At 41.5% G+C, this 136,888-nt stretch overlaps 4 protein-coding genes and 1 pseudogene across 12 annotated transcripts; 3 read left to right on the top strand and 2 right to left on the bottom strand.

The window, feature by feature from the left end:
- Positions 1-30,071: 30,071 nt before the first annotated feature.
- Positions 30,072-42,699, bottom strand: LOC109908584 (acyl-coenzyme A thioesterase 1). The gene is made up of 4 exons (XM_031793845.1): positions 42,305-42,699; positions 35,077-35,740; positions 33,295-33,497; positions 30,072-33,047 (listed from the first exon to the last, which is right to left on the bottom strand). Exons 2-4 carry the CDS (start codon positions 35,525-35,527, stop codon positions 32,442-32,444), a joined length of 1,260 nt encoding a protein of 419 aa, XP_031649705.1. The 5' UTR covers positions 35,528-35,740; positions 42,305-42,699; the 3' UTR covers positions 30,072-32,441.
- A 25,796-nt stretch (positions 42,700-68,495) lies between these two features.
- On the bottom strand, positions 68,496-82,554 carry LOC109907695 (cyclin-dependent kinases regulatory subunit 1). Of its 3 annotated transcripts, none has more exons than XM_020505813.2 (4): positions 82,014-82,551; positions 81,308-81,375; positions 81,025-81,152; positions 68,496-69,410 (listed from the first exon to the last, which is right to left on the bottom strand). In XM_020505813.2, the coding sequence occupies exons 2-4, from the start codon at positions 81,364-81,366 to the stop codon at positions 69,367-69,369; spliced, it is 231 nt and encodes a 76-aa protein (XP_020361402.1). In that variant the 5' UTR covers positions 81,367-81,375; positions 82,014-82,551; the 3' UTR covers positions 68,496-69,366. The 3 variants fall into 3 exon arrangements, with proteins under 3 accessions (XP_020361402.1, XP_031649706.1, XP_020361404.1); XM_031793846.1 differs by having other exon boundaries at positions 68,600-69,410; positions 82,370-82,554; XM_020505815.2 differs by lacking the exon at positions 82,014-82,551 and adding an exon at positions 81,737-81,956 and having other exon boundaries at positions 68,600-69,410.
- Positions 82,555-91,734: 9,180 nt separating this feature from the next.
- LOC109907696 (pre-B-cell leukemia transcription factor-interacting protein 1-like) lies at positions 91,735-115,279 on the top strand. 7 transcript variants are annotated; one of them, XM_031793848.1, is made up of 13 exons: positions 91,735-92,042; positions 92,293-92,415; positions 92,549-92,666; positions 92,924-93,027; positions 99,858-99,973; positions 100,341-100,422; positions 100,593-100,666; positions 100,848-101,409; positions 103,174-103,386; positions 105,906-105,943; positions 108,929-109,021; positions 109,739-109,919; positions 113,231-115,279. In XM_031793848.1, exons 3-13 carry the CDS (start codon positions 92,638-92,640, stop codon positions 114,259-114,261), a joined length of 2,523 nt encoding a protein of 840 aa, XP_031649708.1. In that variant the 5' UTR covers positions 91,735-92,042; positions 92,293-92,415; positions 92,549-92,637; the 3' UTR covers positions 114,262-115,279. The 7 variants fall into 7 exon arrangements, with proteins under 7 accessions (XP_031649708.1, XP_031649707.1, XP_031649709.1 ...); XM_031793847.1 differs by lacking the exon at positions 92,549-92,666; XM_031793849.1 differs by lacking the exon at positions 91,735-92,042 and having other exon boundaries at positions 92,310-92,415; positions 92,604-92,666.
- A 922-nt stretch (positions 115,280-116,201) lies between these two features.
- Positions 116,202-118,119, top strand: LOC109907697 (protein S100-A11-like; annotated as a pseudogene).
- Positions 118,120-119,591: 1,472 nt separating this feature from the next.
- s100u (S100 calcium binding protein U) lies at positions 119,592-136,529 on the top strand. Its single transcript, XM_020505818.2, has 3 exons — positions 119,592-119,736; positions 130,263-130,393; positions 135,166-136,529. Exons 2-3 carry the CDS (start codon positions 130,274-130,276, stop codon positions 135,511-135,513), a joined length of 468 nt encoding a protein of 155 aa, XP_020361407.1. The 5' UTR covers positions 119,592-119,736; positions 130,263-130,273; the 3' UTR covers positions 135,514-136,529.
- Positions 136,530-136,888: the final 359 nt, after the last annotated feature.

Raw genomic sequence — 136,888 nt, forward strand, 5'->3', positions numbered from 1 at the left:
CGCTCAGGAATGCTTATACCTGACCTAGCGATATGCCGATTACTGTTCCCTCCGATTAAATGATGCCACTAAAAGCATATGTATCAGTGGTCCAACTACAAAACCGACATACTGTCAATTCATAGGAGTCGTCATACCGTTTCATCAATATTTATTTAGTAACTGAACTTGATATGACACTTTTTCCTGCCAGGAAAATAGCATCAACACAAAAAGTAATTGTGTGGGAGGAAAGAAGATGCCTCAGGTCTTACTAGAGACACCAACTGATTGATAACAGATGTTTATTTCCATCATCCAACCAAGATCACCCAACTCTCGCTCCATATTTCAATTCTGCATCCCTGAAGCAAAGCTAATCCTATCTAAACTACTAGGATTCCTTCCCTTTCCCCATCCCACTCCTCTTTCTCTCTTATGTTCTGTTGTTCCTGAAGTGGCACTAATCTTCCCCCCTCTCTCCTTTTCATCTCTTCTTTCCTCCCTATCGTGTTTTTATGATCTGTCGTTACCAGAGCAAGACTAATCTCCCCTCTTCCATGGCAGCTCTGTCTCTGCTCCATCCCCCCTCCCCTGTCCCTCATTGTTCTCTTCCTCCCTCCATCTCTCCTCTTTGTGCTGTAGCACCTAACATTTCTTCACCTCTGCCTGTAATGGTATTTACTTCCATCTCTCCTCCCTCTAACTCCATCTACATCGCTTCTGTCCACTCTCCTCTCTGGTGTAGCTACATGGACAGGGATTACTGTGGGACTGTTTAAAAAAAATAAGTAAATGAATCAATGTAAGTTAAAAAACAAAAAAATATATACAAAAATATATATTGTTGCATACAATGGGTAGGTGCAATGAAATGTGTTGTTTTACAGGGTCAGCCATAGCAGTACGCCACCCCTGGAGCAAATTAGGGTTAAGTTCCTTGCTCAAGGGCACATCAACAGATGTTTCACCTTATCGGTTTAGGCATTCAAGCCAGTGACCTTTCAGTTACTGGCCTAATGCTCTAACCGCTAGGATACCTGCTTCAAGTTGTACTCTCCTCGCATGTTCTAAGGAAAGATGTGAAACAAATAGACTTGATCTGACATTTAAACAGCATATGCAGGGGAGGAACGAAGTGGAACAATTCTGATGCTTCAGGAGGAAGACAACGTGCATTGGGAATTGAAACGATTTCTATGAGATACAGAGATTCTATAGGTTCAGTCTCGGCTGACAGTTCATTCATTTAGTAGCAGCGTTCCCTCACACACATATGTTCCTACACCCTGTACATTCATCTGTATCTGACAGGCCAGAGAGAGAGAGAGAGAGGGAGAGAGAGAGAGAGAGAGAGAGAGAGAGAGAGAGAGAGAGAGAGAGAGAGAGTCCTCAATGGCATCCAATTCCCTATATAGTAACCTATTATTCCCTAAAGTAGTGTACTATGTAGGGAATAGGGTTCCATTTGGGACGCTGAGGATAGAGCACGTAACTGTAGGGAGCCCTGACTTCCAGCACCACGATGGTTGTGGATATCTGCAGTACCCACATAATTACAGCCTTATCTGAGCCATTCTCAGGCCCTCATTCACTGACAGCAAATGAAAAGGCCCCAATTAAGCAATTATCTTTAAAGGTAGGAGCCTAATTCAGTCATTTGAGCTCCAAAGAAACCAAGGGGACAATGCCAGCCACCGCAGCTGTCAGGCAATTGAGAGAGTAGGGCTAAAAGCATTAAGGAAGGAGATAAAGCAGAAGGGTTGACGTCGTGTAATACTCTAATGGAAAAAGCTAGTGAAGATTACACTTGACAGTATTTCTCCTTCCTTAGTTTTTTAGTTCTTGTTTTTTTCTAGTTCTTGATCACAAACCAGAACTCTTTGTCTTAATCAAAAATGTCTATCACAAGCTGTACAACTGGTCTGTCTTTTTTGCCTCATGTCTCAACCCATAGCCCCTCGCTTCTCTCCCCAGTTCGCTCTCCAACAGAAGCTTTGACGAGATGCTAAACACTGCTGTCATTTTCTCTCTTTCTCTCTCGCTCTCTCTCTCTCCCCTGTTGAGAGAAGCCATTATGGCCATTTTGACTCCCTCTAATTGGTCCTCCCTCCCAACATCTCCCCACTCTTCCTCCTGCTGTGTATTCACTGTAATGGACCCCCCCCCCCTTCCCCACCACCCCCTCATGTGTGTCCCTGTTTTATATGATGAAACATATATATATTTGTAAATTAATCCACCTCCTCCCATCCGTAATACCACAATCCCTCTACACCCCCTTTCCTGTTTTGCTCATTTGTAGCAGAAGCGGTTAGTTTATGGACACCCTTCAAATACAGACAAGGGGGTGTAGGAGACAAGACTCATTGACTGCAAATATGGTTAAGGGCAGTGTATGGTTCTCTTTATGGTGCAGTTCATTTTGCTATCCATTTCATCTAGACTATTGTAGTCTGTAAGTGTAACATTTTTCAGTTGGTCAAGACATTTTATCATTAGGAATAAGGTTTTGAAGTATCTGTCCTATATCTAGGAGATATAGGAAACATTTAAATTTTTTGGACACATTTAACCCCTTACTGGGGGGGTGGGGCAAAAAACTATTTCCAAACTTCCATTCATTTTTTAAACAGGTACCAGGTTACATTCAGACGAGTCCTGTGACCATTGTGTTGGTCGTAGAGTCAATAGACTCTTAAGGATTTTAATAAGCCCTTCCCATTGATTAGCCTACTGTCATTTCGGAAGTGTTCTTAGGTGTGAAGAGGATTCAATCGAGAGGATACTTAAGAAGATTGGGCTGCGGCAAAATTCAAATCAAACCAAATGTTATTGATCACATACTGTACACATGGTAAGCAGATGTTAATGCGAGTGTAGCGAAATGCTTGTGCTTCTAGTTCCGACCATGTAATATCTAACAAGTAATCTAACAATTTCACAACAACTACCTTATAAACACAAGTGTAACGGAATTAATAAAAATATGTACATATAAAAAATATATGGATGAGCGATGGCCGAACGGCATAGACAAGATGCAGTAGATGGTATAGAGTACAGTATATACATATGAGATGAGTAATGTAGGTTATGTAAACATTATATAAAGTGGCATTGTTTAAAGTGACTAGTGATACATTTATTACATCCTATTTTCAATTATTAAAGTGGCTCGAGATTGGGGAACTGTGGGGGGGCTCTTGGAGGGCAGTATATTGGCAGCAGCCACTCAATGTTAGTGATGACTGTTTAACAGTCTGATGGCTTTGAGATAGAAGCTATTTGTCAGTCTCTCGGTCCCAGCTTTGATGCACCTGTACTGATCTCGCCTTCTGGATGATAGAGGGGTGAACAGGCCGTGGTTCGGGTGGTTGTTGTCCTTGATGATCTTTTTGGCCTTCCTGTGACATCGGGTGGTGTAGGTGTCCTGGAAGGCCCCCGGTGATGCGTTGTGCAGACCTTACTACCCTCTGGAGAGCCTTGCAGTTGTGTGCGGAGCAGTTGCCGTACCAGGCGCTGTTGCGCCTTCTTCACCACGCTGTCTGTGTGGGTGGACCATTTCAGTTTGTCCTTGATGTCTACGCCAAGGAACTTAAAACTTTCCACCTTCTCCACTACTGTCCCGTCGATGTGGATAGTGGGGTGCTCCCTCTGCTGTTTCCTGAAGTCCACGATCATCTCCTTTGTTTTGTTGATGTTGAGTGTGAGATTATTTTCCTGACACCACACTCCAAGGGCCCACACCTCCTCCCTGTAGGCTTGTTGGGTAATCAAGCCTACCACTGTAGTGTCGTCTGCAAACTTAAGGATTGAGTTGGAGGCATGCATGGCCACGAAGTCATGGGCGAACAGGGAGTACAGGAGAGGGCTGAGAATGCACCCTTGTGGGGCCCCAGTGTTGAGGATTAGCGGGGTGGAGATGTTGTTTCCTACCCTCACCACCTAGGGGCGGCCCGTCAGAAAGTCCAGGACCCAGTTGCACAGGGCGGGGTCGAGACCCAGGGTCTCAAGCTTAATGACGAGTTTGGAGGGTACTATGGTGTTGAATGCTGAGCTGTAGTCGATGAACAGCATTCTTACATAGGTATTGCTCTTGTCCAGATGGGTTAGGGCAGTGTGCAGTGTGATTGCGATTGCATCATCCTATTGGGGCGGTAAGCAAATTGGAGTGGGACTAGGGTGTCAGATAGGGTGGAGGTGATATGATCCTTGACTAGTCTCTCAAAGCACTTCATGATGACGGAAGTGAGTGCCCCGGGGCGATATTTGTTTAGCTTAGTAATGTTAGCTTTCTTGGGAACAGGAATGATGGTGGTCCTCTTGAAGCATGTGGGAACAGCAGACTGGGATAGGGATCTTTTGAATATGTCAGTTAATACACCAACCAGCTGGTCTGCGCATGCTCTAAGGACGTGGCTAGGGATGCCGTCTGGGCCGGCAGCCTTGCGAGGATTAACACGTTTAAATGTTTTATCGGGCCGTGTCGGTGGCACTGTATTGTCCTCAAAGCGAGCAAAGAAGTTGTTTGGTTTGTCTGGGAGCAAGACTTCGGGGTCCGCGATGGGTCTGGTTTTCTTTTTGTGGTCCGGGATTGACTGCCACATACCTCTCATGTCTGAGCCGGTGAATTGCGACTCTACTATTGTCTCTATACTGACCCTTAGCTTGTCTGATTGCCTTGCGGAGGGAATAGCTACACTGTTTGTATTCGGTCATGTTTTCAGTCGCCTTGCCCTGATTAAAAGCAGTGGTTCGCGCTTTCAGTTTTGCGTGAATGCTGCCATCAATTCACGGTTTCTGGTCGGGGAAAGTTTGAATTGTTGCCGTGCACTTGCTAATAAACTCGCTCACCGAATCAACATATACATCAATGTTGTTGTTCAACGCTATCCGGTACATATCTCAGTCCACGTGATCGAAGCAATAAGCATGGAATCAGATTGGTCGGACCAGTGTTGAACAGACCTGAGCACGGGCGTTTCCTGTTTTAGTTTCTGTCTATAGGCTGGGAGCAACAAAATGGAGTCGTGGTCAGTTTTGCTGAAAGGAGGGCGAGGGAGGGCTTTGTATGCATTGCGGAAGTTAGAGTAACAATGATCCAGAATTTTTCCAGCCTGGGTCGCACATTCGATATGCTGATAAAATTTAGGGAGCCTTGTTTTCAGATAAGCCTTGTTAAAATCCTCAGCTACAATAAATGCAGCCTCAGGATATGTGGTTTCCAGTTTACATAGAGTCCAATGAAGTTCTTTCAGGGCCGTCGAGGTGTCTGCTTGGGGGGGGGGGGGGGGGGGGGGGGGGGGTGTACACGACTTCGATTATAATCGAAGAGAATTGTCTTGGTAGATAATGCGGTCGGCATTTGTAAGGAATTCTAGGTCAGGTGAACAAAAGGACTTGAGTTCCTGTATGTTGTTGTGATCACACCACGACTCGTTAGTCATAAGGCATACACCCCCGCCTTTCCTCTTTACCAGAGAGATTTTTGTTTCTGTCGGCGCGATGTGTGAAATAACCAGGTGGCTGTACCGACTCTGATAACGTAGCCATGTTTCCGTGAAACAGAGAATGTTACAACCTCTGATGTCTCTCTGGAAGGCTACCCTTGCTCGGAATTTGTCTACTTTGTTGTCAAGAGACTGGACATTGGCTAGTATAGCTATATAGTGAAATGGGCACTGGTCAAAAGTTGTGCACTATAATAGGGAATAAGGTGCCAATTGAGCCTTAGCCTGTACCTGTTTGATCAACAGAGCAGTCTCCAGGTCCAGTCTGGGCACAAGGCTCAAACTAAGGCCACGGAAATCAAGGAGTTTTGAGTTCCTCCCTGACTGGATCTATCAATACTTAGTCCACAGACTCCATTCACACATCTTTCATCAACAAGTGCTGCTTTAATATGCTCATTTATACACTCGGATTGAGTTGGCCCCAGATGGCAGAGTGTTGTTCTACATAAAGAGCCGTCAAAAGCTTCGACCGCAGCCATAAAATATTAAGTTTATAGGAGTCCGTAAGGATCCTGCCAAGGACGGAAATCAAGACAAAGTGCCGGGTCGATCCTAAAAATAGATGTATCATCCCCAACACGTACAGGGCTGGTTTGAAATGGATAAATCCTAGCTAACAGCGCAGTTTATTTTGATTTTTTAAAGTTTCCAATAAACTGGGACATCATCCAAGATCCAGTTATTCTGTTTGACTTAGCTAACTCAGGAGAATGATGGGAAAAGCCCAGAGTACCTGTATTGTACGTCTGTGTATTTAGAGACAGGACGCTTGATCATACATATTGACAGAAAATACAGATTCCTTGGCTATAGAATGCAACTGTGTCTCTCTTTCAATCTCTATCAATCCCAATAGGCCAACTGACAAAACAACCCACACACCACCAGCCCTAAAGGCCCTAATTCAGTAAACAGACTCTGCACTGAAATCAATACAGCTAACCTGTACGTTTCCTAGACTGGTTTCAGTGCAGCATCTGTGGTGGTCTCTAATGGCGCTTTTCCACTGCAGGTCATGTCGTGGATATCACGGTTCCTATTTAATTTCCATTTGCCCATGGCCCACTTGATTCCTGGAATCAAGAGGGATATTCAGCCTAGTTTGATATCTGGTACTGACCTCAAACCAATTAGGCAGGTGGGTGCGGTTACAAATGGCCATACTCAATGATTGGTCTCACGCAATGATTTCACAGTGTTTTTTATTGAATATTTAAAACATACAACATAATTGCAGTGAAGCCGCTCAACAACTACATCACATTAGTCATTTAACAGACTCCCATCCAGAGTGACAAACAGAAGCAACCAGGTTCAACGCCCTGCTCAAGGGCACGTCGACAGATCTCCCATCAGCCCTCCAAGAGCCCCCCCATAGTTCCCCAAGAGCTGCTCCTCAACCATCCAAGACCCCCCATAGACCCCCCTCTGAGAGAAAAAATATAATTCCATTCCACACCCCCAAGACAAAAGAGAAAAAATAGAAAGACAAAGGAAAATAGAAAACAACAATGCATAAATAAAACAAAAGACATCAAGGACAACCAAAATCAAAACAGCAAAGCCAACTGAATATGTTTTGAGTGCATTTATGGCACTATTTACGTGTGTGTGTCCATGTATGTGCACGTGTGCATTTGAATGAGCGAGTGTGTATATTGCATTTGTACAAACACCTGCACGGCATCAGCCTCAGGCAGACCGACATTAACTGGAACAACACTGCCCCTCAGTGTCATTCAAACTTACTTTTTGCTAAGTTTGATTTTGACTTTATTTTTTTACTTTTATCTTTGACTGTCATTCTATCCCCGCCCAGCAACTCCACTCCCACTTGTCTCCAATTCCACATTCCAACCCTCAGCTTCCCTCAGTCCATCCCAGTGTTGCATATGTGGTTAATACTCATTCACGAGTCACTGGCGCCAAGGTAAATCTGACTACGAACAGTACAACTACACTAACGAATAACTGTAAAGGTAAAAAACGAATAATGGACGCAGACAATTGGTCAGTTGGAGACGTCCAAATGCTTTTGAGCATCTACGCAGACTCCAGCATCCAGAGACAACTGGATTCTTCCACCAGGAATGAAAAGATCTTCAAAATAATATTGGATACATTAACAACAACAACAAAAGCATCTGAATGTCGCAGTGAGCTACTCATTTCTCCTAAGTGGATATTATCTATTTTCTCCCTCTCTCACCTGTCCATCTCCTCATTTGAATTCCATGATGTCACTGTCACTTGTCCACTCAAGCTTAACATTGTTGTCATCTCCAGCAGGTGTATCTCACTGATCATCTCTAAAGCCAACACCTCATTTGGCCACCTTTCATTCCAGTTCTCTGCTGCCTGTGACTGGAACGAATTGCAAAAATCGCTGAAGTTGGAGACTTTTATCTCCCTCGCCAACTTCAAACATCTGCTATCTGAGCAGCTAACCGATCGCTGCAGCTGTACATAGTCTATCGGTAAATAGCCCATCCAATTTTACCTACCTCATCCCCATACTGTTTATATTTATTTACTTTTCTGCTCTTTTGCACACCAATATCTCTACCTGTACATGACCATCTGATCATTTATCACTCCAGTGTTAATCTGCAAAATTTTAATTATTCGCCTACCTCCTCATGCCTTTTGCACACAATGTATATAGACTCTCTTTTATTCTACTGTGTTATTGACTTGTTAATTGTTTACTCCATGTGTAACTCTGTGTTGTTGTCTATTCACACTGCTATGCTTTATCTTGGCCAGGTCGCAGTTGCAAATGAGAACTTGTTCTCAACTAGCCTACCTGGTTAAATAAAGGTGAAAAAAAAAAAATAATAATAATAATATTCTCTAATCAAAGTTTATTTGTCTTGTGCGCCGAACACAACAGGTGCAATGTTTATTTTACCTTTATTTACAGGCTCTAACCAATAGTGCAAAAAAGTTATTAGGTGAATAATAGGTAAGTAAAGAAATAAAACAACAGTAAAAAGACAGGCTATATACATTAGCCAGGCTATAAAAGTAGCAAGGCTACGTACAGACACCGGTTAGTCAGGCTGATTGAGGTAGTAAGTACATGTAGATATGATTAAAGTGACTATGCATACTGTATATGATGAACAGAGAGTAGCAGTAGCGTAAAAGAGGGTGGTGGGTGGCGAGACACAATGCAGATAGCCCGGTTAGCCAATGTGCGGGAGCACTGGTTGGTCGGCCCAATTGAGGTAGTATGTACATGAATGTATAGTTAAAGTGACTATGCATATATGATTAACAGAGAATAGCAGCAGCGTAAAAAGCGAGATTGGGGCGGAGCACAATGCAAATAGTCCGGGTAGCCATTTGATTACCTGTTCAGGAGTCTTATGGCTTGGGGGTAAAAACTGTTGAGAAGCCTAATTGTCCTAGACTTGGCACTCCGGTACCACTTGGCATGAGAAAACAGTCTATGACTGGGGTGGCTGGGGTCTTTGACAATTTTTGGGCCTTCCTCTGACACCACCTGGTGTAGAGTTCCTGGATGGCAGGCAACTTAGCCCCAGTGATGTACTGGGCTGTACGCACACTACCCTCTGTAGTGCCTTGCAGTCAGAGGCCGAGCAAATGCTGTACCAGGTAGTGATGCAACCAGATGCTCTCGATGTTGCAGCTGTAGAACCTTTTGAGGATCTCGGGACCCATGCTAAATTTATTTTCCTGAGGGGTAATAGGCTTTTTGTGCCCCCTTCACGACTGTCTTGGTGTGTTTGGACCATTCTAGTTTGTTGTTGATGTGGACACCAAGGAACTTGAAGCTCTCAACCTGCTCCACTACAGCCCCGTCGATGAGAATGGGGACGTGCTCGGTGCTCCTTTTCCTGTAGTCCACAATCATCTCCTTGGTCTTGGTTACGTTGAGGGATAGGTTGTTATTCTGGCACAACCCAGCCAGGTCTCTGACCTCCTCCCTATAGGCTGTCTCGTCATTGTCGGTGATCAGGCCTACCACTGTTGTGTTGTCTGAAAACGTAATGATGGTGATGGCGTCGTGCCTGGCCATGCAGATGTGGGTGAACAAGGAGTACAGGAGGGGACTGAGCACGCACCCCTGGGGAGCTCCAGTGTTGAGGATCAGCATGGCAGATGTGTTGCTACCTACCCTTAACACCTGGGGGCAGCCCGTCAGGAAGTCCAGGATCCAGTTGCAGAGGGAGGTGTTTAGTACCAGGACCCTTAGCTTAGTGATGAGCTTTGAGGGTACTATGGTGTTGAACGCTGAGCCGTAGTCAATGAATAGCATTCTCTCATAAGTGTTCCTTTTGTCCAGGTGGGAAAGGGCAGTGTGGAGTGCAATAGAGATTACATCATCCGTGGATCTGTTCGGGAGGTATGCAAATTAGAATGGGTCTAGGGTGGGTTTCTGGGATAATGGTGTTGATGTGAGCCATTACCAACCTTTCAAAGCACTTCATGGCTACGGACGTGAGTGCTATGGGTCTGTAGTCATTTAGGCAGGTTGCCATTTTGTTCTTGGGCACAGGGACAGGGACTATTGCGTCTAGGGACTAGACGCAATAAGGGACATGTTGAAAATGTCAGTGAAGACACCTGCCAGTTGGTCAGCATATATCCAGAGCACACGTCATGGTAATCCGTCTGGCCCCGCAGCCTTGTGTTTGTTGACCTGTTTAAAGGACTTACTCACATCGGCTACGGAGAGTGTGATCACACAGTCATCCGGAACAGCTGATGCTCTCATGCATGCCTCAGTGTTGGTTGTCTCGAAGCGAGCATAGAAGTGATTTAGCTCATCTGGTAGGCTTGTGTCACTGGACAGCTCGCGGCTGTGCTTCCCTTTGTAGTCTGTAATAGTTTGCAAGCACTGACGAGCGTCAGAGCCGGTGTAGAATGATTCAATCTTAGCCCTGAATTGACGCTTTGCCTGTTTGATGGTTCGTCGTAGGGCATAGAAGGATTTCAATCGCCCATCACAAGCCCTTAGAGAGTTCCTCAATAAGCTTGATACCTTGATAAGTTCATTTCCTGACAGTGGCTTACCGCTCTTTGTACTTGGCGACTTCAACCTTCCGATGTCTGCCTTGTACTTATTTATTTCAAACTCTCTCTTTCCCCTCCTTGCCTCTTTTAACCTCACCCTTTCCCAGTCCACTCCAACTCACAGTGCAGGCAATATGCTTGACCTCATCTTTACTAGAGGATGTTCACCTACTAATCTCACTGCAACCCACCTCCAGGTTTCTGATCACCACTTTGTTTAATTTTCTGTCTCCCTTTCCTCCAACCCTAGCCATTCAGCCCCTACCCAGATGGCCATGTGCCGTCGCAGTCTTCGCTCTCTCTTTCCTACTACTCTCTCCTCTTCTATCCTATCATCTCATCCTTCTGCTAAATCCTTCTCCCTCCTGTCTTCTGATTCTGCCTCTTCAACCCTACTCTCCTCCTTTTCTGCATCCTATGACTCGCACTGTCCCCTTTTCCCCCTGACCCGGCTTAGCCCTCCCCTCATGTTCTGTGGCTGAGTGACTCATTGCGAGCTTACAGGATAGCAGCCGAGAGCAGTCAAGAGGAATAACTAAAATAACTAAACTTCCAGAGGACCTATCATCTGATAGGTGTCAGGTGGACTGGGGACAGCAAGGAGTCATCATGCCAGGTAGTCCTGAAGCATGGTCCTAGGGCTCAGGTCCTCCGAGAGAGAGAAAGAAAGAGAGAAAAAGAGAATTAGAGAGAGCATACTTAAATTCACACGGGACACCAGATAAGACAGGAGAAGTACTCCAGATATAACAAACTTACCCTAGCCCCCGACACATAAACTACTGCAGCATAAATACTGGAGGCTGAGACAGGAGGGGTCAGGAGACACTGTGGCCCCATCCAATGATACCCCCGGACAGGGGGGGGGGCGCCATGAAATCAATGGATCTGAATACTTTCCAAATGCACCGTATATAGCATTAGCTGAAACAGAGCAGTACGAATAAATGGAGAAAAAACATTATGTGGACAGAGAGGGGAAGGGAGTTCTAAGAAAAATATGTTGACGGGTGGGGTGCCCTTTTGGGAACGACCCCTCCCACGTTCAGCTGGAACGTGGCGCATGGAACGCAAAAATATTCTTAGAAATATTTAACCACCACACATTAACAAGTCCAATAGCTCAAATGAAAGATAAACACCTTGTTCATCTAGCCAGCAAGTCAGATTTCTAAAATGTTTTACGGCGAAAACATAGCACATATTTATGTCAAACCACCACCAAAGACACAGCTAATTTGAATAGCCATGTTGAACAAAATATGCAATCAACAACCGCAGGATTGAAAGAAAAATAATTCACTAACCTTTTGAAAATCTTCATCAGATGACAGTAATAGGACACGTTACACAGTACATTTATGTTTCTTTCAATAATATGCCATTTAAATCCATAAATCTCTGTTTACAATGACGCCATGTTCAAAAAATGCTACTCAAATGTCCGGAGAAATTATGATAGCCCCGCCAGATAACAAGCAGTACACATCATAAACTTTTACTAAATATACTAGTTCTACATATAGTTAGAAAGATACACTTCTTCTTAATGCAACCGCTGTGTTACATTTATTTTTAACGTTACAGAGTTCGTTCACTAGGCTATAATATGAGACGGCGCTCAGAAATTAGCAGTATGTCTCCTCTATGTTTGAGTCCACAGAAACACAAAATTACCACATAAATATTCCCTTACCTTTGATGTTCTTCGATCAGAAGCCGTGGAAGGAGTCATACTTACCAAAAACTGCATTTGGTTTTCAAGTCTGTGTCTTTGGGTTATCAAACGCGACAAATTCCGGCTGAAATGCAGCCAAAATTCTAGTGGATGCGCATCAAAACTTCAAAATTACATATTATATGTCGACTAAACTGGTCAAACTAAGTGCAGAATCAAGCTTTAGGATGTTCTAAACGTGCAAAACAATTATCAGCTCGAACAGACAGAGCTCTGGACCCGACGCGCGCAAGAGAGTACATGTATTTTCGCGTGACCCGAAGATTTTAGCCCGCCAAAGGGCGAGGGAGCGAGCGATTCTCACAATGAAATGCCCCAATGAAAGGAGACATCGCGCTGAAGAGATAGAAACTGTTCCCAGATCCGTAGCTGGTTGGGAAGGGTGGGGGCGATGACGTCAAAGTTGGCCCAACTTTTCTGATGACAAGAGAGAGTTTGGGAGAATGGCTTCCCTGAGAGTTCTGCTTTACATACAGACATAATTTGAACGGTTTTAGAAGCTTTAGAGTGTTTTCTATTCAATTATTATTATTATATGCATATATTAGCAATTTCTGACAGATTTTTTTTCTGTTTACTATGGGCAAGCAATTCCTCCAAAGGGGGCAGTAATTCTGCCCTATCTTTAACAGGTTTGAATTTCGCTAAGGAGGATGATGAAATAAACTAGTTTTATTTCCGCTATATATACATTTTTAAGAAACTGACTTTGTTGCATAAAGTACTTTTTTTTCTGTTTCCATGTTATAGATCTTGGGCTCACCCAAGTAAATGCTGACAGGAATTAATAATGGCATTAACTAAATTTTAGATATTTATTCATTACTAATTTGATAATTAAATTGAGGGGAGTTTGTTGTTCTTCTGAATATCGATCCTTGGAATGAAATGGGTATTTACTCAAATAGATTATTCTCAACGATTAAGTAATGTTAATAACTACATTTTTGGGAGAAAAATAAATATAAATGAATGTTCCTTGACATCCTAATAGAGGCAATCCATTTGCTTGGTAATCTCTAGCCTCTGCAACATCAGCCTTCTCTCCCTACACCATAACTCTCCCCCCTCCTCTCTCTCTCAAACTAGTATTTTAGACGACACCCACTTTTAGACTACACCCCGCTGTGAGAGCGACACCCAGACACAAACACCCACACCTCTACACTCCCCATCTTTCTGTCTGACCTTCTCTCTCTCTCTCTCTCTCTCTCTCTCTCTCTCTCTCTCTCTCTCTTTTTGCATTTTCCTCTACTCATACACCCACCCCCCCCCCTCCCTAATCCTCACTTCCAGACATCCATTGCCTTCCGCTGCCTGGTTGGCTTTGTCTCTTTGTGTCACACCTCTTATTGCTTGTGTAAATCTTTCCAATATTCCTCCTCTTACAGTCTTAGATGGAATGTATCTCTACAATTTGTGTGATTTTGCTAATACAGAACTTTTTTTCCACATCCATTAAGTAAAGACTAAAATAACCTTAACACATTTTTTCAGCTTTCAATATGTTTTTTACATTTTATTTTATAAAGCCTCTTATTTCACTGTTTTGTACTGTTTTTGTCTTGTCTCACAACCAGACTTTTGACCATCTGGTATGCATTACACTTACCAAAGACTTGATAATTAGAACATATTTAACGCACCTGTTTAAAAAATATTCAAATATACATATTAGATGTGCATTAGCCATTTGTAAAAAATGTTTAACACAAAATACAGTCGTCTCCAAGTATTGTGTCATTATCAAATCAAATCAAATCAAATTTATTTATATAGCCCTTCATACATCAGCTGATATCTCAAAGTGCTGTACAGAAACCCAGCCTAAAACCCCAAACAGCAAGCAATGCAGGTGTAGAAGCACGGTGGCTAGGAAAAACTCCCTAGAAAGGCCAATACCTAGGAAGAAACCTAGAGAGGAACCAGGCTATGTGGGGTGGCCAGTCCTCTTCTGGCTGTGCCGGGTGGAGATTATAACAGAACATGGCCAAGATGTTCAAATGTTCATAAATGACCAGCATGGTCGAATAATAATAAGGCAGAACAGTTGAAACTGGAGCAGCAGCACAGTCAGGTGGAAGTTGAAACTGGAGCAGCAGCATGGCCAGGTGGACTGGGGACAGCAAGGAGTCATCATGTCAGGTAGTCCTGGGGCATGGTCCTAGGGCTCAGGTCAGTTGAAACTGGAACAGCAGCATGGCCAGGTGGACTGGGGACAGCAAGGAGTCATCATGTCAGGTAGTCCTGGGGCATGGTCCTAGGGCTCAGGTCCTCCGAGAGAGAGAAAGAAAGAGAGAAGGAGAGAATTAGAGAACGCACACTTAGATTCACACAGGACACCGAATAGGACAGGAGAAGTACTCCAGATATAACAAACTGACCCCAGCCCCCCGACACATAAACTACTGCAGCATAAATACTGGAGGCTGAGACAGGAGGGGTCAGGAGACACTTATTATCCCCATGACAAGCTAAATACAGTGCCTTGCGAAAGTATTCGGCCCCCTTGAACTTTGCGACCTTTTGCCACATTTCAGGCTTCAAACATAAAGATATAAAACTGTATTTTTTTGTGAAGAATCAACAACAAGTGGGACACAATCATGAAGTGGAACGACATTTATTGGATATTTCAAACTTTTTTTAACAAATCAAAAACTGAAAAATTGGGCGTGCAAAATTATTCAGCCCCTTTACTTTCAGTGCAGCAAACTCTCTCCAGAAGTTCAGTGAGGATATCTGAATGATCCAATGTTGACCTAAATGACTAATGATGATAAATACAATCCACCTGTGTGTAATCAAGTCTCCGTATAAATGCACCTGCACTGTGATAGTCTCAGAGGTCCGTTAAAAGCGCAGAGAGCATCATGAAGAACAAGGAACACACCAGGCAGGTCCGAGATACTGTGATAACATTTTTCTAAAGTTTGGGTACTTGGTTACTATGGATATGAATAGTGACAGTGGAGAACATGGATATCATGGAGGGAGATTCAAATTTTGATGCCGGGAAATTATTGAAAAATAAAGGTAAATATGACTTGAGAAGTTAATATTTTTATTGTATGTCAATGCAAAATAGGCTATAATTTCATCAAATTATGTTAGATTTTTGAAAGTATGTTTTAATTATGTGTATTTGGGATACATTGTATGCTAGCTGTTCAACTGCTATTTATGACCAAATACTGTAAAAATGTCATTCCCATCACATGCCATTACCACCACATAATTAATTGTGATAGTAAGGACAGAATCTGGTGGTAATGACAAAATGTATTAGTTCATACATTTTTACTTACCTTAAGACCTGAAAAGACACAGAAATTACATATATGGTCATGGTTAAGTTGAAATCGAACACATTTTGTATTGTATTTGTATTGTATGGATGATTGATGATTTTGATGTATATTTATGCGACTTACTATGGTTACTGACGTAAATTATTTTATTTTAAGTTTACTATAAGATGCTCTAACCACTAGGCTATGCTCTAACCACCAGGCTACCCTGCCGCCTCAACTGGCATCATCATGGGATGCCACCTTTCCAACAAGTCAGTTTGTCAAATGCTGCCCTGCTAGTAGCATAAGGTGCAATAGGTGCTATTCTATATGTATGGGAAGCGGCAAGACTATAGAGATCATAGCATTTATGAATACAGTGGCAAGAAAAAGTATGTGAACCCTTTGGATTTACCTGGATTTCTGCATAAACTGGTCATCAAATTTGATCTGATCTTCATCTAAGTCACAACAATAGACAAACATAGTGTGCTTAAACTAATAGCACACAAATGATTCTATTTTTATTGTCTATATTGAATACATAATTTAAACATTCAGTGTAGGTTGGGAAAAGTATGTGAACCCCTAGGCTAATGACTTCTCCAAAAGCTAATTGGAGTCAGGAGTCAGCTAACCTGGGGTCCAATCAATGAAACGAGATTTGAGATGTTGGTTAGAGCTGCCTTGCCCTCTAAAAAACATTCACAAAATTGGAGTTTGCTATTCACAAGAAGCATTGCCTGATGTGAACCATGCCCTTGAACAAAGAGATCTTATAAGACCTAAGATTGAGAATTGTTGACTTGCATAAAGCTGGAAAGAGTTACAAAAGTATCTCTAAAAGCCTTGATGTTCATCAGTCCAAGGCTAGAAAATATTTATAAATGGAGAAAGTTCAGCACTGTTGCTACTCTCCCTAGGAGTGGCCATCCTGCAAGAACACAGCGCAGAATGCTCAATGAGGTTAAGAAGTATCTTAGAGTGTCAGCTAAAGACTTACAGAAATCTCTGGAACATGCTAACATCTCTGTTGACGAGTCTGCAATATGTAAAACACTAAACATGAATGGTGTTCATGGGAGGACACCTCGGAAGAAGCCACTGCTGTTAAAAAAACACAGCTGCACGTCTGAAGTTTGCAAAAGTGCACCTGGATGTTTCACAGCACTACTGGCAAAATATTTTGTGGACAGATTCATCTACAGTTGAGTTGCTTGGAAGGAACACACAACACTATGTGTGGAGAAAAAAAGGCACAGCACACAAACATCAAAACCTCATCCCAACTGTAAAGTATGATGGAGGGAGCATCATGGTTTGGGGCTGCTTTGCTGCATCAGGGCCTGGACTTGAATTGCCAAGTTTATCAAGACATTTTGCAGGAGAATGTTAGGCTTTCTTTATGCCGATTGAAGCTCAACAGAAGTTGGGTGATGCAACAGGACCATGACCCAAAACACCGAAGTAAATCAAAAACAGAATGGCTTCATCAGAAGAAAATACGCCTTCTGGAGTGGCCCAGTCAGAGTCCTGACCTCAACCCAATTGATATGCTGTGGCATGGCCTCAAGAAAGCAGTTCACACCAGACACCTCAAGAATATTGCTGAACTGAAACAGTTTTGTAAAGAGGAATGGTCCAAAATTCCTCCTGACCGTTGTGCAGATCTGATCCTCAATTACAGAAAACGTTTGGTTGAGGTTATTGCTGCCAGAGGAGGGTCAACCAGTTATTAAATCCAACTATTTCCAAAGGGTTCACATACTTTTTTATTGCCACTGTATATAAACTATTGATACTATGAATGCTGAAGGACTTCAGATGCTGAGGGACAATAGATGCTGTAGGGCTCATAGATGCTATACCTATAAGGACTATGGATGCTATTGGGACTAAATATGCTCAGGAACTATTGATGCTCAGGGACCATTGATACTGTAGAGACTATGGAGACTATAGAGGAACTGCAGAAGATATATATGTATGCATAGGAGGTAATGATGGGTGAGACGGGAGATTACTGAGTATGTGACTGAGGATGAGAGTATTGTGTGCTTGACTAATTAACTGAATAGGGGGTTAGCCCCGGTGTGAGAGTTGTGTGAGATGATGTATTAAGTTGGAAGTTATTTTCTAAAGAGTTGAACAAAGGTTTTGAGTATGGGAAAGGGGAATAGTAAGAGTAGGATGGAGGATCCGTGCTGGGAACCAAAAGGACTGTCTAGTGTAATGGCAAAAAAATGGTAGGGGGGTACTGAACCAAATAGAGGACTGGACAAAATGGACAGATGGACATTTCCCCATTGATGGGACACTGAGCACAGAAAGACTGCAGTCTTTGAAAGGCCAACTTGAAAGTAAAGAAAGAAAACACAAGAAGGTTAAAGTGAAGTGGGATGATTTCAGGAAGTGGGAGAGAGAAGCAGGAAATGCAGAGGATAAAGCTGTAAGAGGACTGATGGTAAAGCAAGTGGAACTGGAGAGGAAAGAGGAAGATAGAAGAAGCCTGGCTGGCCTTTCTCTGAGGGCAACCCTTGCATGGGGCCCACCTTGTATCCCCCACCAGCACACGGAGATGGTGGCCTCCCACCCCCTCCTAACCGAGTTGGGGTTGGGCCTGTGCCAGGTAGAGGAGCTGCGGGATTAGGAGCTTTTGGAGGGGCTGCATGTGCTGGTGCTGAAGACAGAAAGCTAACAGCAAAAACAAGGACCAAAGCGAATGAGCAGAGAGGAACAGAGGAGAGGAAGAGTGAAGAGTGAAGAGGACGAGCTCAGGTAAGAACTTGAGAAACGTAAGAGAAAAGTGGAAAGTAGAGAAACAAGAAGCAAATTAAGAAGTGCAAGCAGGAGGAATGAAGAAGAAAGTAGCCAAGATTAAGGTAAAAGGAGCAGCAGCGAGGACAGCAATGAAGGACAAGGCAGAAAAGACCAGCAGAAGAACAGAAAGAAATCCTCCAAAAAGAAGGTTGAGGGAATGTTTCCAATAATACGCTACCCCAACCCCAATGGAGGTGGGATGTTGGAAATGGAGAAACTGTGGAATGCTGAAGAAATAAAAGCAATAGTGGGCAAAGTCATTGACCCAGCAAAGGATGCTTTGAGGTTTGAGGAAGAGGTAAAAGCAATCATCTCCAAGTACAACCCCAGCACCAGAGAAATTTAAGAAATACTTACGTCGATGCTTGAAATTTAAATTGAAGGACAATAAACACATGTGGGACTGCGATGTACCAGTTGATGATCTTGGTGACCAGCTGGATACAATTTTTACCAATATAAAGGCTGCTTTCCACAAACGCACAGTCTGGCGGAAAATCCATTTCACCAAACAGGGAACTGATGAGAAATTGAGGGACTACATGGCAAGAATGGAGACAGTCTTTCTCCAACACTCAGGTCTGACGCCTGATCAAGACTCATACAGTACCCTATTGTGCCATGCTGTGGTGACAGGCCTGAGACAAGATCTGAAAACAGCTGTAACTACAACTTGTATTACATGGGAAACGAAACCACTGTTTGACGTAAAGCCATATATCACCAATGCAGAAAGACACTGAAGAAGGCACAGCTGATGTATTACTCTGGAGGGAAGAGGACATTGGGAAAATGGTGGCAACCGAGGAAACCAAGGAGGGAGAGGTTGAGGCCGAGGACCCACTTCTGGAGCTGACGGAGGGTGAGACTGGTGGGAAGTCAGGGCATATTTCAAGACATTGTCCTGGAGTAGGTCCTGGAGCGGGTCATGGAGCTGACGGAGGGAGAGACTGGAGCTGCTACAACTTTGGGAAGGTAGGGTATCTTTCAACACACTGCCCAGTAGGAGAATGCCAAGGAGAGTGGCCGTCGCCACCTGCAGGTGAACAACCCATTTGGAAGAGGAGGTGGACGAGCGGACTACCAACCATAGGATGAGGCGGAAACAGAAGAAGAAACAAATGAAGATGAAGAACCAGAAGAAACCTGTCAAATGCTAGAATTGACCACCTTGTCAACCCAAAACCCTCTTATTGATATCTTAGTTAATAAAAATAAAATTCCATTATTGGTGGACACTGGGGCCCCGGACTCAGTGTTGAAAATGTCTGCCCTGTCTGTCTCCCCCTCAAAGAAAACAATGCACACAGTGGGAGCGTCTGGAATTCCCTCTGAAGAATGTTTGACTTTTCCCCTGGACATGGAGTGGAAACACCGATTCCTGGGCAAATGGAAACACCGATTCCTGTACTCCTCCACCTGCCCAGTAAGTGTATTATGAAGAGATTTGATGTGTAAAATGAATGTATCTGTTGCCTGTACTGAAGAAGGATTGTCATTGGAATCAGGAGAAAATGGAATCTTCCCATGCCTGATGAACTGTTAGTATTTTATTTTTACCTTTTTTTAACTATGCAAGTCAGTTAAGAACAAATCATTATTTTCAATGACAGCCTAGTGGGTTAGCTGCTAGGCTAAATCATTATTTTCATTGACAGCACAGTGGGTTAACTGCCTGTTCTGGGGCAGAACAACAGATTTGTACATTGTCAGCCCAGGGATTTGAACTTGCAACCTTTCTGTTGCCACTAGGCTACCCTGCCGCCCCATCCATAGCACCTGAATGATCCCCATGTTGAGTGTCAGCTGAGAGAGCAATAGCTCTCTTCCCCGTTGCATGGTACCTGGGAAGTGTCTGAATACCTACATTGTATTGCTGCTGTTCCCTCATGCGAAGAGGACCCTCAAAACAAAAAGAGAAAGTCGAGATACCCAATGCTAGGAATAATGGAGATACTGAATATCTCAGATGGTTTAAGGACATGGACATACGCCTCATTGTTAATTGGAATCAACCTTTTCATACGTGTGGAAATGTTATCAGTGGAACGGTTAGTTAGTATAGCAGAGACGGGGACTGAGAGCATTGGTAAGATAGTTTCACCGGGGAAACAACACCCGCGCCAGCGGATTCTTCAGATTCTCTAAAATTGGTTCAGCCACAGTGGTTCCTAGGTTTTCACTCCAACCATACATCGTTGGGTGAGCACACATAAGCCTTTTCCTAACTATCTTCCAATTATCATCATCCCGGAGATTATGCCGTGGCCAAAACCCACGAGTTACAGTCCCTATTTTATCCACAGCTTCTGGATTCCCATTTGTCAAACACCCTCCCCAGATCTTGTATCCCCCAGTCCCTTTCGATACGTTTATATTCCCCTGATCAATTAGCTCATGTCCATAAAAGAGTCCTAGGATACAATTACGCTGGCTCTGCTTGTCTTTTGCCCTCCTCATAAAATATCAACATTCCACCGGCCTGATCTGTCTCTGCCATTGGTCTACTCATTGAACCAAACAACTCTCTCATAGATTTGGGTTTAGACTAAATTAACACTGCAGTCCCGTTTGGGGACACTTTTCTACCTAAGTCTCGGACAAACTGTAACCACGTGTTGACAGGGCCGGCTTCACCCACACAAACAAGTAGTGCGGATAGAGCCAACACAGTCAACCACCAAATGCTGTCGTCTCCCTCTCATATACCCCCTAAGGGGTTGTTAATTTACAACATAACCTTGCTGATCATGTAAAATAGTTGGTTCTTCAGTGCTTTGGTCTTGCCCTTAATCTTTTTCAAGTCTTTGGTCTCAACTCACATCTGCTTCTGCCTCTTACTTCAGGTTGTGTCTGGCTCCATCATCTCCTGTGGGCTGAACACCTTCTGGCAGTGGGACAGGTGGTGCCAGCCAGACCTTTCCTGAACTCTGACCGCTGTTGGTGTTGCCATGGTTACCTTAATGGCCCCATCCATCTTGGCTGGTTCCATTTTCTCCTGTGGACCCGGATTTTGACCCAGTCTCCAATCTCCACAGGCAGGTAGTCGGAGTCCTCACCTGGTACCTCCTCCTGACCTTTCCTAGTGTGAGAGTGGAGAGATCTGACAATAGTAGTTAGCTCTTTCATGTTCTACTTCAGCTAGAGTGAGGTCTATTTGTCTGTCAGTCATGGGTCTGTGTGCGGGAACATTCATGGGTCTTCCTGTCAACATTTCATGTGGTGTAACACCCCAGGCCTTTATTGACACTACTGCGCATTTTCATTAACACCAGTGGTAAACAATCCACCCAAGATTTCTTGGTGGAATGGCATGCCTTAGCTAACCCTTGTTTAATGGATTGGTTAGCTCTCTCGGTAACCCCATTACTCTGGGGGTGGTAGATGGACACAAACTTCTGGTCCACTCCCATCATTATGGCTACCTGCTTCACTACATCACCAGTGAAGTGGGTACCCTTGTCTGCAGATAAAACCTCAGGAACAGCAAATCGAGGTATTATCTCCCTCACTAGTAGCTTTGCTACTGTCTTAGCATCACAGTGTGTGGTGGGAAATGCCTCCACCCACCTTGGTGAACCTGTCAATAAGGACTAAACAGTACCTTTTCCTTTCTTATCTTTTTGCAAGATCTATACAATCCATGGCAAGATAGACAAATGGTCCTCTTGGTGTAGGGAAAGGACCTGGTTTCAGAGGGGCTCCTTTGGCAATGTTAAATTGCATGCAAAGTAACACATTGAAACAGAAACTGTTTCACATGCTGAGTCAAATTTGGACAAAACCAATACAAAAGAAATTGCCTCTATCTTATCCCCCCTTGACAAATGGGCCATACCATGGGCCACAAATTTTAGAAACAGGGTCAAGTTTTAACCCCGCTGTTGCCATGCCAAATGAGAACCAATATCCAAAGCCTGTTTAGATGCAAAATCATCAGTGTCTTTCCCAACAGTAGCAGAGAAGAACATGGAGTGGCTATGACACTTTGATGCAGCCAATTTAGCAGCCTCATCTGCCATGGCGTTACCCATACTCACAAAATCTTTCCCCCCAGTGTGACCAGCAACCTTCACAATAGCCAAAGCAGAGGGCAGCATCATAGCCTCCAAGAGATCTAAAACAATAGTTATATTACGAATAGGACTTCCACAAGCATTGTGAAAACCCCTACTCCTCCAGACACCACACCAGGAGAAACTAACCCCTATTGCATAAGTAGAATCAGAGAAAAATTAAACCCTTTCCCTTCTCCCATTTTACATGGCAGTGGTTAGCACCAAAAGTTCAGCCTGTTGACCTGAGAAAGTATCTGATAATGGTTGTTGTGTGTGAGTGGTTCTATCAATTGTCACAATACCAAACCCTGCATGTTTCTTCCCTGTAGTTTGATCTATATATGCAGAACTGTCAACGAAAAGCTCCAAGTCAGCATCAGTCAGGGCAGTGTCAGAGAGGTCAAGCCCAGCCATCATTGGTGTGGGACCCACTGTCTCTACACTGCCTTTGGTTGAATCTGTCATGGTGCTCCGTGATTTTGTTTTAATCAGGTTCTGTGTAATGTGGACTGAATGACTTATATGTATGGTACTGTAGAAAACCCCAGTTCTATCCCGTATACATACGGGTTGTAGAACCTAACATAGGATGATATACCCAATGCAGTTTTATTTTCTCTCTCCCCTCTTCTTCTTTAGTTTCACTACATTTATTCACTAACCACGCTACTGTAAATGGTTCCACATATGTGTGGTAAATAACCACAAATGGTTTCAATTGTATTTTAACTTCAGTGCGGGGGTCTCCCTGTCTCTTGTAGATGTAATGGAAGAGTAAACTCACAACATGTCTCTCCCAATACGTAATTCGCACATATATCCCTTCTTGTACTAATCTTAAAGACTTGTCTATACCAGTCTAGATTTATTTCAGTACATATTGACTAGCATATATCCATTCACTGTTATCAAATACACTCAACTCATACAACAATTGTCCCACACCAAATCTATAATCCCACCAATTATACATATATCAAAACAAAACCAATGCCTTCCGTCAGGTAAGAACACCATACATAAAACCAGTGTCTTCCCTCAGGTAAGAACACCATACAAAAATCCAGTGTCTTCCCTCAGGTAAGAACACCATACATAAAACCAGTGTCTTCCCTCAGGTAAGAACACCATACACAACAATTCTTTAAAAACCTGTGCCTTCCCTCAGGTAAGAACACCATACACAACAATTCTTTAAAAACCTGTGCCTTCCCTCAGGTAAGGACATCATGCACATATAACACTTTCAATCACTTGTCACCCAGTACCTCAGTACTGACTTGGTTCATCCCAATCTATAACTAAGTTCCTCACACAAGGTTCCATTAGACCCTCAGGAATTTCTAACTATTACACCTGGGATTCTGTGTCATTTATTACATATACATCATATATATTACGGACTTGTACACAAATATAGGTATTGACTGGTCCTGTAATTATCAACCCCATGAGTGAGGTGCCACTTACATACTGGAATGGGTCATCAACCACACAGTGCATTTTCTCATTTTAGACTTTTGGTTTAACAGGCTTCTGCTTACCTTATAATTATATGCGCTGCACAGTGGGACGAAGATCATCCAGACGCAGTGGTCACTCACTCCTGGCAAGCTCGCCAAATGTTGTGTGGTCCTTTGCATGGGGTGATGTAAGTTTTCTTCAATAATCAGTCTTCCAGATAGATGACACAGACACAGGAACCTTGGTATAGTCTGAAAACCAAAGCAGTACATCTCCATTACCCAGTACTTTTCCATCATTGCGCATTGCAAGCATACAAAGGTTATCACATATATACAGTAATCATGGCATTGGTGTAGCCCCACACCCGACCCCCAGGGTAACCCCCAACAAAATGACAAATGCCCCTTTTGCCCAGAACAGGTTGTCCCTGCAAGGAATGGAGGAAGACACTGTTAAGGGTGACACAATACTCAACCGTGTTCTCAAGACTCTTTCCTCAAGTGAAGGCCGAACTTGGCAGGTGGAGCTGAGCACTGTTTGAGCCCAGGTGATTTTGTGGTGGTCAAAGACTTCAGGAGAAAGAGTTGGCAGGACCCCCGTTGGAGAGGGCCGTACGAAGTTCTTCTGACCACCCCCACTGCGGTAAAGGTTGCTGAGAGAGATACCTGAATCCACTGCAGACGAGTTCCTGATCCAGGAGAAGATGGGACTTTGCCAGTTCCGGTGGTGCAGTGTGGCCCTCTTCTGCATTAGTACAGGATTGTTAATAAGAACAGTAGGTTATCCCCTTATTGGAAACCTTCATAACCATGAGGAAAATCTGTTCCTCTCTAGAGCAGAAATGGTTGCTAATCTTACATCTGGACAAAAAGAGTGTTAGATGTTTGGGTTGGGGCCAGTTAGGGTAGGAGCAGATTTACCCCTTTTTGTGTTCCCATAGGGGTAAATCTGACTATACAAATGGAGCTGTCATTCTTGGAAGAGATGCCACGTGACACTGACCCCATTACTTTTTCTGCATTATATAACAAAATAGGCCCACCGTCATTTGCCAGGCCAGACAATACTTCACTCCCACCCATCTCAGTAGCAGGAGTGATGACAACCCCTTGGTGTATTAGAGGAGAAGGAAGTAATCATTTGGGTGAAGTACAATGTAATTGTACAATGTATTACAACGGGTCCAAAAACCCGTTAACTGTTAACAATGCTGACACTGGGGAACCTGGTAATGTTACTTATGGTATTTCAGTCTATAATGTTCTTACCCCTTTGAGAGGAGCCCCAAATGGCACCTATTAGTTGTGTGGGAAAATTGCTTACTATAGCCTGCCCCTGAACTGGGGAGGTAGTTGTACTGTTGGGTTTGTGGTAACAGCTGTTTGTGTAACAATAATTATCACAGGGTGATAAGAGGAGGGAATGTGAGGGAAATATTATGATTATGTATCAAATCAATGCTACTTTCTAATAACTAATTGGATATGTTCATGCAGATGACTGATCGTGTATGGAGGAATACTCACTACCACTGTTTCTCAACTTGGCAATATGTCCAGAATATTGCTATGCTAACTTGGAGAAAGAGAAAGCCTCGTGAGGTACCGGTCAGTCACATGTGCGAGCCACCGGTAGTGATTAATTCATTACGCTAAATCATGCAAATGCATAGCCGTGTATAACAAACAGAGTTTGTTGTAACCTCTCCAGCTTGCTGATAATAAAGAGGGATTCATTTTAAGATTGACTTCAGGTGTCCCTGGTTATGAATTCCCAGCACAGGTGTTTTACTTTACTTGTTTTACTTGGTGTTTTTTAGTTTTTTACTTGGCAAGTTAGTTAATAACTCATTCTATTTACAATGACAGCCTAGGGACAGCGGGTTAACTGCCTTGTTCAGGGGCAGAACGACAGATTTTTACCTTGTTAGCGCAGGGATTCGATCCAGCAACCTTTTGGTTACAGGCCCAACACTCTAACCTGCTGCACCAGGTGTATTAAATTACAATTGATAATGATGAATTTTCCCATTATGTGAACCTTATGAGTTATCGGATTCACATGCAATTGTTGTTCAATTTAAATGTTTGAATATGAAATTATTCATGATGGGATGAAATGTGATTTTAGCTTCTAAAATGTGAGATTTGGGTCTTCATAAGATATGGCTCTTCTCAATCAGTGGCCCGCCCCTGTGGAGGGACATGGGCTATAAAACTTTTCAAACACACCCTCCTCTCCCTTCCTATATAAGCCCTTGACGACAATATAACTTGCCGTTCCGAAGATGTGAGGACGACGGTCCTATGTCAGAATAGTTCAGATAATAACTACAGAACAAAGCCAACATTGGCTTGAGCTTTGGTTACGAATGGTATGAACTTTGAACTCTTATTCACTACAGAAGTGATACCTCCTAGCCATTGAGTTAGCAACAGCAGATGTTGCATCTGGGTTAGGAGGGTTAGGAAGCAACAGACAGAGTATCCCATCTATCACCAAACGACGTTACTACAACGTTACCAATTGACAACCAGAGACATTATTCAAAGGACTCGGTTTGGCAACACGGCCTTCCATCTACCACCTACCTACCGAAGCGCAGCTCAGAGTAAATATTTATTGCATTTCCCTTTTCCAAATGGCCGGTATTAGAATGTACAAGATACTGTATTTACGATAGTACAGCTTCTCCCTGTGTCCCTCAGTCTTCTCGCTCTTTCACTCAAACCCAGCCCTTTTCCTTTGTGTAACAAGCGGTCATATCTGTTCCGCCCACTAGGGATGTTTTCCTTTATGACGTAATTTGTAATCAAGTTATGATTTAATAATGTGTATGTGTAATTCTGTGTGATTAGGTATTTAGTAAATAAATAATTAAACCCAATTTTGTATTGCTGATTCAAATTGTTAGCCAGGGTTCGTGTAGATAACTAAGAATTTACAGCTTTCACATGAGACTGAATTAAGACGACGATTGATATTGACTGCTATTGATGTAAAATATTACTAGGTTTATTCGGAAGATAACAGCTCTATAAATATTATTTTGTGGTGCCCGACTCTCTAGTTAATTACATTTACATGATTAGCTCAATCAGGTGATATAAATTACAGAGAAATTATTTTATAGAATAGCATGTCATATCACTTAATCCGGCATAGCCAAAGACACGACAGTGGTAAGCACATTTCCACTCAGGTATTTGTGTAAACTGATAAAAATCTTTATATTGTAAGTGCTATGGATTTATTGTTACAGGGAAACTGTGTTGTTTTGTTCATTGGTTGGCAGAGAGTTCAAAGAGGAGTGGCATAGGGGTGCGCTCCTATCATTTAAATTGAGTTGATTAGGTTTCTGGGTGTCTTGAATTTGGTTAAAAGGACAGTGAATTTGTTCATACTTTGAGAACTTGCTACCAAGCTCCTGTGTGTATCACTCACATAGTTTTTTCTCTTAGAGATTATTCTGAATTGAAAACTGTCATGACTTCCACTGAAGTTGGTGCCTCTCCTTGTTCACGCGGCGTTCGGCGGTCGTCGTCAACAGCTTTCTAGCTGCCACCAATCTACTTTTCTTTTTCAATTTGTTTTGTCTTGATTGTACACACCTGGTTCCCATTACATTATAATTATTTTCCCTATTTAACCCTCTGGTTCCCATGACGTTTTGTGCCTGATTGTTTCTTGTTTAGTGTTAGTCTTCTGTGTTATGGTGGGTTTTCCCTGCGTGGAATTTATGGTTGTTTATTTTTCGAGTAAAGTACGTTATTTTACTCAGTTCTGGGTCCTGCGCCTGACTCCATCCTCACCTCTGCACACTGACACCTGACAAAGACATGTAACCACGTTAAGTCTTAACCTATTGATGATAGTCATTTACTCTGAGTTGTCTGTAATGTATCATGTACGTCATGTACACTAATTGTTTGAGTGTTAATTATTTAGTTCATGACACATAAAGTATATTAGTTGAATTGAGTGAATGCATTCCTTGTTTTACAGAGTCATTATTTGACTGACTATAAGCTTAGAATTTAGTGTATCTACTGGTAGATGTTAATTATACTACTACACATGCTTGGTACCAACTTGACATCTCTGTTCGGTTTGCCCAAATAAATTAATGCTAGAACATTGGTCGCCAGGATTAGCTATTTGTATCTAGTCCCTTAATAATGGTGCAAGTTAAACACATGTTCATTATAGTCATACTAAGTGGTGATGCATGGCTCGCTACCTTGACTAGATAGATCCTCCAGAGACACACAGTGCCTGCTGCATTTATTTACAAAATATTGGAGTCAGATTGATGAATTGTAGTATATTATTATTTCAACATAATTTCTTCATAATAAATGGTAAGATAATTTCCACCGAACTATAAATGGTCACTCATCCTCAGTTGATGGGGATTTCCACTGACCTACACACAGCTCTGTCATAGTGGCCATCGGGTTCTTGGTCACCTCCCTGACCAAGGCCCTTCTCCCCCGATTGCTCAATTTGGCCGGGCGGCCAGCTCTAGGTAGAATCTTGGTAACTCTAAACTTTTTTAATTTAAGAATGATGGAAGCCACTGTGTTTTTGGGGACCTTCAATGCTGCAGATATTTTTTGGTACTCTTCGCCACATCTGTGCCTTGACACGTTCACTGAGATCTACGGACAATTCCTTCAACCTCATGGCTTGGTTTTGGCTCTCTCATGCACTGTCAACAGTGGGACCTTATATAGACAGGTGTCTGCCTTTCCAAATCATGTCCAATCAACTGAATTTACCACAGGTGGACTCCAATCAAGTTGTAGAAACATTTCAAGGATGATAAATGTAAACAGTATGCACCTGAGCTGAATTTTGAGGCATGTTTTTTACATTTTCAATACATTTCTAAAAACCTGTTTTCGTTTTGTCATTATTGATTGATGAGGAAAAAGTCAAGGGGTCTGAATACTTTCCGAAGGCCCTGTATACTATCCTTAATACTTAGTTTGTGTTTACTGTGCATCTAGTTGTTTTCTGTGCAAAAGATGGGTTAGTTGTTAAGCAACAAAACCGGTGTGTGCACAACTATGGGGCAAAACAGACAGGGTTGGCTTTGACTGTTGACAACATGTAAACGATTTAGTCTCCATATGTTTACTGAAAACAAATACGTTTGCACAATGAGCACTTGTCTCTTACATACATTGCTGCAGTTGTTGTTTAGCTAGCAAATTGTATCCATATTAGCATAGACATGACATCAGTCAAAACAAGGCATGGTATCAATAACAAGATATAACGAGCTGAAACGAGCCACCTACAGTGCATTCGGAAAGTATTCAGACCCCTTGACTTTTTCCACATTTGTTTTATTATAAAATTGATTAAATAGCTTTTTCCCCTCAATCTATACACAACACCCCTATAATAACAAAGTAAAAACAGGTTTTTAAAATGTATTTAAAAAATGTAAAAACCGAAATAGCTTATTTACATAACTATGAGACCCAAAATTGAGCTCCGGTGCATCCTGTTTCCATTGATCATCCTTGAGATGTTTGAATACTGGGTCTGAATACTTATGTAGATTTGATTGTTTTTGTTATACATTTGCAAACATATCCAAAAGCCTGTTTTTGTTTTGTCCTTATGGGGTATTGTGTGTAGATTGATTAGGATATTATTTTAATCAATTTTAGAGTAAGGCTGTAATGTAACAAAATGTGGTAAAGGGGAAGGGGTCTGAATACTTTCCCTAATGCACTACGATTCCCCACATGGCAGCTTCTTGTCATTGTTGCTAGCTATCTGACCGTTCAGAATCATAACAACCTTCAAAATCAAAACACCACACGCCTTCCTGCCACATCGATGCGCGTGCATCATTTTCGTGACGTTGTCAGCCAACCCGTTTATTGTGGCAGGTGATTGAGAAATGACCAGCGAACTGCAGTGCTCAATAAAACACTGTGCTTGGAATTACCCTCATCTTTGTTCTAGATTAGGGATATCCTGCTTTTTAAATCATGAAGATCAAACATTGTATTACCTTTAATATGGCGCTTGATGTCGGTGCAGGTTGAACCCTATTGGTGCATGTGGTTCGTTAGTATTCAGAGATTGATAGTTGAAGACAGAAACATGACAGAGAAACACAAATGTTCACAGTAACTAATTTATTTACTGTTTAATGAAGGGTAACACATTCCTTGTACATCTATAGGACGAGATTTACCCATTGTTGCCACTTGCCATTCAAAATATCATATATACTAACACAGTATTTTCTTCCTATCATTTAAAGCCTACTGTGCATTGAACTGTCCATTGCTGCCCTCTAGAGGCTACCTGTGTAAAAACAAGCATATGATCAAATTTACTAGAGAAGATATTGCATTTATGTATCAAAGTTCTTGCCGACACTATGGCACAAAGTATGTGTTGTAACTGTCCTGCAACAATAATTTTACTGAAATGAAGGGGTATCTGAGCAAATTGTGTTTGGTAACTAGAACTCGTTACCATCTTAATACCACTTTATTTTGAGTTATTATGTAAAGTGCTACCAATGTTTTTAATACAGCCTGATGGCCAGGTCAGCCATTCATGTAGCCTACTATGGACAACCCAGGACAGTTTACAATACATTGACTTTTAGGAATACAATAGGAATAGAAAATAAGTCCGAATAATAGGATTGACCAATGTTAAGTTCATTACAATCTTGCAAACTTTTGAAATTAATTATTATGAAGTGAGTTCCATAGATGGACTCAACAGTTACCCTCATTCACATCTACCTTTTTATTGAAAATATGTTACCAGATCGCAGTGTATTCAGAGCCAGTCCGTGCAGACATTTATACATTTGTTTCAATTAAGAAAAAAAACAACAGTATGCTTCTTTGGAATATGACAGGGGATATATAAAGCCAATATGTAAAACATATCCCAACTTTGAATAACTTTCTCAAATTACATTCCGGTGAAATATATTGACACCCTTGCACTTTTCTTAAATATATATATATTTATGTTGGCCTCCACACCATTTTATTGGATTTTCAGCATTGTAGAAACACTTTTATTTTTGAAACTTAAGTATACAATTTAGAAAAGAAAAATTTTGAAAAGAAAAAGGCATGGACCTAATGGACAAAATTATTCCCATCAAAGAGCTAATACTTGGTTACACAGCCTTTGGTCAAAATAACTGCCCACAAATGTTTATTGTAGTATGAGCTTGCTGCACCTTTCTACTGGAAGTTTAACAAACTTTTCAGCTGCAGACTGCTCCAATTCTGAAATGTTTAATGGGTGCCTTTGACCAACTGCACTTTTCAGATTTCGCCATAGGTTTTTGATGGGATTCAGACATGGAATCAATATTGGCCACTCCAATTCACTCGGGCTCCCTGAGTAGCGCAGCGGTCTAAGGCACTGCATCTCAGTGCAAGAGGCGTCACTATAGTACCTGGTTCAAATTCAGGCTGTATCACATCTGGCTGTGATTGGGTGGCGCACAATTGGCCCAGCACTGCCGAAGTAGGCCGTAATTGTAAATTAGAATTTGTTCTTAACTAACTTGCCTAGCTAAATAACTCAAACCCATAACCCTGGTGTTGTAAGCACCGTGATCTACCAACTGAGCCACATGGGATCAATGCTAGCCACTCCAGAACAGTTCAGTGTTTTTTTTCTTGAACCATTCCATGCATTTTGATGTGTGTTTGCGGTTGTTGTCCTGCTGGAAGACCCACAACCTTCGAAGGAGACCCAGTTTTTGTACACTGTGCTTAACATTGGACTCCAAAATACCTTGATACTCTTCTGATTTCATGACGCCTTGCACACGTTCAAGGACCCCAGTACCAGAGGCAGCAAAGCAACCCCTTTGAATGCTTCAATTGGTCGTCAGGAAACCTAGCACTGATTTGTATTGCCAAAGAGTTCTAATTTGGTTTCATCCGTGCAAAGAACATTTCCCCCTGGATTCAGGCTTGTTAGGGTGTTTTTTTGTTAAGTTCAATCAGGGTATTGTGTGTCTCTATCAGAGGTGGGGTCTTCCTATGTTTACCAAAGACCAACTTAAGAATTCAAAGAAAAGAACACCCTTCCTTCAATCAAACACAGGGGGACGTTTGATAATTATGTGGGGTTGCTTTGCTGCCTCTGGTACAGGGGGCCAAACAGGAATTTAATACATGTGCACTTGCTAGTGGTAACTTTAATTAATGTAATACATTAATGAAAAGTGAACAATAGTAGCAAGTAACAAAGGTTTGGCATCTAAATACATGAATGTCTGCTATTTTACAGTGAATCCACTCTGAAAAAGGCACAAACCATCATAACAATATACATACATAAAATGATGTGTTTCTCTTAATCTTGCAATTAATCAGTTTAAATATAGTCTGGATAACTTGTCATTATAAAAGGCAACAGCTCTGTGACAATATTCCTGATATCCTTCTTCCAAAGGAAGGGTTTCTATTGTTTTCATTGTAGTAGGCGTTTGGGGGGGGGGGGCATAAACATTTTATAACTTGGCTTTACTCAAGTTGCTATCATTTGCCAGGTTAGTTCTAAAGAACTCCTGAATCCTCCTCCAAAGGTCGACCTCTGCTGCTGCGTGGGACCTGGGCACACCTCCCCACGCAACAGGCTTTCCAATAACACCATGAATACTGGACGGGCAGAAGGGCATGTAGGGTGTCTCTAAGTAGTGTCCTGCTCCAGGATAAAATACTGACTCGTAATTATCCTTCCCATGATGCTTTAGTTGATGCATTGCCTGATCTGCAAAATAACAACTGTCCCAGTTTTGGTCATCCTCTGCAGCAACAAAGAGAAACCTTCCATTGGCTCTCTCAATTGGGATGAGCGTTGCCTGATTATCCTCTGCCATGGGGTCATTAATAACATATTTCACATTTAAGGCCCCGGACTTGGTAGCAAAGACTCTTTTGGTATCAAGCATTAGGGGAGGTATGACTGTGCCTTTGTAGTGAAGAGGAATCATGGCATTGGCATTGCAACCATTGATCCATACGGTAGCAGCAATGCCTGGCAGAAAAGTGGCAATAGACAGTGCTAGATCACCACTTTTGGACAGTGACAACAAACCTAAACCAGAGCCGCAAACCTTAAAAGATAAAGGGACAGACAAATAAAGCACCGACCATAAGACATTCAGGTAGTACTATTTCCATGAAAGACGAGTGATTTGAAGTAATATTGAAGTAATTACAAGTCAATGAATAAGCTGTAAGCAATTATAAACAAATTTTCACATTATTACCATGTTCTTACCCCTTTAATTCGTGCTGTAAAGTAATATCAACAAGTTAATGAGGAAATCAAATCAAACCAGAGGATTATTTAATGCTGACCTGGGGCTGATTTTTCAAGAACTGAATCGCCTCCTCAAAATACTCCAGATGGATCTTGGTCACGTTTTTAGGATTGTCATCAGCCCCATATAATGACACTGTAAAGACCACAAAACCTCTGTTGGCAAGAAGAGAAGCTCTAGCTTCAGATAGACCTCTTCCATATGTGTATAGGTCTAAAACAGCTGGGTGTGGACCTATTTCTGTAAAGGAGGAAATATACACTTTAAAACATTGAAAACCAGCACACATCACGTTGATGGTAAATACCAACTTCTAATAAACTCAGCAAAAAAAGAAACGTCCCTTTTTTTAGGACCTTGTGCATTCAAAGATAATTCGTAAAAATCTAAATAACTTCACAGATCTTCATTGTAACGTGTTTAAACACTGTTTCCCATGCTTGTTCAATGAACCATAAACAATTAATGAACATGCACCTGTGGAACGGTCATTAAGACACTAATAGCTTAGCAGAATGTAGGCAATTAAGGTCACAGTTATTTAAGAAAACTTAGGACACTAAAAACACCAAAAGAAAGATGCCCAGGGTCCCTGCTCATCTGCGTGAACATGCCTCAGGGATGCTGAAAGGAGGCTTGAGGACTGCAGATGTGGCCAGGGCAATAAATTGCAATGTCCGTACTGTGAGATGCCTAAGACAGTGCTACAGGGAGACAGGAAGGACAGCTGATCGTCCTCAGTGGCAGACCACTTGTAACAACACCTGCACAGGATCGGTGCATCCGAACATCACACCTACGGGACAGGTACAGGATGGCAACAACAACTGCCCAAGTTACACAAGGAACGCACAATCCCTCCATCAGTGCTCAGACTGTCCGCAATAGGCTGAGAGAGGCTGGACTGAGGGCTTGTAGGCCGGTTTTAAGGCAGGTCCTCACCAGACATCACCGGCAACAACATCGGCTATGGGCACAAACCTACCGTCGCTGGACCAGATAGGACTGGCAAAAAGTGCTCTTCACTGACGAGTCGCGGTTTTATCTCACCGGGGGTGATAGTCGGATATGTGTTTCTCGTCGAAGGAATGAACGTTAACACCGAGACCTGCACTCTGGAGCAGGATCGAATTGGAGGTGGAGGGTTCGTCATGGTCTGGGGCGGTGTGTCACAGAATCATCAGACTGAGCTTGTTGTCATTGCAGGCAATATCAATGCTGTGTGTTACAGGGAAGACATCCTCCTCCCTCATGTGGTACCCTTCCTGCAGGCTCATCCTGACATGACCCTCCAGCATGACAACGCCACCAGCCATACTGCTCGTACTGTGCGGGATTTCCTACGAGACAGGAATGTCAGCGTTCTGCCATGGCCAGCGAAGAGCCCGGATCACAATCCATTGAGCACCCCCCCCCCCCCCCCCCCCCCCCCCCCCCCCCCCCCCAACTTTCAGGTGCCTTGGGGGAAGAGTGGGGTAACATCTCACAGAACTGGCAAATCTGGTGCAGTCCATGAGGAGGAGATGCACTGCAGTACTTAATGCAGCTAGTGGCCACACCAGATACTGACTGTTACTTTTTATTTTGACCCCCCCCTTTGTTCAGGGACACATTATTCTATTTATGTTAGTCACATGTCTGTGGAACTTGTTCAGTTCATGTCTTAGTTGTTGAATCTTGTTGTTCATACAAATATGTTCATATAAATATTTAAACATGTTAAGTTTGCTGAAAATAAAAACGCAGTTGACAATGAGAGGACATTTCTTTTTTTTGCTGAGTTTACATAGTAGACCAAAGGGTAAACAGTAACACCAACCGGGAGGTACAAATAGAACTCCACGAAGCTTCCCCTCTTTGACAGGAATTCTTCTTACTCCCTCTGCAAGCAGACTTCTTTCATTGATTACTTCAGCCAGTATTCCTGGACTATCCTTGGAATGTACACTGAAGTTGACAAGGCAAGGCACTGATACAACCTTCTTAACAAACTTAGTGTGTAAGTTGTTTGGTTTCAGAGACCACAAAAGCCCCATAGGTTCTACTCCAGTGTAACTGCCACCTAGTGATGATGCAGTTGTTAGATCAATCGTTCCACTGCAGTTGGCCTCATAGGTAGCTGAGGATCTGAATACAATGCCTTTGTCATCTGTTACTTCTGCCCTCAGATCCACCTGCTGTCTTGGTTTCAGCCTGTCAACTTTCAACTGCACTGGCTCATCGAATAAGCACTTGGCATTGGGAAGAATCTGTAAACACACTTTAGACATTATACACTCTGGTTAGGAGTGGAGAGAGATAGAAATGCAGTTTAGGCTTCTTTATATAGACTTTTCAAGTGAGGCTGATACATTCAGCGAAGATAGTTGCTTGTAGACTTAAGGTTGTGGCCAATTGCACAATTGTGTGACCAGCACAGTTCAAAGATGACCTAAACTGGTAGGCTAGATGACATGAAGTGAGGATGGCGTTGAGAATGGAATCTACAAAGAAACATGGAGACAATAATACGTTAGATTGTTCATCAAATAATAAATTGCATAGTTAAACGAAATGTATAATCAAAGACAGTAGAGTATGAAGATCGCAGAAACCGCTTCATCAATAGAAATTCCCAATCACACTTGTAGGCAATGTCATGGCAATGTTGGCTAGCTAAGCTCATGCACAGAAACACGTCATCGGGTCTAACGGTCATCTCGCGCTGAACTGTGCATGTGCAGGGATCAAATCAAAGGCACTCCTTCGATACAAAATTGTTTTTGACAAAAGATTTAAATGTTTTAGTTTGTCACTTTCATGAGGTTGGAGTAATAGCATGTTCAACTTCTTAATATATTGGCTCGAGGGCCTCCAGAGTGGCGCAGTGGTAGAGGTGTCACTACAGATCTGGGTTTGATCCCGGGCTGTGTCGCAGCCGGTCGCGACTGGGAGACTCATGAGGCGGAGCACAATAGGGCCAGCGTCGTCCGGGTTAGGCCGACCGGGATGTCCTTGTCCTATCGCGCTTTAGCGACTCCTGTGGCTGGCCGGGCGAATGCACGCTGACACGGTCACCAGTTGGAATGTGTTTCCTCCGACACATTGGTGCGGCTGTCTCCGGGTTAAGCGAGCAGTATGTCAAGAAGCAGTGTTGCTTGGCAGGGTCATGTTTCAGAGCAAGCATGGAGCACCTTCACCTTCAGAGCACCTTTACCTCTCCCGAGTCTGTATGGTAGTTGCAGCGATGGGACAAGACTAACTACCAATTGGACATCATGAAAAAGGGGTCCAAAAAGAAATATATTTTTTTTAAAGACCTGGCTCGAAACTAGGTTGTGCTTTTCGATTTTGAGAAAATTAACAACTAATTAAGTAATTGCATAGGCCTATGGAAATCATAGAATCAAGTTTTTTAGGACATTAGGCCTACGTCAGACTACTGTTGGTTTTATCAATTACACGGCTAACAAGCCATATATATATATATATAAATAAGAGAGAGAGAGAGAGAGAGAGAGAGAGAGAGAGAGAGAGAGAGATCTTAAGGAACATATTTCAAAAAGTGTAGATCTAGCTAGCTAGAATAGCTGGTTTCTGAGCTAGACTCACCTTGACATTAACATTAGCCATCTTAAATCATGACCTGATTTTCCACTCTGTTGTCTTGCACACAGTCAGTAGCTATATTGGGAATCCTCCATACTTTCTTGGGACATTTTAAAAATGCATTTCCTGCAATTCTACACAATTTGACATGACTTATTATCCCCAAGGGATATTTTGAGGGGTATGTGGTATATGTACCGAAAGTTCAAATCCCAGAGCAGAAGAGGTAAAAAAAAACTGTTGATGTGCCCTTGAGCAAGGCACTTACCCCTAATTGCTCCAAGGTCGCTGTTGATAATGGCTGATCCTGGTTGTGACCCTACTCTGAGGGTGCCTCAGTGAGAGTTGGGATATGCAAAAAACACATTTCCAATTCACACATATAATACACACGTGAGAAATAGGACAAATATAAGCTCCTACTAAATTATTTTTATTACACTTTTAAACTTTTATTACACGTTGAATGTTGATCCCGACTTCCAGTCAAAGGAAAATCAGAACAAATGCACCATCTTTTACTCTTCAACCTGAGCCAGATTGACAGTGCTCTGGCCCAATGAGAATAGCAGGGGCACCCCAGACAAATGAGTGTGGGAGGGCAGCAAATAGACTGTGCGACTGTCTATAGACAGTGGAGCTGAGCAGAGGACACGCAGTGCGTCCGAACAGGACCAGGCTAACGCATTTGGGGACCCAGGGCAACTACTTCCGAGGCAACACCACGAAAAAAAACATCCTGCATCTCAACACATTTTGACATGGGGATGGGGAAGAGACAAAAATGTCTATCCTACACATTTTGTCAGGCTGAGATATGTTTTAAAGCTCATTTCCTGCAATTCTACACATTTTGCCATCTGGGGGGCCAAAATTGTTTATTTATATAAAATAAATTGTGGGGATGAATCAACCCATTCTGAATATTAGGGGTCGGAGAGGGTGTAACGCACGTTGTTGGGAGAAAGAGAGGAGGACCAAGGTGCAGGGTGGCAAGTATTCATATTCTCTTTTAATGAAAACGAATACTCGAACAAAAACAACAAAACACGAGAACGAAACGAAAACAGTCCTGAATGGTGAAATACAAACACAGAACAGAAAATAAACACCCACGAAACACAAGTGGGAAAAGGCTACCTAAGTATGATTCTCAATCAGAGGCAACTGACGACAGCTGCCTCTGAGAACCATACCAGGACAAACACAACATAGAAAACGGAACATAGACCACCCACCCAACTCACGCCCTGACCATACTAAAACAAAGACATAACAAAAGAACTAAGGTCAGAACGTGACAGTACTCCCCGCAAAGGTGCGGACTCCGGCCGCAAAACCTGAACCTATAGGGAAAGGTCTGGGTGGGTGTGTGTCCGCGGTGGCGGCTCTGGCGCTGGATGTGGACCCCACCATAGTCTTTCTCCGCTTCTTTACCCGCCTCCGTGGCCTCTTAAGAGCGGCGACCCTCGCCGCCAACCTCGGACTGGGGACCCAAGCCACGGGTGGACGGGAGGCTCCGGCAGCTCAGGACGGACGGGAGGCTCCGGCAGCTCAGGACGGACGGGAGACTCCGGCAGCTCAGGACGGACGGGAGACTCCGGCAGCTCAGGACAGACGGGAGACTCCGGCAGCTCAGGACAGACGGGAGACTCCGGCAGCTCAGGACAGACGGGAGACTCCGGCAGCTCAGGACAGACGGGAGACTCCGGCAGCTCAGGACAGACGGGAGACTCCGGCAGCTCAGGACAGACGGGAGACTCCGGCAGCTCAGGACAGACGGGAGACTCCGGCAGCTCAGGACAGACGGGAGACTCTGGCAGCACTGGGAATGAGGAAGACTCTGGCAGAGACAGCCTGGTGCGGGGGGCTGCCACCGGAGGGGTGGTGCGTGGATAGATAGACCGGACCGTGGAGGCGCACTGCAGGTCTCGAGCACCGAGCCTGCCCATCCCTACCTGGCTGAATGCTCCCCGTAGCCAGGCCAACCGGGGACACCCTGCGTAGGGCTGGTGCCATGTACCCCGGCCCGAGGAGACGCACTGGAGACAAGATGCACTGAGCCGGCTTCATGGCACCTGGCTCGATGCGCACTCTAGCCAGGCCGATACGAGGCACTGCTATGTACCGCACCGGGCTATGCCTGCGCACCGGGGACACCGTGCGCCTCACGGCATAACACGGTGCCTGCCCGGTCCCTCTCTTTCCATTGTAAGCACGTGGAGTTGGCTCAGGTCTCCAACCTGACTTAGCCACACTCCCCGTGTGCCACCCCCCAATACATTTTTGGGGCTGCCTCTCGGGCTTCCAACCGCGCTGCCGTGCTGCCTCCTCATACCACCGCCGCTCAGCTCTCGCTGCCTCCAGCTCTGCTTTGGGGCGGCGATATTCTCCAGCCTGAGTCCAGGGTCCTTCTCAAAATCTCCTCCCATGTCCAGGAGTCCTGAGATTTCGGCCGCTGCTGCTGCCCATTACCACGCTGCTTGGTCTTTTGGTGGTGGGTTTCTGTAATGCTCATCGTTGGGAGAAAGAGAGGAGGACCAAGGTGCAGCGTGACAAGTATTCATATTCTCTTTTAATGAAAACGAATACTCTAACAAAAACAACAAAACACGAGAACGAAACGAAAACAGTTCTGAACGGTGAAATACAAACACAGAACAGAAAATACAACACCCACGAAACACAAGTGGGAAAAGGCTACCTAAGTATGATTCTCAATCAGAAACAACTAACGACACCTGCCTTTGATTGAGAACCATACCAGGCCAAACGCAAACACAACATAGAAAACGGAACATAGACCACCCACCCAACTCACACCCTGACCATACTAAAACAAAGACATAACAAAAGAACTACGGTCAGAACATGACAGAGGGACATGTACCCCCACCCCCCTTTGGCAATTTAGCCTTTGCATAAATCTATTGAATGAAATCAGTAATCTAGTTGACACCGGTAAAGTGGTCAATTTTAATTCAGGTTCTCTAGCGGAGCGAGTACGTTCAGGGAACTGGGAGAAAAAATGTTGCCTTCAAAACATGGAAGAAGTTTGGAACAACCAAAACTCTTCCTAGAGCTGGCCACCCTGCCAAACTGAGCAATCTGGGGGAGGAAGGCATTGGTCAGGGAGGTGACCAAGAACCCGATGGTCACTCTAACAGAGCTCCAGAGCTCCTCTGTGGAGATGGGAGAACCTTCCAGAAGGACAACCATCTCTGCAGCACTCCACCAATCAGGCCGTTATGGGAGTGTGGCCAGACCAAAGCCACTCCTCAGTAAAAAGCCAGACAGCCCGTTTGGAGTTTGCCTAAAAAATATCTGTGCAGCGACACTCGCCATCCAACCTGACAGACCTTGAGAGGATCTGCAGAGAATAATAGGAGAAACTCCCCAAATACAGGTGTGCCAAGCTGGTAGCATCATACCCAAGACGACTTGGGGCTGTAGTCACTGCCCAAGGTGTTTCAACAAAGTACAGGGTCTGAATACTTATGTAAATGTGATATTTCCGGGGGGTTTTCATAACAAAGCTGCCTGAAGAAAGATGGGTCACAATTTGATAACATTTAATTTGTTTTGCATCCGAAAGTGTCTGGAATGCATTCAAAATGTTTTGCAAAGTTCACATAATCAGGGAAAATCATCAGGAAGGAATTGTGTGTGTAGAAAATAAGATCTGTATTGCTATCAATTGTGGTTGTGTCACTGTCCCTTCTAACGATGGGGTCATTGATGGGGTCATAATAGCTGATAGCTCCTACCATTCAAAAGTTAGAGCTACAATTATTGGCGGGGACCAAATAACCCTTTGGAACACAATTTCTGTAATGTAACATAAGGGTATAACACTGGTGTTACAGTCGAAAAGCAGCATTGGTGTATAATTTTACTGCACGGGAAGGTGGAGGGGGGCTGCGTGCCTGCGAAGCGCACATTGCACCTGTCATCCCTATAGCTGATTGTTTCTTCTAGTGAAATTAGCTGGCGCTGCTATGTAGCCTACTGTTTTAAACACCTTGAAAATATCATAAATAACATTGTGTAGGATAATAGATAGACTAAAAAATAAATTGATAGGGAGAGTTTTGAAGGAGAAAGAGCATGCCTATAGGCCTACTGCAAAATTGACAACCTAAAATAGAAAAGACACGCGTCACCTAGATGTTTAACGATTAATACATTTGAGTGAAGCAGTTCAATGCTGACACCATTTTAGTTGAGTGCATAAACTCTGGAAACCAGCAGAGGTTTGTTCTGTCTTGCAAAGCTCGAGTGGTAGGCCTAAATTCACTGCAGTATTAGGCCTTATATTTAGCCTACAAAATTATGGCTATGAATGAGCTTCTATTGGTAGCCTACATCTTTAGCCTAACTTCACTGTTGTCCTGTGCAATACCGCACACACGCTTGCCTCTTTGCTGGCCTTTCAGCTATTCCTCTATAAAGCTCAATGACTCTGGATTTTTGCTACAAATTGTTGGTCACTTATTTAGATTTTTTTTTTAAATGACCGTTAGCCTATTGGAGGCGAGAAAGAACCGTGCTCTTGCTTGCGGAATTTAAAATACAGCATAGGGTAAATTAACTGGTGGGGGACAGTTTGAAAGGGGATTGGGGACAATGGTGTGTGATCACATTTGCTGTGATGATCATTTTTCTTTTTTTCTTTATGTAACTAGGCATGTCAGTTAAGAACAAATTCTTATTTTCAATGATGGCCTAGGAACAGTGGGCCTTGTTCAGGGGCAGAACGACAGATTTGTACCTTGACAGCTCAGGGATTTGATTTTGCAACGTTTCAGTTACTAGTCCAACGCTCTAACCACTAGGCTACGCCGCTGCACCATAATGACTTGATACATTGTTGCAATGGCAGGATCAACACAATGGACAGGCAGAGATCAGTGAAAAATAATGTCCAAGAGTTATTTATCCATTAGAAAAATTACAGGCCATAAGAAATCAACACTCCAAAAGGTTGTCACTAGTTACCACATCCACAAACTCCACATATTTCTACAATTTATCTTCTTAAAATGTGATTTTAAACACAACTTTAACCCTAACACTGCTAACTTTAAACTATGACCAAAAAGTCATAGGCAATTTTGACTTTGTGTCTGTCCAGGTTAATTAATAATAATATTAGCAAAAAAACATGGCGATTAACCGTTTAGAACGTGCTTATGTTCCCCTATGATAGCTAACATAAATAAATGCACAAACATTCCGGTGTAAATAATAATCAACAGGTGACCTTGAATATAAGTATCTTAAAGTAAAGAGGATATCAATGAAATTGTTGCACCTCAATCACGGGAGTTAAAATAAATTGTTAACCAACAGTTGGCTTGTAGCCTACTTAACCTTGATTGCCTAAATGCGATCAGAAACAGTGTTAAGTGTTAGGAAGCATATACAATCGCCTATTATAACAAGATTGCTGTACTCACGTTGTCATGGATGCATACTTTTTCCTTGTAGCTTTGGTTGAGATAGGACTGTGATGGTCTGAACTTTTAAAGATAGTGCTTTTATCAATTAGATGTACATTCACCTGCGTCCTCTCTGTCGAAATGAGTGACGTGCAGTTCGCGATCGATTCGTTATTATTCGTTTTTCTGAGTGACTCGTTGTTTTCAGTTGTTCTTTGACCTGCTGGATGATAATGGGAAGTCAAAAGGTTCAAATCGTCTTACATGGAATACGTCTTAACACTTGTAACTATCATTTTTCATTGAAATTAACCAAAAGGTAAAATAAAAATGTATCAAGAACAACCCAGTCAGTGTAAATCAGCATCTCCGACTCGTTCAGTCAGTGGAAGAAGTCCGATAGAGATCAAAGTTCAACCAGTCCATCCAGTCGAGTCAGTTACAGTGTCCCTTCTCCTTTCTGAAGATAAATAGCCATTTATTTTAATCAAGGGCTTAGCGAGCAGGTCAGACATCCCTTATATCTCCACAACTTTCCAGCTGGTATCATCTGGTGGCTTATGTTATTGGTATTTTACATCTAGATCTAGAGATTATAGATCAGTATTTATGATGTGTTAAAAGCTCGGTTTGAATGCAGTTTCAGTTTATATTTTCCCACCAATTCCCTCTCCTCATCACATGGTTTGCAGTTTCAGTTTGTGCTCAAGTATCAAGCTAACCCAACCCCTTTCCTCATCTTCCAAGCATATTCAGAGATATTAAGAAAAAAAACACCTCAGCAAGATTGATATAAAAATAGAAAAGTGTTGATTTGTGAAAATAGTGAACAATTAAGTTTCCACTGCACATAGACAGACTGTCCTGCCTATGAACCCATATGGGAGTATTACTAAGAGTCATGGACAACTAAATCCCAAATGGTACCCTATTCCTTACATAGTGAAATACTTTTGACCAGGGCATAGGTAGTGCACTATATAGGGAATTGGGTATCAAAAGTGTTAATTCGTCTCAATAAATATCAATGGTCATCCACTACTCCATGATGCCGTAGATAAAGCTGATGTTGATGATGGTTTTGCATCTCTATGATCGCCCATTGCCATCATTATTACAGAGATGACACTTTGTACAGTAGTATCAGCAAGTAAATGTCTACGTCCCAAAAGGCACGTTTCCCTTCAAAGTGCAATACTTTTGTTTCAAATTTAAAAAAAATATTAAACACAGACAAGAATGGTGTATAGGTATACAAGACAGGTATACAATTCTTATCTAAACATAAAAGAGCATACAGGAACAACAAGACCCAGAGTTCTGGGTGCAGAACAAATAATACAAAACACGACATACAAAACAAGGACACGTAGAAAGAAAGAGGGAAGATGTCCCCCCCTATCCCCCCCCCCCCCCCCCCCCCCCCCCCGCGCTTATTTTTGCCGAGATGAGACCGTACGAGATTAGTTGTTTTGGGGGGTTGGTTAATCCGTTTAGGGACTCAGATACTCCCAGGATTATCAGAAGCGGGTCTGGATCTATTGAAGTCTCCAAAACTTCAGAGAGGATCCCAAAAATTCCACACCAATAACCATGCAAGCTAGAGCATAGGGCAAAGCAGTGGAGTAGTGTACCCTGCGTAGCCTGACATTTATCACATGTAGGGGATGTGTCAGGAAATATCCTATGCAGTTTAGTTTTGGAATAGTGTAATCTGTGTAATACCTTGAATTGTATGAGACGATGTCTGGAATTAATGGATCATGTGTGGATATACTCCAAGCTCTCTTCCCAGTCTGCCACCGAGATGTCAGTCCCTAGTTCTTCCTCCCATTTTGCCTTGATGGCATCAGTAGAAGGTGTGCTAACAGATTGAAAAGCATCATATAGACGCGATATCAGTTTATCTGAGGTGGGGCATATTTTTATGCATCCGTCAAACATGGAAGGTTTAGCATTCCCAAATGTTGGGAGGTGTTTTCTAACGTAGTCTCTAATTTGTAGGTATCTGAAAAAATTACTTCTGGGAAGATTATAAATTTCCCTCAGCAACTCAAAGGAGCAAAGGTCCCTTCTATGTATAAATCCCCTATGGTACTTATCCCCAACTCTCCCCATCGCTCAAAGGTGTTATCAAGGTTAGAAGGGGCAAAGGAGGGATTCCTGGCGACAGGGAGCATGAATGACATTGGTCTAAGCTCAAAGTGGACTTTAATTTGCTTCCAGATTCGGACTGTGCTATGTATAATAGGATTGTTACAAAAAAGTGACATCTCCAGATTGACAGGCGACAAAATCACAGCGCCAATAGAGAAGGGGTGACACTCCTCACCAATACCAAGCCAGCTGGATGCCGGAAGTACGTCATCCAACAGAAACGTAACAACGCGGAGGTTAGCGGTAATAAAATATAACTTTTTGGAGAGACAATCCTCCTTCCATCTTGGATTTACAGAGGTGTTTTTTACCTATCCTGTGTGTTTTATAATCCCAGATGAAAGGATTGATAATTGAGTCCAGTTGTTTATGAAAGGATTTAGGTATGAATACTGGGATGTTCTGATATAGGTAGAGCAGTTGTGGGAGGAAGACCATTTTAATGGCATTAATTCTTCCGAGCAGAGAAATTGGGAGAGTTCTCCAAAATAGTATGTTTGCTTTGAGTTTTTGAGGGGGGAAATTCTCTTTAAATAGTAAGGAGTATTGTTTGGTAACTACAATTCCTAGGTAGGTACATTTTTCTGAAGATGGGAGATGTTCTAGCCAGGAGGTATTTTGCGACCGTATGGGCATTAATTCACTCTTGTTCCAATTTATTCTGTATCCCGAGAAGGTACCAAATAAATTGATCACATCAAGAATAGCTGGGATACTAGCCTGGGGTTCTGTTACATAGAGGAGGATGTCATCTGCGTATAGGGAGATCTTATTTAGAGTATCTTTAGTATTATAGCCGTGTATTGCTGCATGAGATCTAATCGTCTGAGCGAGCGGTTCGATAATTAGGGCAAAGAGCATAGGCGACAGCGCACAACCCTGCCTTGTCCCCCTGTTGAGATTAAATCGGGGCGACAATGATTGGTTAGTGAGTATTCTGGCACAGGGGTTCCTATATAAAAGCTGGATCCAATTTATGAACCTATCTCCAATATTAAATTTCTGTAGGACCTTGAATAGATAGGGCCACTCAACTTGGTCAAAGGCCTTTTCGGCGTCTAGAGATATGACGGCAAGGTCCACGTTGGGTAACCTCTGAGAATACATAATATTGAAGAGGCGCCTGAGATTGAAGAATGAGTTTCTGTTAGGGATAAAGCCGGTCTGATCCGAATGGACCAATTTGCCAATTAAAGTGCTAAGCCTGTTAGCCAGAGTTTTTGCGAAAATCTTTTGGTCTGTATTAAGGAGAGATATTGGTCTGTATGACCCTACCTCTTCTGGATCTTTACCCTTCTTATGTATAACTGTAATGAACGCTTAATGAACAAAGTAGAAGGGAGAGCTCCATCCTCATTGGCCTGAACCAACATTTTGTGCAGGTAGGGAGAAAGCATGTTTCTGAATGTTTTATAGAATTCACCAGGGTATCCATCTGGACCCGAGGTCTTGCCACTCTTTAGAGATTTAATTGTTTCTCGAATTTCATCAAGAGATATTTCCTTATTCAGGAAGTTAGAATCTTCCTGGTTCAGGGCAGGAAGATTACAGTCCTCCAAAAATGTTTGCATAATTAAGGGGTTAGGATCCGCTTTAGATGTATATAGAGTCTCATAAAACTGCCGGAATCTGTCATTGATGTCTTTGGGGGAAGAGAGTAATTCCCCAGATGCAGATTTAACCCTGTGAATCATTCGGTCACTCACATTTTTTCGAAGTTGTCTGGCGAGTAATTTGTGTGGTTTGTCACCAAACTCAAAATATTTTTGCTTTGCATAGAGAAAAGATTTAGCAATTTTAGCTGAGAGAATCTGATTATATTCAAATTTTAAAGAGGTAATTTTTTTATGTTTCTCCATAGATGGGTGGCTAGCATTCTCCCTATCCAGTAAGTGAATTTGTCCCTCCAGTTCTTCCAGTTTTCCTCTGTTTTGCCTACTCCTGGCAGCCTGAAAGGAGATGATACAGCCTCTCAGATAAGCCTTCAGTGTTTCCCACAATAATGCTGGGGAGGTCTCTGTGTTGTCGTTGGTATCAAAGAAAAATGTAATTTGGTCTTTAAGATTCACAGAATGTTGGTTCTGTGAGGAGCTGAGGATTCAACCTCCAGACCCTCTCTTTTGGTACAATGTCACCCAATCTCAGGGAGAAGGTGAGTGAACTGTGGTCCGAGATTATAATATCATGATAATAATATAATATCATGATACCTCACATTACAGGTATAGGGGAGTAGTCTAGCATCCAACAAAAAGTAGTCAATTCGAGTGTAAACCTTGTGAACATGAGAGTAAAAGGAGTATTCCCTACCCGTAGGGTTAGCGATCCTCCATATATCAAATAAGTTCGATTTTTTTATGTAGGTATTCAAGAATTCGCTTGAATAGGAGGTAGGGGTTCGCCGGGTAGAGGATCTATCCAAATATTGGTCTAGCACACAGTTAAGGTCCCCTCCAATGACCAGGTTAGTATGAGAGATATCTGGAATCAGGGCAAGGACTCTTTTGAAAAAAGAGGGGTTGTCAATGTTTGGCCCATAGATATTTAGTAGAGTTACTGAGGTAGAGTGGATTTCTCCTATTGCGATCCCATACCGACCCTCTTTATCCGCAATAGTGGTTTTATGTAGAAAGGGAATTCCTTTCCGTACCAGAATCGCTGTGCCTCTCGTTTTGGCAGAGAAGTTAGAGTGATACACTTGCCCCACCCACCTACACTTAAGTCTGCTATGAGAGTTATTCTTCAGATGGGTTTCTTGCAAAAATATAATATCAGACGAGAGTGCTTTCAAGTGGGCTAGGACCTTGCCCCTCTTAACTGGTTCGTTTAAACCCTTGACATTCCAGGAAGTGAATGTAAGCCCCGCCCTCTCGTTTGTAGTTCCTATGGTGGCCTGCATACCATGTAACTTGATAAAAAGGTAAGAAAGCGCACCAAACCATCACGATCAGCATATGTAGCACCTACACCCGAGCAGTATCCAACCCACCCCTCCCCCCCTGCAAGCACCTTTACTTCCCACCCTGTTCCCCTAATTTCACCAACACTTACCCCCCCCACCAACCCACATTTAACAGGCATGTACAAACAGGAGAGAAAAAAAAGGAAAAATAAAAATAATAAACACATTGTCTGGCCGATGCCAAAAAAGCACGGCGCGACCTCGAACAAGAGGTAAAACAAAAATAAAATCCCAACTATACGTTCACCTCTCACTATCCTGGAACTTCTACTAACATATGAACTGAGGAGGCTCCCGCGAGTTAAGTGTTCAGTTAGCATCTAATAAACCTAAACCGAATAAGTTGCAACTTAAACATATTGCGCATTTAAGCGTCATCCTGGGTCAATCCCAGAGATAAACAAGATATAGCCTCCAGATTATATTGCTAAGCACTGCCGGTCAAAAAATAAACCATCCGCAACCGACATAGTCAGCCGTACCTTTACATACTGTGGGTCAGGAGATCGGAACAAGGATTTGTTAAATTAAACGTTCCCCCCATAAAAAAAACATGTTTAATAAAAAAAAAATATATATATATACATATATATACATACACATACACATACACATACGCATACACATACATACATATATATATACATACATACACACACACATACATACACATATATACATACACATACATATATATATATATACATATGCATATATACATACACATACACACATACATACATACACATACACACATACATATACATACATACAGTGCCTTGCGAAAGTATTTGGCCCCCTTGAACTTTGCGACCTTTTGCCACATTTCAGGCTTCAAACATAAAGATATAAAACTTTATTTTTTTGTGAAGAATCAACAACAAGTGGGACACAATCATGAAGTGGAACGACATTTATTGGATATTTCAAACTTTTTTAACAAATCAAAAACTGAAAAATTGAGCGTGCAAAATTATTCAGACCCTTTACTTTCAGTGCAGCAAACTCTCTCCAGAAGTTCAGTGAGGATCGCTGAATGATCCAATGTTGACCTAAATGACTAATGATGATAAATACAATCCACCTGTGTGTAATCAAGTCTCCGTATAAATGCACCTGCACTGTGATAGTCTCAGAGGACCGTTAAAAGCGCAGAGAGCATCATGAAGAACAAGGAACACACCAGGCAGGTCCGAGATACTGTTGTGAAGAAGTTTAAAGCCGGATTTGGATACAAAAAGATTTCCCAAGCTTTAATCATCCCAAGGAGCACTGTGCAAGCAATAATATTGAAATGGAAGGAGTATCAGACCACTGCAAATCTACCAAGACCTGGCCGTCCCTCTAAACTTTCAGCTCATACAAGGAGAAGACTGATCAGAGATGCAGCCAAGAGGCCCATGATCACTCTGGATGAACTGCAGAGATCTACAGCTGAGGTGGGAGACTCTGTCCATAGGACGACAATCAGTCGTATATTGCACAAATCTGGCCTTTATGGAAGAGTGGCAAGAAGAAAGCCATTTCTTAAAGATATCCATAAAAAGTGTTGTTTAAAGTTTGCCACAAGCCACCTGGGAGACACACCAAACATGTGGAAGAAGGTGCTCTGGTCAGATGAAACCAAAATTGAACTTTTTGGCAACAATGCAAAACGTTATGTTTGGCGTAAAAGCAACACAGCTCATCACCCTGAACATACCATCCCCACTGTCAAACATGGTGGTGGCAGCATCATGGTTTGGTCCTGCTTTTCTTCAGCAGGGACAGGGAAGATGGTTAAAATTGATGGGAAGATGGATGGAGCCAAATACAGGACCATTCTGGAAGAAAACCTGATGGAGTCTGCAAAAGACCTGAGACTGGGACGGAGATTTGTCTTCCAACAAGACAATGATCCAAAACATAAAGCAAAATCTACAATGGAATGGTTCAAAAATAAACATATCCAGGTGTTAGAATGGCCAAGTCAAAGTCCAGACCTGAATCCAATCGAGAATCTGTGGAAAGAACTGAAAACTGCTGTTCACAAATGCTCTCCATCCAACCTCACTGAGCTCGAGCTGTTTTGCAAGGAGGAATGGGGAAAAATTTCAGTCTCTCGATGTGCAAAACTGATAGAGACATACCCCAAGCGACTTACAGCTGTAATCGCAGCAAAAGGTGGCGCTACAAAGTATTAACTTAAGGGGGCTGAATAATTTTGCACGCCCAATTCTTCAGTTTTTGGTTTTGTTAAATAAGTTTGAAATATCCAATAAATGTCGTTCCACTTCATGATTGTGTCCCACTTGTTGTTGATTCTTCACAAGAAAATACAGTTTTATATCTTTATGTTTGAAGCCTGAAATGTGGCAAAAGGTCGCAAAGTTCAAGGGGGCCGAATACTTTCGCAAGGCACTGTATCTCCTTATGATAATACTGCACTTCTCCTGACATACATCTCGTGCTTGCCCTCTCAAGGGACACCATTCCCCACTAGCTCTAGCTACCTCCCCCTCCAGATGCGACACAAGTGCAGGCGGCAAACACTTCAAGTTTGATCACCAAAAACAATATCCCCCGCCAAAGATACTGGTAACTCCTTTTCGGTCTTCGATGCCGATAACCGTCTCGGTGAAAGGTGATTATCGAGAAGGGTAGGATGCTGGGTGTGTCCAAATATCCATACTTGTGTCCTAAATAGTAGGCCATTTGAGTATGCAAAATTGCAAATGGTATTTTTGAGTATGCAACATTTTGAATATCGAATATACTTAAAATTCTTGGATGTCATACTTATTTCGGCTTTAAAAAAAGCTGATCAACAATTAGACATGGGAATGCGCTACCGAAATCAATAGGTAGTGGGCCGAAGCCAAAAATAGTTAAGTTGATCAATCCCATTCGAGGGAGGAGCTGATATTTTTTATATGATAGTAGAACATTCTTATGATGACTATAAAAGTTGTTGCCACCTTCGATTCTTTCACATTTTCTCATAAGAAGTATATTGCAACACAATGTCTGCTCAGGCAAATACACACCCCTTGTGATGAAGGCAGCCAATGTCTTCTTCTATCTACGATGTAAACACAGCCTCTTGTGAAAATGCATGCTGCTGTCAGATGAAGAGGAACAGTTATAGCTATTTCCCAAAGACTGAAATATGATCAATATCTGTTTTCAAGTACACTTGAAATATGCAGCATGCGATATGAATTGTCATTGGTCACATGAACTCAGTACCTCAGTTGACCCTTTAGACAATTTATTGAATCATTCTGTGACCGTTTGTGTCTGGGTCATTGCTCCTAAAGGCTCCTTAGGATAAATATTGAGATGAAGTTAGAGACTTCTATGAGACATATATAGGACACATGAAGTTGAATTGAAATTATCGTTTTAGCAGTATTCGATAAGTGTGATCAGTAGAGGTCTCATCATTGTATACCACTGAGCTCATTCTTGCCTGTTATTTTAAAGGAGCAATAATGATAAGTTCCTGAGACAAGTTTGAGACTTTTATTAGACCAATGATATTTGTCTGAGGTGATCATATCAGAAATATCTAAGAAGTGTGAGCCATAAAGATCTTTACATTTGATGTGCAACGTCTCCTCCATGTCTCCTCCAAATTACTACAGAAGCCACAGTGCCTTGCGAAAGTATTCGGCCCCCTTGAACTTTGCGACCTTTTGCCACATTTCAGGCTTCAAACATAAAGATATAAAACTTTATTTTTTTGTGAAGAATCAACAACAAGTGGGACACAATCATGAAGTGGAACGACATTTATTGGACATTTCAAACTTTTTTAACAAATCAAAAACTGAAAAATTGGGCGTGCAAAATTATTCAGACCCTTTACTTTCAGTGCAGCAAACTCTCCAGAAGTTCAGTGAGGATCTCTGAATGATCCAATGTTGACCTAAATGACTAATGATGATAAATACAATCCACCTGTGTGTAATCAAGTCTCTGTATAAATGCACCTGCACTGTGATAGTCTCAGAGGTCCGTTAAAAGCGCAGAGAGCATCATGAAGAACAAGGAACACACCAGGCAGGTCCGAGATACTGTTGTGAAGAAGTTTAAAGCCGGATTTGGATACAAAAAGATTTCCCAAGCTTTAAACGTCCCAAGGAGCACTGTGCAAGCGATAATATTGAAATGGAAGGAGTATCAGACCACTGCAAATCTACCAAGACCTGGCCTTCCCTCTAAACTTTCAGCTTATACAAGGAGAAGACTGATCAGAGATGCAGCCAAGAGGCCCATGATCACTCTGGATGAACTGCAGAGATCTACAGCTGAGGTGGGAGACTCTGTCCATAGGACGACAATCAGTCGTATATTGCACAAATCTGGCCTTTATGGAAGAGTGGCAAGAAGAAAGCCATTTCTTAAAGATATCCATAAAAAGTGTTGTTTAAAGTTTGCCACAAGCCACCTGGGAGACACACCAAACATGTGGAAGAAGGTGCTCTGGTCAGATGAAACCAAAATTGAACTTTTTGGCAACAATGCAAAACATTATGTTTGGTGTAAAAGCAACACAGCTCATCACCCTGAACATACCATCCCCACTGTCAAACATGGTGGTGGCAGCATCATGGTTTGGGCCTGCTTTTCTTCAGCAGGGACAGGGAAGATGGTTAAAATTGATGGGAAGATGGATGGAGCCAAATACAGGACCATTCTGGAAGAAAACCTGATGGAGTCTGCAAAAGACCTGAGACTGGGACGGAGATTTGTCTTCCAACAAGACAATGATCCAAAACATAAAGCAAAATCTACAATGGAATGGTTCAAAAATAAACATATCCAGGTGTTAGAATGGCCAAGTCAAAGTCCAGACCTGAATCCAATCGAGAATCTGTGGAAAGAACTGAAAACTGCTGTTCACAAATGCACTCCATCCAACCTCACTGAGCTCGAGCTGTTTTGCTAGGAGGAATGGGAAAAAATGTAAGTCTCTCGATGTGCAAAACTGATAGAGACATACCCCAAGCGACTTACAGCTGTAATCGCAGCAAAAGGTGGCGCTACAAAGTATTAACTTAAGGGGGCTGAATAATTTTGCACGCCCAATTTTTCAGTTTTTGATTTGTTAAAAAAGTTTGAAATATCCAATAAATGTCGTTCCACTTCATGATTGTGTCCCACTTGTTGTTGATTCTTCACAAAAAAATACAGTTTTATATCTTTATGTTTGAAGCCTGAAATGTGGCAAAAGGTCGCAAAGTTCAAGGGGGCCGAATACTTTCGCAAGGCACTGTATATAGGAGCCTGATTAATGAGATATTCATTGAGATACATTTAATTTGTTGGCATTAATATGCTGAATTAATTATGATTCGCTGTTAAAGACAAGAATGAAAACTGATACAGTTCAACACATTTTTTCAACAGTGCATATTATACTAACAAAGCATCTCACTTTTCATTCCCAGCACAGATTGGGTTCCAGTAACTGTAAGAATGTAAATAAAATTAATATACAGCATATGCTCTTGTACCTGATTTTAAACATTACGTAAACACAAAAATAATATTGTAGAGATGAAAATAAGCAGTTGTCACCCACCAGAAAGTCAAACCTACATGTGACACCAAGCACATAACAGTATGTTCTTAAATGAACCTTATTGCAAATATGAACATTGCACATTGTACACAAAAATATTTTTGTCACTACTCTGTCCTGCTCTGGTCCTACACTTGTTGATGAATGCCTTCTTCAGTTTGGCTTCATCGATTCCGGTCCAACCATCGCAAGACGTAGGCTGGAATAAAGTATATAAAACATTTCATTCATATTTTGACAAAAACACATGACAATTCTACTCAAGGACTCCGAGTATGCAAAACACAAACGTCTTAAAAGGGCATTGGGGATTTTGGTTTGTTTTAGAGGTTTTTAAGATACAGTTTCCAGAAACTTGATTTGACTTGATCGCAGTGATGAATTAGCAAATAACATAGGTAAATCCTTTTCATCAAGAATCAATCCTAATTTGCTGTAGGCAGTTTTTAAGTAACAGAGTAACCTAGCTTTGAGAAAATACTTACTCAGAACTCCGCTGACCTTCTTCCGGTCGAGGACTTGCTTCCCCTCGGGGATCATGCCATCTTGCCAAAGGCAACTGAATTGACACATTCTTCCACTAAGAAAAACATGGTCAGAAAGCAAATGAAACAGACTCAAGCAATCTTGCCTCGATGGCAAGATTGCCGACAGAGATGGTGGGTGTGTGCTGTCTCACCAGGGTGGGTGTGTGATGTTTCATGGGGGCTGGGGGATGCTGTCCAACTGGGGATGGTGCGTGCTGTTCAATTTGGGCTGGTTGATGCTGTCTCACCAGGGTGGGTGCGTTGCCACCATAGAGAGATGGACTGGCTGTGTTTTGTCTGCAGAGAGTGGGTAATGATCTGACATCTTCGCTGTGTTCAATTATTACAGTGTCACTTGAACACTGTGAGCTTAAATGTTCAGTTGTGGGTAACTAGCGTACTGTTGGTTGAGGTGGGTGGCCCTTCTCTTGCTTGTCCATATCTAAGAATCTGAAATTATTTTTCTTTAAAACCTTTTTTTTCAATCTGGTCTGGCTGCCCAATGTATTCAACAGTAGCTCTATAAAATCTGCCGTCTGATCACTTGGCTAGAATGGTTACTCCTGACCTAAGATCTTGCAGCTGTCTGATAGGAACATCCTCTTCACCTAGATTATCAGATGTTTGGAAGATTTTTGCAGTGTATCCATCGCCAAACCTCACAAAAGAAAAATGTCCTGAAGAGAAATTGAAGAGGGAGAGAAAATGTTAAAGCCTTAAGTTTCTCAAACGATCACTGGTTGAGACACGTGAAAAGAAACACATATTTGCACATCATCATATTCTCCTGGTGCTTATCCTACGGGTAGCAAACATTGATGACTTCAGATTAGTGCAGTATTTACCAGAATGCTAATTTGGGTCAAATTATGGAGACATATCATGCACCCCTGTGGGAAACTTTTGTCTCTTTGGAGGACAATTCTTCTTAGGCAGTGGCATGTCCATTCTGTGAATAGTAATTTCAATATGTTTGTTTTCATGAGAATTTGCGGTTTCAATTGTCTTCTTTGACCAATTTCTATAAATAAAAATTCTAACCCCAATCACTCATGATATGATAACTACAATCCTTGCTTTATCTAAATTCAGTTTATTTAGCAAGCAGATTATTTTCTCATCAGCCATTCAGCATGTCAAAAGAAAAAAAAGAAATAGACAAGCTATTGCAAGATATCTGACCACCATCCTTGACGCAATATCCTCAATCTGTAGCAATTTCTTTTTTTAAGGTGTCAGAATATTGGGCTCTTTTAATCTGTTCGGACCTGCTGTTTTCCGTGGTCTTCTTGGAACACTTTACAACAATCACTTCCTCCTTCTAAGTGAAGCTATTTTCATCAGTACAACAGATCGAACATGCAGAGAAACTTCTATGGAACTTTTGCTCTCAAATTAGTAATCTCTATGGTGAGAGTTACCAAACTGCAAATATTGTGCACCTGGCAGATACCGTAACAGCCCTTGGCCCATTATGGACTCATTCATGTTTCCATTTTGAAGACAAAAATAGCTATTTGTTTAGGCTCATACATTGGTAGTCAAAATATACCCATGCAAATGGTCCATGCAGTCAAACTAGTGCAGTCTAGCCCTGCTATTTCGCAAATCATAAAGCCAGCTAATGCCATAGCTGACTTTTACGCACGGATGACCAATGACCATAGTTTTTGTGACGAAAACAGTGATAAGTCGAGAACAAACATAATTGGAGCATCAAGTGAACTTTAACTGGAGGCAAAGGTAACTCTCTGCAATAGAAAAACATGCTGGTCGCCACATTAATCCACCGCATTCAGTGAAGGCATTTCACAGGGCACAAGTTAAGAGAACTCGTCTCACATCAAGGCATTATGGGAAAGGAAAAACAAGGAACAATTTTACAGTTTTTTTTCTAATGTAGCACAAATGAAGTATGGACAGATTTAATTATTCTTTACCTCTGAGGAATCAGCTGACAAATGGGCACTTATTAGCTCATTTGAAAGTTGTGGTTTTTCTTTGCTGCAAGATATGGTAACACATGGTACATGCTTTTATGTTGCTTTCATGTTATTGGAAACCACTGTCAACACAGTTGTAATTGCCAAGGAGTATGGTTTGGGCAAAGTTGTTTTCCTTGACATCTATGGCCGGTATTGTGTTTGCAGCTAATTTCCCATACACACTTGAGAAGGACTAGGTATACTCAACAAATTACTTGTGTTGGAACAGTATGAATGTATATTGAATGATGAACTAATGGAAATAAATACTATCTGCTCCACTTTTGTGATTATTTTACACTTCAGCACCGCTTTGAGATCATGTAGAGATATCTCTGAGATGACATTTGCGTGAATTGATCAGACCTGTAATAATTAGTCTCATATATATTTCGTAGTGAGATAGCTCCAAGATTACAATGTGTAAATACCACTGAGATCTGTATGGGATAAATGTAAGACATGTTTGAGAAAGTTCATATTATTGTTCGTATCACATTGCGACCCATTTAAGAACTTGTACTACTCTCATTTATCCAGTAGCTGAGAGTGAGAAAAGAGACGTGTGAGAGAGTTCAGAGAACTCATACAGTGATCACTGGTAGACATATCCATGTCTATTTCTCAGGAGTGACAATTGAAATGTATGAGAAAATGCACAACATCTCACTTTAGTATTGACTAGAGCTCTTTTTTGTCTGGGAGATAGACAGAGGTTATAAAGGAGATCTCATCTTGGATTTTGCTTTCCTATGGGCAGGTCCCATAGGCATATGTCGTGGAAATTTCAGTACTGAGAGAGACTTGGACAATTATTCAAACAATCATCTTTATTTAACATCAATTAATTATTGCAATAAAGAAGCCGTCGACCGCACACTCTGAAGTGTGTTGCTGAGTGCTTAACCTTTACAGAAATGCAGAGTTCTTTATATAGTAGACCTAAAAATGCTTAGTCATGGTTGGTTCCACCCCTCCCATGCAGACCAAGGGGCATCATAAGCCACTCTGGGTTAATCTCCTGGTTATCTGCCTCTGGTGTTATTTTTAACCCCACCTTGTGTTTGTTTCCCAGATGCCAGGATAATTAGGAATACTGAGGCCTTTGTTCTATTCCTCCAGGCTATCTCTATCTTGGTTAAACATACACCACATCTTGTCTATGGAATGTAGGCTCAGTCCGACTGGAGACATCTCCCTCACATGCACCACTAATCATAGAATGGAATGAGGCTGTTGGTTTTTATCACTAAGATATCAATCAATTGTCAGCTCCCCACTGCATGTTACAATAGTAAAATAATATGTTTGTCACCTGTTAAACTGATTCTACATTGAATTTAGTCTTTGAGATGCTCAAACAAGCATGTGTATCTGTAGTTGTTCTTCAACTCTAAAATGCACTACACTGTGTAAGACAAAACCCACAAAGAAAAAACAACAGCAAATGCATATCTGGTCTCAATGTCTAAATAGTGACGGCTGTAGCAGGGTTCTACTCACAGGTGAGTGAATCAGCCCACGCTTGGTGAATAGCACTTGGTTGTTCTCTGGGAGCAGGAGAGATGGAGAGATGAACAGATCATGTGAGACAAAAGTGAGAGACAAGAATGAGTAAAAGAAAACATCACAGCAAAGGAATGTAGTCTGTGAGCTAGAAAATTAACATACTGACAGTCCGAGGCAGGCTGCTCTACAATCATCCTACTATTGACAGGGATAATGAGGCATTGCTTATTTATCAGCAGTGGTGTGTATTCATGGATGCCAAGGGAATCCAGGCTTCCCCCAAAAAATGACCAAGAACAAAATTCAAAAAGAAACAAAATTATATTTAGTCTCTCTGTGTTTCATAAATGTCCTTCAATTCGCAAGAGGCTGAATGTATCTCACCCAAGAAAGCATCCATGCGAACAAAACAGCACCTCTCTGTCTCTGTATGTGGAGCCCATCTATGCAGTCTGGTCAAAAAGAGTATGACATTGCTGCTGCCCATAGTATTGAATGCAAGGGAGGCCAGTGAGCATTTGGCCTCCCTTGATAAAAAAAAGTATAAAATAATAGCCAATCAGCGTTGAGCTAAACTAAGTGAGCTCAGCTGTGAATGGTCCTGGTGACTCCCAAAAAAAGTGTCAAGGGAAACCCGTATGGATTTGGCTTCACACCAATAATCACCTTAGAAGCCAAACGTCATTGACAGAAACATTGAATAGTTTCATCTCGTTGTGTGCTAGCTCATTGTGTGCTAGCTAGCCCTTTCCTAAATTAACCATGGATGGAGGTAGGGATTTCGTCTTGTGGTTTTACTTAATTCTCCGTACTGGTAAATTATTAAAACGAAGATTCTGATCCAACCACAAATTCATACACTGTGCCCCTAACCTGAGAGGATGGAGGTTCAACATGTAGCTAGATGTTGCCTATGAAAGGAAGTTAGGCTTGCGAGCAAGCAGTTTTGCCAGGTAGACTAGGACAACAAAAACTAAAAGTGTGTATGACAGAGTCATAGACTATTTAGGCATCATTTAAGAGGCAATGGAGTTTCTCTACAAGTTATGTGAGTCAATGTGTTTTTTCTACTTACGCGCATGAACACACAGAAATCAGTCCCATGGACAGCCACATCATATTTAGCTTGTACTACATCAGTTTTTATTTATTTCATGTATTTAATGTAATATTTCATATTTAAGCATAGCTGGTTAGATGAAATGGTGCTGGAATACTTGCTTGACCATGCTGTAGGTCATGTAACTGTTTGTTGCATGCAATATGTTTTGTGGACTTCACCGGACGGATGTTGCTCTCCGGTTTTGTGATGAAACAAAGGTGTTGTGACCTGACTTTAACATTAATCTGAAGACTGTTATTTATCTAATTACCTAATAATGTTTAATTGTTACCTAATTAAATTAATAATGTAACAATTAACTCATTCAGATCTGGGGCACCACGAGAGCGGTTCTTTAAAGAGATACCATCTGTAAGGTATCTTCCGAAGAGGAGAGGTGAAAAGGATCAGAGGACCAATATGCGGCGTGGTAAGTGTCCATGGTTCTTTTAATACGTAAATGTACACATGAATACAAAAACAAGAAACATGAAAACCCAAAACAGCCCTATCTGGTGCAAACACAGAGACAGGAACAATCACCCACCAACACACAGTGAAACCCAGGCTACCTAAGTATGATTCTAATGACAACTAATGACACCTGCCTCTGATTGAGAACCATACTAGGCCGAAACATAGAAATACCCAAATCATAGAAAAACAAACATAGACTGCCCACCCCAACTCACGCCCTGACCATACTAAATAATGACAAAACAAAGGAAATAAAGGTCAGAACGTGACACCATCTCCCGAATTTAACTCTAAAGGTCTTTACCTATCACATCTATAAACAGTCAACTTATTAATCAGAACCTCGTATCATATCATCATTCTGAACAGTCGTAGCCTTGCATCTGCAAAAACCTGAGCCTTACTTATGATTCAGTACGACACAAACTGGTTTAATTATTTATTTACTCACTAGCTAAATGGTAAAACAGGATAAACATGCACCCGTAGTATGTTAAAAACAGGTCCCTAGCAGACTGACAACTTTATGGCCGCTTAAGAGATACTTAACATTGGTACATTTAGAAACTACTCTCACTTACAGTACTCCTATACTTTGACACGAACCGCCGCCCGCTTGGTGCAAGAAATCATGAATGTATTTACATAAAAATGCCTTGGTTCACTGTGTATCTCTCTCAGAACCGGGCCGCCTTGGAAAGGGGGTTGTAAAGGCTCTGATTGTCCAAAAATGGCTCCAAAAAGTATTTTACTGTTATTCTTCTCTGTTATTTTTCCTTCCATTCTAAATCAAATCAAATCAAATCAAATGTATTTATATAGCCCTTCGTACATCAGCTGATATCTCAAAGTGCTGTACAGAAACCCAGCCTAAAACCCCAAACAGCAAGCAATGCAGGTGTAGAAGCACGGTGGCTAGGAAAAACTCCCTAGAAAGGCCAATACCTAGGAAGAAACCTAGAGAGGAACCAGGCTATGTGGGGTGGCCAGTCCTCTTCTGGCTGTGCCGGGTGGAGATTATAACAGAACATGGCCAAGATGTTCAAATGTTCATAAATGACCAGCATGGTCGAATAATAATAAGGCAGAACAGTTGAAACTGGAGCAGCAGCACAGTCAGGTGGAAGTTGAAACTGGAGCAGCAGCATGGCCAGGTGGACTGGGGACAGCAAGGAGTCATCATGTCAGGTAGTCCTGGGGCATGGTCCTAGGGCTCAGGTCCTCCGAGAGAGAGAAAGAAAGAGAGAAGGAGAGAATTAGAGAACGCACACTTAGATTCACACAGGACACCGAATAGGACAGGAGAAGTACTCCAGATATAACAAACTGACCCCAGCCCCCCGACACAAACTACTGCAGCATAAATATCCTGAAGCTGCCTCTTTGAAGATAAGCTAGCCAGCCATGTGGTTCCCAGTGGTGTGAAGAGTGTAGCGTAATACCATGGTTTGAGCAGAGTAATAGAATGTTCCCACTTAACTTCACTTATCTAGATACTTTACTTAGGACAGCTAATCAGCCGTACCAGTGATTGATCGGGAGGTGAGTTTATCATCTCTACCTCGTGTTGAGATTCAGAGTTCAAATCACTTTAAACATGAGCTGCAGTTCCACGTCTCTCCGGTCTGATATGTTAACTTCTTGGGGGCGCTCTTTTAATTTATGGATTAAAAAACGTGTCTCCTCATATGGCTGTGAATGCGCCGGGAATGAGCCTGCCCTTCCTATCGTTTCTCCAAGGTGTCTGCAGCATTGTGATGTATTTGTAGGCATATCATTGGAAGATTGTCCATAAGAGACTAAATTTACCACGAGTCCGCCCGGTGGCCTTTGTGTAAATTGGTGCGTAATCTTCAGCCGCAGGCATTTTCTCCTGGGATTCAGAGGGGAAAGCACACTTCCACGAACGATATATCGAGATATGTGAAAAACACCTTGAGGATTGGTTCTAAACAACGTTTGCCATGTTTCAGTCGATATTATGGAGTTAATTTGGAAAAAAGTTCGACGTTTTGAAAACTGAATTTACGTTTTTTTTGGTAGCCAAACGGAGCAATTTCCAAACGGAGCAATTTCTCCTAAACAAATCATCTTTCAGGAAAAACTGAGCATTTGCTATCTAACTGAGAGTCTCCTCATTGAAAACATCTGAAGTTCTTCAAAGGTAATGATTTTATTTGAATGATTTTCTGGTTTTTGTGAGAATGTTGCCTGCTAATGCTAACGCTAATGCTAATGCTAAATGCTACGCTAGCTAGCTACTGTTACACAAATGATTGTTTTCCTATGGTTGAGAAGCATATTTTGAAAATCTGAGATGACAGTGTTGTTAACAAAAGGCTAAGCTTGAGAGCTAGCATATTAATTTAATTTCATTTGTGATTTTCATGAATAGTTAACGTTGCGTTATGGTAATGAGCTTGAGGCTGTATTCACGATCCCGGATCCAGGATGGCTCGACGCAACAGGTTAATTCTTAACCCATCATTTTATACAGTTTGTTATTCGTGGGCGGTTCCGTCAGGCTAACACGCTCTCTGACCTCACTTGAGGTGGTGGTGACAACTTACTGTGGACAGTTATAGAAAGATGTTCTCTTATAGTTTCTCAAATCACATCCCTCTCTTAACAAAAACACCTTCATCATAGTTCATATTCACAACACATATCAAATCAAATCACATGTGCTGAATACAACTGTAGACCTTACAGTTAAATGGTTACTTACAAGGCCTTAACCAAAAGTGTAATTTCAAGGAAAATATGTGTTAAGTAAAAAATTGATAAGTAGAAAAAAAAACAAATAATTAAAGAGCAGCAGTAAAATAACAGTAGCGAGGCTATATACAGGGGGTACCGGTACAGAGTCAGTGTGCAGGGGCACAGGTTAGTTGAGTTAAATGAAGTAATATGTACATGTAGGTAGAGTTAAAGTTACTATGCATAGATAATAACAGAGAGTATCAGCAGTGTAAAAAGAGACAGGGGAGGCAATGCAAATAGTCTGGGTAAACATTTGATTAGCTATTCAGGAGTCTTATGGCTTGGGGGTAGAAGTTGTTCCGCTAGCGGAACCCCTCGACAACATTCCGCTGAAAAGGCAGCGTGTGAAATTCAAAAATATTTTTTTGAAATATGTAACTTTCACACATTAAGTCCAATACAGCAAATGAAAGATAAACATCTTGTTAATCTACCCATTGTGTCCGATTTCAAAAATGCTTTACAGCTAAAGCACAACATATGATTATGTTAGGTCAGAGCCAAGTCACAAAAACACACAGCCATTTTTCCAGCCAAAGATAGGAGTCACAAAAAGCAGAAATATAGATCAAATGAATCACTAACCTTTGATGATCTTCATCAGATGACACTCATACGACATCATGTTACACAATACATGTATGTTTTGTTCGATAATGTGCATATTTATATCCCAAAATCTGAGTTTACATTGGCACGTTACGTGCAGTAATGTTTTGATTCCAAAACATCCATTGATTTCGCAGAAATACTCATAATAAACATTGATAAAATATGTTATTCACAGAATTAAAGATAGACTTCTGCTTAATGCAACCGCTGTGTCAGATTTCAAAAAAACTTTACGGAAAAAGCATAATCTGAGAACGAGCCCAAAACAGCCAGAGGAATATCCGCCATTTTGGAATCAACAAAGTTAGAAACAACACCATAAATATTCACTTACATTTAAAAAAAAATATATATATATATTTGTTTTATATTTAAAAAAACTTTTTTGCGTTCGGAGGCTGAGCAGTTGCCATACCAGGCAGTGATGCAACCATGCTCTCGATGGTGCAGCTGTATAGCTTTTTGAGGATCTGAGGACCCATGCCAAATCTTTTAAATATCCTGAGTGGGGAATAGGCTTTGTCGTGGCCTCTTCACGACTGTCTTGGTGTGTTTGGAACATGATAATTTGATGTGAACGCACAGGAATTTGAATCTCTCAACCTACTCCATCCCCGTCAATGAGAATGAGGGCGTGCTCGGCCCTACTTTTCCTGTAGTCCACAATCATCTCCTTTGTCTTGATCACATTGAGGGAGAGGTCGTTATCCTTCACCACACGGCCAGGTCTCTGACCTCCTCCCTATAGGCTGTCTCATCGTGTTTGGTGATCACACTGTCGTGTTGTCGGCAAAGTTAATGATGGTGTTGGAGTCATGCCTGGCCATGCAGTCATGAGTGAACAGGGAGTACAGGAGGTGACTGAGCCCGTACCCCTGAGGTGCCCCCGTGTTGAGGATCAGCGTGGCAGATCTGTTGTTCCCTGCCCTTATCACCTGGGGGTAAGGGTCAGGAAGTCCAGGATCCAGTTGCAAAGGGAGGTGTTTAGTCCCAGGGTCCTTAGCTTAGTGATGAGCTTAGTGATGAGCTATGGTGTGGAACGCTGAGCTGTAGTCAATATAGAATAACTATCTTCAATAGACCCGGGGCGTCGGGTTTGAAATGAAAGTTTATTTTAGTAATACTACTTGTTCACGTTACATTTAACAACTTTAGATTCTACAAAACAATAAAAGAAAGTTGCTAGAGAAAGTCAGGATAATCACTTGTCACTTAACTGGCGCGTTTTCTCTCTTTATACCTCCTGTAGCAAGGCATTCTGAAACTTGCAGTCATTAGCGTAATCCAATACTAACCAATACAACAGAAATATGCATGAAATTCTCTCAATCTCCAACACACAAATTCTAATACAATTAATTGTTTTTGCTTTATCATTATGGGGTATTGTGTGTAGATTGATGAGGATTTTAGAACAAGGCTGCAAAGTAACAAAAGGTAGAAATAGTGAGGGAGTCTAAATACTTTCCGAATGCACCCCTTCAAGTTAGTGGATTTTGATACTTCAGCCACACCCATTGCTGACAGGTGTTAATTTTTTATTTATTTTACCCTAGGCAAGTCAGTTAAGAACAAATTCTTACTTTCAATGACCGCCTAGGAACAGTGGGGCAGTACAACAGATTTGTACCTTGTCAGCTCAGGGGTTTGAACTTGCAACCTTCTGGTTGCTAGTCCACCACTCTAACCACTAGGCTACCCTGACACCCCAGGCTTCCCTGTGTATAAAATTGAGCACACAGCCATATAATTAACCATACAATTAGCAGTCATTCTCGTTCGCAATTATCAGTGCTTTAGTTTATTATGTTGCTGTTCAGTGGTTGTGAATTAATGATGCACACGACTGTCCACGTTTTTCAGTGTCTTTGTCCTGAGGTCCTGAGCGCTCTGGAGCAGGTTTTCATCAGGGATCTCTCTGTACTTTTCTTCGTTCATCTTTCCCTAGACTAGATGGCTATATCGGTCCGCTAATACAATACTATAAATGCCTAGTGCAATACATACAGTACCAGTCAAAAGTTTGGACACCTACTCATTCCAAGGGTTTTTCTTTATTTTTACTATTTTCTTCATTGTAGAATAATTGTGAATACATCAAAACTATGAAATAACACACATGGAATCATGTAATAACAAAGAAAATAAAAAATAATGATTGAGATTCATCAAAGTAGCCACCTTTTGCCTTGATGATAGGTTTGCAGACTCTTGGAATTGTCTCAACCAGCTTCATAAGGTAGTCACCTGGAATGCATTTAAATTAACAGATGTGCCTTGTTAAAGGTTAATTTGTGGAATTTCTTTCCTTCTTAATGTGTTTGAGCCAATCAGGTGTGTTTTGACAAGGTAGAGGTGGTATACAGAAGAAACAACAGTCCATCATTACTTTAAGACATGAAGGTCAGTCAATCCGGAAAATTTCAAGAACTTTGAACGTTTCTTCAAGTGCAGTCACAAAAACCATCAAGCGCTATGATGAAACTGGTCCTCATGAGGACCGCCACAGGACAGGAACACCCAGAGTTACCCCTGCTGCAGAGGATAAGTGCATTAGAGTTATGAGCCTCAAAAATTGGAGGCCAAATGCTTCACAGAGTTCAAGAAACACATCTCAACATCAACTGTTCAGAGGAGACTGTGTGGCATCAGGCCTTCATGGTCAAATTGCTACAAAGAAACCATGACTAAAGGACACCAAAAAGACATTTGAGATTTTTGGTTCAAACCACCGTGTCTTCATGAGACACAGAGTAGGTGAACAGATGACCTCCGCATGTGTGGTTCCCACCATGAAGCATGGAGGAGGAGGTGTGATGGTGCTTTGCTGGTGACACTATCAAGTGATTTATTTAGAATTCAAGGCACACTTAACTAGCATGGCTACAACAGCATTCTGCAGCGATACGCCATCCCATCTGCTTTGCGCTTAGTGGGACTATCATTTGTTTTTCAACAAGACAATGATCCAACACACGTCCAGGCTGTGTAAGGGCTATTTGACCAAGAAGGAGAGTGATGGAGTGCTGATGACCTGGCCTCCACAGTCACCTGACCTCAACCCAATTGAGATGGTTTGGGATGAGTTGGACTGCAGAGTGAAGGAAAAGCAGCCAACAAGTGCTCAGCATATGTGGGAAATCCTTCAAGACTGTTGGAAAAGCATTCCTGGTGAAGCTGGTTGAGAGAATGCCAAGCGTGTGCAAAGCAAGTCATCAAGACAAAGGGTGGCTACTTTAAATAATCAAAAATCAAAACATATTTTGATTTGTTTAACACTTTTTTGGTTACTACATGATTCCATACGTGCTATTTCATAGGTTTGATGTCTTCACTATTATTCTACAATGTAGAAAATAATACAAATAAAGAAAAGCCCTTGAATGAGTAGGTGTGTCCAAACTTTTGACAGGTACTGTTTATAATATATATATACATATATTTATTATTATTTCAATTTCTATTTGTTTTCATGGGGTGCTGTAGCACCCTCTCAACATGCACGCCCTCTGCCATCTGCCCGGTACAGTTGAAACAGGGATTTATCCATGAAGAGCACACCTCTCCTGGGTGCCAGTGGTCATCGAAGGTGAGCATTTGCCCACTGAAGTCGGTTACGATGCCGAACTGCAGTCAGGTCAAGAACCTGGTGAGGACGACGAGCACGCAGATGAGCTTCCCTGATACGGTTTATGACCGTTTGTGCAGAAATTTTTCAGTTGTGCAAACCCACCGTTTCATCAGCTGTTCGTGTGGCTGGTATCAGACCATCCCGCAGGTGATGCAGTCGGATGTGGAGGTCCTGGGCTGGTGTGGTTACATGTGGTCTGCGGTTATTTGAATGGTTGGACATATTCTCTAAAACGACATTGGATGTGGCTTATGGTAGAGAAATTAACATTAAATTATCTAGCAACAGCTCTGGTGGACATTCCTGCAGCCAGTATGCCAACTGCGCGCTACCTCAAAACTTGAGACATCTGTGCCATTGTGTTGTGACAAAATTGCAGTTTTCTGAATGCATTGTGTCCTCAGCACAAGATAAACCTGTTTAATGATCATGCTGTTTAATCAGCTTCTTGATATGCCACACCTGACACGTGGATGGATTATCTTGACAAAAGGAGAAATGCTCAATAATAGGGATGTAAACAAATTTGCGCACAAAATTTGAGAGAAGTACTATTTTTGTGCGTATGGTAAACTTCTGGGATCTTTTATTTCAGCTCATGCAACATGGGACAAACACTTTACATGTTGAGTTTATATTTTTGTTCAGTATAGTTTTTACTAGATAACTAGTCTCTCCAGGTCACCTCCAACCATTTTCCAATGCTCCAGTTTATGCCTAGAGTTGGGTTTAAGACAGCCACAAAGCAATTTTACAGCCTTGCCCAGTTGAAACTCATGAAGCCCATAATTAACCCAGTTGGGACAAGGTACGGATGTTATAGGTGATATTCTGTGACCATTTATTTATTTTTTGTCCATGGTACACGTCAATAGATATCGCTTTCCTATCCCCTCCTCCAGATTTGATGAATGCACCAACCAGAACCTCAAGACCGCCATGGGCAAGTCCCTTGACGGGTTCCAGGAACGGTGGGTGAACAACCTGAAGGTAATTCTCTTTGCACACAACAGCAGCGTCCAGGCCTCCACCATGTACGGACGGGAGTCGCAGCTGTTGACTTGAGATAAACAATGCAATTGTATATGGGGCGGCAGCGTAGCCTAGTGGTTAGAGCGTTGGACTAGTAACTGGAAGGTTGCGAGTTCAAACCCCCGAGCTGACAAGGTACAAATCTGTCGTTCTGCCCCTGAACAGGCAGTTAACCCATTGTTCCCAGGCCGTCATTGAAAATAAGAATATGCTCTTAACTGACTTGCCTGGTTAAAAAGAAATAAAATAAAAAAAATTATAATATATTAAAAAATTATAAAAAAATAAAATAAAATTTAACTAATAAGGGGAAGAAAAAAAAATTCGAAAAAAAGATAAAAAAATTAAATACAATTCAATTCTAAAAAAATAAATACAATAATTGGATATACTGTATTCTTTCAAATTTGTGATTGACTTAGTGTTCTTGTTTGTCTATTGCTTTTGTTGCATAAATACTTTCAGATCACTGAAATCCCACCTGATGTGGTGGAAGTTGTCGAACCAGATCAGAACGCCTTCGAGGACCACCTTCAGGCACGGACTGAGAAGGATGTGGAGGTTTTTGAACAGGTACAAATTGTCTGCTGTTAATTTATTTTCTGGACCTCGAAGAGATATGTAAGAAATGTATTTGTAATATGAAATATGATTGCATTTATTCCTGTTATCAATCAAGTTGAGAATGAACATCGACAAGGCTCAGGAGAAACCGAAGGAAAGCCACCGGGAGCAGAATCAAGAAGGGGACCAAGTGCTACGACATCCTTCCGAATTACTTGGTTTGGAAGGACAAAATAAAGGCGAGACCTCTCTGCTCTTTCGCACCTAGCTGGGGTCAACTTCTGTTAAGGTTAATAAAAAACAATCAGAAAATAACTCTGCATTTGCACACAAAATAACCTGGAGCTAGTTTTAGTTTCCCCTTTGTCTTCCTAGGGTTACCTAGGAAGCCAACAAAAAAGCCCACTGAAAGCCCTGACGCCCTACACTTATGTGAAGCCCAATAGACAAAGTATGTTAAGCTTTGGTTGACATTTGAGAAAGCAAGAAATGGTAGTTCAAATCAAATGTTATTTGTCACATGCATCTTATACAACAGGTGTACACCTTACCATGAAATGCTTACTTGCAAGCCCTTAACCAACAATGCAGATCAAGAGGGAAGGTCTCTAAACATTGAACTTTTTTTTTCAATCACTTTGATGCAATTCACAAGTTAGTGGTACATTTTCACAACTCTAAGCATACCATTCTGAACAGATCATCAAAATGTCTCATGTTTCAAAACTCAAATCACATTTTCAATTGTCTGGGTAAAACAAAGTCCCTTATTCACTTCACTGAATCACTTTGAATACATATTCCATCTGGTATCTGCTGTTCACAATACGATCAATAGTCATATGACCTTTGATATGATTTCCTTGACATTTGTTAAAACATATCTAGCACTTAATGAAACTGCTCAAAAGTGATAACTATAGTGCTTATACTCCATGGGTACCTTTGGACAGGGCCAGTGTCAACCAACCCATGTCTCAGTATTTATGCTGCAATAGCTTGTATGTGCCAAGTTGTTAGGGTCAGCCTGACTTATCTGGTATACTGTGATCTTTGGCATACTGCCACCAACTCCTCTTTCATTATTTTTGTCCTGTCAGACCAGAGCCCTTGGACAGTGCCTCAGTACTCCCTGGTCTGATTCCAATCCGGTCTATTCCTGATCACCTAGTCGTGCTGCTGATCCAATTTACTCTGTGGAGCCCTGACCTGACTTCACCGGTCATGGTACCCTGTCCCAGACCCCTGCTGATCACAATAGGAGGGCTAATGGAATTTTACAGTAATCCAAATGTAAATGTTTTAAGGACCAATTTACATGTATTTAAGTATGTATTTATTGTAGTGGGGACAGTACCATTAGTGCCACTTTAAGGATATACATATATATTTTTTAAAGTAATTATAATTCACAACCACATCATAATCTGTGAGAATTACAAATTAAAAAACATTTATTTCCAGGGTACAAGAATTCATAAATACTGAGCAGCTGATCTGTACAATAATAGACATGTCAACAAAGATCTTGGGCCCCATTTTGACAGCTCTAAAATGCAGACAGTCAACAGCGTTACTTATAATGGCTGGTCACAATTGATAAAACAAAAAACATGTCCAGAGTACTATCATCATTTGTACAGAGTAGGTGTGCATACACTTGATACAATCTGCAGTATTCAAAACAAGATGAATCAAGTGCCATAACAGGCATTTGATCATAGTCATTTTGGTAAAATCCCTGCACATTTGCGCTTTCAAAAATGTCCCCCTTACATTTTACAGTTACTATATAGCTTAAAATAGATATTAGCATCATGTTAGTCAACGCACAGCAGGTAAGGTTTAGAATAATTCAAGTGTTGCCACAACCACAGCTTTTATTTTTCTTCCCAGACATACACCCTGACAACATTATCAAGTTAGTCCTAATACAAAAGTTTGAATGATTACAGAAATACAGATAGAGAAAAGGATGAAAGGGTTCTAACCAGGTCCATAGGAAATGTGAAAGGCTTTACGGTGAGTGAGGACGGTGGGTTGGAGCTCTTGACTCTGGCTCCACTGCAATGTATAAGATAGACATGTGGAAAATAGTATTTTCATCCGTGCAACTGAAGTGTTCATCCATCTCCAGCCACTCTCTTATCTTCTTCCCTATGAGTGTTCTCTCGTGCACTCTGTCTGAGATCAGGCTGCAGGAAGAGGACGACGGAAAAGCAAGATGTGGGGCTCTGGTGAAAAAGAAAAAAAACAGGAAACGTGTGAATGAAGTTCAGGAACTGAATGAAAAACATTTCAGGCAGTTTCCCAAATATCTCTCCTTCCTTCCAAAGTGTGCACTTGTTTACTGCCATTCACTAATTTGAAAGAAAATGGCTGGTATAAGAAACATGGTGGAAACTACCTCTAGCCCATGCCTACACCACTCCAACCCACTGGCTCCAGGTCATCTACAAGTCCATGCTAGGTAAAGCTCCGCCTTATCTCAGCTCACTGGTCACGATGGCAACACCCATCCGTAGCACGCGCTCCAGCAGGTGTATCTCACTGATCATCCCTAAAGCCAACACCTCATTTGGCCGCCTTTCGTTCCAGTACTCTGCTGCCTGTGACTGGAACGAATTACAAAAATCGCTGAAGTTGGAGACTTTTATCTCCCTCACCAACTTCAAACATCAGCTATCTGAGCAGCTAACCGATCGCTGCAGCTGTACATAGTCTATTGGTAAATAGCCCACCCTTTTCACCTACCTCATCCCCATACTGTTTTTATTTATTTACTTTTCTGCTCTTCTGCACACCAATATTTCTACCTGTACATGACCATCTGATCATTTATCACTCCAGTGTTAATCTGCAAAATTGTAATTATTTGCCTACCTCCTCCTGCCTTTTGCACACATTGTATATAGACCCCCCCTTTGTTTTCTACTGTGTTATTGACTTGTTAATTGGTTACTCCATGTGTAACTCTTTGTTGTATGCTCACACTGCTATGCTTTATCTTGGCCAGGTCGCAGTTGCAAATGAGAACTTGTTCTCAACTAGCCTACCTGGTTAAATAAAGGTGAAATAAAAAATTAAAAAAAAAATGCTTTCAGATGTGGGAAGTAGTGAACAAAAGCAGATATTATTGGGACTCATCCTTAGAGTCAGAGTATGGAAAGCTGATCATTCTTTCATGTATTCCAGTAGTCTCGTGAGGCTTGATCCTTCCAAATATCATCTGGTTGACTCAAATATTTAAAAGTTTGGAGAACTTCAGTATTGGATTTTGAATGGGAGCGCTGGCTGCATTTGTTTAGTAGCCCATGTTTAGAAACAATACAACAGTCAGACAAAGCCTTAGTAGCCCATGTTTAGAAACAATACAACAGTCTGACAAAGCCTTAGTAGCCCATGTTTAGAAACAATACAACAGTCAGACAAAGATTTAGTAGCCCATGTTTAGAAACCTCCATTTGGAGCTCCATCAACACAAAATATTTTGTTGGTTTGATAAGTGGCAACGCGTCAGTAGTCCATCATACTCAACCACTTGACGTCTTTCTGCCGACAAGTTCCCGCGGCTTTTGGAACAATGTGACCGAATGTGACCGCCTGTGTCCGTATTCTAGTACCCCATCTTAGGACCATGACGTGTGTGAGGCTTGTCTGAGCAAAAACCAGATGCAATGTAGGAGAGTGGCACGTGTGAGGCTTTTGTTAATAAACGAAGGCTGCAAATCAGTGCACACGTGCCGAATACATTTCAGTGACCATCAATCCATCCGATGACAAGGTCATCGTGTAACAAGATGATACAGACCTCCCCTCTAGGGCGCATGGCACACTAACCTCTCCATCAAACACCTGTCTTAGCATTGTCTGCTTTAGCCATGTAGCCATTAATTCTTTGTTTCTTCATTCAAGGCTGTGTGCACATAAGGCAAGCTCATCAAATATGTTTGTGGGACACACCCAACCATATGTTCAACAGATGCCCTGACTTGGTAAACCACGTAGGGTATTTGGTTATCATGGCTGAAATGCTTAGATTCAATGTCTTGTGTTCAGGTGACAGACAAGAACAGATGTATTTGGAGACAGACAGAATGAGTCAGACCTCATGATCTGCTGATGACAAGACACCAGTATCAAAGATAGTAGTAGCCTATAATACAAGTCATTCCAATGGAGGCTGAGCATCTTGTTACAAACACTGATCTTTGAGCTCAACATGACTGTACTGTATTATAGGTTTGGCGATGTCCAACCTTTGTCCTATCTTGATTATGTACCTATAAAAACATTGTGATATACGACGCTATCACCCCTATTAGCAACCACCCACATTTTACCGCTAAAAACACAGTTGGTCTATAGCGCAAAATCAAATACCACTGGACGAATCATGATGAACAATAATGCTTTTGAAAGTCTGGGCAGAGGGTAAGTGCAGGCAATGGCAAATCCTTTCTAATATTTATTTCTGGTAGAGGAGCAGAACAGGCTTGCGTGCCTCTCATCTGCGCTCTTTACTTGTCAGTGTTCCAAACATGTCTTTTTACCTAAACATGCAAACACCATCAGATAGAATTCATAGCAAGCAGTGCACTGGGTTAGTCCGAGTTGATTAAATATAACAGAACAGATCAACTGGAGATCCATGCACTCATGGGATGGGTTGCCAAAAATATAACTGAAAGCCACAAATGACTGCATTGAGGCAAGTCACTGTGCTTCTATGGCTATATGCACCATGCCACTGCCTATTTCATTTGTGAAGACAGCTCATGAATCGAGAGGCCTTTCAGTCAACACACATACAGTGCCTATACAAAGTGTACACCCCCTTTCAAAATATTCACCTTTTGTTGCCTTATAGCCAGGAATTAAAATGCATTTTCCATTGATCTACCCATTGTACCCCACAAATTCCAAGTAAAAAAATAATCTGGATTTAAGAAAATCTAAATATTTAACTGAAATAGCTTGGTTGGATAAGTGTCCAACTCCCTTGCAAAAGCAATCATAAATTAGCTTAGGTGTAACCAATGACCTTCAAAATCACACAACAAGTTCATTGGCCTCCACCGGTTTTAAATTGAAGTGATTCGCATGCTTTCCGGATAAATTCAGCAATTCCAGTAGGTTCAGCTTGTTGGGTAGGGAATTGCAAAGCAAACACTCAGCAAGAGCTTTCAAAAGAACACTGGGACAACGTTGAGGAAAGGCACAGATTGAGGATGGATATAAAAGATACGGCAAACGGAGCATCCCCCTATCCACGTCGACGGGACAGCAGTGGAGAAGGTGGAAAGATAAGTTCCACGGTGTACACATCAAGGATAAACTGAAATGGTCCACCCACACAGTATGGCAACAGTGCCTTCTTCAACCCTCAAACTTTTACAGATGGACAACGGAGAGCATATCCTGTCGTGCTGTATCACCACCTGGTACGGCAACTGCACCACCCACAACCGCAAGGCTTTCCAGAGGGGGGGTGCGGTCTGCACATCACCGGGGGCAAACTACCTGCCCTCCAGGACACCTACAGCACCCAATGTCACAGGAAGGCCAAAAAGATCATCAAGGACAACAACCACCCGAGCGAGCCACTGCCTGTTCACCCTGCTACCATCCAGAAGGCGAGGTCAATGTTTACATATCTTGCATCATTCATCTCATAGGTATATACTGTATTTTATACCATCTATTGCATCTTGCCTATGCCGCTCTGTCATTGCTCATCCATGAATGTATAGATTCGTATTCCTTTACTTAGATGTGTGTATTAGGTAGTTGTTGTGGAATTGTTAGATTACTTGTTAGGTATTTCTGCACTGTCAGAACTAGAAGCCCAAGCATTTCACTACACTCGCAATAACATCTGCTGACCATGTGTATGTGACCAATAAAATGTGATTTTAAAGATTTCATTGGCTTTAGAGCACAGTCAAGACGATTACTAGGAAGTGGAAAAAAACGTATGGCACCACCAATACCCTGCTTAAATCAGTCCATCACCCCAAACTGGTTGACCGAGCAAGTATGAGTCTGATCCTGTGTTCTGCCTTTCACCCAGGACAACGGAATGGATCCCAGCCGGCGACCCCAAAAAACGACTTCGTAAAAGGGGAAAACGAAGCGGTCTTCTGGTCAGACTCCGGAGACGGGCACATCGTGCACCACTCCCTAGCATTCTCCTCGCCAATGTCCAGTCTCTTGACAACAAGGTTGATGAAATCCGAGCAAGGGTAGCATTCCAGAGGGACATCAGAGACTAACGTTCTTTGCTTCAAGGAAACATGGCGAGTCGGAGTCGGTGCAGCCAGCTGGTTTCTCCACGCATCGCACCGACAGAAACAAAAATCTTTCTGGTAAGAAGAGGGGCGGGGGCGTTTGCTTCATGGTTAACGTGACGTGGTGTTGCCACAACAACATACAGGAACTCAAGTCCTTCTGTTCACCTGATTTAGAATTCCTCACAATCAAATGTCGACCGCATTATCTACCAAGGGAATTCTCTTCGATTATAATCACAGCCGTATATATTCCCCCCCAAGCCATCGATGTGATGGCTCTGAACGAACTTTATTTGACTCTTTGCAAACTGGAATCCATATATCCGGAGGCTGCATTCATTGTAGCTGGGGATTTTAACAAGGCTAATCTGAAAACAAAGACTCCCTAAATTTGATCAGCATGTCGATTGCGCAACCAGGGCTGGAAAAACCTTGGATCATTGCTATTCCAACTTCCGCAACGCATATAAGGCCCTGCCCCGCTCTCCTTTCGGAAAAGCTGACCACAACTCCATTTTGTTGATCCCTGCCTACACAGACAGAAACTAAAACAAGAAGCTCCCGCGCTGAGGTCTGTTCAACGCTGGTCCGACCAATCTGATTCCACACTCCAAGACTGCTTCCATCACGTGGACTGGGATATGTTCCGTATTGCGTCAGACAACAACATTGACAAAAACGCTGAGTCGGTGAGCAAGTTCATTAGAACGTGCGTTGAAGATGTTGTTCCCATAGCAACGATTAAAACATTCCCAAACCAGAAACCGTGGATTGATGGCAGCATTCGCGTGAAACTGAAAGCGCGAACCACTGCTTTTAATCAGGGCAAGGTGACTGGAAACATGACCGAATACAAACAGTGTAACTATTCCCTCCGCAAGGCAATCAAACAAGCTAAGCGTCAGTATAGAGACAAAGTAGAATCTCAATTCAACGGCTGAGACACAAGAGGTATGTGGCAGGGTCTACAGTTACTTACGGATTACAAAAAGAAAACCAGCCCCGTCACGGACCAGGATGTCTTGCTCCCAGGCAGACTAAATCACTTTTTTGCCCGCTTTGAGGACAATACAGTGCCACTGACACGGCCCGCAAGTAAAACAGCTCGGTAGGCAACAACATCTCCACCCCGCTGATCCTCAACACTGGGGCCCCACAAGGGTGCGTTCTGAGCCCTCTCCTGTACTCCCTGTTCACCCACGACTGCGTGGCCACGCACGCCTCCAACTCAATCATCAAGTTTGCAGACGACACAAGTGGTAGGCTTGATTACCAACAACGACGAGACGGCCTACAGGGAGGAGGTGAGGGCCCTCGGAGTGTGGTGTCAGGAAAATAATCTCACACTCAACGTCAATAAAACTAAGGAGATGATTGTGGACTTCAGGAAACAGCAAAGGGAACACCCCCCTATCCACATCGATGGAACAGTAGTGGAGAGGGTAGTAAGTTAAGTTCCTCGGCGTACACATCACAGACAAACTGAATTGGTCCACCCACACAGACAGCATCGTGAAGAAGGCGCAGCAGCGCCTCTTCAACCTCAGGAGGCTGAAGAAATTCGGCTTGTCACCAAAAGCACTCACAAACTTCTACAGATGCACAACCGAGAGCATCCTGTCGGGCTGTATCACCGCCTGGTACTACAACTGCTCCGCCCACAACCGTAAGGCTCTCCAGAGGGTAGTGAGGTCTGCACAACGCATCACCGGGGGCAAACTACCTGCCCTCCAGGACACCTACACCACCCGATGTCACAGGAAGGCCATAAACATCATCAAGGACAACAACCACCCGAGCCACTGCCTGTTCACCCCGCTATCATCCAGAAGGCGATGTCAGTACAGGTGCATCAAAGCTGGGACCGAGAGACTGAAAAACAGCTTATATCTCAAGGCCATCAGACTGTTAAACAGTCATCACTAACATTGAGTGGCTGCTGCCAACACACTGACTCAACTCCAGCCACTTTAATAATGGGAATTGATGGGAAATTGTAAAATATATCACTAGCCACTTTAAAACAATGCTACCTAATATAATGTTTACATACCCTAAATTATTCATCTCATATGTATACGTATATACTGTACTCTATATCATCTACTGCATCCTTATGTAATACATGTATCACTAGCCACTTTAACTATGCCACTTTGTTTACATACTCATCTGATATGTATATACTGCACTCAATACCATCTACTGTATCTTGCCTATGCCGCTCTGTACCATCACTCATTCATATATCTTTATGTACATATTCTTTATCCCCTTACACTTGTCTATAAGGTAGTAGTTTTGGAATTGTTAGCTAGATTACTTGTTGGTTATTACTGCATTGTCGGAACTAGAAGCACAAGCATTTCGCTACACTCGCATTAACAACTGCTAACCAAGTATATGTGATAAATAAAATTATTTGATTTGATTTGAGTCCAATGGCAACTTTGAAAGAGCTACAGGCTTTTATGGCCAAGACTGGTTAAAGTGTGCATGTGACAACATCCCAAGCACTCAACAAATCTGGCATGTAGGGTGGCAAGAAGGAAGCACAAATGGTTCCTAACAAGGCTTTACACGGACCTTGATTTTTCCAGGTCGCACATGAATATTTTGGCGCATGTGCGAGTAAAACGGTCACACTGTAGAGCCCTGCCTCCCACTAAAAACAAAATAAAGTTATGAAACTTCAAGTAAAGTGGATCTGAAAACTAACATTTTAAAACATGTTATTTAACCTTATTTAAAACAGCAATGATTGAGTCCTAGGTCTCTTTTACAAATTTGCCCTGAATATGCAACATAAATATATACATTATACCCAAACATATACACATTAAAATACAAAAACAGTCATGGGAAACACAAAACACCCAGAAAAAGTTAACTTCCTCCACAAATAAGTCTCCAATCAATACTTTAAATTGACAGAACATCAAGATTAAATGTACACTGCTCAAAAAAATGAAGGGAACACTTAAACAACACAATGTAACTCCAAGTCAATCACACTTCTGTGAAATCAAACTGTCCACTTAGGAAGCAACACTGATTGACAATAAATTTCACATGCTGTTGTGCAAATGGAATAGACAACAGGTGAAAATTATAGGCAATTAGCAAGACACCGCCAATAAAGGAGTGGTTCTGCAGGTGGGGACCAAAGACCACTTCTCAGTTCCTATGCTTCCTGGCTGATGTTTTGGTCACTTTTGAAAGCTGGCGGTGCTTTCACTCTTAGTGGTAGCATGAGACGGAGTCTACAACCCACACAAGTGGTTCAGGTAGTGCAGCTCATCCAGGATGGTACATCAATGCGAGCTGTGGCAAGAAGGTTTGCTGTGTCTGTCAGCGTAGTGTCCAGAGCATGGAGGCGCTACCAGAAGACAGGCCAGTACATCAGGAGACGTGGAGGAGGCCGTAGGAGGGCAACAACCCAGCAGCAGGACCACTACCTCCGCCTTTGTGCAAGGAGGAGCAGGAGGAAAACTGGCAGAGCCCTGCAAAATGACCTCCAGCAGGCCACACATATGTCTGCTCAAACGGTCAGTTACAGACTCCATGAGGGTGGTATTAGGGCCCGACGTCCACAGGTGGGGGTTGTGCTTACAGCCCAACACCGTGCAGGACGTTTTTCATCTGCCAGAGAACACCAAGATTGGCAAATTCGCCACTGGTGCCCTGTGCTCTTCACAGACGAAAGCAGGTTCACACTGAGCACGTGACAGACGTGACAGTCTGGAGACAACGTGGATGTTGCTGCCTGCAACATCCTCCAGCATGACCGGTTTGGCGGTGGGTCAGTCATGGTGTGGGGTGGCATTTCTTTGGGGGGCCGCACAGCCCTCCATGTGCTCGAAAGAGGTAGCCTGACTGCCATTGGGTACCGAGATGAGATCCTCAGACCCCTTGTGAGACCATATGCTGGTGCGGTTGGCCCTGGGTTCCTCCTAAGTCAGTTTGATCGGGAGATAAAAAAATATATATAGGCAAATGACTCAGAATGTGTGCTGCGAGACTCAATTTTCTACTGCGCGACGCCAGTCAAGTTCAAATATAGGCTAAACAATCGTCTGTCACATGATGTAGTCACCATCGACGATGCTATTGTAATATCACCCAACCCTACTGCATTCATTAGTGCACACTAACAAACCAAAGAAAAAAAATTTTTTGGATGAAAAAATTCTTATTGGAAATTTAAAAGGCACTCGCACATCCAAGCAATCTTATTTGCAGGTGCATGGTAACAGTAGAAAGGAAACCGCACACTGCTCGATAGTCACTGACCTTTTAATAATCAAATCAAAGATTATTTATTTGTCATGTGCGCCGAACACCTTACAGTGAAATGCTTACTTGTGTAGTTAAGTGTGTGTAGTTAAGTAAAGAAATAAAGCAGTAAAAAGACATTTGAAAATAACAGTAGCAAGGCTATATACATACACTGGTTAGTCAGGCTGATTGAGGTAGTATGTAGATATGGTTGTACATTAATGTATAGTTAAAGTGACTATGTATATATGATAAACAGAGTAGCAGCAGCGTAAAAGAGGGGTTAGGTGGGGGCCACACAATGCAAATAGTCCAGGTAACCATTTGGTCACCTGTTCAGTAGTCTTATGACTTGGGCGTAAAAACAGCTTACGTATCGGCCTCACGGCCTTCGTCAAAGCTTTTGAGTTTGTTTATTTAAATTAGCACCCTTATGTAGACCTAGCCCCACCCACACCAGTTCCACGCATCGAAAGAGGTTGAGGCGAAGGAAAAACAAAGTGCTGCCAAATATAATATACATTTCATAAATATTTGAATGTGTGTAAATAAGACGTATTAAACGTCTGTAAAACCACAATGAGGACATAGACCTACCGAGCAAGTTCTCATTAATCATTGGGTACATCGTACGAAAAATTGAGTAATCTTAAATAGGAGAAATTCATGTTCAAATTCACAACATACATAGGCATTTCATCATTAAGGCCTTTAGGAAATAATGTCTGGAGGGTGAAAATCCCAAAACATTCTATTTTACTCAGACTATTATTAATGTCACCTCCCCTGTCTGATATCTTAACTTCCTCTATGCCACAATCTAAAAAAAAAAAGGTAGAAATGTCATGCTTTAGGTCATTAAAATGTACTGCGACTGGATAATCCATGTAATTTCTCCAGATTTAATTTATGTTCACTGATTCTGTTTGAGAGAACGAGAGGTTAAACCTACATAGCACAGCCCACATGGTCATTTAATAATGGAAATAACATGGGTGGTGGAACACGTAATAATGTCATTTATTTGGAACCGTTTTCCTGTATGAGTGGCATAAATATTCACACTTCATCATATTGCACTGTGCGCAAACCCAAAATAGTTATAAGTCAATTTATTCAGCCAGCTCTAGAATAAAGTTTGTTGGTGGACATTCGTTAGTGTCTCTGTCTCCCAAATAGTGAGCTAGGGCTCCCAGCCCCCCCACATGGGGAATGCTGGTATATACTCTTGACATCTAAGGTGACCAAAATACCGTCTTCTGTTAAACCCGTTATTAGTGAGATCTTGTTTATGAAGTCTATAGTCTTTCACATTTGATGGCAATGCTTGCACATGAGTTTTAATAAGAGTCTACAAAGATCGATAACAGCTCTAGCATTGAGCCTATTCCTGCAACCACTGGTCTGCCTGGATAATTACCTTGTGTTTTAGGTTTGTGTAATTTCGGTAAAATGTACAGGCATGGACGTATGGCACATTTGCAGCAAAGATATTCATTTTCAGGTTTTGTTTAATAGGGCTTGCTCCAGATTAGAGCATATTTCCCTTTGGAACACCTGTGTGGGATCAACACTCAGTTTTCTATAGAAGCGTTCATTGCTGAGTCGTCTCTGAATTTCTTCTTTATATTTTTCATATTCTAAAACAACCACAGCACCCCCCTTATCTGCAGGTTTAATAACCAAAGGTGAATCTTTCATTAATTCATTAAGTGCCTGTTCTTCTGTTCTAGTGAGATTTTTCTGAATGTGGTTTGTTTGTCTCCTATATACTGACATGGCTTCTTGTTTGACTAACCTACAATAGGTATTAATTGAAGAGTTGTTAACCATAGGACAGAATTTGCTTGTGGGCTTAAAATGGTTACTAGTTCTTTGATCTGTTTCTAGGCCCGAAAGTGTTTTGAGAAAACGTTTGTTGAAGATTTCACCCCATTTCTGAACAAAAGTTGTCGTTTTTCCCTATTGTCTTTTTCTTGTGTATACTTACAAGATTTCAGAGTGCAGAGTGAAAAACAGTCATTCAAAATGTAAGGCACTCGCACATCTGAGCAATCTTATTTGCAGGTACATGGTAACAGTTGAACAAGATGAAGGACAAAGGAAACCGCACACTGCTCTTGATAGTATCACTGATCTTTAATAAGCTTACGTATTGGCCTCATGACCTTCGTCAGAGCTTTTGTGAGTTCTCTTTTTTAAATTAGCACCCTTATGTAGACCTAGCCCCACCCACATCCGTTCCACGCATCGAAAGGGGTTGAGGTGAAGGAAAAACAAATAAGTGCCACCAAATATAACTATATACATTTCATAAATATTTGAATAAAGTGTGTAAATTAGACGTATTAAACATCTGTAAAACCACAATGAAGACATAGACCTCCCGAGCACATTTTCATTAATCATTGGGTACATCATATGAAAAACATCATAGTAATCTTAAATAGGGGCATAATTCATGTTCAAATTCACAACATACATAGGCATCTCATCATGCTCCTATTTAAGATTGCTCTGTTTTTCGTACGATGTACCCAATGATTAATGAAGAACTACCGAGCAAGTTATGTCCTCATTGTGGTTTTACAGACATGTTTAATACGTCTTATTTACACATATTATTAGAATATTTATGAAATGTATATTGTTTATTTGGTAGGACTTGTTTGTTTTTCCTTCGCCTCAACCCCTTTCGATGCGTGGAACGGATGTGGGTGGGGCTTGGTCTACATAAGGGTGCAAAAAAAAAACATTTAAGCCACAAAAGCTCCGACGAAGGCCGTGAGGCCGATAAGTAAGATTATTTAAGATCAGTGTTACTATCAAAAGCAGTGTGAAGTTTCTTATTGGACAAATGCCGGTAGTTCCCTCTCCGTTCAAGCCCGTTTATTTCCAAGTCTATACACCCCATATCACATGATGGTTTATACAGTACCCAGAGAATTCAACATGAGCTTCATCTAAGGAGTAGCACATCCTAATCACCAGTGTAGCAGTAATGACCCAAACCCAAGACATGGGTACAAAAGTAATCCCCAAGTCAGATTTCCACCAAGTACAGTAGGCTACAATTCAGTGTTATGCCGCTGGATTCACCACATCACACTGCCTACTGTACTGATATGAACCACCATGGTGCGACATAGGCACAAGTGTAATCCCCCAGTACAGTTCAGTGTTGTATTCCCCCATAATAACCTTTATGCTGCTGTATTCACCAGCACTTCACTCTTTCTACTGTACTGAGTGTTAATACTAACATCTGACAGTGTACCTGGTTGATGGATCATGTAGTGTATCCAGCCTTGACTCTGCTGGACACCCAGGTTCCTCCACTCAGTCTCTGACATCAGATGGGTCTTGGGCACACGCTTGGCAATGTCCTTGGGCAGCATCACGTGCCTACAGAGAGTGGAGAAATTGAATGGTACTTTACTGAGTCATGCAGTGTCAACCTCACATGGCTAGGAAGGAAGACCTCTGCCAGGCAAGAAATACATGTCGATATTAGCTAGCTAGATAAAAAACAGTTTTAGAAAAACGTAGTCTTAACTTACCTATACTCGAATTTCTCATCGTCATATTTGTCAGAGTAATATATCTGCTTCTGAGACATGATGCCAACCTGAAAAGAGTGCATCTGAAAGTTTAGGGACTCGGGGATTTTACAGCAGGAGCATTACAAGGAATCCTGTGATTTGGACTGACTGAAGGAGTATGATGTTTTATTTAATTTACTGCCCGTATAGTACGTAGCGGCAATACACCACATCGTTTGAAGTCTACCAATAAACCTCAAAGAAGTTAGTAAAGCCCAAGCAAAAGGCAATAACATGACAATTACAGGTCAGATGTGATCAATGCACCTGTACTGCGCATCATAAACCAATGAATGTAACTAGCTGACGTTAGATGGCTAAGTAAGGCAACAAGTTTAATCTACTACAGTAACGTTACTAGCTACGTTTTTTGTTTAACTAACCCACCCTAGCAAACAAAATCTAGGTGAAATAACTAGCTATATCATCCATAGCTAGCTACTCATGTTCATCAGTATTTCACCCACTGAGTGTTCTAGCTAACATAGTTCATAAAACACAAAAGGTAATCCAACAACCGTTGGAACTAGCTAGCTAAGTTAGCAGGCTAGTTAAATAGCTGGTTAACTTGCTAGCTAACAATAATGAATTAGCTCAAGTTAGCTATCTAGCACTAAGCTTAGCTAGCTAACGTTACTACGTTGACAAGTAAAACACAAATCACCTTCAGGTGGCTCGTTCCAAATTATTGTATTCGTGATTTGGTGACGGAAAATCTAGAAATTTCACAACAGGTCTGTTTTTTCGAGAATATTGTCGGTCACTGATGTATTTATATTTCCATGTACAGTAGCTTGTACTGCTTCTGATGTGATATGGTCGATGGACCTTTTTCACGTTTCGCTGCGAGTTTTCCCTCTCTTATGTTACTGATCACCTTTCAAAAACTCACTGCTGCTCCTCATTGGTCTATCCTCTCACATAAATGATCATGTGATATATGCTGAGTTTAGACGAGACACGCGAAGTCCGTCATACCTGTCGGCATAGAGGGACAAATAAAGCGTTATAGAGGGTTACCGTATGTTGCTATGGTTGATTTCAGTGAACTAAATCAGTGCAAATCAACATCCGTTAGAAAACAATTTGGCCGCAAGTCCCGTCTAGCTGACGGTATTCACTACCAGCCTCAACGACATTTTACCGTCCGCTCTCATTGAAAACAATGCCATCTGGTTTGCAGTTCTACGTCTACCTCGTACGACGTGAACGCTGCAGTCCAAACACTTAAAAGTGTTCCTATCCCCTCAAATTAAGTGGACACCTCTGATGACGTCTGACGAGTATACACTTGTAGAGCGAGGGAGGAAGGAATGATTTTTAAATGGATTGTGTTTTCAGCCACTATTAGCTTGTGGGTGCTTTATTTGCGCAACAGTCAATTATAATTGCATGTCTACTTACATTAATTATATAATTATTAATATACGCCTACTGTATGAAAGCTAGCAAATGAATTGGCTAAATAACGTTAGCCTGCCTAGTTGGAACATAATGAAGAAGGAAAATGTTTTATTTCTACAATTTCCTAAAGCTAACCAAACAAAAACATAATTACTTTTACAAGAGGTGTTTGTGCTATCAAGTGCATTAGTAGCACAATTTCTAACTTGTTTACATTCGTTTTTACTTACACTTGTATGTTGACTCCATATTGATGTTGAGGTTTTAATTTTTGGCTGACTTTTCTTAGCAGATGTACAATTGTCTCGAATTGAATTATGGGGAGTTTCAGGCCCAGAAGTGAACATAATTGTACACTTGCAAACTCGACTAAAAACGAGGGCAGAGGGGCTTATTTTGCAAACTTCCCTTGCTTGGCTAATCATTTGAACCGCCCTCTAAGATGGAGTTTGAACCGCAGTCATTACCTTGCCCTGTCATTCTTTGGAATTTGGTTGGCGGAGCGCATCCAACTTTTAGGTGCATACACCACTACATACTGTACTGGCGTGTGTGAGGCCAGTCACAGCCTACTTAAATTACACGTTCTTCATTATTTCTGTTCCTCTAGTGAAATATAGCCCTAGACATCGCCAGCTACACTCATCAAAAACCCACTACTTTGACCCTATCTGTACCTGCACTATGCCAACATCCTGGGAGGACGGGACACCACCCCTCAAAATATCCTGTAACTCTTCTGAAGTCACATCTCGTATACACAAATACATATCTGCAGCTGCCACCACATCTATTTTCTGTGATTTACATTCCATTTCTGCGTTACAGTTGATAACCATTGCTATTAACGCTATGAAGCCAACCTTACTGAAGCATAAATCACTCTTTTGGCATATCCCTCTGTGCTGGCACAAATCTACTACTCACTGGAATCCTCTCAGGATTCCTCACCCTTGACCCATCCTCCTCTACTTTGTTCACTGCCTCAACATAAGACCGACATCATCTGCCTGACTCTGGCTTCTTCAACCTGCCTCTCTCGAACCGGACACTTCTGATCCACAGCAACATGGGCACCCCTACAGTTAACACACACAACTTTATCCACCAAAACTACACAATCTTCTGTCCCATGCCCTCCTGTACATGTCCCACATCTTGGGATCTTCTTCCTACACACTGCTGTGACATGACCATAAACATTGCACCTGAAACAACGCAGTGGATTCGGCACAAAATCTCCAACGGGATAACCGGGTCTGCGACACACCACACTGCGGGCGTACCAAACAGGAATCTTCAACTTCAATTGCTCGATCTCCACACTAGACGCTACCCCAGAAATCACTATTTTCAATGGTGCCCTGATCCTAAGAGCAAACAAAGAAACAGATATTGACACACGTTGCGTGACACAGAACGCCTGCTCACTCTGATCAGAAGACGGCCCTGTCATTGGTTAGAATCTAGCAAAATAAGATTGGCTACTGAATCCATTTGATATCCATAACCATCTTCTTTTTTTATTTATTTAACTAGGCAAGTCAGTTAAGAACAAATTCTTATTTTCAATGACAGCCTAGGAACAGTGGGTTAATTGCCTGTCCAGGGGCAGAACAACAGATTTGTACCTTGTCAGCTCGGGGGTTTGAACTTGCAACCTTCCGGTTACTAGTCCAACGCTCTAACCACTAGGCTACGGCAGGGTAGCTTCCAAAATGCGTCTCCTTCCTGAGCGTTATGACGGCTGCGTGGTCCCATGGTCTTTATACTTACGTACTCCCAATGATGAACCAGACTTGTGGAGGTTTACAATTCTTTTTCTGAGGTCTTCGCTGATGTCTTTTGATTTTCTCATGATGTCAAGCAAAGAGGCAAAGAGGCACTGGGTTTGAAGGCCTTGAAATACATCCACAGGTACACCTCAAATGATGTCAATTAGACTGTCAGAAGCTTCTAAATCCATGACATCATTTTCTGGAATTTTCCAAGCTGTTTAGAGGCCCAGTCAACTTAGTGTATGTAAACTTCTGACCCACTAGAATTGTGACACAAGTGAATTATAAGTAAAAGAATCTGTCTGTTAACAATTGTTGGAAAAATTACTTATGTCATGCACAAAGTAGGTTAGACATTGTTAGGTTAGATTACTCATTGGATATTACTGCATGGTCGGAACTAGAAGCACAAGCATTTAGCTAGAATCGCATTAACATCTGCTAACCATGTGTATGTGACAAGTAAAATTTGATTTGATTTGAAGTACATGTCCTAACCGACTTGCCAAAACTATAGTTTGTTAACAAGAAATTTGCGGGGTGGTTGAAAAACTAGTTTTAATGACTCCAACCTACGTGTATGTTAACTTCCGACTTCAATTGTATGAGATGAGTAACACAAAATATGTAAACTATATTAGTGACTAGTGTATCATTATTAAAGTGGCCAGTGTTTTCAAGTCAGTGTATATGGGGCAGCAGCCTCTAATGTGCTAGTGATGGCTATTTAACAGTCTGATGCACCTTGTCATGACGTTGGCCTGGGGGGTAGGTTTATGACAGTCATAAATACCTCTTCCCCCCTTTTTCCTCTCTCTACCCTACTGAGGTTACATTTGCAAAACCCTTGGTTAACACAGAGATTCTGGGAACGTCAGAAGGTGGGGGGGAGAAAAAAGTATTTAGTCAGCCACCAATTGTGCAAGTTCTCCCACTTAAAAAGATGAGAGAGGCCTGTAATTTTCATCATAGGTACACTTCAACTATGACAGACAAAATGAGAATAAAAATCCAGAAAATCACATTGTAGGATTTTTAATGAATTTAATGAAAACAATCTCTCACTCGACGTCAACAAAACAGAGATGATCGTGGACTTCAGGAAACAGCAAAGGGAGCACCCCCTATCAACATCAATGGGGCAGCAGTGGAGGTGGAAAGTCTTAAGTTCCTCAGCGTACACATCACTGACAAACTGAAATGCTCCACCCACACAGACAGTGCGGTGAAGAATGTACAACAACGTCTCTTCAACCTCAGGAGGCTGAAGAAATGTGGCTTGTCACCCAAAACCCTCAATTTTTTTTACAGACGCCCAATTGAGAGCATCCTGTTGGGTTGTATCACCACCTGGTAAGGCAACTGCACCGCCCACAACCCCAAGGCTCTCCAGGGTGTGGTGCGGTCTGCACAACACATCACTGGAGGCAAATTACCTGCCCTCCAGGACACCTACAGCACCCGATGTCACAGGAAGGCCAAAAAGATCATCAAGGACAACCACCCGAGTCACTGCCTGTTCACCCCGCTACAATCCAGAAGGCGAGGTCAGTTCAGGTGCATCAAAGCTGGGACGGAGAGACTGAAAAATAGCTTCTATCTCAAGGCCATCAGACTGTTAAAATGAATACATTTGCTTACATGATCCAGCTCTCTGAAACGGGGATATGCTACCAAGTATCTTGTTAGGCCTGTCCTGCACCTTAGTATCATCAGAGTTGATGAAGGCTTGCCTTGCTTGGAATGCAAGGTCCAGGAGCTAGGAAACATCCTTTTGGTTGGGTCTGGCCTTGGTTTTGTACATCTCCTGTGTAGTTGTATAATGTCTCGCCTGGTTCTGTAGGCTCTCAGTAGTTTCTGATGCCAGAACACATAACAAACCTGACCAGTTAACATTTTAATATGTAGACTGAAATTAAGACCAATGTTTCCGCTGGAACTACCCCCCCATACTCATTCCACAGGAAACGGTGAAGACTAAATAGTCACTTTGTTTCTAGTACCTCGTTTAGAGTAGTAGTAGTAGAAGTTGCATTTATATGGAAACACTGCTTGTGACTATATTCCTGACTAATCGACAGCGAAGCTCTTTGGAAAGGATAGTCTCCTTGTCCAGCACACTGTTTTTCAAAAAAGGTGCTTCTTGATTGCTCCAACTCTGTGTCTGTGTATAGGGCATACTGTGGGCTGACAAGCTGTACAGTTCTGGTGGCACCATGTTGGTCTCTTGGGTTTGGAGAGGGGTGGGGGGGTGGAGAGCAGAGGGCAACTGATTAATCGGCAGGGACGATTTCAAGTTTTCATAACAATCGGTAATCTGCATTTTTGGATGCTGATTATGGCCTATTACACTGCACTCAATGGGCAGACTGCGTGGCAGGCTGACCACCTGTTACGCCTGTGCAGCAAGGAGCTGTAAGTTGCTAGCTAGCATTAAACTTATCTTCCAAAAAACAATCAATCTTAACATAATCACTAGTTAACTACACATGGTTTATGATATTACTAGTTTAACTAGCTTGTCCTCCACTGCAAATAATCAATGTGGTGCCTGTTAATTTATCATTGAATCACAGCCTACTTCGCCAAACGGGTGATCATTTAACAAGCACGTTTATGAAAAAAGCACTATCGTTGCGCCAATGTACCTAACCATGAACATGAATGCCTTTCTTAAAATCAATACACAAGTATATATTTTTTAAACCTGCATATTTAGCTAAAAGTATGCCTGTTAATTTATCATTGAATCACAGCCTACTTCGCCAAACGGGTGATCATTTAACAAGCACGTTTATGAAAAAAGCACTATCGTTGCGCCAATGTACCTAACCATAAACATGAATGCCTTTCTTAAAATCAATACACAAGTATATATTTTTTAAACCTGCATATTTAGCTAAAAGTATCAAGGCACAAGGCGAGACCCAAATTCAGACACAGGAGGCAGATGGTATGAGTCTTACAATGTTAATTAATCCAAAGGGGTAGGCAAGAGAATGGTCGCGGACAGGCAAAAAGGTCAAAACCAGATCAGAGTCCAGGAGATACAGAGTGGCAGATAGGCTCATGGTCAAGGCAGGCAGAATGGTCAGGCATGTGGGTACAAAGAGTCAAAAGCGGGAGGACTAGAAAAAGGAGATTGCAAAAAGCAGGAGAAGAAGAAAAACGCTGGTTGACTTGGAAACATACAAGACGAACTGACACAGAGAGACAGGAAACACAGGGATAAATACACTGGGGAAAACAAGTGACACCTGGAAGGGGTGGAGACAATAACAATGACAGGTGAAACAGATCAGGGTGTGACAAAAAGGAATTCATGTTCGCAGGTAATATTAACTAGGGAAATTGTGTCACTTCTCTTGCGTTCTGTGCAAGCAGAGTCAGGGTATATGCAGCAGTTTGGGCCGCCTGGCTCATTGCGAACTGTGTGAAGACCATGTCTTCCTAACAAAGATCATAATTAATTTGCCAGAACTTTACATAATTGTGTCATAACATTGAAGGTTGTGCAATGTAACAGCAATATTTAGACTTATGGATGCCGGTTCCATATTTCACTGAAATAATAAACGTTTTGTTTCCAAATTATAGTTTCTGAATTTGACCATATTAATGACCTAAGGCTCGTATTTCTGTGTGTTTATTATATTATAATTAAGTCTATGATATGATAATTGATAGAACAGTCTGACTGAGCGGTAGGCAGCAACAGGCTCGTAAACATTCAGTCAAACAGCACTTTCCTGCGTTTGCCAGGAGCTCTTTGCGATGCTTGAAGCACAGCTCTGTTTATGACTTCAAGCCTGTCAACTCCCGAGATTAGGCTGGCAATACTATAGTGCCTATAAGAACATACAATTGTCAAAGGTATATGAAATACAAATGGTAAAGAGAGAAATAGTCCTATAATTCCTATAATAACTACAACCTAAAACTTCTTAACTGGGAATATTGAAGACTCGTGTTAAAATGAACCACCAGCTTTCATATGTTCTCATGTTCTGAGCAAGGAACTTAAACGTTTGCTTTTTTACATGGCACATAGTGCACTTTTACTTTCTTCTCCAACACTGTGTTTTTGCATTATTTTAACCAAATTGAACATGTTTCATTATTTATTCGAGACTAAATTGATTTTTATGTATGTATTATAAAAGAATAACAATTCATTCAGTACTGTAATTGTCATTATTACAAATATACAGTGGATGCTTATATTAGCAGCTGAAAAACATATTTAACCACATGGTAAATAGTTAAGTAATTAGCAACTAAAACATAGTTTATAGATGCAAAGTGTCATGTTGATATAGGTTATGAGACATTAGTATACTGTCTTCCCTTTCCAGTTAATGCAGGAATGATTTACCAAGCTAGCTAATGTTAGCTAACAAAATTAGACTATCACTACCAGTATATCATTAACATTGACGTTAAGTACTTTAAACCAAAAGATAGCTTGCTCTAATGAAACTAACATTAACGTCTAATTGTCGCCCATATTGAAAATCTTAGTTACATTAATCTTTGCTTGACTAGATACGATCATTTAACTTCGCCGTCTTTGGCGCCCTTTCTATTTATTTTCTATTGTCAACAGAAAGGGCGCCAAAGACGGGGAAGCTAAATAATCGACGGTGTCAGTCATTAGGGCACATTTACACCTTAACACTATTTCTGACAATAAAGCATTGTCAATCTAACCAAAGTTCAAGTGTTTTCAACGAATGTCCGTTCTTGCAGTTATTAACTGCTAACAGTCAATGTTGCCTAGTTAAAATCAGCATGCTAACTTGGTTTGCCAACATTCCAATGCAAATGAACGTTTAAATTTTGTATTTATTTCACCTTTATTTAACCAGGTAGGCTAGTTGAGAACAAGTTCTCATTTGCAACTGCGACCTGGCCAAGATAAAGCAAAGCACTTCGACACATACAACACAGTTACACATGGAATAAACAAACATACAATCAATAATACAGTAGAAAAATCTATATACAGCATGTGCAAATGAGGTAGGATAAGAGAGGTAAAGGCGATAAATAGGCCATGGTGGGGAAGTAATTACAATATAGCAATTAAACACTGGAATGGTAGGATGTGCAGAAGATGTGCAAGTTGAGATACTGGGGTGCAAATGAGCAAGATAAATAAATACAGTATGGGGATGAGGTAGATTGGATGGGCTATTTACAGATGAGCTATGTACAGGTGTAGTGATCTGTGAGCTGCTCTGACAGCTGGTACTTAAAGCTAGTGAGGGAGGTAAGAATGTCCAGCTTCAGAGATTTTTGCAGTTCGTTCCAGTCATTGGCAGCAGAGAACTGGAAGGAGAGGCGGCCAAAGTAAGAATTGGCTTTGGGGGTGACCAGTGAGATATACCTGCTGGAGCGCGTGCTACGGGTGGGTGATGCTATGGTGACCAGTGAGCTGAGATAAGGCGGGCTTTACCTAGCAGAGACTTGTAGATGACCTGGAGCCAGTGGGTTTGGCGACAAGTATGAAGCGAGGGCCAGCCAATGAGATCATACAGGTCGCAGTGGTGGGTAGTATATGGGGCTTTGGTGACAAAACAGATGGCACTGTGATAGACTGCATCCAATTTGTTGAGTAGAGAGTGTTGGAAGCTATTTTGTAAATGACATCGCCAAAGTCGAGGATCGGTAGGATGGTCAGTTTTACGAGGGTATGTTTGGCAGCATGAGTGAAGGATGCTATGATGCGGAATAGGAAGACGATTCTAGATTTAATTTTGGATTGGAGATGTGAGTCTGGAAGGAGAGTTTACAGTCTAACCAGACATCTAGGTATTTGTAGTTGTCCACATATTCTAAGTCAGAACCGTCCAGAGTAGTGATGCTGGATGCTGAAGAGCATGCATTTAGTTTTACTTGCATTTAAAAGCAGTTGGAGGCCACGGAAGGAGAGTTGTATGGTATTGAAGCTCGTCTTGAGGTTAGTTAACACAGTGTCCAATGAAGGTCCAGAGGTATACAGAATGATGTTGTCTGCAGTGAGGTGGATCAAAGAATCACCAGCAGAACGAAATCATTGATATATACGTTAGCTTGCTAAGGAGAAAGGTATATGGGGTATAAACAAATTAACATTACCTTTTAATACTGCGATTGATATATGATCCATGCCCGGATGGATATGTGTCATCCATTCCATCTTCATTCATGGTGTTGTTAGATGACTCAAAGATTTGGACCGTCTTTGACTTTTTATTTATAGGCCTCCCTTACGTAGCTAGATAATGTGATGAACGTAAGTCAGTTAAGCAATATCACAGGAGGGAATATGTGCTGAATATCAGCACGGCTGTGATTGCGACCGAGTGCCGGAGATAATAATATTCAGTATAACAGAACGACCTTGAGTGTGATATTGCTTTTATCCAACAGTTCTACAAGCGCCATTTATTAGTTAACAGATTATGATTGGTTAATTTATTTAATAATTTATTTGGCTCCACCAACACACATAGTTCCACAACTGGACTGGGACTGGACTGTTGCCAAGCACCACAAACATTTTCCTGCACACTAGCTTGCTACTTTGTGTAGGTCTACACGTTACTGCCCTCTCCTGACGACCAATTTAACTCATATATTATTTGTGGAAATATGTTCAGCTTTGCGGTGTGAGGTTTGTTACAATCTAAGATAGATAACGATCGTTAATGTAATTCATTGTAACGATCGTCTGTGGTGGAAGAAGGTGAGGACCAAAGCGCAGCGTGGTAAGTGTTCATGTTTTTTAATAAAGTAATGAACACTGAACAAAACAATAAACGCAAAGTAATCAAACCGAAACAGTCCCGTGTGGCACCAACACTAACACGGAAAATAAACACACACAACTCAAAAGTGAAACCAGGCTCCCTAAGTATGATTCTCAATCAGGGACAACGATTGACAGCTGCCTCTGATTGAGAATCATACCAGGCCGAACACAGCAATCCCAAATCAATAGAAAAAAGAACATAGACAAACCACCCAACTCACGCCCTGACCATACTAAAACAAAGACATAATAAAAGAACTAAGGTCAGAACGCGACATTAATGGTTATTAGAACACCTGTAAAGCGGAGTAATGTATAGTTAAAAGTCCCAGTGCTGTTATACTCTACTCCAATCAAATTACTTGGTCGTATTATAAATACTTGTGAACATCATGTTCAGTTCTTTTTGCCCTTTTCATCGAAAGCAGTCGGAAGGTTTTACTTGTGTTTCCTTTTAGTAATGTTCAAGATGCTTTGGCGGTGCGTTATCTGCTGCACTTGTATTACTTTTTAATTGAAGCTGTTATTGAGCCATAGAAATAGATTGCACATTTGCAGCCCTGATTTCTAGTTGCTCTGTGGTATTGATGGATGCACTGAGGAATATAGAGTGTAAAATTCCTTCTATCATCATGTAAAGAGAAGACCCCTTCAACACCTACTTGAAGGCATCCGACCAGGTGAACAGCCATCGGAGGAAAGCCAAGTACCACAAGTAAGTAGCTAGCTAGGATTTGTTTTTGTTTTCTGTATTTTAAATAATTATTTAATTGACAGACAATACACGAACCAAAGTCATACTGTCCATAGGCTATTCGATAATTTTAGCTAAAATGACTCTTATGGCTAAAGCTGGGTTAATGTGAAAATAATCAATGATAAATAGGAACAAAACACTTAAGTAGCTCTATTCGTGAAATTAATATTTCAAATAATAATCTGTTTCTTTGATATGTGGTACACAGGACAACATTCAACCCGATCAGCTTCTCGCTAACTCCAACATCACTGATCAGCAACTCCATACACATGACTCGGATGAAGGGCAAAGGGGCATTGACCAACATGGAGCTGTCACAGTGCAACAAGTAAGTTACTCTGTTGGTGGCAATCTACTGAAATTGACAATATTTTTTAAGTACTTGGTTATACTAATAGCATTCATAGTCAGTCTTCGCAACCACTAATCCTGTCACAAACATTATACTTGTCATGAACTAGTAATGTCCAGTCTGCACATGTCAGGATAGTACATTCAATGTCAACATTTTTTTAGCATCTGACAACACATGCCACTGCTTTTGTGGTAAATGCCAGAGCCAAGCATCGTCTCTCACAGGTAAGATGCTTTGTCTAAACAGAGCATAGCATTTGGTTAGTTACATTATGCAGAGCATTTTGTAGTATTTCAGTGATGGTTGAGTTCATTCTCAGTGCTAGGTTGTCCACCTTACTATTGTTGATCCCTTATGTCCTTATGTTAATGGATATGTCATAAGCAAAATCTGCATATCATAAGTATACATGATGGTGTGTTCCAACCTCCATGATTGATGACATCACCACCTCTCTCTCTCTCTCTCATTTTCGGGAAAGGTGTGAATTACATTGTTGCTGGGCTAAGGCAGTATCAATCATCACTATTGGACAACCTCAGGAAGCAGATGGAGTGCTAAAGAAGCATTCAGGAAGCACATCAGGTCAACTTGAAAAAGATGCCATGGATATATTTTACATTTTCATTGACCTTTTTGCTGGTGTTGGAACAACATTTAGACAGGACAGTGTTATTAAGAAGCAGTTTAGCTGTTTGGACGCAGAGGAAATTCCAATTGCTCGAACCATATGCAGGATGAACTGTGGAGGATCAAAATAGTATTTCATCAAAGACAAATTATTTCATTATGTACAATTAGTCAAAAGTCTAGAACAGTTCTTATCACACCCAAGGATATTGTCTATGGTTGAAAAGGGACCCCAGGTGTGCATGACATTGTTGATGGTGCTCTTCTAAAATCACATCCCTTATCTTCAGAGAAACTAAATGCATTGCAGATTGTTCTGTACACGGATAATATAGAGATCTATAATCTACTTGGATCCTTTGCATCAAAAAACAAGTTGTTAATAGTGGTACGACACCCTAGGAAATATAAATCCAAAATACAGGCCTAAACTGTTTACTAGCAGGCTACTTGCCATGGCTAGATCAGCAGACCTCCGTCAATCTGGTGTAGATGTAATTTTGAATAGAATCAAGAAAGACATGGGTGCATTGTACAGTGTGGTTAAATGCTAACTATTAATGGAGAGAAAACGATATATGGTGCCATGGTTTCTCTCTCTGGAGACACCCTGAAACAACATGAACTAGCAGGGTTCAAAGAGGGTGTGAGCTTTGCATACAGTAATTGCAGACACTGTGAGTGTTCTTTTAGGGACATGAAGTTACACTTAAATGAGGATGCATATACTAAAAGGACATTGGAGGAGCATGTCAGACAGTGTCATGAAATAGAAAAGGCAAAGACGGACTTGCTTCGCAGTAATCTGAGAACAACCTATGGGATCAATAGAAGGAGCAAGTTAGTTTAATTCCCAGCCGTTGATATTATACAACAAACTCCGCAAGACGTTGCATGTAATTCTGGAGGGCGTAACCCCATTGGAATCAAATGTGTTTTGAATCATCTTGTTGTGTCAGGACAGATTGATTTGGACTCAGTGAATTCTGTTATTCTTGGTTTCCCTTGTTCCCCTCTAGATGTTAGAGATCGGCCATCCCCTATTTCTGTTAGTACATTAACGTCAAGTGATGGTAAACTAAAACAGTAATCTGGGCAAATGCTTGTCCTGCTAAGGATATTGCCATTTGTTTTGGAGAGTTTGGAAGTCAATGCATATACAGGTATACAACTGATAATTGAGCTAATAGAGATTGTACAGATAGTATTTGCACCTGTTCTTTCCATTGCGACTGGGTCTAGGTAGAAGTTACTAATTGAAAGTCATTTGAAGCATTGGAAGGTGCTTTTTTCCATACCGCAGTGTTACACCAAACAGCATTACATTACACATTATACATTATATGACACGAGAGGTCTGTGGCAGGGTCTACAGTCAATCACGGACTACAAAATAAAAACCAGCCCCGTCACGGATCACGATGTCTTGCTCCCAGACAGACTAAACAACTTCTTTGCTCGCTTTGAGGACAATACAGTGCAACTGGCACGGCCCGCTACCAAAACCTGCGAGCTCTCCTTCACCGCAATGTGAGTAAAGCATTTAAACATGTTAACCCTCGCAAGGCTGCCGGCCCAGACGGCATCCCTAGCCGCGACCTCCGAGCATGCGCAGACCAGCTGGCTGGTGTGTTTACGGACATATTCAATCAATCTTTATCTCAGTCTGCTGTTCCCACATGCTTCAAGAGGGCCAACATTGTTCCTGTTCCCAAGAAACCTCCACCCTACCTGACACCCTAGACCCACTCCAATTTGCTTACCGCCCCAATAGGTCCACAGACGACGCAATCGCAGTCACACTGTACACTGCACACTGCCCTAACCCATCTGGATGAGAGGAATACCTATGTAAGAATGCTGTTCATCGACTACAGCTCAGCATTTCACACCATAGTACCTTCCAAACTGGTCATTAACTTCACTAGGGTAGGGGGCAGCATTCGGAATTTTGGATGAAAAGCGTGCCCAAATTAAACTGCCTGCTACTGAGGCCCAGAAGATAGGATATGCATATAATTAGTAGATTTGGATAGAAAACACTCTTAAGTTTTCCAAAACTGTTAAAATGTCTGTGTGTATAACAGAACTGATATGGCAGGCGAAAAACCGAGAAATCAAACCAGGAAGTACTATTATTTTGAAAGGCTGTTTTTCCATTGAAAGCCTATCCCCACCATACAAAGACTTAGGACCCAGTTCACAGTCTCTATGGCTTCCTCTACATGTGGCCAGTCTTTAGGCATTGTTTCAGGCTTTTACTCTGAAAAATGAGGGAGATACAGCACTTTCAATCAGTGGCCAGTGGACATTTCCATCCATCAGCCATGCACCTGATCGGGAACGCGCCTTTCTTGTTTCTCCCTTCCTATTGACAAAGCTTTTGAACAGTTGAAATATTGATTATTTATGACAAAAACAACCGGAGGATTGATTTTAAACATAATTTGGCATGTTTCTACTAACTTTTATTGTACTTTAAAAAATTTGGATAACTGGACAAACCGCGCAAACAAAAAGGAGATATTTGGTCATAAAGAGGGACATTATCGAACAAAACAAACACTTATTGTCTAACATGGAGACCTGGGAGTGCCACCAGATGAAGATCGTCAAAGGTAAGTGATTAATTTTAATGCTATTTCTGACTTTTGTGACACTCTCCTTGGCTGGAAAATGGCTGTATGGGTTTCTGTGGCTAGGTGCAGACCTAACATAATCGCAACGTGTGCTTTCTCTGTAAAGCCTTTTTGAAATCCGACACAGCGGTTGCATTAATGAGAAGTGTATCTATATTTCCATGCATAACACTTGTACTGTTTATCAATGTTTATGATGAGTATTTCTGTAATTTGATGTGGCTCTCTGCACTTTCACCAGATGTTTGTTTGAGACAATGCATTTCTGACCATAACGCGCCAATGTAAACTGAGATATTTGGATATAAATATGAACTTTATCGAACAAAACATACATGTATTGTGTAACATGAAGTCCTATGAGTGCCATCTGATGAAGATCATCAAAGGTTAGTGATTAATTTTATCTCTGTTTCTGCTTTTTGTGACTCCTCTCTTTGGCTGGAAAAATGGCTGTATGGTTTTCTGTGGCTAGGTGCTGACCTAACATAATCGCATGGTGTGCTTTCGCAGTAAAGCCTTTTTGAAATCAGACACTGTGGATGGATTTACAAGAAGTTTATCTTTAAAATGGTGGATAATACTTGTATGTTTGAGGAATTTTAATAATGGGATTTCTGTTGTTTTGAATTTGGTGCCCTGCGATTTCACTGACTGTTGTCGAGGTGGGACGCTAGTGTCGACCCCGCTCTGTGCAACTGGGTCCTGGAGTTCCTGACGGGCCGCCCCCAGGTGGTGAGGGTAGGTAACATCTCCACCCCGCTGATCCTCAACACTGGGGCCCCACAAGGGTGCATTCTCAGCCCTCTCCTATACTCCCTGTTCACCCACGACTGCGTGGCCATGCATGCCTCCGTCCGGTATGTCCTGTGCCTGCTCCTCACACTTGCCCTGAAGTGCGAGTCACCAGTCCGGTGCCACCTGTGCTGGCTCCACGCTCTAGGCCTCCAGTGCGCCTTCCCAGTCCGGTACGTCCTGTGCCTGCTCCTCACACTCGCCCTGAAGTGCGTGTCACCAGTCCGGTGCCACCTGTGCCGTCTCCATGCACCAGGCTTCTGGCGACGGTTCAGAGTTCAGAGCTTCTGGCGACCGTCCCCAGTCCAGAGCTTCCGGTGATGGTCCCCAGTCCAGAGCTTCCGGCGACCGTCCCCAGTCCAGAGCTTCCAGTGACGGTCCACGGTCCGGAACCTCCTGCGACGGTCCACGGTCCGGAACCTCTTGCGACGGTCCACGGTCCGGAACCTCCTGCGACGGTCCACGGTCCAGAGCTTCCAGGCAAGGCGTCCATTCCAGCTCCAGGGCAGGAGTCTTCCTCTGCGCCGATGTCCAGTCCAGGCGCGGCGTCCAGTCCTGCTCCATGGCAGGAGACTGCCTCTGCGCCAATGTCCAGTCCAGGCACGGCGTCCAGTCCTGCTCCATGGCCGGATTCTTCCTCTGCGCCGGTGCCCAGTCCGGGTGCGGCGTTCAACCCAGCTCCATGGCCAGGGCCCTCCTCTGTGCCGAGGCCCAGTCTAGGCACGCCGTTCTACCCGGCTCCATGGCTGAACCCGTGGTCTGGGCGAGGGAAAAGTCCCGCACTAGAGCCGCCACCGACGCTAGATGCCCACCCGGACCCTCCCCGAAAGAGTCAGGTTTTGCGGCCGGAGTCTGCACCTTTTGGGGGGAGGGTACTGTCACGCAATGACAATAGAGAGCCTTTTTATTCTCTATTTTGGTTAGGTCGGGGTGTGACTAGGTGGTTGATCTAGGTTAATTTGATTCACAACATCACTATAGAAGGCCTAGATTTACCCTAGATGAACCCTTATTTTCATCCAATTAAAACTTGATTATTACTTCTCTGTGGTATAGTGTAGTAGGCTACAGTGTAGTTACACACTGTAGCAGAGAGGAAAAGGCCAAATGAGAGGTTTTACTCCACCCAAAATCTGTCCACAAAAAATAAGCCCACGTAGTAATGCATTTTAGTATGGGTATGTCAAATTTGATCAACAAAAAATGTAATTGCTCATTTCCTAAGAGAAGTTTCTTAATGGTTAGGTTGTTACGAATGCACTGGTAAAAGTGGACACACGTGGCATTTTGGCAACTTAAAAAAAATAACTTTATATTGGAGTTGTCCCTGTTGTCATAGAGATACGACTCATCGTGGCTATAACCTGTTTTAACATAGACATTGTCGTTGAGGGGATTCAATCATTTTAAAGTAGTCAACTTTATGTGTTGGGAGCAATCATCCAATGCAAAAAAGATAATTGACCACTTAAATTGAGATGTCCTCAATGACGCTGCCATGCTGTCATCCTGTATTTTTCTATATGGCTTGCTGTTAAAACTGTATCTGCCCTCTTATTGACTAGAATGGTCCCACCTGGTCTCTCATCCTCCCGCCTGCCTTCCATCTTTAAGGACATGTATTTCCATTTTTAGAGCGCTCAATCGACTATCTTGTCAATATAATAGACAATCTTTGACTGTAGTAATGTATGGTATAAATTGATGCCATTTTAGTGCCCCTTCAGAAAGTATCAGATGCATAACTTCTGTGTTTTAAAAAAAAGACAATTACATACGAGCATAATATAGGTTCTTAATTTTGTAAATGTGTATTCAATATTTAAGGTTTTATTAAAGTGGTCAAATGTTGTTCAGGATGAAGATTTAAGGGTTACAATAAATTACAATAGGCCTACAGGTGTCCAACACAGACAGAGACAAAACTGTAGTTTACTTTAGAATCTGACGAAAGTGGGAAGCAATGGTGGAACAGATGGGCAATCCCCTGCAACAGGGTTGAAGTCAGGCGGGAAGTCCGGACAAATATAGCTCAGTACAGACGTGTCAATGTACGGCTGGTTGAAGATGCCTCCCCTCCGGTATATAATGTGCACATGCAAGCATCTTATCATCAGTGAAAGAAGGGGTCTGTATCCATTACCTGACACCAATTTCACCTGCGCGCGTCAATCAAGCCGTTTTCGTTACACAACACATCACTTTGGTTGGTTGTTCTTTTTAAGGGAGGTAACGCAAACGGCCATATTGACATCCCATTGGAAAACACTGTGCAGCATCGGAGTGACGCAGCTTGGAATTCCCAAATATCCGATGATCACTGCCTGTAAAATAAAATTACGAGGACTATCGGAGCTAAAACGGTGAAATTGAAGTGAAATAAGCGGGGTAAGAATATGCTATTTACATGTATTTTATTATTTAGGGGAAAGTATTGTGTGTGTGGTCAACGCGTGGCTATTGTACGCGGAAGCGAGTGCTTAAATGTGGGAGTGATTGCATGCAGCCTTCGTTTACCATTGGAAGTTGAACAAAGTAGGCTATATCGTGTCTACAAACATTTTGTTTCCAGTGAATTTGGCGTCATGACTTCTACTCTTACTTCACTTCACTTCTTACAGGAGCAAACTGATAATTCACACGACGGAAATGTAAGACTCGGGCAAAAAAAGATAACATGTCGCCTGGGTTTGTCAAAGATTAACCCACAGTTCTGAATTTGTTAGCTACCTTTAACAACTAGCCTACAGCCTCATTGCCATCTGGATCTGACATTTTTTGGGTCGTATCTGAGCGGCACAGAAGTATAGAAACAATTGAGTCTACAGTGCGAGGCCCTAACCAAGCAATAATAAGGGTCCGTCTTTCTTTAAAATAGCCACTTACTCTATCGCGATTCCTTCAATGTTTGTCACTTATCAGTTGTCTCAATTTAAGTTGCTATAATGTAGTTTATCTTAATGTTAGGGTTTATATGCTGTTGCGTATGCTACAAATTACATTGATTGCAACTGGAGCTAGAATGTAGGCTATGCAGTATTTCTGTTTTTCTATTAATGTCAGATTCTTCACTGTAGGTTAACAATTTAGTGTAATATGATCTCCGATACAATGTTGGTTTGAAAAGCACTTTTCCAATACACTGGAATGATATTTTTTTTCTTCTCTACTGATACTTTATTAGGCCTATATGAATTTAATTTGTGCAAATGCATGATGAGAACCCAGTGCAAGTAGATCAGTCCTCCTGGCCTATATGTAGATACTGCAGACATTGTGAAACCACGGAGTTATTATTGGGTCATTCATAATTACATTTGTTACAAGTGAGTGAATCTCTGTTCTCTGCAGAATACGTTGTAGTTTCTGTGCTGAGCCTCAAGGGGGCGATGTCTGACAACAGCAGCAGCACAGGTAGCAGCCGCAGTGGGTCCTTGACCACCAGTTGGACCATGCTGTCCCCAGAGGTAAGATAGGTTGGTACATGGTGTCTATGGTGTGCCAACCAGACCCATGTTTCAAATAATTAAATCAATTAAAATACTTTATGTGCCTGTTTGAGCTTGCCTGGCAAAAGTCCTAAAACTGCAAACACTGCCCATCTGGCACTCCAGACAGATTCAAACAAATGCTGAAAGTAATTAAAATCCAGGTCTGGTGCCAACTGTAATGACAAGAGAATAGTCTGATCACCTCAACACAGTATTGGATGTCAGGTTAGTATTTTCAATGAGGTTTATATTACATTTCCATTAGATGAATAGATAACGGTTTAGTTGAGAATGATATGCCCTCTAATGAGATCATAATAACCTACTGCCTTCTACATTTCAGGAAGCTGCTGAAATTGTTGATCCTGTGGATGGTGGGACTGAGTGTCTTTGTGATGTCCCTAGTCTGTCAGAGGAAGTCGCAGGTACCTGGGCTCTCACACCAATACGGTTTCCCTATGCTTTCTGTGTGGAGTATTGTGTTATTGTCCTAATGTATGGCTGTTGCATAATGAAGTCGTGTGTGTGTAATGTATTATTCAATGTGTTATGTCAATGTTATTAACGTGTTAACATTATGTTAATTCTGTTCCAGGGGCCACTGAAGAGTCTAAGCCGAGTGACCAGGAGACTCCAATAGAAACAGTGTTGTCAGAGGAGGGCCAACAGGTCTGTACTGTGAATCCCTAATGAACACACTTCTTTCTGAGGGCATCATTCTCACCGCATAATCTTTCATAATACAAAGTAAAAAATGGTGTGTTATGTTATATGGCATATGTCTATGGTTATAACTCATTATTACCAATGACTATTAAGGTTTGTGCTTTTATTCTCATCTGATTGCCAGGAAATGGCTCCTGATACCTGTGAGGGCCCTGTCCCCTCCAGACCTACCCTGTTAAGCCCATCCCCGACTAGCGGTGTGCCCCTTGACCATGACCTGGAGAGTCAACCTGAACCCCCCATCATCCATTCTATGGTAACCAGCTCCCCCACTGACAATGAGCAACTCGCTGCCATGCCCTTTGTCACTCATGTCGACCTGGTTGTACCATTGGATGCATCCTTCACAGAACCACCCCCCTCAGAGGTTGAGCCTGAGTTAAGCCCCGTCCCTGAGAGCTCTCCTCTTGATACCCACACTGATACAGGCCCTGTACCTGAGAGTATTGCCCTAGAGACTAGTGCCCCTAGTGCCAAACACAACCTAAGCATTCACACAGAGACTCCCACCCCAACGGGCCCCCCATCTGACACTGTCACTGATATTGGCCCTGCCCCCGAAAGCCCAGCCCCTGATAGTCCTCCTCCAGATACCATTGGTTCAGAGGATGCAGCACAAGAGCCATCACTGGAAATGGGGGAGACAGAATTACCTGAAAAAGTGACCGATATACCAAAGGAAAAAGGTATGGATGTGTACACTAGGTTGGAAATCAGGAAACATTTTCTGAGATAACATACAATTAACACTAGAACTGCTGGCTTTCTCAGCCTGCAAGTACCCGCTAGAGAACGCAGTCTGGAGTCCCTTTAAGCCTACACATCAGATTCACCTACTGTGCTGTAATCAACCTAAATATCTACCTTTGTATAAAAATAGAATAATTTGTTTGATTGAATGTAGTTATGTCTTAAGAATATTTAGTTTATTTTGATTATTTGTATATTTTGAAGTACATAACAGGCGCATACACATGTAAAGTACCAGTCAACAGTTTGGACACCTACTCATTCAAGGGTTTTTCTACATTGTAGAATAATAGTGAAGACCTCAACTAAGAAATTACACATGATATCGTGTAGTAACCAAAAGTGTTAAACACTTTTTTTGGTTACTACACGATTCCATATGTGTTACTACATAGTTTTGATGTCTTCACTATTATTCTACAATGTAGAAAACAGTAAAAATAAAGAAAAACCCTTGAATGAGTAGGTGTCAACTGTTGACTGGTACTTTACATGTGTATGCGCCTGTTATGTACTTCAAAATATACAAATAATCAAAATAAACTAAATATTCTTAAGACATGACTACATTCAATCAAACAAAGTATTATATTTTTATACAAAGGTAGATATTTAGGTTGATTACAGCACAGTAGGTGAATCTGACTGGTACTGTATGTATTATTCTACAAAGGCCTACTTCAACACTTTCTTGCAATAAAAAGACTACAAATTGTATCCATTTTATTTGTACATTTGTTGAGTAATTGTAGGTAATATAATCCAGTCAAATAAAATATGAATTCTTACAAATGCATAATAATACATGAATGCTTACAAATGTTTTTTTTAATTATAAAAGAAATGGAAAGGCATTTGTCGACTGGTTTCCACGTTAAGAGTAACGTTGTCACGCCTTGGTCTTAGTATTTTGTGTTTTCTTTATTATTTGGTCAGGCCAGGGTGTGACATGGGTTATTGTGGTGTGTTTTTGTCTTAGGGGTTTTGTGGGGTGTCTAAGTAGTCTAGGGCTGCCTGAGGCGGTTCTCAGAGTCAGTTGATTATCGTTGTCTCTGATTGGGAACCATATTTAGGCAGCCATATTCTTTGTGTTTTCGTGGGTAATTGTTCCTGTCTTTGTGTTTGCACCAGATAGGGCTGTTTCGGTTTTCGTTATTTCATTTAGTTATTTTTGTAGTTTCTGCTTGTATAGGGTTTTCCTTCATTTAAATAAATCATGAATCATCATCACGCTGCATTTTGGTCCGATCCTTGTTCTACCTCTTCGTCAGAGGAGGAGATAGAAGAGAGCCGTAACAAACATGAAGCATTTTTTTTTCTTTTGGCTCTGTACTCCCAAGTTTGGATTTGAATTCACATCCAGTCAAACAAACAGAAATGTAAAAGAAAGCCATCAGATAAAGACCCCACATTGTCATCACCATAGTGGATTTCAGGCTCAATATCCGCCATCCGACTCCAGTTCATCCAAATTCAAATGTCAATGACCGTTGGACTATGGCGGTTCTATTGTTAACGCACCTCAACGCACAGCTACAAAAACAACAATTGCGTTACAATTCCTCAGAAGACAAATCTACATTCAGAGCATTCTCTAGAATCTAATACGGTTGCATAAATAGTTTCAATACCTTTTGATATAAAAAAAATTCTCTGCATATTATCAATCTTTCTGCTCTTATTCTCTCTCCCTCTGCTAGAATCTCCCAGTAGCTTTGACTTTGGAAGAGCTGAGGAAGGAAATGGTCTGAGGAGGAGAAATGTGGCACCAACAATGACATCGGAGGAGGAAGATGATGAGGAGGTGGAGTTCAAACTGGCAGAGGGGAAAGGGGGGAAGAAGGGCTTCTCTATGAACACCTGCATTGTGGCAGCCCTGGTCCTGCTCTGTCTAGGGTCCCTCTTCCTCTCCGGTAAGTTCAGCCTGAACCAGGTTGTTTAATTTTTAAAATGTCATTCCTTATGGAATGGACAGTTGAATACACAGTGGCTCAACAATGCTTCATTATTTTTATCTATAGAAAGTCTACAGCCCCCTTGGATTTCTTCACATTTTATTGTCTTACTAATTGGGATTAAATTAGATTTGTGTTTTTTTTTTTGTTAACAAAATACTTGAAGGAAAAACTATATAATTATAAACTATATTTTAAAGGATTAATTAAAAATAAAACCCTAATATACCTTGATTTAGATAAGTATTCACCCCCCTCTCCCCCCTGAATCAATACATGTTAGAAACAACTTTTGGCAGTGATTACAGCTGTGAGTCTTGGGTAAGTAATAAGAGCTTTGCACACCTGTATTGTGCAGTATTTGCCCATTTTAATAAGAAAAAAAATATATATATATATATATCTTTGTCAAGGTGTTGGGGATCATGGCTGTAACAGTCAAAACTGTTACTTGGCCGCTCAGGAACATTCACTGTCTTCTTGGTAAGCAACTCCAGTGTAGATTTGGCTTTGTGTTGTAGCTAATTGTTCAGCTAAAAGGTGAATTATTCTCCCGGTGTCTGGTGTAAAACAGACTGAAGCTGGTTTTGTCAGTGCTTAGCGCCATCCCGTTTGTTTTCATCCTAAGAAAATGCCACAGTTTTTGCAATGTCAAGCATACCCATAACATGATGCAGCCACCACCATGGTTGCAAATAGAGGCAGTTACTCAGTGATGTTGGATTTGCGCCAAACATAAGACTTTGGATTAAGGCCAAAAAGTGTATTCCTTTGCTGTGTTTTTTTGCAGTATTACTTTCATATTCTGTATATATTTATTTTCGCTCTGTCATTTAGGTTATTATCCTAAGTTATCTCCCATCACAGCCAATGAAGCAGTTTTAAAATCACCAGTGGCGTCATCGTGACATCCCTAAGCAGTTTCCTTCCTGTCCAACAGCTCAGTTCAGAAGGACGACTGCATCTTTGATGTGTCTGGGTGGTTTAATACATCATCTACAGCATAATTATTAACTTGACCATGCTTAAAGATATATTCAATGTCTGATTTGTTATTGTTATCCAGCTACCAGTCACTGCCCTTCATGAGGCATTCAAAAGCTCCCTCGTCTTTGTAGTTGAATCTGTGCTTGAAATTCAATACTTGACTGAGGCATCTTACAGATGTTGTAGGGGACAAGGGAAGGAGTGGTCATTCAAAAATCATGTCAGCCCCTATTATTCCACATGGAGTCCATATAACTTATGTGATTTGTTAAGCCAAAGGTTACTTCTGAACTCCTTTGTTTGCCTAAATGCAATGACTATTTTAGTTATGACATTCGTATTAATTTGTCCAAAAAAAATGTTTTTGCATTTTCCTGTTCACTTTGACATGGACTATTTTGTTTAGATCAATTTGTAACCTTTTTTATTATTTATATATAACACTACCATTAAAAAGTTTGGGGTAACTTAGAAATTTCCCCTCATAAGTCCTCAACTGGCAGCCTCATTAAATAGTACCCACAAAACACCAGTCTCAACGTCAACAGTGAAGAAGCAACTCCAGAATGCTGGCCTTCTAGGCAGAGTTCCTCTGTCCAGTGTCTGTTTTTTTGCCCATCTTGTCCTGTTGCTCAGTTGTGCACCCGGGGCCTCCCACTTGTTCTATTCTGGTTAGGGCCAGTTTGCGCTGTTCTGTGAAGGGAGTAATACACAGCATTGTACGAGATTCAGTTTTTTGGCAATTTCATGCATGGAATAGCCTTCATTTCTCAAAACAAGAATAGACTGAGTTTCAGGAGGAAGTTATTTGTTTCTGGTCATTGTGAACCCACAAATGCTCATGCTCCAGATACTCAACTAGTCTAAAGAAGGACAGTTTTATTGCTTCTTTAATTAGAACAACAGTTTTCAGCTGTGCTAACATAATTGCAAAAGGGTTTTCTAATGATCAATTAGCCTTTTAAAATGATAACCCTGGATTAGCTAACACATCGTGTCATTGGAACACTCGAGTGATGGTTGCTGATAATGGGCCTCTGTACACCTATGTAGATATTACGTTTCCAGCTACAATAGTAATTTACAATATTAACAATGTCTACATTTGTATTTTCATGGACAAAATGTGTTTTTCTTTCAAAAACAAGGACATTTCTAAGTGACCCCAAACTTTTGAAAGTGTTTTTTTGTGTGTGTGTTGGGTGTAGTCTTTCTATTGGCTTTGTATCTAGTAATCATCAGCAGTTGTCATTGCAGCAGGGAGTTCTTTCATCCTGCAGCGCAGAGGACTTGAGGTGTAACAACTGTTAATGATTTGAAAACTGAAATTAGACATGTTGAGAGAGCTGACAAATTACACTTCAAGGTCATTAATGCAATAGACTGCAATGGCATCAGTGTTTTTATTTTGGAAATAAACTATTTAGTCATGTGCCTTTTTAATATACGTTACAAAAGTTTGGAAAATGTTTTATTTTCTTTTTTGACAGATGACTCGGATGAGCTGAGTGGGGCAGAACAAAACCAGGTCTGTTACTCTATCCTACTTCCTACCTTTCAACAATGTTGTATTGGGGTGAAAGTTAAAGGAATTGGACAAACTTAGAGAAGAATGTGTAATAGAATGATATTAAAGGGGCAATCTGCTGTTCAAACAACGACAAAGCGACCACGCTGCCACTGTTTTGGTAAACGGCTGAGGGATGGGGCTGGAGAAATTTAACTTTTAAATTCATACACAAAGCTATGGACTCGGACTGACCATCCATGAGATCCAAATTATAGTTTTACCCATCTTTTAAGGCTATACAGTATTTACAATTTTACATTGGTGTATAACAAGCTTATATTTTGGGTTCTGATGGGGTATTTGTTATATATATATATATATATATATATATATATATATATATATATATATATATATATATATATATATATATATATATATATATATATATATATATATATATATATATATATATATATATAATATATAATATATATATATATTTATTTTTTTAAATCTAGGGGTGTATTTCATTTAAAAGTCAAGAAATTGATGTACCAATGGCAGATTGACCCTTTATATCAGTAATTAACATCTTCCTTATTAGACTAAACTTTTATCAGATATTTATTGTTCCAATCTTCACTTTACGCTGTTTGCCCATACACAGTTGAGGTCAGAAGTTTACATACACCTTAGCCAAATACATCTTAAACTCAGTTTTTCACAATTCCTGACAATTAATCCTAGTAAAAATTCCCTGTTTTAGGTCAGTTAGGATCACCACTTTATTTTAAGAATGTGAAATGTCAGAATAATATTTATTTGAGCTTTTATTTCTTTCATCACATTCCCAGTGGGTCAGGAGTTGACATACTAATTGAGTGTATTTGGTAGCAATGCTTTTAAATTGTTTAGCTTGGGTAAATTTGTCAGGTAGCCTTCCACAAGCTTCCCACCATAAGTTGGGTGAGTTTTGGCCCAGTCCTCCTGACAGAGCTGGTGTAACTGAGTCAGGTTTGTAGGCCTCCTTGCTCGCACATGCTTTTTCAGTTCTGCCCACAAAGGACTTTGTTGTCCTTAAGCCATTTTGCCACAACTTTGAAAGTATGCTTGGGGTCCATTTGGACAACCCATTTGCGACCAAGCTTTAACTTCCCGATTTGATGTCTTGATGTTACTTCAATATATCCACATAATATTCCTGCCTCATGATTCCATCTATATTTTGTGAAGCGCACCAGTCCCTCCTGCAGCAAAGCACCCCCACAGGGGCTGCCACCCCTGTGCTTCACTGTTGGGATGGTGGTCTTCGAGCTCGCCAGCCTCCCCCCTTTTCCTCCAAACATAACGATGGTCATTATGGCCAAACAGTTCTATTTTTGTTTCATCAGACCAGAGGACATTTCTCCCATGTGAAGAGCTTTTTTATGTAGGTTTTGGAGCAGTGACTTCTTCCTTGCTGAGCTGCCTTTCAGGTTATGTCGATATAGGACTCGTATTACTGTGGATATAGATAATTTTGTACCTGTTTCCTCCAGCATTTTCACAAGGTCCTTTGCTGTTGCTGAGCGATATGACATACTATTGTTTGTATAGATGAACATGGTACCTTGAGGCGTTTGGAAATTGCTCCCAAGGATGAACCAGACTTGTGGCGGTCTACAAATTTTTTTTTTCTTCTGATGTCTTCCCTGATTTACTTTAGATTTTTCCCATGATGTCAAGGAAAGAGGCACTGAGTTTGAAGGTAGACCTTGAAATACATCCACAGATACACCTCCAATTGACTCAAATGATGTCAATTAGCCTATCATGGCTTTAGAAGCTTCTGATATCATTTTCTGGAATTTTCCAAGCTGTTTAAAGACAGTCAACTTAGTTTGTCAATTTCTGACCCACTGGAATTGTGATACAGTGAAATAATCTGTAAACAATTGTTGGAAAAATTACTTGTCATGCACAAAGTGGAACCGACTTTCCAAAACTAGTTTGTTAAGAAGAAATTTGTGGAGTGGTTGAAAAACGAGTTTTAATGATTCAAGTGTATGTAAACTTCTGACTTCAACTGTATATAACTACTGTGTTGATTGTATATAATGCTGATTTATTGATTATATTGTGTTGTGGATTTACAAGATAGGTACAATGTTGGATACTTCCATTCAAGGGATTTTTTTTATATTTTCTGCATTGTGGAGGAATAATCTCAAATTTGGACTCATCAGACCAAAGGACAGATTTCCACTGGTCTAATGTCCTTTGCTCATATTTCTTAGCCTAAACAGTCTTCTTATTGGTGTCCTTTAGTAGTGGTTTCTTTGCAGAAATCTGAACTGTTGATGTCTGTTATTTGAACTCTGAAGCATTTAGTTGGTCTGCAATTTCTGAGGCTGGTAACTAAACTTCTCCTCTGCAGTATAGGTAACTCTGGGGCTTCCTTTCCTGTGGCGGTCCTCATGAGAGCCAGTTTCATCATAGCACATGATGGTTTTTGCGACTGCACTTGAAGAAACTTTCAAAGTTCTTGATTTTCCGAATTCCCTGAAGTAATGGACTGTCGTTTCTCTTTGCTTATTTGAGCTGTTCTTGCCATAATATGGACATGGACTTTTTACCAAATAGGGCTTTCTGCTGTATCTGCTGTACCACCCCTACCTTGTCACAACTGATTGGCTCAAATGCATTAAGAAGGAAAGAAATTCCTCAAATGAACTTTTAACAAGGCACACCTGTTAATGACTACCTCATGAAGCTGGTTGAGAGAATGCCAAGCTGTCAAGGCAAAGGGTGGCTACTTTGAAGAATATCAAATATATTTAGACTAGTTTAACAATTTTTTTGGTTAGTACATGAATTCGTAGTATTGATGTCGTCACTATTCTACAATTTTAGAAAATAGTAAAAATAAAAAAAAACATGAATGAATAGGTGTGTCCAGACTTTTGACTGGTACTGTATATAGTGTTGTTGATTGTCTGTGATTTGTATTCTGCTGGACAGGACTGGCTAAACGATCCTCAGAAGATGAAGGAGCTTTTGGACAAACTGACACAAGAAAATCATCAAATCTCCCAGTTAGAAACACAGCTCCAGGTCAGACCATGAACCATATTATTATTTTGGAGTGGCTGCGGATCCAACTTTTTCGTGATCTTCAGTCAACTGGACTAAAAGATCCATTGCTTCCCGACGCCTCTGCATATGTGTGGATCACAATCTGAGCATGTGTATATTCTCTACTTTAAGCACCGAGAACGGGCTACTCAAGCGAATGTTGCTTGTTTAATAGTTAGATCAAAGCTGAATTAATGTCTGCAATATCACAGTATTCTACGTTTCATAATTTATATTTGGTTCTGTTATGTACTTCCTATGATCATTATGTGATCTTGCAGACAATAATTCAGTTTTGATCTGACTTTTATTAAACAAGCACCATTCGCCTGAGTACTGTTTTCTGCGCGTAAAGGAGAGAATATACATGTGCAGAACTTTGAGCCGCACAAATTTTATTGGTCACATTCATATATTTAGCAGATGTTATTGCAGGTGTAGGAACACAAGCATTTTGCTAGCTCCAACAGTGCAGTAGTAGCTAACAATTCACATCAATACACTTAAATCTAAAAGTAAAAGAATTGGAATAAAGACATAAATATTAGGACGAGCAATGTATGAGTGGCACGAGCATACTCAGAAGCTACGGATCTTTGGACTTAAAGATTAAAAAAAAGTCGGAGCCACAGCCAAAATATTTTTAGAATCATTATGTCCTACCTGTCTAAGAACTTTCCCCCCTCTCTGTTATAGGCCCATAAAGAAGAACTTAACTCAGCACTAAATGCAGGATCAGCAACGGGTAATGAAAACAGAAAAGGAGATCTGGAGCAAGAAAATACTATGAAAGAAGAGCTGTCATCCCTGCCTGGCCTGAAGGAGGAGCTGGAGTCGCTGAGGGCCAGAGTGACCGAACTGTCCCAACTCACTGCAGGTACAGTATTTTCATCTCACTGTGAATTCCTTAATGAATCATTAGTGCCTTTCTTCCACTGCTCATATTAATTTGTTTGGTAATGTACAGTCGTGGCCAAAAGTTGGGAATGACACATTATTTTTCAGTCTTCTGCCTCAATTTGTATGATGGCAATTTGCATATACTCCAGAATGTTATGAAGAGTGATCAGATTAATTGCGAAGTCCCTTTTTGCCAAATGAACTGAATCTCCAAAAAACACTTCCACTGCATTTCAGCCCTGCCACACAAGGACCAGCTGACATGTCAGTGATCCTCTCGTTAACACAGGTGTGAGTGTTGAGGAGGACAAGGCTGGAGATCACTCCGTCATGCTGATTTGAGTTCGAATAACAGACTGGAAGCTTCAAAAGGATGGTGGTGCTTGGAATCATTGTTCTTCCTCTGTCAACCATGGTTACCTGCAAGGAAACACGTGCCGTCATTATTGCTTTGCACAAAAAGGGCTTCACAGGCAAGGATATTGCTGCCAGTAAGATTGCACCTAAATCAACCATTTATCGGCTCTTCAAGGAGAGCGGTTCAATTGTTGCGAAGAAGGCTCCAGGGCGCCCAAGAAAGTCCAGCAAGCACCAGGACCATCTCCTAAAGTTGATTCAGCTGCAGGATCGGCAGGTGTGAGTGCATATGCACGCACAGTGAGGCGAAGACTTTGGAGGATGGCCTGGTGTCAAGAAGGGCAGCAAAGAAGCCACTTCTCTCCAGGAAAAACCTCAGGGACAGACTGATATTCTGCAAAAGGTATAGGGATCGGACTGCTGAGGACTGGGGTTAAGTTTTCTCTGATTCCCCTTTCCGATTGTTTGGGGCATCCGGAAAAAAGCTTGTCCGGAGAAGACAAGGTGAGCGCTACAATCAGTCCTGTGTCGTGCCAATGGTAAAGCATCCTGAGACCATTCATGTGTGGGGTTGCTTCACAGCCAAGGGAGTGGGCTCACTCACAATTTTGCCTAAGAACACAGCCATGAATAAAGAATGGTACCAACACATCCTGGGAGCAACTTCTCCCAACCAACCAGGAACAGTTTGGTGATGAACAATGCTTTTTCCAGCGTGATGGAGCACCTTGCCATAAGACAGTGATAGTGATAACTAAGTGGCTCGGGAACAAAACATAGATATTTTAGGTCCATGGCCAGGAAACTCCCCAGACCTTAATCCCATTGAGAACTTGTGGTCAATCCTCAAGAGACCGGTGGACAAACCAAAAACTCACAAATCCTGACAAACTCCAAGCATTGATTATGCAAGAATGGGCTGCCATCAGGATGTGACAGCATGCCAGGGTGGATTGCAGAGGTCTTGAAAAAGAAGGGTCAACACTGCAAATAATGACTCTGCATCAACTTCATGTAATTGTCAATAAAAGCCTTTGACACCTTATGAAATGCTTGTAATTATACCTCCCTCAGTATTCTGTAGTAACATCTGCTGCTTCAATGTCCTTAGATATTTTAGTCAAACTTTGAAATTTATATTTGTGTCATTCTCAACTTTTGGCCTCGACATTATACATAAGTCAATTTTGGTAAATTTGAATAATAATGCACCCGGAGCTCCTGAGTTGCGCTGTGGTCTAAGGCACTGCGTCTCGGTGCTAGCGTCACTACAGACCCTGGTTCAATTCCAGGCTGTATCACAACCGGACGTGATTGTGAGTCCCATAGGGCGGCGCACAATTGGCCCCGCACCGTCCAGGTTAGGGTTTGGCTGGGGTGGGCGTCATTGTAAATAAGAATTTGTTCTTAACTGACTTGCCTTGTTAAATGTAAGGAAGAAAACAACTGAAATTCCAATAACTTCTCAATAAGCTAAAAACTCTAAGCTTTTTATTTCAAGTTCCTTTTATTTTTTTTATTCAAATCAAATAATTAATTGAATGCCTTCAATTTGCATTTACCCTCACCCTGATCAAACTGAACTGTATTGTTCAGTGGAGGTTTTATTACTGCTGTAAGTCTCTGCTTCAACATGCGTGACAATCATACGAGCTGTTTTAGAATACTCCATACTAACTGTACTATTTGTGACTTGAGTGTATATTGTATGCTTATTGGTCATAGTGTGGATGTAGTTAGTATGCCTAAAGTTTGCGGATGTCGTACTAAATATGAAGTATACACGCAGTGGACACTATCTACTTTTACGGCCCATAATGCAATTCTTCAGGAAATGGGCATGCTTCACATCGTTTTCAGATTTGAATAGAATGGCGGAAAATATGCAGCCGAAGTACAACGAGAGCGGATAGAAATTCATTGCTTTAACTAATTATGACATGTTGAGCAATGTAATGACTTTTCAAATAAGTTACCTTTCACGTTATGTTGGCTGACAATTTGTTAGCTATGCTGTCCTTACGAACCACATAGCATACCATTACACTATGTACCGGTATGTTACCTAGCTAACGTTACCTAACATTAGTTGGCTACTTATACATCAAACTTGCCAGTGTATTAACTATATGCTATCTAACTACCCAACGTTTATTGCCTTGATTATTCACGTCATTCTTCGCTTAGCTAAATGGTATTGTCGTTGTGCGTTCTCAATGGGCATTCATTCGGGTGCTTTTGTAAATTCGCTTTGGATATCTACTCAGATTTGAGCACTCGTCTGTGTGTACCAGAGCACAGAATAATGAATTTACGAGAGCTCAACACCCGTTGAATATGGCCAGTGTCAGTAACCGTTGGCAACAATTTAATTACGCCTTTTTGCCAACAGCACAGTTAGTCTCCAATGTTCTGGATAACATAAACGGCCAAACCAGCTCTGTTAGGGCGAGTAAAATGGTCCTAGTGGTCTCATTTTTGTCTGGAAGTAGCTGGCAAGCTAGCCAATGTTCGCTTAGGTGCTTGACAGTTGTAAGGTCAGAACGGCTCACATCAACCCTACTCCTCAGCCCGAGCGTCCAGTGTGCGCTCCGAGAGCGACACGCTCTGAGTCTACGAGCAGACTTTAGCACTCCAGATTGAATTTAAGGACAATAGTTCAAATGTCTAACTAGTCATTTGTTATGCTAACTAGCCAGCAGGAGGTTACATAGCAACAGCATTAACTTCCGGTAGACAGGCGAAGAGCTAGTACACTCAACTGAAAGGTTACCGTTTGTTTACAGTATACTAAAAGTATACTGTAAACAAAGTGTGTGTATATGCTTATTAAGTATACAGTATGTTAGTATGGGTATTCAATCACAGCTCTGGTTTGGTAGCTGAATGTGCTGTAACTCACTGATTTTGTTCTGATAATGTCTACCTCAGCCAACCAGGATACAGCCCCACTGCCCTCAAGCCCAACTCCACCACCTACTGGTCAACCTGGAATTAGCAACCAGAGTAGCACCACAGTAGTGCCCGAAAGGAGTGACCTGAGAGAGGGTGCCAGGGTGAAGGAAGAGCTTCAGAGGCAGAAGGTGCTGTTGGAGGAAAGCAGGAAGAGACTGGAGGGGAGGAAGAAGGATGAAGGATACCAGAAGAGTGTAAGGGAGAGCCTGGCTGATATCCAGAGGAGGCTCAGTGAGCAGGTGGAGAAGATGGGGAGGATTGAGGGCAAGAAAAAGCAATGGGAAAGCAGGAACAAGGATGGGAAAAAAGGCAAGGACTACAGCAAAGGCCACTGGAAAAAGGAAGAGAAGGAGTGGAAGGGAGAGAAGTACTGGAAACACTGCATGGAGGGCAGATGGAAGGAGAAAGATGAGAGGGACTGGAAGGCTAACAAAGAGAACTTTCATAAAGAGGCCTGCAAGAAATCCCAGGATAAATGGGAGAGGGAGAAGAACGAGCGCAGGCTGGACAGGGATAAAAGAAAGCAGGAGAGGCTCTGGCAGTCCAGGAAAGACTACAAGAAAGAGTCCAATCACCATCAACAAGACTCCAACTATCAGGAGCAACATCAGCCCCACCAATATGAACACACCAGCTTCTGGAAGCACCAGGAAGAGAAACTTGGACGCAACATTCGCCCCCTGGCGGGCTGCAGCAGTGTTGAGGACTGCGCTAGCCAGGAAGGGCTCGTTCCCGTGGAACTGTCTGAATTTGAGGAGTTGTTAGATGGCTACCTGAGCAAGCTGGAGGGGGCTACGTCAGACAGCAAGGCCGAGATCCAGAAGCTGGCCGCCATGTTTTTCCGAGACAGTGTGTTCGTCCATGACAAAGTTCTCTTCAGTGACTTTGTTGAAGATGTGGCGGACATTTTAGAGGACATGGTGGACATTTTGGAGGATGATGACTCCCTGGAGGAGGCGATGGAGTTTGAGCGAGAAGCTTTGTGGAAGTTTGCAGCCACTACATAGATAGAAATAATCCAGAAGAAGATGCGACATCAAGATACAGCACTGGTATTCCATGGTGGTATACAGCAGGTGTTTTAAAGTTTCAGAAACAAGGAGTGATCTTGCATTTCGTAAACATGTCCCTATCTCTGCATCTATAATTAGCTGAAATCGTTCTTGTCTTTTGGGACTCGGTCGTTACCTCCTTATGTCAGTTCATGTCATGTTTTCAATTCCAAGCCCTACATGTTGACAGTTGTGTGGACTTGATTTGCATAGTGTTTGGCACGTGTAATGTCGCAGTTCAAGATTAGAACAGGATAAGATTCACAGCAATGTGAACTCTATGTTCCCACAACAACTGATTGCCAATCAGTCTCTCCTCTGTCATCGTCAGGATCAGATCTAGTTGAACCGGTTCTATCAGCTCTGATAGCTTCGGTTGTATCAGCTCTATACAGTGCTGTGTAGGCGCTAGGCCCTTAGTGGTTGGTTTCTGTTTTTTGCTAATTGTCTTACCATTTGAGTATAATGGTCGGTGAAAGCACAACATTCTGGAACATTTTAATGAAAGCAGAAGGTGCCCTGCCAAGCCAGGACGGGGGCCCAGCTTTGCTGCCTCAATCGCTTTGGCACAAGCAGGAGTTCTTACTACTTATTCACACTGAGCTCATGTGGTGTCCTAACGTGGCAGGAATCAATTCTAATATAGCTCAGTGTACTATGCTGAGTCAGACATTCATAAAGGAGTGCAAAACCAAATTGGCAATTTGACACATCTGAACTATTGTTTTTGACACATTTTGATCAGTCAATGGTATTTTCAATAAGCACTCTTATTGGTTGCATTTTCCTTTTTATAGTTATTTTGATTACGGTGATATAACCTGGAAAATATGTCTGAGATCGGTTTAACTGATGTTTTGTCACGTAATGCCATTTACCTTGAGTTCATGCAAGATTTCAAAGTCAAACTAAGTACAAGGTTATGACATTAGTTCATATTAAAAGAAATGGATGGTACTTTACAAGAGTTGAACCTGTATGGATGACTGTTTTTATTTTTATCACTCACTATCAATTACATTAGGCTTTCAGGTTTTAATAGCTTTTTTTATTTATTTTTAAGAACGATAAGACTCGTCCCTAATTTAACTTAGCATTTTAACCTCAAACCAACACTAGCTGCTCAAAATGTCATGTCCTTTAAAGTATATAATGTGAAAGAAATTGCTTAAGTTTTATTTTGAAGATTTTGTTTCTTCCAACGATGTGCCTTTATTTATTTATAAGTCCATTTTCACACTTGGATTGATAGTGTTTGACAGACAACTAAATTGGTTTGCTTCTGTAAGCTGAAGAATTCAAACTATTTGTTAACTTGATTGGTTATGGTCTGGTTATTTTTGGGGGTCTTTTGTGAAGAGAGAAAATGTGGGAGGTTACTCCTTTTGTGAATTTAATAAGATATAGTAAGTAATATTTTAATGTTTTTGGTTGAATTTAAAACCTGTAAATGTAAATTCATTGTTCAAGCTTTTTGACCAAAGAAGTGTAGCGATGATGTGGATAAATACTTAAAATAATAAGCAGCTTGAGTGGTTATAAACAAAAACGAGAGCTTAAAATGAGGAAATTACTTTTTTTTAACTCTCCAAAATGCACATGATTACATGTGTAACAAAATTTTATTTTACAATGGACATATCCTTTAGATAACTTAGGAGTCAGGGCAGTCCCAGTTTAGCATTTAATAAAATTGAGTTAAGTTGAATGAGTAGTCTAGTCTCAGCAGCCGTCTCTTAGTGGGTTTGTGTTGGACTTTTAAAATTAAGATTACAATAAAAATCTTCATCTTGAAAGATGTATTTTTTATATTTATATATATATATATATATTTCCCTGTCTAAAGGTTTGTTCACACTGGCAGTTTGTAGCTTGCTATACATAACTTTTGAGTGACAGGAAGCACGAGCACCACCGCCAATCAGCCTGCACCAATGTGCTCACACCTGTCGTTACTATGACAAATAGCCATATCAGCAAATAACTGCTGTCTGAACACGCATATATACAATTTGGTCACTTAACTTGCTGTTTGGACAATCGGTATTCTAAAATGAATTTGATTAACAACTGATTTGAGAATTTAGGCAGTGTGAACAAGGCTTAGGTGTATGTCACTTGCGCTACTGTCGGAGGAGGTGGAAGTACATAAATGTGTGGAATTAATCTTTTGTGTCCACATTACTAGACATTTATGACGCAGACTAATCCCTTGTAAGTAATAAGAAACTAAGAACCTCAAAGAAACATGCACGTGACGACACGTTCATGTCCACACGTAACACACCCACTTAGCACTCTGTGTCCCAAATGGCACCCTATTCCCTTTATAGTCCACTACTTTTGACCAGGGTCCTATACAAATGGCCTAAACAGGGAATAGGGTGCCGTTGGGGACGTAACCTGTGAGTGACTGGACAGATCCTGACCAGATGAACTGATTAGTAAAACAGTCAGTAATGATGGATGTTTTCTGTCCAACACTATAAACCCGCAGAGGCTGTCATACCTATCATTCTACATCCCACAAACACCTGGTCAGGCAGAGGCTCTAATACTGGGCCTCCGCACTAGGCCGAGCTACATAGTGAACAGGATGGAGAGAAAAAAGGAAAGAGTGGAGAGACGACGATTCTCCACACCTGCTGGCTGCTGCAACCAGACCATACTTCACAAGGTGGGATGAAAAATGACTGGTTTTCATTTTAATACTGTTTTGTCTTTCCTCTCTCAATCTGATTTTATGTTTTCTGGATTACCATGATTTAGTTGCTGGCTTTATTTCAGTATCTCTACAATGGATATAAATGTAGCATGTATAGACTTTACAAGCAGACTTGTTTATTTCTCGTGTATTTGCAGTCACTCCATATTGAATCAATACAATGGACTTTGTCATCAACGTAGTTGTCTCCCAGTTCAAGACCTTTGCTGGGAATGATGGATCCTCAAACACCCTGAACAAAGAGGAGTTCAACAGCCTGGTGGTCTCTCAACTACCTGCTTTTGTTAAGGTAAATGGTCATAAGTAGTGCACTACATCGGGCATAGTGTACCATTTGGGATGTAGCCTTAGCCCTCTTTAGCACCCACTTAATACTTGGCATCCATTTCGCAGTACATTATTATCTAGAGCAGTGAGTGAGTGGCTGAATGACAGCCTGATAACAAGCATCCTATATGTGGGTGATTGCAGGCCTAATCCTTGTCTGTGCAATTTCTATTGCTCTCGGATGAGCTTGCGTACCCAAACACACACTCACGCACCCAAAGTAGTGCACTATATAGGAATAGGATGCTTTTTGGGACGCAGTCACTGATATTTGCTCTGGCATAAACCTTCCATTCTATTCTGCAAAATGACACTAACCAAAGTTTGTCGAACTCCGACTCAGTGCCATATGATCTGTAGTATTCTTGACCATTAGATGGCAGAGTAGCCTTTCCATGCAGCTCATTGCTAATCCAGTCTGGGCCTGAATGGGTCACTGTCCACTCTTTCCTCTCTGATTGCCTGCAGAATACCAGCGATACAGGCGTCATCAAGCAGCTCATAGGTTCGTTGGATGAAAACAACGACAGGGAGCTGACAGTTCTGGCAGCTGATTGGAAAACTTACCAACAAGCAAGGGGGCTTTTAGCCAATAAAAACAATGTGTGGGATTCCGTTGGATGTGTATCAATGTGCAATTAAATGATCCTCTATGTAGCTGTGTGGCAAGCTTTTAATCTGAAGTGACATGCACAATTATTCAGTTGATCATTTTCTAAAGCAGGAGACTTTGAATAAAAGGATCCATTGTCTTAACTCTCCTTCTGTCTATTTTTGGTTAATTGACATCTATTACTCAGACGCACTGGCCATAGGACAATTCTGGAAAATGCCAGATTAGCTGGTCCATCTTTAGCTCAATGGGCCTGTCTAAATGGTGGATTGGAGGCCTAGAGGGGGAAATGGGCCTGCTCGTTGGAAATGCCGGGGGTGGGAGATTTCTGTTCCCAGTCCGGCACTGTCCACCACCCTTTTTGTACATCCTCTCATTTAGTGTGGGTGTATTACAACCTTTATTTAATAGCATAATTGGATAGTAACACTATACTGCTCCCACAATTACATGAGTTACAGTGATCCTATAGGGGTTCATAATGCCTGTACAAAGCAGCCTTTCCAATTGTTACACAGTGATGTATGTGCAGTCTACATCCCTGCTGCTAACTACCATCTCTGTGTCTCCATTACCAGTCTACATTTTATCCTAGGTCAACAACAATACATTAGATACAGGAAAGTTGCTTGCCTGTCCATGTACTCTATTGTTTAATTACATGTACATGTTTGTTTAGTGAATGGTCAAAAATAGTGCACTATATGGGGAAGTAGATGTTTCCATTGCAATTTTGATACTGGGCATCACTGTGGACTTTATATCCTAATTGAACACAAGGTGCCTGTGTGGGCGTGACGGCTGACAAATCACTGTCAGCAATGAGAAACTGCGTGACACCCCCCCAGGGTGGGAGATTGGGCAGGACTAGACTTCTAAGTGGGATCAAAAGTTGTGTGTGTGAGAGAGAGCACATGCATTTCACTGCAGTGGTCCTGGAGTGGTCTGGACATCCTAAGGCAGTTACCACTTGATTGACTTGAGTCTGGGTGTATGAGAGGGGTAAAGATCACTACTGTACACAAATTAGCCTAATGCCTCAATCACACCCACAGTACATTAATTTCCAATGGAACGCTGCATTTGCCTTGCAGCATTTCGTTGCAGAGAGAATTTCAGTGCGTTCTGTGTGGTGCATATGTAGGATTTATCGAAAGTATGCATCAAACTGTATGCATCGACGTTGTAACAAAAATGGTAGAGGATGAATGTTGAACTTTTGCTGCACACATATCCAGATGTTGCGTACCATTTTATGGAATGACGGTGTTGGTGTGATCTAGGTGTAAGTCTAAACTTGTGTTAATTTCATAAAATGAAACTGGCAGTTAATTTTTGATATAAAGGGTTAAAAGCAACTCAACACTCAAATCTCTCCCTGTCTCATCTATTAATCTGAATATCCCTCCTACTCAAATTATTGGCCTGGAACAGAACAAATCAGACGACATAAACTAGCACCACATGCCAAAGATAATAGAATAGAGAGAAAATATGTTCCAAGGTTGATATACATTTTACCCACTCATATAAAAGTTGTTTTACGTCTCTTACACATTCCCCACTTTCGCACTCTCCCAGGTACACGCCCTTTGACTTGTCAGGGGAAAAAAAGTTTAAGAAAAAACGAAATCAAGGAAGAGATTCTGCAGCTCTAGTTTGGCACGTTTTTTGGGGGGGGTTCTCAAACCGAGGACATAGACGGGAAAATAAACACAAAATTGGGCACATTTGAACTGTTTGCTTGCCCTGTAGGAAGTATATGGTGAGTTACATATTTTGTTCATGCTTTATTGAAAAAGTTTTGCACTGTAAACGTGCTTAAATCATAACGCTTATGCCACGTTTTAGATACACCCTCGCAGGAACTGTCTCGTGAAACGTATACGCTCTAAGAGACAGTGCCAATGACGAAGCTGTTGGAGACTTCAAGAAATACTGGGTTTTTAAAAAAAGTAGCAAATAACGTTCGATTTTAAAGTGCAAAAAACGATTTAACTATATGTCAGTAGTGCATTATTTATCATAAACGCATAGCCCTTCTTGATCATTATTCATCAGTCATAGCGAGTGCACTCTCAACCCAAAAATAGCCGATAAGTGTGCCTCTTTTGTAAAACGGATCGATCATCTAGCCTACCATGAGCAATATGAGCCTGTTTGGTTTGTACAACTGGCCTAAAATGTATTATATTTAACGAACATATTAAACCTACACTGTAAAGATGTTACCTGTATTTCATATTACAATACAGTACACCTACTGTAATATGATATCAAAGCAAGCACTTTAATGACGCACAGTACATGACTGTATTCAACTGTAAAAGTAAATGCTACCGTAATCGGAATGAATTAATGGATTCATTAAATTAGTTGAGGGGAAGGATTTGTATTTCACAATATTTTACTGTAATTAAAGGTTTAAGACTTGCTGCCACTCCAATCAACCTGGCCTCAGAGCATTTCGTATTGTTCTGTACATAAATGCGAAACACTTCATTTAGTATGACATGTTACGGTGGTATCTATTAATTGTGGATGTACATCACCCATTTTGTATGATTTGTATTATATGTTGCGAATTTGCAAAACCTATCAAATGTTACGAATTTAGCTATGTTGCTAGGTGGCTAACGTTAATTAGCTTTCTAATGTTAGCTAGACTATGGGTTAGGGTTAAGTTTAGGAGTTAGGTTAAAGGGTTATTAAGGTTAGGTTTAGGGGAAGGGTTAGGGGAAGGGTTAGTTAAAAGGGTTAAGATTAGAGTTAGGGGAAGGGTTATCTAACATGCTAAGTAGTTGCAAAGTATCTAAAAAGTAGTAAGTAATTGAAAGTTGCTAAAATGCTAAAGTTGTCTGTGACCTTTGGGTTGCTAGACGTTTGCGTTATACGCCCACTCATCCACCCTTGCGAGTTCGAATCTCATCACAGACAACTTTTTGCATTTTAGCTAAAGTATATAGCCACAAACTAACTTGTTCCTCTCTTAATATTTCATGCCACACAAGCGGTAGTATTGTCATTACTCAGAGCACGTACTGTATCACATTCGCCCATTTGGAAAGGCAACACTCAATCTACTTTGGGCTCTGGAGTGAAACGGAAAACCTCTGGGTGTCTATATTTAATTATTTGCTGAGTTGTTTTTTGGCCTTTGCTCGACATAATAGTTGGTGTGTGTCGGAACTGAGGTGGGGTCAGAGCTGTCCTTGTGACGTTGGCTAAGTAATAGAAGCCCTGTGTTCATTAGTTTGGAGATGAGGTTGACTGTCACTGACCTTGACTGTGAGAAGGCATAGCCAGGTTGCAGCCAGTCCACCAAGTAAATAATACATGTAAGAATAGGACAGAAATGGCAGTGCAAGAATAGTGACTGTGGGTTTTGTTGTAAAGAGTTTGAGGATTACCAGGGAATGACGGATCATTGTGGTTCATGTAGGCCAACATCCGCGAAGGTGTGAACTCTGGTGCGCATGGATCCGTTAGGCCTACTTATCAATGTTTCTCCTTGGGCTTCACCTTTTTGTTGGGGCCATATTTAGATTTTGCATGTCAATTCATAGTGCAATTAAAAACAATCTAACTGTACAACTTTTTACATTTCAATAATCAGAAAGAATATATGTTTATCCAAACAGCCTACTCTAATGCCTCAAGTCTATAAAAATCCAGAGAGTAGCTACTACACTCTCATTGGACTTTACCCTTATCAGTTGCCTCTTTTCAATCACATATATGGTAGGTCTATATATAACCACATAATAACACATGTCTCTTCGGTAATTGGTATCAATCAATGTATGGTGTTAATGTAGATTTAGCAACAGTAAAGAGTGTTAGAACCACAGGGTCAGACTTAGTACCGGTTGCGGTTGACAGTATTTCTTGGAGCTTGTCAGAGTGGACAATGAAAGTGTAGCTTTTAATATGCTGCCCTCACTCTTTCTCAGCATAATTAGGCTAATATCCATGTTTCCTAATTGCCTGTGGATGTGGTGATTGCACTAGGAGAAGTAGGAGTTGGAAGAGAGGGGAGAAGAAGGTGATGAGGGGGTGCTGAAGTGTGACATGTTTCTTTACAATGGCAGATTTATTTACCTTCTCAAAAGCCCCCTCGGATTTCCAAAAACATATTTAACAAGCGAAAGTCTATTGTAAAAAGCTATAAGGTGCACTTTAATCACCACTTTAATCACCATTCCTATTTTACTCAGCCATGCCTCCTGGCCCGTCCAACATTTCCTCATCTCTCACCCCTTCTAATGCGACTAGCCCCGACGCTTCTCCATCTTATTCCCCAGCCCCGCTACAAAGTTTCTCCCTGCAGGGGGTCACTGAATCCGAGGTGCTAAAGGTGCTCCTTAAACTTGACCCCATTAAAACATCTTGGTCAGATGGCTTAGACCTTTCTTAAAGACCTCTAGAAGTGCAAGTGAAATTAAACACCAAATATTCAGTAATATACTGTACTGTAATGTGTAAACACTTAGGATCTAATCTACTTGCACCAATCCCTAGTATTTACAGTAAAAAACATTTAATTCATCCATTCATTCATTCTGATTATGGTAGCATTTACTTTTTTACAGTATAATACAGTGAATATTACTTTATTGTACTGTGTATCATTACACAGGACTTTCTTTGATACCGTATCTATATTACAGTAGGTGTACTGTAATATGAAATACAGATTTTCACGTGCTACCGAGCTGCCTGTAAACTACTGTCAAATTCACAGTAACCCCTTTACAGTGTATGCTTTTTCTTGGCAGATGTGTGTGTGTACTTTGTGTTCTACATTTAAATAAGTTGACAAACGAGTGAGGTTGGCCAACTTAACATCTCCGTTCACTAGTTTGGTGCAGAGTTGGCCTGTAAATTCCTATCATGTTTAACTGATCTCCACTGACAAAAATTTATGAAATTCCTGCATGGATGTGTCACTCACTGGCATGCATTGTATTTTTTGCTCAGTGTGAGGGCAATCTTACACATACAGCTGTCTATTGTGAGTAATAGGACACCTAACACGCATATCTCGTGCAATCAGTCCTACACTCATGACCTATATTACATGCAGTACCAGGCAAAAGTTTGGAAACACCTACTCATTCCAGGGGTTTTCTTTATTTTGACTATTTTCTACATTGTAGAATAATAGTGAATACATCAAAACTATGAAATTAAACATATGGAATCATGTAGTAACCAAAAAAGTGTTAAACAAATCTAAATATATTTTAGATTTTAGATTCTTCAAAATAGCCACCCTTTGCCTTGATGACAGCTTTGCACACTCTTGGCGTTCTCTCAACCAGCTTCATTAGGTAGTCACCTGGAATGTATTTCAATTAACAGGTGTGCTTAATTAAAAGTTCATTTGTGGAATTTCTTTCCTTCTTAATGCGTTTGAGCCAATCAGTTGTGTTGTGGCAAGGTAGGGGTGGTATACAGAAGATAACCCTATTTGGTAAAAGACCAAGTCCGTATTATGGCAAGAACAGCTCAAAAAAGCTAAGAGCAACGACAGTCCATCATTGCTTTAAGACATGACGGTCAGTCAATCTGGAAAATTTCAAGAACTTTGAAAGTTTCTTCAAGTGCAGTCGCAAAAACCATCAAGCTATATGATGAAACTGGCTCTCATCAGGACCGCCACAGGAAAGGAAGCCCCAGAGTTACCTCTGCTGCAGAGGATAAGTTCATTAGAGTTAACTGCACCCCCCGATTGCAGCCCAAATAAATGCTTCACAATGTTCAAGTAACAGACACATCTCAACAACTGTTCAGGCCTTCATGGTCGAATTGCTGCAAAGAAACCACTACTAAAGGACACCAATAAGAAGTGACTTGCTTGGACCAAGAAACACGAGCACTGCCCTTTGGTCTGATGAGTCCAAATTTGAAATATTTTCTTCTAACCACTGTGTCTTTGTGAGACTCAGAGTAGGTGAACTGATGATCGTCGCATGTGTGGTTCCCAACGTGAAGCATGGAGGAGGAGGTGTGATGGTGCAGGGGTTCTTTGCTGGTGACACTGTCTGTAATTTATTTTGAATTCAAGGCACACTTAGCCAGCATGGCTACCACAGCATTCTGCAGCAATACGCCATCCCATCTGGTTTGCACTTATCATTTGTTTTTCAACAGGACAATGACCCAACACACCTCCAGGCTGTGTAAGGGCTACTTGACCAAGAAGGTGAGTGATGTAGTGCTGCATCAGGTGACCAGGCCTCTACAATCACCCGACCTCAACTCAATTGAGATAGTTCGGGATGAGTTGGACTGTAGAGTGAAGGAAAAGCACCCAAAAAGTGCTCAGCATATGTAGGAACTCCTTCAAGACTGTTGGAAAAGCATTCCAGGTGAAGCTGGTTGAGAGAATGCCAAGCGTGTGCAAAGCTGTTGTCAAGGCAAAGGGTGGCCACTTTGAAGAATATTAAATATAAAATATATTTAGATTAGTTTAACACTTTTTTGGTTACTATATGATTCCATATGTGTTATTTAATAGTTTTCATGCCTTCGCTATTATTCTATAATAGTAAAGATAAAGAAAAATCCTTGAATGAGTAGGTGTGTCCAAACTTTTGACTGATACTGTACATACAACCGTATTACTCATATATAAACTCAGGGGCATACAGCACACACAAACACGGATCCACGCACATACACACATACACACACACACTAACATATTCACTATGTAAAATGTCTGTCCCTCACAAAATCTAGAAATGCCTTTTGCTGTGCATAAGGGTGTGAGTAAGGCAACAGAGATAGAGAGAGAGAGATAAAAGAGAGAGCGAGACAGATAAAGAATGAAAGAGAGAAATAGAGGAAGCGAGAGAGAGACATAAAGAAAGAGAGAGAGATCGCAAGAGAGAGCTAGAAAAAGGTTGAGAGCAGGCAGGTAATCCCTGAGGTAATCTGAAGCCCTGGCTGTGTGGTGGCTTCAGTAGATCAGATGACCTATCAAAGATCAGAACTTCCATTGTGCATCGCCGCTTGTCTCTCAGTCAGACTCTCTATCACCTTCTTAGTTTATCGCGCATCGCCTGTCTGTCGCCTACCTACCCTATCCTACCAAGAAGTTCCAGACACAACACCTGAAACGACAAGCCTTTATATATCTCAGGGAGATTCACTGTTTATTTTTCCACTGTGGTGCCTATCTTTGTCTCCTTAAATTAGATTGTCACGAAAATAATTACAGTGCATTCAGTAAGTATTTAGTTATTTAGTTACGTTACAGCCTTATTCTAAAATAGAAATAAAAATGTTCCTCATCAATCTGCACACAATGACCCATAATGGCAAAGCGAAAACAAGTTTTTAGAAATGTTTGCCATGAATTAAAAAATAAAAATTCGAAATTGAGATCAGGTGCATCGCGTTTCCATTGATCATCCTTAAGATGTTTCAACTAGAGGTCGACCGATTAATCAGAATGGCCGATTAATTAGGGCCGATTTCAAGTTTTCATAACAAAAAAATGTACACACCTTTATTTAATCTTTTATTTAACTAGGCAAGCCAGTTAAGAACACGTTCTTATTTTCAATGACGGCCTAGGAACGGTGGGTTAACTGCCTCGTTCAGGGGCAGAACAACAGATTTTCACCTTTTCAATCTTGCAACCTGTTAACTAGTCCAATGCTCTAACCACCTGCCTCTCATTGCACTCCACGAGGAGACTGCCTGTTTCGCGAATGCAGTAAGCCAAGGTAAGTTGCTAGCTAGCATTAACCTTATTTTATAAAAATCAATCAATCATAATCACTAGTTAACTACACATGATTGATGATATTACTAGTTTATCTAGCGTGTCCCGCATGACATATAATCGATGCGGTGCGTATCGTTGCTCCATTGTGTACCTAACCATGAACATCAATGCCTTTCTTAAAATCAATACACAGAAATATATATTTTTAAACCTGCATATTTATCTAAAAGAAATCCAGGTTAGCAGGCAATATTAACCAGGTGAAATTGTGTCACTTCTCTTGCGTTTATTGCACGCAGAGTCAGTGTATATGCAACAGTTTGGGCCGCCTAATTTGCCAGGATTTTACGTAATTATGAAATAACATTGAAGGTTGTGGAATGTAACAGGAATATTTAGACTAATGGATGCCACCCCTTCGATAAAATACGGAACGGTTCCGTATTTCACTGAAAGAATAAACGTCTTGTTTTCGAGATGATAGTTTCCGGATTCGACCATATTAATGATCTACGGCTTGTATTTCTGTGTGTTATTATGTTATATATATAAATAAAGGTAAAATAAAATAATTAAGTCTATTATTTGATAGAGCAGTCTGACTGAGCGATGGTAGGCAGCAGCAGGCTCGTAAGCATTCATTCAAACAGCACTTTCATGCGTTTTGCCAGCAGCTCTTCGTTGTGCGTCAAACATTGCGCTGTTTATGACTTCAAGCCTATCAACTCCCGAGATCAGGTTTGTGTAACCGATGTGAAATGGCTAGCTCGTTAGCGGGGTGCGCGCTAATAGCCTTTCAAACGTCACTTGCTCTGAGACTTGGAGTTGTTGTTCCCCTTGCTCTGCATGGGTAATGCTGCTTCGAGGGTGGCTGTCGTTGTGTTCCTGGTTCGAGCCCAGGGAGGAGTGAGGATAGGGACGGAAGCTATACTGTTACACTGGCAATACTAAAGTGCCTATAAGAACACATAATAGTCAAAGGTATATGAAATACAAAATGGCATAGAGAGAAATAGTCCTATAATAACTACAACCTAAAACTTCTTTACCTGGGAATATTGAAGATTCATGTTAAAAGGAACCACCAGCTTTCATATGTTCTCATGTTCTGAGCAAGGAACTTAAACGTTAGCTTTCTTACATGGCACATATTGCACTTTTACTTTCTTCTCCAACACTTTGTTTTTGCATTATTTAACCAAATTTAACATGTTTCATTATTTATTTGAGGCTAAATTGATTTTATTGATTTATTGATATTAAGTTAAAATAAGTGTTCATTCAGTATTGTTGTAATTGTCATTATTACAATAAATGTAAAAAATCGTCCGATTAATCGGTATCGGCTTTTTTTTGGTCCTCCAATAACCGGTATCGGTATCGGTGTTGAAAAATCATAATTGGTCGACCTCTAGTTTCTACAACTTGATTGTTGTTGATTCTAAAACTTGATCTCACCTGTGGTAAATTCAATTGAGTCCACCTGTGGTAAATTCAATTGATTGGACATGATTTGGTCTATATAAGGTCCCACAATTGACAGTACATGTCAGAGCAAAAACCAAACCATGATGTCGAAGGAATTGTCCGTAGAGCTCCGAGACATGATTGTGTCGAGGCACAGATCTGGGGAAGGGTACCAAAAAATGTCTGCAGCGTTGAAGGTCCGCAATAAAGGTAAACAAGATCACAGTGGCCTCCATCATTCTTAAATGGAAGAAGTTTGGAACCACCAAGCCTCTTCCTAGAGCTGGCCGCCCGGCCAAACTGAGCAATTGCGGGAGAAGGGCCTTGGTCAGGGAGGTGAACAACAACCCGATGGTCACTCTGACAGAACTCCAGAGTTCCTCTGTGGATATGGGAGAACCTTCCAGAAGGACAACCATCTCTGCAGCACTCCACCAATCAGGCCTTTATGATAGAGTGGCCAGACGGAAGCCACTCCTCAGTAAAAGGCACATTACAGCCCGCTTGGAGTTTGTCAAAAAGCACCTAAAGGACTCTCTGGTCTGAAAAGAAACAAGATTGAACTCTTTGGCCTGAATGTCAAGCGTCACGTCTATGGTGAAGCATGGTGGTGGCAGCATCACGCTGTAGGGTTGTTTTTCAGTGGCAGAGACTGGGAGACTAGTCAGGATCGAAGGAAAGATGAACGGAGTAATGTACAGAGAGATCCTTGATTAAAAACCTGCTCCATATTGCTCAGGACCTCGGACTGGGGCGAAGGTTTTACCTTCCATCAGGACAACGACCTTAAGCACACAGTCTCTGAATGTCCTTGAGTGGCCCAGCCAGAGCCCGGAATTGAATCCGATCAAACATTTCTGGAGACACCTGAAAATAGCTGTGCCGCAACGCTCCCATCCAACCTGACAGAACTTCAGAGGATCTGGAGAGACGTGTACAAAGCTCTCCCTCGCCCCCCATTTGGCAAATCTGACCATAATTCTATCCTCCTGATTCCTGCTCAACAAGCAAAACAGACAACAGGAAGCACCAGTAACTCTCAGACTGGAATGTGTTCCGGGATTCCTCCGATGGCAGTGAGGAGTACACCACATCAGTCACTGGCTTCATCAATAATTGCATTGATGACGTGACAGTGACATACCCCAACAGGAAGCCATTGATTACAGGCAACATCATGTCACTGGCTGCCCAGTGACATGAGCATACCAGACGAGCTAAATTACTTCTATGCTTGCTTCATGGTGAGTAACACTGAAACATGCATGAGAGCATCAGCTGTTCCGGATGACTGTGTGATCACGCTCTCCGCAGCCAATGTGAGTAAGACCTTTAAACAGGTCAACATTCACAAGGCCGCAGGGCCAGATGGATTACCAGGACGTGTACTCTGAGCATGCTCTGACCAACTGCTAAGTGTCTTCACTGACATTTTCAACCTCTCCCTGTCTGAGTCTGTAATACCAACATGTTTCAAGCAGACCAACATAGTCCCTGTGCACAAGAACACTAAGGTAACCTACCTAAATGACTACCGACTCGTAGCACACACGTCTGTAGCCATGAAATGCTTTGAAAGGCTGGTCATGGCTCACATCAACACCATTATCCCAGAAACCCTAGACCCTCTCCAATTTGCATACCGCCCCAACAGGTCCACAGATGATGCAATCTCTATTGCACTCCACACTGCTCCTTCACACCTGGACAAAAGAAACACCTATGTGAGAATGCTAGTCATTGACTACAGCTCAGCGTTCAACACCATAGTGCCCTCAAAACTCATTACTAACCTAAGGACCCTGGGACTAAACACCTCCCTCTGCAACTGGATCCTGAACTTCCTGACGGGCCACCCCCAGGTGGTAAGGGTAGGTAATAACACATCCGCCACACTGATCTTCAACACAGGGGCACATTAAGGGTGCATGCTCAGTCCCCTCCTGTACTCCCTGTTCACTCATGACTGCACTGCCAGGCACGACTCCAACACCATCGTTAAGTTTGCAGAAGAAACAACAGTGGTAGGCCTGATCACCGACAACGACTAAACAGCCTATAGGGAGGAGATCTGAGACGCGGCCGTGTGGTGCCAGAACAATAAACCCTCCCTCAACGTGATCAAGATAAAGGAGATGATTGTGGACTACAGGAAAATGAGGACCGTGCATGCCCCCATTCTCATCGACGAGGCTCTGTAGTGGGGCAGGTTGAGAGCTTTAAGTTCCTTAGTGTCCACATCACCAGCAAAAAAACATGTTTCAAACACACCAAGACAGTTGTGAAGAGGGCACAACAAAACCTATTCCCCCTCAGGAGACTGAAAAGATTTGTCATGGGTCATCAGATCCTCAAAAGGATATTATACAGCTGCACAATCGAGAGCATCATGACGGGTTGCATCACTGCCTGGTTAGGCAACTGCTCGGTCTCTGACCGCAAGTACATCACTGGGGCCAAGCTTCCTGCCATCCAGGACCTCTATACCAGGCCATGTCAGAGGAAGGCCATAAAAATTGTCATAGACTCCAGCCACCCTAGTCGTAGGCTGTTCTCTCTGCTACCGCACGGCAAGTGGTACCGGAGCGCCAAGTCTAGGTCCAAGAGGCTACTAAAACAGCTTCTACCCCCAAGCCATAAGACTCCTGAACATCTAATCAAATAGCTACCCAGACTATTTGCATTGCCCCCCCCCCCCCCCTCTTTTACGCTGCTGCTACTCTCTGTTATTATCTATGCATAGTCACTTTAATAACTCTACCTACATGTACATATTACCTCGATTACCACGACTAACCGGTGCCCCCGCACATTGACTCTGTACCAGTACCCCCTGTATATAGCCTCGCTATTGTTATTTTACTGCTGCTCTTTAATTATTTCTTACATTTATTTCTTACAACTGTTTTGTTGGTTAAGGGCTTGTAGTAAGCATTTCACTAAGGCATTCGGGCACGTGACAAATACAATTCTCTCTCTCTCTCTCTCTCTCTCTCTCTCTCTCTCTCTCTCTCTCTCTCTCTCTCTCTCAACTACCTTGTCAAAAAAAACTTACCACACCCTACCCTTCTTTCTCTGGGCAGAGAGAGCAGTCATGGAGTCGGCCATTCAGACTATAGTTGGTGTCTTCCTGAAGTCAGCCAAGGGGAAGGAGAGTTTGGGAGGGAATGACTTCCAGAAGCTGGTGAAGAGCCAACTCCACAACATCATGATGGTCAGTTAGACAGCAGCCTCCACACTCACCAGCTATAAATACTACACCTTTCTGAACTCTTTGACTGAGCTATATTTGTTAAGCTTAATATCACTTTATTCGTCAATTGTATGTCTGCTTTATCCTAACCCCTCCGAAATACACACATACAGTGGTGGTCCGAAATTATTGTCACCCTTGATAAAGAGGATCAGCTATAGCTTAGCTATATTCTTTTTTGCTGAGCTATATTATTTATACTAATTCAATTGCTCAGAGAAAGAGATTTTGTTTAACAAGTAATAAAATGTTTTCTCAAAAAGGTAGGGGTCAAAATTATTGACACCTAAAGATTCTTATGAATAAAGTAGTCAAATGTTTAGTATTTGGTCCCTTATTCCAATGACCATACCAAGCTTGTGACTCTTCTTGCAACCAATAAAATGTTATATACACTACCATTCAAAAGTTTGGGGTCACTTAGAAATGTCCTTGTTTTCCATGAAAACATAAATGAAATTAGTTGCAAAATGAATAGGAAATATAGTCAAGACGTTGACAAGGTTATAAATAATGATTTTTAATTGAAATAATAATGGTGTCCTTCAAACTTTGCTTTCGTCAAAGAATCCTCCATTTGCAGCAATACAGCTGTGTAGACCTTTGGCATTCCAGTTTGTTGAGGTAATCTGAAGATATTTCACCCCATGCTTCCTGAAGCACCTTCCACAAGTTGGGTTGGCTTGATGGGCACTTCTTACGTACCATACGGTCAAGCTGCTCCCATAACAGCTCAATAGGATTGAGATCCGGTGACTGTGCTGGGCACTCCATTATAGACAGAATACAGAATGTTCTTAACTGACTTGCCAAGTTAAATAAAGGTTAAAAATAGTTTGGAGCTGTGCTTTGGGTCATTGTCCTGTTGTAGGATGAATTTGGCTCCAATTATTAAGCACTGTCCACAGGATATATCATGGTGTTGCAAAATGGAGTGATAGCCTTCCTTCTTCAAGTTCCCTTTTACCCTGTACAAATCTCCCACATTACCACTACCAAAGCACCCCCAGAACATCACATTGCCTCCACCATGCTTGACAGATGGCGTCAAGCACTCCTCCAGCATCTATTCATTTTTTCTGCGTCTCATGAATGTTCTTCTTTGTGATCCGAACACCTCAAACTTAGATTTGTCTGTCCATAACACGTTTTTCCCTATCTTCCTCTGTCCAGTGTCTGTGTTCTTTTGCCCATCTTAATATTTTATTTTTATTGGCCAATCTGAGATATGGCTTTTTCTTTGCAACTGTGCCAAGAACAGGTCCTCACTGTTGACGTTGAGACTGGTGTTTTGCGGGTACTATTTAACCTGTTGAATCTAGGGGGCACTATTTTCATTTTTGGAAAAATAACGTTCCCAAAGTAAACGGGCTATTTTGTCAGGACAAGATGCTAGAATAATGCATATAATTGACAGCTTAGGATAGAAAACACTCTAAAGTTTCCAAAACTGTAAAAATATTGTCTGTGTGTATAACACAACTGATATTGCAGGCGAAAGTCTGAGAAAAATCCAATCAGGAAGGGACTCTTATTTAGAAAGCTCTGCGTTCCTATGCATCCCTATTGAGCAGTGAATGAGATATCAACCAGATTCCTTTTTCTATGGCTTCCCTAATGTTTCTAGTGTCACAATACATAGTTTCAGGCTTTTATTTTGAAAAATGAGCCTGAACGTCAACATTGCATCAGTGGTCAGCTGGAGTTTCTCAGTGTTTTGTGCGTAAAAGACAAATGCAGCCATTGTTTCTCTCTTTCCTACTAAGAAGCCACCTGTCCCGGTTGATATATTATCAAATAGATATTTGAAAAACACCTTGAGGATTGATTATAAACAACGTTTGCCATGTTTCTGTCGATATTATGGAGCTAATGGAATATTTTTCGGCGTTGTTGTGACCGAATTCTCAGCCAAACGTGAAGAACTAACGGAGTTATTTCGGCTACAAAAATAATATTTTTAGAAAAAACTAACATTTAACTGGGAGTCTTGTGAGTGAAAACATCCGAAGCTCATCAAAGGTAAACAATTTAATTTGATTGCTTTTCTGATTTATGAGGACTTGTGAGGCGTCTATTTCTCAAACCAGACACTCTAATGTACTTGTCTTCTTGCTCATTTGTGCTCCCACACCTCTTTCTATTCTGGTTAGCGCCAGTTTGCGCTGTTCTGTGAAGGGAGTAGTACACAGCGTTGTACGAGATCTTCAGTTTCATGGCAATTTCTCGCATGGAATAGACTTCATTTCTCAGAACAAGAATAGACTGACGAGTTTCAGAAGAAGGATTTTTGTTTCTGGCCATTTTGAGCCTGTAATAGAACCCACAAATGCTGATGCTCCTGATACTCAACCAGTCTAAAGAAGGCCAGTTTTATTGCTTCTTTAAAGAGGACAACAGTTTTCAGCTGTGCTATCATAATTGTAAAAGCGTTTTCTAATGAACAATTAGCCTTTTAAAATTATAATCTTGGATTAGCTAACAAAACGTGCCATTGGAACATAGGAGTGATGGTTGCTGATAATGGGCCTCTGTTTGCCTATTTAAATATTCCATTAAAAAATCTGCAGTTTCCAGCTACAAGAGTCATTTACAACATTTACAATGTCTACATTGTATTTCTGATCAATTTGATGTTATTTTATTGGACAAAAAATGTGCTTTTCTTTCTTTTTTTCTTTATTCAAAAATAAGTGACATCAAACTTTTGAACAGTAGTGTGTGTGTATATATATATATATATAGTTGAAGTCGTACGTTTACATACACTTAGGTTGCTGTCATTAAACCTAGTTTTTCAACCACTCCAAAATGTATTGTTAGCACATAATTTTTCCAACAATTATTTACAGACAGATTATCTCACTTACAATTCACTGTATCACATTTTCACTGGGTCAGAAGTTTACATACACTAAGGTGACTGTGTCTTTAAACAGCTTGGAAAATTCCAGAAAATGATGTCATTGCTTTAGAAGCTTATGATAGACTAATTGACATCATTTGAGTCAATTGGAGGTGTACCTGTGGATGTATTTCAAGGTCAACCTTCAAACTCAGTGCCTCTTTGCTTGACATCATGGGAAAATCAAAAGAAATCAGCCAAGACCTCCACAAGTCTGGTTCATCCTTGGGAACAATTTCTAGATGCCGGAAGGTACCGAATTTTACTAGGTTAAATGTCAGGAATTGTGAGTTAGGATCACCACTTTATTTTAAGAATGTGAAATGTCAGAATAATAGTAGAGAGAATGATTCATTTAAGCTTTTATTTCTTTCATCACATTGCCAGTGGGTCAGAAGTTTACATGCAAAGTTTACTCAATTAGTATTTGGTAGCATTGCCTTTAAATCGTTTAACTTGGGTCAAACATTTCGGGTAGACTTCCACAAGCTTCCCACAATAAGTTTGGTTAATTTTGGCCCATTCCTCCTGACAGAGCTGGTGTAATTGAGTCAGGTTTGTAGGCCTACTTGCTCACACACGCTTTTTCAGTTCTGCCCGCAAATTTTCTATAGAATTGAGGTCAGGGCTTTGTTATGGCCACTCCAATACCTTGACTTTGTTGTCCTTAAGCCATTTTGCTTTGGAAGTATGCTTGGGGTCATTGTCCATTTGGAAGACCGATTTGCGACCAAGCTTTAACCTCCTGGCTGTTGCCTTGATATGTTGCTTCAATATATGCACATAATTTTCCTGCCTCATGATGCCATCTATTTTGTGAAGTGCACCAGTCCCTCCTGCAGCAAAGCACCCCCACAACATGATGTACCCGCACTGGAATTGTGATACAGTGAAATAATCCGCCTGTAAACAATTGTTGGAAAAATGACTTGTGTCATGCACAAGGTAGATATCCTAACCGACTTGCCAAAACTATAGTTTGTTAACAAGAAATTTGTGGAGTGGTTGAACAACGAGTTTTAATGACTCCAACCTAAGTGTATGTAAACTTCCGACTTTAACTGTACATATAAGTAAGGAATGGATTAAGAATATATATACATATATGTCAGAGCAGCATTGGACTAAGATACAGTGGCATAGTATAGAGTACAGTATATACATATGAAATGGGTGATGCAATTTTTACACACAATTAAAGTGACTAAGATACCATAGAATAGTATTTAGCACAGTTCAATTTATACATATGAGATCAGTAATGCAAGATACGGAGACATTATTAAAGTGGCTAGTGTTTCATTTCCTTAAAGTGGCCAGTGATTCCTAATCTATGTCTGTAGGCAGCAGCCTCTGATGTGCTGGAGATGGTTGTTTAACAGTCAGAGGTGTAGTATAGAATACAATACAGTATATACATTTGAAATGGGTGATGCAATATGTAAACACAATTTAAAAGTGACTAAGATACCGTAGAATAGTGTGCATTTTATACATATGAGACTGAAACCTTTTTAAAGTGGCTAGTGATCCATTTCTAAAAGTGGCCAGTGATTCCTAATCTATGTCTATAGGCAGCTGCCTCTGATGTGCTGGAGATGGCTGTTTAGCAGTCTGATGACCTTGAGACTAACATATAAAATAGGGTGGGTTGCACCTAAAATGAATAAATTCTTAAACTGGGTTGAATCAAGGTATGTCTATTAATCATGCTGCACAAAACAATACTGCACCTTGTGATGTAAGGGGTCAGTTACTACTGAGGTCACCTCTGCTGGCGTCGCCTCTGAGTCATGTCTGCCCGTCTCTGTATCTACTCTGCACCCAGGACACGGACAGCTCTGAGGCGGTGAAGAAAATGCGACAGGGCCTGGACTCCAACCAGGACGGTAAAGTCAACTTCGAGGAGTACATGGACCTGGTGGGCTACCTGGCAACCTCCCTGAGTGTGCAATGTACTGCCACCGTGGAGACGCCAGCCGAGAGCGCTGCCACCGCACCGGAGATCGGGAGTACGCCAGCAGACGTAGAGGAAGAGAAGACAGAAGCGGAGGCACAGCCAGAGGCAGCCACAGCTGTAGAGGAAGAGAAGGTTGAAGTGGTAGAAAAGGTGGAAGAGGCGGAAAATGTGGAGGAGCCAGCAGGAGCCGGGGAGAAGATAGAGGAGGCGTCATAGGAGTTTACTACTGGTCCTGTCCGGACATTACAATTACACACCAACACCAAACTGATATACACCACACTACCCTAATACACACTACAGTACACCACCCTTGAAACAGGTGTGCTGCAATAATACCACAACATTACAGTATATGTTGGAACCCCACAATAACACATTTATTTTCATACACACATACATACACCCAGTATTTGGTCCTAAAATACACTAGTACACACTGCAGCATACTATAAACCTCAATCCATACTTTCTTGATATACAGTATACTTAGTATTACTAACATACATTACACTATAATTACTTACATTACAGCAGTACATGCCATTATATGTTGATATACTTCCCACTATATAGCACACTATAGCTCATTATATGGATATTTAATACATTCTGCCATTGATTGACATGTGACATTTTGACACACCCTCTGAAATGTTGGCACATTTCCACACATGGAGAACTCAATGACCTTGACATACACTGACACACATGCCACTATGTGTGTCATTGTATGATGCAATACTAAATTGAGTTATATTTTCATTCCTTCGCTCTCCCTTTGCATATCTACAATGCAAAACTATACTACAGTACATGCAACAATGTACAGTCAAGTCAGGCCATCTCAACTCGTTCTTCTGAGAAGGATGCTTGGCTTAATGGCTTTGCATGATGCAAGTAAGCACAGATGCATGGATGCATGCCATATTCTACACAGCTAATTCTCTAGTGTTAAATCAACACTGACAGTGTTACATTTAACACTGGTCCATTGTCTATACGGTCCACACTTGTCAGTGTTGAATTAACACACTGCTTAGTGTAAAGCCTTATTTGCATATTTCCCAGAGTGCCTTGCCTTTCAAGTGATGTGCAGAGTTACCACCCATGACTGTATTTGTTCCTGACAGAAACATGGTTGTTGCATTCATCATTTTAAGTCCTGTGGTCTTCACCAAGTGAAGTCCTAAGTGAATATGTTCTCATTAAAATTTAATTATTTAACACAATACAACATGTATTTCACAAGGCCTTAGTTTTACCCTAATACAGTAACCTGAAACTCATGGTTTACAGGCCACATCAGGCCTGCAAGCAACATTATACTTGCTTGGGGATATCAAACATTTGGGATTTTTAATCAACCACAACTTTAATTCAGATTGACTGCCGGGTTGAGAAGATTAAGATATGAGACTACCATCTTTTTTTATTCCTTTTTCTCCCCAATTTCGTGGTATCCAATTGGTAGTTACAATCTTGTCCCATCGCTGTAACTCCCGTACGGACTTGGGAGAGGCGAAGGTCGAGAGCCGTGTGTCCTCCAAAACACAACCCAGCCAAGCCGCACTGCTTCTTGACACAATGC

The sequence above is a fragment of the Oncorhynchus kisutch genome, linkage group LG17, assembly GCF_002021735.2.
Source record: "Oncorhynchus kisutch isolate 150728-3 linkage group LG17, Okis_V2, whole genome shotgun sequence".
Taxonomy (NCBI): Eukaryota; Metazoa; Chordata; class Actinopteri; order Salmoniformes; family Salmonidae; genus Oncorhynchus; species Oncorhynchus kisutch.

Excerpts from the sequence above, each read along its gene's own strand:
- LOC109908584 (XM_031793845.1), bottom strand. The coding sequence starts at position 35,527 with ATGTCTAAAGTGTGTTTACAGATTCTTCCCAATGCCAAGTGCTTATTC. Across the intron at positions 33,498-35,076 it reads AGTTCTATTTGTACCTCCCG|AAATAGGTCCACACCCAGCT; the intron begins GTTGGTGTTACT and ends CCTCCTTTACAG. Across the intron at positions 33,048-33,294 it reads TCTTGAAAAATCAGCCCCAG|GTTTGCGGCTCTGGTTTAGG; the intron begins GTCAGCATTAAA and ends TTATCTTTTAAG.
- LOC109907695 (XM_020505813.2), bottom strand. The coding sequence starts at position 81,366 with ATGTCTCAGAAGCAGATATATTACTCTGACAAATATGACGATGAGAAA. Across the intron at positions 81,153-81,307 it reads GATGAGAAATTCGAGTATAG|GCACGTGATGCTGCCCAAGG; the intron begins GTAAGTTAAGAC and ends CACTCTCTGTAG. Across the intron at positions 69,411-81,024 it reads CTACATGATCCATCAACCAG|AGCCCCACATCTTGCTTTTC; the intron begins GTACACTGTCAG and ends CTTTTTCACCAG.
- LOC109907696 (XM_031793847.1), top strand. The coding sequence starts at position 92,357 with ATGACTCGGATGAAGGGCAAAGGGGCATTGACCAACATGGAGCTGTCA. Across the intron at positions 103,387-105,905 it reads AGGGTCCCTCTTCCTCTCCG|ATGACTCGGATGAGCTGAGT; the intron begins GTAAGTTCAGCC and ends CTTTTTTGACAG. Across the intron at positions 109,022-109,738 it reads AGTTAGAAACACAGCTCCAG|GCCCATAAAGAAGAACTTAA; the intron begins GTCAGACCATGA and ends TCTCTGTTATAG.
- s100u (XM_020505818.2), top strand. The coding sequence starts at position 130,274 with ATGGAGTCGGCCATTCAGACTATAGTTGGTGTCTTCCTGAAGTCAGCC. Across the intron at positions 130,394-135,165 it reads AACTCCACAACATCATGATG|GACACGGACAGCTCTGAGGC; the intron begins GTCAGTTAGACA and ends CTCTGCACCCAG.